Genomic DNA, 144,179 nt, shown 5'->3' with positions numbered 1-144,179 from the left:
GAGTTTGAGTTTGAAAGGTTAGTGCGTCAAACACCAGGGAGATAAAAACCATAGTACTATCCCGAGGTGCCATAAAATACTAAGTTCTTATAAGATTCAGACTTAAGATTTAGCGTATGACTCCCGTATATATCAATACTCCTTGTCTTTTCTTTGAATCGTAAATGAATTTTTAAACTTCTTTTATTTAAACCATTAATAATAGAAAATTTCGTGATTCGTGATTTTCTACTCGAAAGTCAGCCCAGGTAAAATAAAGTACATTTATTTTAATATTATCTGGTAAATTCTTAAAATAATAATATTAGAGTCGGTCGTTCTCAGTGTTGTTCAGACCAGATTTCATGGACATAATTTTTCACGCAGATATCCGATAACGAATATTCACTGTATATTCATTCAGGTAGTAAAGATGACTAGCGCGAGTGCCACGTTGCGTTTAAACCGCGTATAATGTCATGCGCGTATCGTATTCTGTATAATGAGGGAAACATTTTGGGTAAATTTGCAAGTAATACGAGATACCTAATATTTTTCGAATATTTTATCTTATACTTACTGTACTTTTTTATTCACGATTATTATTAATGTATAATAATGCTTATTATAGTACGAATAATTAATTTATATGTTTATAACATTTGAATAATATTTTATTTTATTTATTAATACGTCGTATTGGTAAGTCGATAGGTTGATGTATATCTTGGATAACAGATTCGGATGTTAATTTATTAAAATGTAAAAAAAATCACTTACGATGTTTTCCTCGTCTTCTATATTGTATAATCTTTACCTATATAATTAACGAGCCCTAACGTAAGCAGCGACGCGACGTAACGACTATTATTTTGAATTTCCGTTATCCTCTTTTCTCCCTTGGGCTTCTGCTGATAATGGTGGCTTAAGTTCTTTTGTATACGTTGTCATGGCAACTAATTTGAATTATTTTCTAGATTCTATATTCAAAATAGATGTGATTCATACAAGTTTCGTCAGTTCTTAGATAATTTTATCCTGATAACATATCCATTCAGAAACACAGGGACAATCTTGACATCGATTAATATATACCCGATTACATCAACAGTAATAAAATTTTTACAAAAATATTGTTTCTAACTGTAGTTATTTTAATTTAATGTTCAAATAAAATGTCTTAATGTTTTATTTTATATATTGTTATTATCACAAAATTATGATAAACTTTATTATAATTATTATAATATAGTTTATCATATATATACTATTATTATTAATGTAATAATGACTGCGTTTGCTTCGTGGTTACTGAACATAGGCGGACCAGGATGACCAGGATTAGATTCTTGGACAAATAATATTTTGAAGTAGAAAACTAATAACCCTTAATTTGGGATGAAATAGGAAAGCGTAGTTTAAATAAGTTACACCTGCTAATGACAAAAATCTATTTTATACTATACTTTTCTCAGTAAAATCTCGTTAAATATTGTAATTATTTTGAATTGATAATGAAAACAAAACCTACTACATTTTTGTCTAACATACGATAAATAATAATAAGTTGTAACATTTAAAGCCATTTTAGTCCAGTTAAGTGAAAATTTAAAATGGATACTGATGTTACACGTCAATATTTAAAATTTCACAATATACATAAAATTAACATCTACTCGATTTTAGGGATGTTACACATGGACGACACAAAAACATCGTAATTAATAATAAATATTTTTCGTGTCAGCTAAATAAATATCATCGATCAGTTTTCAACTCAACAGTGGTTTATTTTCATCTTCGGTAATATAGTAATAATTTACAAGCTATTTTATGTGTCCATTTCCGACTTCAATATATTTCTAAAATTATGTTAAAAGGTAATATAAAAATACAAGTTTATAAATGCGTTTATAAATGCGTGCAACTCAATTATTTATATTTCTAAAAAATAACAAAGAGTAGAATTCTAATAATATTGTCCGATTTCCTTCATTCATAATCGCATAATATAATTAACTAATAAAATTCGTTCGTACCTCTTAGTCCTTAACACTTAAATGAGGTTAAAATTTGTAGCTGTTTAAGGGCGTGTTAAAGTAGATTTAAAATATGTTATGGCACATTTAACAGGTGTTAAATTTTAATATTAATATACGAGTTAGTTTAAGTATATATTTGATTTAGAATAGACAAGTATTTTGATATAGCGTCTTGAAAACACAGTTTTACATTATCAAATTATATGTATTTATATATTAAAGAGATATCTCTTTTATTAATTAAAGTTGTCCCAAGTAAAGGGCCCCAAAACTGTGAGGACAAAATGTGTTTTAATCCATATTCTTTTAAGCTTAAAGTATTTTCACATTTGGTTTTACATTTCTCGTAGGAGGCGCGACGGGGCAGGTATTATTTTACTAACATGTATTCATAGTCTTGACACTGGATCTCACGCCTACAGCCTATTAAATTAATATTTATTTATGTATTACGTGTAAATATGTATGGAATAATCCTACGTTTACTTCATTGTTACATAGACTACGAATAAATTGTACTGTTAGATGAACGTATGAATATGCAAATTATAGTAATGATAAAATGTTATGCCAGCGTCTTAGTAACGTTTGATGAGTTTCTAAGCCGATCCGCTTCGAGCTTCCGCAGTATAACTCAAGTGTAAGCTTAGTATAGTTAGTACTGCGTCTGTAGATGATATAGTTGGTCTTTATATTCGGTACCTACAGGCATTTAACAATACTCCATCTACATATTTATATATTTGTGTTTGATCGAACGTATCTAAGGAATCCCAACTGTGCACTATATAATTTAGATAGGCCAACTTCGGTTCTTTTACATTACATTACATTATTAGACCAGTGCAGATAGCCTTTAAAAATAATAAAAAGTGAAAAAAATAATAGTAGGATGAAACCTATTGGAAAAGGAGGAGAATATTATACAAATTAAAGGAAAAATAATTTACGGGCGATCTGAGGTCGGGAAGGGGCAGGGGGGGGGGAGTTTTAAGGGTAAAAAACAGTTTATCTCGATTTCCGGCAAAACTAAAAGTCTTTTCGGACATGACAGTATTTTTTCTTTATTTTTTGTAGATTGTTCGTTTGCCAGGTGGCAAAGGCCTCCTCCAATCTTCTCCATTCTGGCATTTCTATGGCCACTCTACCCTACATCTAACTTCCGTTCTTTTAGTAAAGGAAAATGCGTGTCTATGCCGGCTTTTGGCTTATAATCCTTTCTCGAGGTCTATCAAAATTGTTAGATATTTATTGTTAATATAAAACAGACATAGGTCGTACGTTATTTTAAGTTGTTGACGTAATCTAGTTAAGTTAGGACTGGCATTTAATAGTGCTTGTAAGATGTTTATTTGATATTTTAAACGCAATTTTCCCGATTTATAATTACAATTCGTAAAAGTGATCACAAAGACGTAATCCATTCCGTATCTTCGCGCCTCATTTAACTTAAACAATATTCATAACTTTGAATGAAAAACTTGGGCGTCACGAAGAAAAATACTTTTGTAATATAATTTAGCTCTGTTATATTCAAAGTTTTATAAAGTGACAGCTTGGCAAACTTCGGAAAGTGATAAAAACACACCTAATCTTGAGAGGGACTCGATTTTCGTCAGATTTGAGAAAACGAAACTCTTTATAATTATATTTCTAATATAACATGAAGTAAACGAACATAATATTTCAAAATTAATAGAATATTATACACAAAAAGGGCTACTTTAAAAATAAATAGTGGCGCTACAACCTCTTTAGGTGTTTCATGATATTTTTTTTAAATCTAATAGGCAAGTAGGTGATCAGCCTCCAGTGCCTGACACACGCCGTCGACTTTTTAGGTTTAAGACATGTCGGTTTCCTTACGATGTTTTCCTTCACCGTTCGAGCAAATGTTAAATACGCACATAGAAAGAAATTCCATTGGTGCACAGCCGGGGATCGAACCTACAACCTCAGGTATGACAGTCGCACGCTGAAGCCACTAGGCCAACACTGCTCTGCTCCACTAAAAGGGCTAATATTATCCGTGAAAAAACATGGGAACAGAAATGTTGGGACCGTTATAAATAAATAATAGTATTTAATTCGGGTAAATCGTATTTAATTTTAAATGTAAAAGGATGGACATAATTGACAATAATTTATATTACTAATAGAGTTTGAGAGCAGTATTAAAAAATAAAAAAACAAAAGGAGACCCAGGTAGGTCTGGTCGGTAGATAATAATAAAAAGATTTCTGTTGAATATAAATCAACTGTTTCACGGTTTCAGTGTTCAAAGCGTTGAATTGAAAGTACAAAAATCCGAATACCAGCCTTACCGGAAATGGACCATGGATGAGATTTCTTTTTTCATTTTCTTTTTGCTACGGATATTAAGCTTCAAGTCCAACAAAGCTTTTAAAATATTCTTATAAGCTTTAAAAATAATTTTATTTAATGGAATATGGCAGGTGGTATGGTAAGAGTTGTTTTTAGTTTAAATGGCTATATATAACTTATAATAGCACATCACGCTATCGTTTCGTCTTCCACTTACAATACGTTGTTATTCCCTTATTAATTAGGATTAGCTCTGAGGCCCCATATTTGTATATATGCTTTATGTATGCCTGTGTTATCCCTTGAACGTTTGAATTCCAGTTGTGGAATTGTAATAATTTGAAAAATAAAACAGGGTGTATTTGTAATAATTTGAAAAATATATTAGTCTTCTATGAATATACCTAAAGCAATAAATTATTATTAAATTAAGAATACTGCGGTAAACGATCATTAAATTATTTAAAGATTTTAACGACAAATTCTCTTTTCCAACAATTGAGCATAGCTGGCCTTTAATTATTTTCGGTACATAGTAAGCCTCGCTTCAAGATTTTCACAAATATTCGTACAAATATGTTATTGATGAATCTGTTTAACTTCCATAGTGTTTTTTGTTGCTAATAATATTTTTTAAGAAATTTAATTTTAAGTCAACCTGTAAAACACGCGAGACAGTGTTATCAATTGAATATTTAATTTAAAATTTATCTATTTTGTATGTGAAAAACCTAACCTAACCTAGTTTGTATCTTCTAAATTCTTATAAGAGAGTCCTTTACCGACAACTTCCTTCTACGCGTATATAACTGTTTTTTTTATTAAAATTACTGTACTATACATATCAATTTACCATTTCAGCTTTAGAAACATATTTGTGACACATAAAAGTATATCGTTATACACATTTTTATGTCTGTATAATAATAAAGCAAATAGGTGATCAGCCTTCTGTGCCTGAATCTAATTAACATCATCACCTCGTGCATCTTGCGTCTAACTTCTTTCGAGGTCCTTGACAACTCCATCCCAGCAACGAACCCCATTTTTTTTTCCTTGCCACCACACAGATTGTGAGTTCAGTAAGGGCTTTGGGGCTCTGTCATCTGCCATTCGATGCACCTATCCCAACCACTTGATGGTGCTACATTTTCTGAATCGTCGTCGTCAATTGTATAACATTATAAAGTTTAAGTCAATACGCCAAACACCGTTGTCGCAAACAGTCATCTCAGACTGTAACTAACTCATCACCTAATGATCTAAAGCGCAGTTTGTGCAATAATAATATACATATACAGTGTAACATAGAGCAGTGTCGGTATAGTGGCTATCAGCGAGTGACTCTCATCCATGGTAAGAAAATAGGCATTCCTTAGACCCAAGAAGTTGACGTCATATGACAGCCACAGAAGGCTGATCACCTACTTGCCTGTTAGAAAAACCAAAATGATCACGAAACGGGTACAGAAACTATGAGGTCCTAGCGCCACTGTTTCTTTTTAAAAATACATCTTATAACTGAATCTTTGATACTGACGTAGCATCTGGTATTCATTATTATTCTTTCACGTGTAAAGGTACGCTTGTGACATTAATTTTATATGTACGCACCCACTTAGATCCATTAGAGACCTCTTGGGTGAAATTTAATCAGTCCTCCCGAAACATTCCCTTTGTTTCCGATCTATTAAGGTATACACTAAGAGATAAACATTACTTTTGTGTGATACATTTTCTTTTGATGGATATGGTACAAATTCAGGTAAAGTGGCCGCCGAAAGGAGAAACATCCAGCGCTCCCTGTACTGTGCAATTGCTGGGTTTTAAATGCGGCAGGTCCTCCGCTACTCGGTAGTGTACCGGTAGCCAGAGAAATTCAGCGGTACCAAGGCTGACCCACTAATCTCCGACCACTTCTAAGCAGAAACACAAAAAATCGATTTTAATTAAACTTTAAAATTTATTTTCTTTTCGTTACAAATAAAAACAATTTCAGAAAAGTTCTTGTAGTATAATTAGAACCGTGCATTTACACCATGTTGATGTCATTGGGTACTTAAAACAATTAAATCAAACTTCTTTAACAACATATAAACACGAATTTAATAAAATGAAATTGTAGTTGAACTTAAATAGTTGGAACATTTAGTCAAGAATCTATGTTTTATCGAGTAAAGATATATGATTATAAACTCCTAAATACTCATTAAAAGTACTAGATTAGGTAAAGGCTCAGCTCCTTCAGCTCAGGAAGCCGTGTAGGTTTGTACACTAAAAAGTTATCGCAATAAATCTGTGTTCACTAGGATTCGATATTTTGCTCGAAATATCGTAATAATTCCTGAGATGGCCGATTTAATATAGGCGAAAACTTTCTTAAGTTGTATTCTAAGAATTACACTTACTTATAAAATTCTATATAGGCTTAATATCATATCATATCATTGCATTATCATATGCTTAGTTTCATGGTATTAATGAATAATTAATTATAACAAAAAATAAATTTAGATTTATCAAACTTATCATAATATAAGAATAATTAATTATGTAACAGAATTTGGCTCTTACACTAAATACGCACTCTCTTTGGAAACACAATATGTATTATTTTATTAGGATCTACGCGTCTCAAGGATCAACTGAGAGAACTATTAGTAGTTCGGTATTGTAATCTAGGCTACAAAATAACTTCAGTTCTTAAATAAAGTAATAAGAAATTACGTTAATTACACTCTTAACCCACATAATAATAAATAAATAGAACACAAAGAAATTTAAAAGTTTTTGGCAGTGTACTTTTAATGCTGGTAGAATTTCCTCACAGTATTTCGATACCTATTCGTTGAGAGAGGAATGAACCAACTCTGGCGTTACGAGTGCTGTCTACCAAATGCCAACTTAAATCTTTAATTTGTGCCTGCGCACTTAAACCTCACGACCCAAGAATCTCTAATAAAGAAGTAATACAAGATTCCCATTACTTTGTCTCCAATATATAAACCTTTAATAGAGTTATCAATTAATTAAAATAAATTAGTGGCGCTACCACCTCTTTAGGTCTGGGCCTCAGATTTCTGAATCTGTTTTATGAACCTTTTTCAATCTAATAGGCAAGTAGGTGATCACCCCCCAGTGCCTGACACACGCCGTCGACTTTTTGGGTCTAAGACATGTCGGTTTCCTAACGATGTTTTCCTTCGATGAGCGAATGTTAAATGAGCACATAGAAAGAAAGTCCATTGGTGCACAGCCGGGGATCGAACCTACGACCTCAGGGATGCGAGTCGCACGCTGAAGCCACTAGGCTAGCACTGCTCTTATCTACTAATTATGAAATTATATTTCTGCGTTACCTTATTTGGCAAATAAACGGTACATTTACTTTCACTCGTATTTGACAATCTTTGAGATGTTGGACCCATTAGTTTTCTGGGTTGGAATTTGGACCTATTAAATGATTTATTAAAGGCAAAAATAATGTTAACTTAATTTTGTAGCACATAACATCTGTCATTAGTCAACGTTCTGCAAGTACCACATGTACATACATGGGCTGAATATCAAACGAACACACCCATTAATTTTTTTTGTTACCATGGTTACGATTTTTTTCACAAAAAAATCTTTCTGGTTCTAAAATCACTGGTTACAAGGTCATTAAAGCAAAATGATTTGATATTGCTTTAACTAAAATAAACTTTACCATTTCAAACACGTTTGAAGAACTTAAATTTTTTCATACTCAGCGGATAATTTAAATTCAAAGCTATAAAAACAAAAGCTCTCGATATACAAAACAAAGGAAACTAGACTAAAGGTATTGTCACTATTGTCTAGCGTCGCAGTAGTGTTCACAATAACTTTTGTGTTTGTTTTAATAACGTGTAAAATCAGACAGAGCAATCGAATTCGATTTTTGAATCTCATTGTAATTGTGATACAGTATTCATTTACAACAGTTAATTTTTAATTCGATTTTTCGAGAATATAACAAGCATCTGTGCTTATGTGTTGAAAACTGAATAAAATTCTGAGAATAATGAATACAGTGGACTTTAGGTCTAGAATTTAAACTGGACCCTGGACCTGTGATAAATTTGTTTGTTGATTTTCAAAGATATTCTTTCTTCATATTTCTGTATATGTGAATAAGAATAGAAAAGTGGCGCTACAACCTTTTAGGTCTTGGCCTCTGATTTTTGAATATTTTTCGTGATCATTTGTTTTTTCTTATAGAATGGGTGAAATATCGGCGAAGTAGCTGACACACGCTGACGACTTTACGGTCATAAACATGAGGATTTCCTCACGATGTTTTCCTTAACCGTACGAGCGAGTGTTAAATTGGCACATAGACAGAAAGTCAATTGGTGCACTGCCGCGTTTGAGCCTGAAGCCGCTACGACAAAATTCCTCTATCTATTTATAAATACCATCATCTTATATATAAAAATGAAACCCGTTTTCCGTTGTCACGACATAACATGAAAACGGCTTGACCGATTTGTCTGATTCTTTTTTTATAATATTCCTTGAAGTACGAGGATGATTCTTAAGAGAGAAAAGTTTAAAAAAATTGAGTGGAAAAGTCTAAAAACAACACTTTTCTATATTCCCATACAAAATATTCAGTTATAATACCACAAGAGCTTCAAAATTATCGGGTATTTCCCGATAGGTTCGTTGCAAACAATTAATATAGTCGTCATGACGACTATAGTCGTCTATATTTGTTTGCAGGGAACCTTGAGGGAAATGCCCGATAATTTTGAAGCTCGTGTGGTATTCGGGGGATTATTTTTCCGACCCAAATGTCGGCCAATAGAATTGCACCATGAGACGAAATGTACAGTTAACAAATAAGAATTTCATAATGAATAAAACAACTACTTAATACTTTTCTTGAAGCAACGACCAGAGAAAATTTTCACAAAAAATTATCAGTATAATACCATGTAGGTTGTACCACGTGACGTCGAATGGTGCAATTCTATTGGCCGATATTTGGGTCGGAAAAATAATCGTAATAATATTTAAAGGCAATTTGAACTTTAATACCATATCATAAAGTTCAACTGTTAGTGGAGGGGTTCCGGGAAGGTAAATTTTTATTTTTTGACATAATGTATTTGTTGTATTATCAACTTTCTTTTTTTTATATTACTAGCTAGACCGGTGTCCCGAATAGCAGAATAAGTATTAAAAAAAAAAATAAAGAATCGGCTGTTAGGCGGTACGATGTTCGCTAGGCCAGCTAGTATACAAATAAAATAATACATATATGTATGTAGTTATTATTACGGCTTTAAATATTTTTTTTTTTTTATAAAAACACGTTTAGTGAAACGTCATTTAAGATTGTAAGCGATATTTAAGGGACATAAATGGCATCAGAAAGCTATTAGATCAAACTGTGGCATAATCAAGAAGGGATGTAATGAAATTGAAAACGCTACTTATGATTTGAATTATAAACCGTGCCAGCTAAAATTGCTAATCTCCATAAATACCAATCCTGTCAGCTATAAATAAATACGGTTGCAGTCTTCATTTCAAATCCAATTTCGCACTAGTCCAAGGTAGTTAAACAGCGAATACAAAACAAACAAGTATTGGTAGTTTGCTAAGTTTGCTCCAAATCCGTACTGGTCAAGTAATTACACTTGAGAACAGCCGAGCCCCAACTTCGGAGCGTCTTCAAACTTATGAGAAGTGTCAGTTAAATACATTTCTATGGACCTTGTCTCACTAATCGCGACTAATTTTATTTATATTTGCGCTTACAATGTAAACGGCAGTAGTAGTGAGTAATATAAAATTGTGCTAGGCAATAGTGATTTACAAGTTTTTGAAGAGTTTGAGCGAAGCTAAATATAATTCTTATGCCACGTTTATACTTCGTCGTTTCAGCTTGTTGATGTCCACTGCTGAACATAGGCCTCTCCCATACATCGTAAATGTACGAATAATTCCTCACGCCTTGGATCCAACGAACCCCTCCACCATCACCAGGTCATATGTCCACCTAGTGGACCACCGTCCAACGCTACTCTAGTGTGTTTAAAACGTTTTTAACTATGAAAAGTATTCTGTCTGTGTCTTAGCCCTGATAAGTGCAACAACGTGACATTCAAAGCACATAGTTATGTAAGATATTGATTAAAGAGGGTGGTTGGTGCACTACTGGCGGGTTTGACCAGCAATCGATTTATCTTTCTAAATGCGTTATTAATACTATTATATATATATTATTATTATATTATTATATTTGTATTCCAAAGGATTTTTAAATTCGCGATGCCCGAAAAATCTACAACCCCGAGTAAGAAGGTGCAAAAAAATATTGGTTGTTTGTAAAGTAGGTTTACGATCGAGATGTTTACGTGATAACGTCTTATTGGTGATATAAGTTTTTGGGAAGTAAGGAATTAATGAAGATAACAATTTTTTCAAATTTTAAATTACATCTATCGTTTTATTCACACTTTTGATGATAAATTTCGGGCGTAAAATGACAAGTTTACTTATTCGACTATGATATACATTTTTCTTCATACATTCACGGAATGACTGGCAGCGCTCGAGATGAGACGGGAGATCGGTCCGTCTCTCTCTCGTTATACCTGCGATCGCGCTCGTGAGGTTTTGGTGTGACACAAGTTTCTGAACATGTCACCCGACTAAAACGATTTTAAAGACGTTATCACGTCAAAAGGATTCCGATAGTAAAAGAATCCTCCACGTTCTGTTGGTTAAAATATGTAATCTTAATCAATAATTTCTATATAAAAAACATGAATCTCGGCATGTTTGTACAACAACCTTATATTAAACACATAAAGGTAAGTAATGGTTTAATTAAAACGCTGAAAGCTTAAAAACAGCCACCTCTGTTTAAGGTTCTTGTATGAAAGTTTTACAATTTGCATGGAAATGCGTGCACCTGTCGGCAAATGCGGAAATGTTTAAGTTTTTAATGGACTTGTACTAAATATTCTCGTTGCTGCTATTGTGGGTTTAATTGAATTTCGCCAAAATAGTAGTTTAAATTTTAGCAACGGTTACAGTGAGGAGCGATTAACATGTTTCATTTTTTTTTTGTACCGCAGCTGCAACGAGAGAATATTCACAAGTCCGGTATGTGGTTTCAGCAAGATGGGAACACAATCCAAACAGCTAGGGTCTCCAAGGACACACTTAAAGAGTTGTTTCCATATTGTCGCCACCCAGATCTCCCGACGTAACCCTAGCTGACTTTTTTTATGGGGTTATCTCAAGTTGAAGACTAAAATAACGACAGAGTTGAGAGCCATATCAGTTGAGCTACGCTCGCCAAAACAGCCTGTACTGAGCTGCCGAGGCACTTAAGGCCAACACTGATATTCCACTGAAAAAGAAATGCGGCCCTCAGTTGCAGTGAAAAAGTAGTACTCTAACATCGAAATTAAACGGCTGATGCCAACAAACAAATTTTTGGCAACATTGCTGTCGTCGTATTGCTGACGACATTATATTCAATTCTTAGTAATTGTTTAGGATCTCGTTTGTTGCTATATTCATATTGTTCATTGTCACTTACGTCTCTTCACTTTCTACCTTCCTTTTTCCACAAGTATTTTTTGACCTACCTGCTGCTGTGCTGCCCTCGTCCTTATTAATGTGACTCCGCGTCTCTTATATATTTCCCTATCTCACTCTGTCATATATATATTTTTATTCTCATTTTATCGCGCAATGAAGGAAAATATAATGATACAACCAGCAGCTAAAAGTCACGTCTGCTAGACATATAAAATGACAGAATTGTATCGGGATAAATAAAATTTATTAAGCATTTTAGAAAGTTAAACCGAAGTCTGGTGAGCATAAAACTCCAAAAGATGCACTTACAGGAAAATAAGTATGTAGCGCACATATTTCTCGCGAGAAAATATTTATAGAGAGGAAAATGAAATATTTATATCCAACGAAGAAAATGTTTCGGAAAGCCATACATTCCCAAAACACGGACGAGCTCTGAAAGATAGAAAATAGTAATTTCAAGTTTACGTGCATACGCTCTGAATTGCTTTGTTCAAAATACATAGAGTGAGCGAGTGAAAAATTTGAATTTTTTAAAACACCCATTTTCAATGCAAGCGTTTATGCACTAGCTGAAGCCAGCGATTTCATCTGCATAGTTAGGATTGCGGTCAAGGGTTTTATCGAATTTACATTCGTAACTTTCAGCATACATTAAGGGGAATTATTAAATTATTATTTCATCATAAACATTTTGTAAGGATTTTTTTACTATTAAATAATATAAGTTTTAGCACAATACATTTTATAGACATCAAAAGCTAGAAAGAAAAAACTTCTTATTAAAATATAAAGAAAATATAAATTAAATACATAGTAAAATCCCGTTTATTTAATACAAAACTACAATTATTTATTAAGAAGTAGCTAACAATGTCTACCCTGACGCTTCATTGAATTGCTTCTCAAGAAGAGTACTCTCGTGTTGACTCTGCTTCTAAATGATTTTAGCACTAACTTCCTCTCTATTGGATAGTCGTCTTAATATATACATATTTCTTCATTTGATAAATAATTAGAACATAATATATACAAATGAAGATACAAATGGATCAAGGCCTGCATTGGAAAAAATAAAATATACGTAATTTACTTTGGCTCAAATAGAAGGCAGACCTTAAATATAATTGACCTAATAAATATGAAATAACTAACAAGCTGAGAGCATCAATCAACCGTGATCGGTTGTGGTCAGGCAATAATTATGTTCACAAATCAAATTATTTTGTTGAATAAGCAGTTCTGTTTAATTACGTTACTGTCTCTATTAATTATTTTCGAATCAATTATTATTTTTTAAATATTCTATACAACATTAAAAACATTTTTTTTATGACATTTATTAGAAGTTGTACAGTCGTGGTAATTAAAAGATATAACTTATAATTTATTTTGTCTACTAGAAGTAATTTTAGTATTCGTCGCTTGTAACTATTAAAAAGCGTTGTTGCAAAGTGTTCTCATTGGTCACTGCCTGGTTTGGCAGGAAATGAAGAGAGCGCACGTAACATAATGTTTTTTCCCCTCACGACTACCCAAGCTGAGATCCAAGTCGTAGAAGACGCCATTGTTGGAAAACTCAATATCAGGTAAAGCTATGCTCGCGAAAATAGTCATAGCTGAACTCTCAAGGCCCTATATGCCGAGAGCGAGATTCCATTGTAAAAAAAAAAACATAATTATAAGTATGTTAACCACAAAAAACCTGTTAATTTAATATCAATGTATTTTTTAAGAAATATGTATATATTATATGACAGATATTATATAAATAACTCTCATACGATTTGTTTTAATATTGAATTGGAGATGTTAAAATACTGTATTAATATTTTATTGCTATCAATAGCAGGAGCTTGTGATTTTAAGTTGCATTTGATAAGTTAACTATTAATACTCGTATAGTTTTAGTTATTCCATATATTATAGAAAATTTAATATCTCATTATTATTTAATACTAAAAGCCAATCTATGTTTACACCTTTTATACAGAAAGTACTTAGCGTTCGGGTGTGTTGTGCAGTTAAAATAATACTTGTGAACACTCTCGCTTCAGCACCAATATAAGCGTTGGAAAGGCGCCATTTTCTTTATGATTCCATGAAATAAGAGTCATTAAGAAATAATCAAGTTAAGTAGAAACAATAGTAAATAATGACTTATTCCTTTCATCAATGAATCTGAATATAGAGTTTGAGACAGGCCGAGTGAGATCCAATTAAGAATTGCTTATTTAGACTGTGGGTATACTGGGCGGATTGTCGGTTGTACATATGTTTATGTACTACAAATAATGTTATGGTGGAGAATAAAAGCATACATTTTTTAGTAAAGCTTCATATCCACTTGTAAAATGTAAACTATTATTAATTTAACTTATAGTATTAAAAACTTATAAAATATTACAAAAAGTACTTAACTTGTGATGATGTTTTATTGAAAATATGAACGAGAAATAAAAGGCTCCTGTGATCTATAGAATTTGAGTTATACATTATACGATTAAGTGCAGTAGGTGTTGCTATAAATCGGAACGCATAGGCTTTACGAATAGTAAGTTGGAATATATATTAATTGTTTTATGGGACAGAAGGTAAACAAGGAGATGTTGATATTTACCACCGCCCAAGGACGCCACATTAGGAAGTTTGCAAGTGCGGTGCCGGCCTTGAAGGTGGTACGCTCTCTAGTTGGAATATACGTTTGTACAGCCCTTAAAAACCCAGACGCTGAGATAAAAAGGGTAAGCAACTGAACTTGTGTCTATATTGATAAATTATATATACTAATTAGAAAAAGATAAGTTTTTTGGCTCGGCATTTCAAGAATGCACAAGAATAAACAAACACCCAAAAATCACGATATTTGACAAGTCAAAGTTTCTAATTTGCCTACACTTAGAATCCTTACTTTCTGTAAACAGCATCTGTATGATGCTTTAATGAAAATTTACGAGAAAATTTTTCTATTGCTGTTTTGCGACCCTACAATTTTCTTTTGTATTTGTACTTAACAACTTCAGTGTACATAAAACATTAACCAATTCAAACTAGATTTCATTTCAACGTTGAAACTTGGCAGTAATTTCAAGTTGAAATCATATTGCAATCAGTATTGTATTACAAACTTTATAGTGCAGCCGGGCGGCCCAGCGTGAAAGCTCACAACTCATTAAGTGCAACAAACTGACTCGGCTTGCTCTAAATACTGCAGTAATGAAATATTAACGAACGTCTAGGGTAAACGGACTTTTTACTACTGCTTCTAAACGATTATTAAAAAAGAAGTTGCAGCTACTTATGGATTAATCTATATATATAAAAATGAACACCGTTTTCCGTTGTAACGACATACCATGAAAACTGCTTGACCGATTTGTCTGATTCTTATTTTATAATATTCCTTGAAGTACAAGGATGGTTCTTACGGAGAGAAAAAATAAAAAAATTGAATGAAAAAGTCTAAAAACAACACTTTTCTATATTCCCATACAAAATATTCGTAATAATATTTAAAGGCAATTTGAACTTTAATACCATATCATAAAGTTCAAGTGGTAGTGGAGGGGTTCCGGGAAGGTAAATTTTTATTTTTTGACATAATATTTGTTGTCTTATCAACTTTCTTTTTTTTATCTTACTAGCTGGACCGGTGTCCCGAATAGCAGAATAAGTATTAAAAAAAAATAAAGAAGCGACTGTTAGGCGGTACGATGTGCGCCAGGCCAGCTAGTACTTAATAAATTATAAGCCAGCTATGTATACATATTCAGTTATAATGAGAAAGAAGCAATGGTCAAAGGACGTAGAATTATTATTATTGTCAGCGTTAGGTACTTTCAGAGTTGTTTTGGCTTATTTGATACAACTGAACGCGTATCTTATGTTTGCTCAAAACCATCCAGGGTCAAGACGTCCAAACTGATTCGTTAGGATTTAATATAATATCATAACTCTACTAAAAATTGATATTGGTATTATCTAATATATAAAATTCTCGTATCACAATGTTCGTTCCCATACTCCTCCGAAACGGCTCGACCGATTCCTATGATTTTTTACGCATATTCTGATTTACGCATATGATGATTTTTTAGACTTACTGTCTGAGACAATCGGACAATATCATATACACATACTTTTCATACTAAATGTTACGGATTGTCCCACCCCAAAATTTTATTTTTAGACAAAACTTTTTGTTTGAATTTTTTATGATATAGCATACAAAAATACATACAACCCTTAATTGTCACCCCTCTACGATCATCCCCTATTTTTATTATAGTATTAGATAGTTATTTTTATTGAACTACAGAAATGTTTCCACGAGTATGTGGCAAAACGACGTTTGTCGGTTCAGCTAGTTTTATATAACTTTGATTAATTCTTAAACATAAACGACGCAACAATACCGTTCTAAAAATAAATATTGATGAAATTGAAGTCTATATGAATTAACCCAAATCTCAAAGTTTATAAAGTAGCAAATTATAACTTTATCAACTGTTTTGAAAATAAGCTAAAATTTTGCACGTTTGAATGTATTAATAATTCAATTAGAGAGTAAGTTTCCTATTTCGGCGAGAAACTTGGAAGATCTCGAATTAACAAAACGAGGATGGAAAATACCGCGCTAATTTATTATTCAACTTCTTAGTCGCGTTCTTTCAATTTGTATACGAAGTATTGGACAACAATATGGTACAAAAATATTACAGTGGTACAATCTAAACTTCACATATTCTGCCTAAATTTATCTTACATATTTAAAAGGTAGAATTTTACATAGTAGTTACATATTACATTACGTTATTATATCATCTTAGTCAATTCTTATATTATTTTATCACTGCATCACATTTAAAAGTAACAATAATAAATCAGTGGCGCTACAACTGGGCCTCAGATTAAAAAGATTTATATATTTTTAAAGATTTTGTATCTGTTTCATCATCATTTGTCAATCTAATAGGCAAGTAGATCAGCCTTCTGTGCCTGACATCACGTTGACTTTTTGGGTCTAAGGCAAGCCGGTTTCCTCACGATGATTTCCTTCACCGTTCGAGCGAATGTTAAATGCGAACATAGAAAGAAAGTCCATTGGTGCCAGCCGGGGATCGAATTTACGACCTCAGAGATGAGAGTCGCACGCTGAAGCCACTAGGCCAACACTGCATCACATTATTAAAATATAAAAATTATCAAATTAAAATTATTTATAATGTTTCACTCAAATAATCAAGCCTCACTCACAAAGCTTCGGATACTTCCAACATATCTGCAATCGGTGTGGATTTCGCTTTCCACCAATGTCTTAGCTGTATAGCCACGATCAGTCATATGTATATAGAGATCAATGGTATATAGAGAAATTACGTTACTTTGTAAATGATAAATGATTTATTTCTGTAAGTAGGTTTTTACAAACACTTTTACACGTCAAACATTTTTTTTTTAAACTAGATGAGATCGACGTTTCCTATCTGACTTCTCTGAGAAGAAACGCCGAAACAAACTCAGAGGTCACAGTCTCTTTTAAAGTCCAGACATAACTAACAAGATTATGTGAAGACCATGTAGATTGCAGTCTGAAATGGTTTTTTGAGGAAAGAACCACACAGATTGAGTGGACCTGTCAAGTCCAAAGACAAGACATTTGGGTAGGCCGCATAAATTACTCAAACTGTCAGACTATGACTAAAACTGAGAAAAGGATTCAATAAATAAAAAACAATGATCCACGTAGTCTTCACATTCACAATAATTAAAAATTGTATAAATAATTCTTTACAAAGTAAATATTCATTTCATTGTACATAGAGTATGTAGTGTAGACTTGGTGGCATTGACTGATTAAAACAGCTTCTCTTTCCCTCTTCTAACTCTCATTGATAATCCACACGTCTACGTATTCATAGAAACACATTGCGACAGGTGACCTGCTATCGCCCGAGGTTGCTGTATATGATTAAAGCAAATAATACTATTCATACATACATAATATATATTGTTAGCGAAGGCATTATTATTTACGTTGTAGTCACCTGCAAAACCGGAAGCTTGCGGTTAAATTTCTAACCAATACGTATTCCAGTTTAATCGGAAACAAAACCTCTAAAGTTCGAATTCAATTCATTTATATGTATTTTATATCGAAATCATAAAGGTAGTTCTAATATTATTATATAATATTTACAAGAATACTAAATTAATGAAAACAATATTATCATTAAAATTTTAATGCCCCTCGGTAATAAACGTAATTGCTCGATCATAACTTATTTTGTTTACTCAATAAAAACTAGCAAATTTAAATACATTTAATTTATATTATTATCTTTTATTTGTGTTTGAAGTATAACCACGCCCCAAGCAAGGGAAAACAATTATTGTTTTCACCTATTTATACTCCATACGCGTTGACTGTCGAATTCTTGCCGAAATTCACGCGGGCGAAAGCTACAAAAATAATACTTTGTTACTGCTAATCTAAATATACTGAAAATACTTAAGTATTATAAGCTAATTTAAGTCCCTATTAGTTGCGTCCTTTCAATATCGGATTACCTACATATATATATAAAAACTAAACAATAAGTTATCTCATATAGCTTAATAATGTATGAAATCGTTTCCAAAATAATACGTTGAAACGAGGTGTCGACGGAGAAATTCCAAAAAGAAATTATGTCTCTAATTTTTTTCGTACAAAAGTAAAAACGCAAACTTTGCAAACGAGATTATCTGGACCCATTTATTTTTGCCTATAAAAGAAATTCCACCAACCCTTATTTCAATTTAAAAAGTTATATGATAATCGGATATTGCGATTACGCGTTTCGAATGACAATGATAATTTCTTTCAAGGTTTTTTTGGAATTGTTCTTTTGTCTATTAACGAGCAAGTCAACCCCGGCTTTGTATTTTTTACAATAATACAAATTTAAGCGATGATTTTTTTACATTTTTTATTAACATTTCTTTTATTCAAAAACTGGTAACACAAATGATTAGGCAGGCATCAAGCGGCCTAACAAGCAATCTCTTCCAGGCAACACTAGTAAGGAAAAATGATAGATATGTCTTGATAGGCACTGTATTTTTGTTTTTTTATTAACAATATTATCAATATTTGATCAATCAGTATATACTGGTTTATATTTCAGCATTTAATATTTTCCTAAATTTAACAACTAGTTTGTGTAGTAGTTAATTTGATTATTTATGTAATATTTTTCAAACCAAACTTCTTATCATTCTATTAAAAAAATATAATTAAAGTTAATTCAGACATCTTTAAAAACCAACAATATTTTAGAAACATATATTTAATAAAAACAAGCCAATATATAAATAAAATATAGTATTTAATCATATTCCGTTGGCGCTACAACGTCTGTGATTATTTTTGTTTCATAGACAAAAAGGTGATCAGCCTTCTGCCTGACACATGTCGTCGATTTTAGGATTCGAGACATGGCAGTTTCCTACAAAGTTTTTCTTTACCGTATGAGTGTTAGACATACACATAGAAAGTCTGTTGCACGACCGGGATCGAACTTACGGCCTTAGCGAATCCCGAAGCCACGAGGCCCACACTGCTTTAAGTTTAATATATTACTTTCATGTAAAAAAGTTTAATGGTAAATAACGGCCTTCACCTATATTTTCAGCATCAGATACAGCTTCAAAATATTTTAAAAGTTATTGTTGTTATTCAGCGATTCAACATAATGCAGCTATATACAATGTACAAATTCTATATCGTTTATTAGGTATACTAATCTATGCACATTGCACAACCTAGCGTGTTGCCAATATACCAGCGGAGATGATTTTCAAGGATTAGGGTCACTACTCTAAAACTTATCTTTGTCTGTTATCTAAAAAGCTTAGCATAACGTTTAATATTATAAATAAATATGTTTTATGTCGAGACATCGATTACGTACAAAATTATATGTTTAGATTGTCCTGGGAGCGTGACTCGGCTTAGGCAAAATACAATTAACACTAAGAATTGTATACCACGAAAATTGTTTTGTTATTATAAAACCAGGCCTTTCTCAAATTAATTTAGTAGCTGGTCTTAAACTTTGGAAATTCAATCCTTACAGATACATTGTGTAGTGAAATTACGCAACCAATAACTTATAAAGTAATTCCTGGATCTCCTTGCCCCACAGTGATAAAGATATCTTAAACAAAAATGGATTATTATATCAAATACCTTATTTATAATAATAAAAAAAACAATGGCTCTACATTATTTTTAGGTAGGTAGATGATCGATCAACGTGCTATGCCCGACACACGCAGTTTACGATTTTTTCGTTTATCGTACGAGGGAGTGTTAAATGTGCATATAGACCAAACGTACATTGGTGCACTGCCAGCGTTCGACCTCTGGGAGACTCGCACGCTGATGCGAGATATATAAAAGAAGGATTGATTATTTGACTTGCATCAATAAATAAATAAGACAATTTAATTTAATATTCGTATTCTAGTCCTAGTCTAGACAATTTTCATGACAAGAGTGTGTCACGTAGCCGTCCAAATATTATTATCCTCTCACCAAAGTCCGTACCGTGATACCGTGAAGTATGTACATGCCACACGGCCTACAACTTGCAACCAAAACTAAAATTAATGCAGCTACAGATTAATTATTTTACGATTGATATTTAACGAACAAATTAAGTTATGAAAATATTATGGTTGATTTCAATTTCCATGTTTATGTTACAGTTAAACAAGTTGTTTTACAATTATACAAAGTTTGACCTAACCAAACTAAACAGAGCGTGGAATTGTTAGTGTTAATGCTAGAAAACATTTCCAAGTTGACTGCGTGATTTTATAAGCCAAAGCCCGACCGCACCGAATTGCTTGTAGCGTTTTGTTACAACTTTGTGACTTTGATTTTTGCACTCTAATGTAGGTATTTCTTTTTCGTATGTAAAGCTTATTTACTTTTCCTTATAGAATAAAGATGGCTAGTGTTTGTCACTATGGAGCTGGGTGAGTAAAACCAATTAATACTATGAATTTTATTATTATTGAATAATGATTACTGGGCATATGTATCAACGTTTGAAGTTCCGTAAACCCTTATTAAGCCATATAATTGATAGATTACTGCGAAAAGTATTTGCCACATTGTATGGAAAGTAGACCATATCCTCCAACCTTAAGGCATGCCTGTTGATTGACTATTAAAAGCATATATGTTATTTATTAACACTAGCTGGCCTGGCGAACATCGTACCGCCTAACAGTCGATTCTTTATTTGTTTAAAATACTTATTCTGCTATTCGGGACACCGGTCTAGCTAGTAAGATAAAAAAAAGAAAACGTTTTTAGACTTTTTCACTCAATTTTTTTAATTTTTCTTCGTAAGAACCATCCTCGTACGTCAAGGTATATTATAAAAAAAAATCTTCTTTAAATTATAATTAGATGCCTATTTATTACTATTTTAAGATAACTTATATATACCTGAGTGACCTAAAAAAAATTTTTAGCCTTTAGATGGGCTAAAATTTTCGTATTTCATAGAGAAGTAGGGAAGGGTATGACGGGTCTGGGCGTTACTGCATACGATGTTTTGCATTTTCTGAGAAGATTTACTATGGTAATATATATATATATTTTTACCATAAGAAAGTAGAGATTTCAACGAACTGAAAGCACACCAACTTTTTTAAGAAAGCTGAAATTTTGACGCCAGAATTTTCGATTGAAAATTAGGGTGTTTTTTCGATATTAATTCAAAATAAGGTGAACATATAAATATTTTTAATCAAATAAATTACAGTGTATTTGGGACATAGAAAGGTAAGTTTTCACCAAATTTCGTTAAAAAAAAAATATTTTTGTTAAAGATAAAAATAAAAATTTAAAAACTTGGTTTTTTGAACTTTTTACATAAATTTTGAGGTTATGTGAAAAATGTGTGAATACAAAAATTTTAGATCTTTTTATTACCTCCAACTTTGCCATTTAACTTTCTTCGATAGGACTTTTAGTTTTGCCGGAAATCGAGATAAACCGTTTTTTACCCTTAAAACTCCCCCCCCCCCCACCCCTTCCCGACCTCAGATCGACCGTAATTTATTTTTCCTTTCATTTTGATCATATTCCCCTGCTTTTCTAATGGGTTTCATCCTACTGTAATTTTTTTTGGTTTCAAAAATTATCGGCACTGGTCTATAACTAAATTAATCGCCTTTGTATGCATAAATTTAATATAACAGATTTTAATACGGTTGAATATTAAATTAATAAAGATAAGGAAACCTATGTTACAACCAAGTCTAAGCCATTAGTCAGAGACTTTTTTTATAGTGTTGATTTGTAAAATACATCGGCTACGCCTGTTCACAGTGAATGTAATAGATTCCATTTCTCGGAGTTACTTTCAGTGCAAGTTACAAGAGATTTACAACTAACATTACTTAATTTGTTGAAATATTATCCTTTATGAAGAGCAGTCTAGTCAAAGATTCTTGCGTGTACCTCTGGCTGTGGGTTAATTGATTTCAGTATAATTGGGTTACTCTGGTTTAACTCTTAGGTGTGATTTGACCCAAAAATCGACTGATGTGAACCAACGCTGATTGCTGATTTAGAGAAGAATTAGACCACGTTTGACAAAAAACAAAGATGTAGTGAAGTAAACATTAAAACGATATTAACTTACTATGATCTCTGAAATATAAAAAAGTTACTTTCTAAAAATGTTTTCCTTAATTTCTATTAACGCCCACAAACAATATATACTATAAGAAACTATTTTACAAAGACTTAAAAAATTTAGTTTAAGCTGACATAATAAAAAAATCTTCGTGCATTTATTTGGAGTCTGAATATACTCGTATAAGCTTATACGTAACCAAAATATTGCGTTCATTAAAGTCAAATAAGGTTAATAATATATCACTGTATTCATTGTTGAACGCGCCGTTTGTGGCTCACGCAGGGCGCATTTCATTGGTGTTCGCCTTAGAGCGGTGAATAATTCATGTTGCGCCTTCACTGAATAAACATAGAGCGCAAATAGTGAATTATTTTTACCTTTTAGCTTTCCTAAATGATCACTGACCTTGAAATTGTCTCGTAAGTTGTTTTCGGTAAAGTTATTTGGGGTTTCGGAAATAGAATTGTATTAATTTGTATATATTTTTAACATCTAAAAAAAATTAAGAAAATTTTTATTTAATATTTTGTTGTAGCTTTTGTTAAATTATTATGGTAAGTATTGATTAAGTTAGTTACATAACCTCTTATTTACGCAAGTATCATATAATTAATATATTACACAGATTTCAATATAAGAAATTGTAAATAAATAAAACCAACTAAACAAACAAACTTTTTGTTTCATAACATAAATTAAACATCTGCATGTCTCAGATGTAAAAATTCCTAACATATGTTATATATATATGTATATATACATCGTAACGTATCGTGTAAATCGATTTGTGATTGATATAAAATATATGATTGGATGCTTTGGTAGACGCCATATGTAAAGTAAATTTCTTCTTTAAAAATGATCCCAACTACAAATAGACCTTTTTTAAGTACGACCGTGGGTATGACGGGCAAATAAAGATGTGGGTAGTTTGATTGTTATTTGTTTTTCAAGTGGTTGGTGCTAAGATTTGGTTATTCAAATTTGGAATCGATTACCGACATTTGAATTTAGAACCATCTATTTCATATATCTTTGCGCCACGTTAACCTACGTTACGTATAGTGTCTTTTGTGTTCATTCGTGTTTGTTGAATATATTCTTAAATACCTATGTATCACGTAATGAAAATGATGAGCTTAAATACCGTTTATTTTTAAGAAATTAAGGACATTTAGATTAAATATAAAATTGTAGTCGTAAAACCTAGATGCATAGGTTCGTAGTCGTACTATAAGGAATCGAGACCTCAATAGCACTCCATTCCACAATACAACTAATGACTACCGTCACTTGTACGGTTAGCAGAACCAATATTCAATCTTTCATTACAAAATAAATCGCCCCCTCCCGCCCTCATTAAAACGCTACGTTACCACCAAGTGAAAATTTTTACCCAAGAGTCACAAATATGCGGCGTAAAGTACCCGAAAGTCGCTATAATACCGTTGTTATTGAAGTTATACTAAAGAATTAGGCGCGTTATGAAAAATTGATGAGAGTGACATTTTACGATGCGCGCGCACCGTGACACAAAATTAACAGTATGAAGTTGCCCACGGAAGATGCTACGGCATTGTACATAATTTAAAAACAACATTTGAATAATAATAGAATTTATGTTACACTTAATGTAAGAGAATAATAATAAATATTTATTTATTTAATTTTTCAAATGTAAACTGAACCTTATTGACTATAATGACTCCTTTACCAGTCTTTGGTTATTTAATTGTAATTAATTATTTGCATGCAATCAAAAACTATTTTTAATAATGCCAAAGAAGTATACTTACGCGCGTACTTAAGTACACGCAGCCTTTTTTGTTTTAATCGCATTAATATTATTTAGTTAGCAATTAACAAATAAAATTACTAAAAAATTACACGAAATTAACTACACTACTAAATCAATTAATTTATAAACATCAGCCCTGCGATTCTGTAATTCACTTCACGAACTCACACAGCGGTTTTCGCATCGGCGGTCGCTCTCAAACCAGTCGTGAAGCAGTCATTTTATGATTTGGCATTCTGAAAAGGTGGGAGCTTGTACTTTATTGTTTATCAGAATGCCAAATCATAAAATGACTGCTTCACGACTGATTTGAGAGAGACCGCCGATGCGAAAACCGCTGTGTGAGTTCGTGAAGTGAGTTACAGAATCGCAGGGCAGATAACGTCTATATTTGGTTCTAGCGCCGAAGAAGTGAGCGACCACACCACGCGCCGTGTTCTTATAGACTGAAAACTAGTTCAGTCCAGTATCCCTCACTCCTACGCATCACTTGATATTTTTCAGCTTCTACGGCCTCTCCTGGCAGCGGTGGATACCACTGGATCTTAAAGCTAGGGTAACTATCAGAGTTTACTTTAATACATTCAAATAAAATATGCTATATCTACTCGTTGCGTTTTTCGTATTCCCTTTTCAAATCAGGCCAACCGTGATCATTGCTAATCCGCATTGCTAAGCCTAACTTTTGCGTCCCATTTTAAACAATATCCAATTCGAGCTAAACACGATCGCCTCAGCGCGATTCGAAAACCATGCAGAGTCTACCTCCTTGCACCAAATGTCGAAATTGGTAAACAACGTATCAAAATTAGATTTATATATATATATATATACAAATATTGTTAAACGTTACCAAGATAGCAAGGGTGTCGATCACCTGGTTGAGCACTAAGTCTGCGCTCGTCTGGTATGCACTGCTCGGATGCTGCCCTCGTTCCTGTGATTCTTCCTCTGTAATCTATTCCCTTATCTTACCCCGTCATATATATATATTTTATTTTATTATTATGTATATAAACACACTAGCAGCTTAATAAGCTGATGCGCGTGTATTTTGAGATTTGGAGAAACTATCCAATCTATTTTTAAAGGAGTTCAAAGATGGTGCACTGATTACACTTTCCGGAAGCCTATTCCAGTCGGCCACTACTCGGTTTGGAAGAAAGTTCTTTAGGGAATTTGTGTTATGTTGAGTGGTCTTAAGTTTTAAAGAACTACCCCTCAAATGTGTATTTTCACTTAAAATAAAGAGCTTCTCAATTCCTGGAACATTATAGTGGCCAGTGAGGATTTTATAGGTTTCAATGAGATTTCCTCTTAATCTCCTACTTCCTAAATCAGTAAGGTCAAGTGCTTTCAGACGCTCATTATAAGATTTCTTCCTTAGTGACCTGATTCCTTAGGGATTATGATGCAATATTTTAATTTAATTACTGAGTAGATTAAATTTAAGGAAAATAAACTACTATAATATGTTAATCTTAAATTGTTTATTAGCTTAAAAGACCGGCAACGCACTTACGGTTTGCTGACTTTTAGAGTGTCCATGGACAAGGGTGCCTCTTAGCATACACTTCTATATAAAAAGACAAAATTGTTTTGCAATCAGTACAATAAACACAAGACAGCGGTAGGTGAGATGCAGCTTTTAACTCTATTGCTGGCGTAAAACGGAGAAGGTTGATTGTGAATGACGCACTAAATATTTCCTTATTTTTTATTTTCCTTCTTTTTATTTTCTCTCTAGAAGATATTTGATAAAATCAGACGGAATAAAGTACTAAAATTTAAATTCGTATAAGTGCGCGATGACGTTAATTGTAGTAACACTTATGTTGTAACTCTAATATATACTTAGATGGTAAGCGTTTTTTGTATTCTAACGAAAACAATAAATATTTTTACCGGGGAACAAAACGTAGTTCAATGAGTTTGATGTATTTATCGTAGGAAGAACTAACATAATCATTTCAGTAACATAGCTGACACAGTCAATGCTCACTCTGGAGTTATTTGATTTTTAAGCAAAACATATTTTGTTTAGCAAAACGAGGCTATGGGACCATATCGTCCACTTTTATTCAAAATAAACGGTCATTAATCAAATAAACACGTTGAATAATGGAATATGGCGCATAAATTCGAGGTAAAGCTCGAAATGAAATTGTTGTTACCTTTACTTCACCATTTACACTGTTTACACAAGCATTAACTGAAATTGATGTTGTGTGTGATGTGTTAAGTGTGTGATACGAAATTGCGGTTTTTAGATTGCAAATTTTTAAATCGTTCTTCATTATTTACGCTTTACATACTGCTTTATTTTTCGAGGAACCTGTTGGTTTATACAGCAGCGTGTAGGCAGACACTTAAGATATAAATCTGGATTTTGGCATTGTTAAATTTCACAACATTTTGTTGGCCTTTATTGCGATACTAGGCAAGTTACAACATATTCTACGGTAGGCATTTATAAATTTGCAACATAGTATTAATTATATTCATGTTATAAAGGTAGGTTAAACGTTCAAATGTAATCATATAAGTGTCGACGGTAATTTTCATTGAAAAAATTAATTCTTGTAAAACTAACCCTCTTACATAAAACTTGTATGATGGGATTTTTCTCTTAGCTCCAAGTTCAGCTAGTACTGTATACATACCTTCTTATAGCCGTTTGCAATATTATCGAAGACCTTTAAGGGTTCTTTTAGTACAAAAAAGATACATTAAAGACAACAAATCAAGTTAAATTGCTAGAAACATAAATCTAGGTAGATTCGCTTCCGCTATCCACTATCAGTATAAAGGGACGGTCCTCTAGGGCTTTTGGCTGCGATTAAACGGTTTAATAGCAGAGATAGGAAACAAACACGCCTTGAGGGAGATCGAACGAATTGTATGAAGGTTTAAAACCACAGCGGGATAGCGAAATTTGTAAAGATTTATACGACTCGGCTTCACACAAACCCTGCACAGTGCACAGTTCATAGATAACATATCTAGGATAACACGATGGAATTGTACTTGAAAGTAAATCTTAGATAACGATATAGAGACTTTATTATTAAATTCATTCATTCCATGTCTGTTATAAGTAATCAACGGTATTCGGCTTACTAAGATTATAAACGCAATTTCCATGGCTTAAAAAACTAAAGAGTTTGTTTCTTAAGTTTTATATGGCGATAATATTAAGGACAATTCCCTTATGTCACTCTTATCAATGACTACACGGAACACATATATAACATTACCTGCTTTCGTAAAAAGGTTCACTACAGTGTTTACATAAAGTACGCATTCATCTCTTTCTGACAATATGAAAACGACCTTTGCGTGTGATTTTCAAAAACTTTTTCTTTTGTAAAAATCCAAATAACTCAGCTGAGTTTTTTTCCGCAGATATCGAAGCTTTCTTAATAATATTTAACTAAAATCAATCTTAACGTCATTGGTGAAATTAGGTGTAAATAAAACCCCTTTACATGTGCGTAGGTTCGATGCGAGGTATACTACCACCATGACCTTAACAGTATAATCGGCCATTATTATATTGTATCTTTTTAGTAAAAATTTAAGAGATAGAAAATTTCCCTGGACACAATGGCAGGGGAGTAGAGTTCTATTATAATTAAAAAAAACCTTACCCAAAGTAAAACTTGCCATTGCGCATTCCTTACTTGTTTGTTGATTAACGTCACCCACAGCAAATGTATCGTATAACAGAATGTAATCGTAAATCGATGTTTTATCCAAAGTATACGCAAACGATGTAAGGGTATCTGTAATGCGATGAAGTCACAGAAATAAACAGATTTGTATTCCCGGCACATTCTCAAAATAAAATGATGGATGGATCACGCACAGTGTTTGAACTCTTACGTGAGTATATTATACATTCAGCTTCAAATTTCTTGGAATATATTCTTTCGAATAATCTTCGATGTCTCATCTATAAAATAGTTTGTACACGTTCCTATCATTCAAAAAACTTCGGCTTATATTTAAAAAAAACATATCGTGCTTAACAACAAAGGTATTCTCTAAGGCTTTTTAAATCAAATCATGCTTTAACTAGAGAAAGCAATCAAAACTTTATGGCGTGTCCGCGCTTTACAGTATTGGCTATGGATTCCTTTACAATGTATTCGTTTGAAGCTTAACGTTGAAAACTAACTTTGTTAGGAAACTATTAATTGGTAGTTTACCTACTTACTCTAGGTTTAAGGTAAAAAAATCGCTTGTCTGTAAAGTCGGTTTACTGACGATAGTTGAACGTGACAACGTCATAAGAAAATACTGATAGAATGGAGGCATTTTTCAAAAGAAAATTTGAATTTTATTTGTTTGATAGATATTTTCTATGGATATAGAGAAGGAGGTAAATGGAAATCACAATTGAATTGATCAAGTTACATTTATTTGTACTGTTATTATTGTATTATTATGTCAATTTCTTAACGAACGAACGCTGCCGAACGCGGAGGCAGATTGTGCCTCTTTGTCACTCGTTCCGCGCTTTCGCTTGCACTTCAAGCCTTAAATGGAACATCTCACAGCGAGGTAACGCCGCATGCGTCATGTTTTTTCGTGCGTGCAGTCGGCTCCATCGAATTATAAGACGTTGTCACGTCAAAATCCTGGTTAGTATTTTTTTATAAGATATGGGGGCAAACGGGCACCTTGATGGATGGACGTCTTCCATGGTCTGCTTGAATAGGCATGTTCTTTCGTGAAGTAGCGGACTGTGGAATCGGCTCCCGGTGGAGGTCTTACCTGGGAAGTACCATTATTTATAAAGAGAGATTACTCCTGCCTCAAAGCCTATCCACAAACATGGGCGTCCTTAGTGCGCTGCGGAGACTGCCTTTTATGGCGATCCCGTTTGCCTTAATAAAAACGTGTAGAAATGTGATAAATAAATAAAATAAAAATATTTTTCTTATGGAATATAAGATACAGGTATCACTTATTCCAAGTGATTAAATTGTTACGGTAGACATCCCTACTCATCGGCAAAGAAGACAAAGGGTGTAGGCCGAGAGTAAAAGTCGGCGTAAAAATCTCTCGGTAGGTACTCTTTTAAAATATCAAATCATCATACAAAATGACTATGGCAAACAACACTTATTTTAAAAAGCCTTATTATACAGAAGCCTGTGATCATCAGAGTCTCGTCTTTAATTTTATTTCTTGACCCCATGTAAAAGCAGGAAGGTGAAGTGTAATGGAATTACTAAGAGAGCAATATCAATTTACGAGTATATTATGTAGTATTCCCGACTATCGGCGGAAACCGCATTATATTCCATTGTATGGTTTAAAAGATTTAAAAGAACAGATAACGCGCAGTGTCTTTGCCAACAAAGTACAATAGAACACCAAAGTAAAAGCTGAAAAAGAATCTTAAAGCTAATCCTGTTATTCTAATCAAAAAATAAAAACTACAAACGGAATTACTTAGTAGCTTTGCTAATACAATTTTTACATCTAATAATAATACCCTCAAATTAAAATTTCACAGTAATTATTTCTGGAGCGGTGTAAAATGTATATTAAGAATAGTAACGTTGATGTCTGTTTATTGCTTTGAATAAAATTTACAAAGATTTCATGTCTAAAAAAAGCAAAAATCTACCCGAATTAGACACTAGGTAGATAGTGGAACAAAGAACTATAAGAATGGCATTATAGAATTTCAGTTTCAATAGCTTGCTATTAGTATTATAGTAATAGTATATTCTCTCAATGTACTATTACTATAATACAATTTACAATAAGTATTTTTTTATAGAACGCGGCAAACGGACAGGAGGCTCACCTGATGTTTAGTGATATCGCCGCCGATAGATAGGTGCCAGGGGGCTCGGGCGTTGGCGGCCTTTTAAGAATTGGTACGCTCTTTTCTTCAAGGACCCTAAGTCGAATTAGTTCAGAAATACCTACTGTGGGCAGCCGGCTTGTGTTTATAATTTCAGACATATTCGAAGACTTTGTCCCCAAAACAGTGTCACTTGCGTCTGTTCACACACTAAGTCCATAAATATCTGCATGAAAAGCGACTCTTAATAGAGATTAGTCGACGAAATCGGTCTTGGGAGTTTTATTACAATATTTGTGATTATTTTCTATGGTTTTCATTAAAATTATTATACTTTAAAAGAGCTTTCTGAAATACGAGTTTTTTTTAAAGTCATCGTAGCGGTTGCAAAACCGGGTTTTCGCTCTTGTACAGAAATAATTAAACACTTTTTTCTCCAAGGATCCATTTTAATTTAGCCGAAAACACTTAATGTTAAGTGGAAAATCGTGTTTGGAAGGTTTTTCTTAATTTTTTCGCTCAAACTGACGCGGGCTGTATCGTGTTGCGGATAATTCTAAAACATTCGACAAACCCTCTTTAATGAAAATGTTTAAATTTTAAGCTAATTTCGAATTTATTTTGTGGAGTGCCTCTTATTATTAAATACTATGCATCTATAAATCCTTAAAGATTCAGTTATCCGAAAATTTACATATTTCTTACATAATATATAACGGACAGTTGGCTCACCTGATGTTAAGTGATACATATTATGTGTGGCAGAAGAACTATAAAATGGCATTATAGAAAAGGAGTTTCAATAGCGTGCTATGATTTCCACAATAAACGATTACTATAATACAATTAAAATAAGTATTTTTTTTATTGAACAGGGGGCAAACGGGCAGGAGGCTTACCTGTTGATAAGTGATACCGCCGCCCATGGTCACTCACATTGCCAGAAGGCTCGCAAGTGCGTTGCCAGCCTTTTAAGAATTGGTTATTGAGCGCAGAGGGTGGGGGTGGGGTTCAACCCCAGAATACGAAGGGCAGCCTGTGCGTCCACCACCGGGTGCTGAGCGTCCCGGTAGGCGGATTCTTCATCGCCAGTGGTAGTCTCTGTTTCTTCTGCAGCTTCTTATTTTTCTTTGCATTTCAATTTTATGCTTTAAGGCGAAAAACATGTATAACTGGTACTTGCAATGTAAATGAACTTAAAAAGATTACTTGTTACGTTATTCTTACGATATTTCTCTGATAAAATATAAAGTGAAAAATAAGTGCGGTACACAAAGATATACAATACTACAAACTTAGCACTCATTATTGCGACTTGTCACTTTCACGACAGCCAAAATTGCCCACGCTTGGCACATCCAATTTCTACTTTATTGAAAACGATAACGATTTGTTGAAGCGATACAATAGAATCGATGGCTCAGTGATTTAACACCGACGTTGTCAGGTGACAAATGTTCTTGCTGAATACGGTTTATTCCTACCCAAAAGCCCACTTGTGTACCGAGATATGTATGAGGTCTCCACTTCCACATACAATTATATATTAAATTTAGTATTTGTATGGTATATTATTAAAAAAGCATAGAAATAGTGTCTAATTAATACGAATTCCGAATAATTGTCATTCAATGTTATTTAATGACATTAACCGTAGGAAATTATTAACTTTCAGCGTCACCTAGAAATTGATTATTTTTATTTTGTTTATCGTATAATATGTTAGAGATTAAATGCAGCAACAAAAGTTTTCATAAGGACTTGAAATCTAGCTTTTTTTGTACGAGTATGTGTTGCAGTTTTTTGGTTAGGTTTGATAAGATGCCTTAAGTTAACCAAAGAAAGGTCCATTCCACATCATTCGTGGCCGTAGAGGACCGTGATATTAACGGCTGATCTCGTGGCTAGATGCGGCTAACAAGGCTACGCTGTTACCGTGTCCTGCCCCGGGCGATTGCTGGTGGCGCCGTGGGGTTGTAGTGGGTATGGACAACAGCGAGTCCCACATAACCCTTCCCCACCAAGGTCAACCGTGCTGCGGGAGGGTATGCGTAACGCATTTCCCCACGAAAAAAAAAAACAAAGAATAAATCAGTGGCGCTACAACCTTTATAGGCCTGGGCCTCAGATTGCTGCAACTGTTTCGTGATCATTTTTCAATCTAGTAGGCAATTAGAAGATCAGCCTCCTGTGCCTAAAACACTTCGACTTTTTGTATCAAAGGCAAACCGGTTTCTCACAATGTTTTCCTTCCGTGAATGTTAAATGCGCACATAGAAGGAAAGTCCGTTGATGCACAGCCGGGGATCGAACCTACCACCTCAAGAATGAGAGCCGAATACTGAAGCCATAATATAAACACTGCTCTTAAAGTTAACCATAAAAGTAATAATATATTAGAGTACAGCTCTGCGATCCAAATCATAAAATGACTGCTTCACGACAGATTTGAGAGCGACCGCCGATGCGAAAACCGCTGAGTGAGTTTGAAAAGTGAGTTACAGAATCGCAGGGCTGTATCTGAATTACTATCGATACTGCCAATAAAAATATGAATTAATTATGATAATTTAAAATTATAGCCGTAGCCAAATTAAAACCGGTAGGAGGATCACCTGATGTTGTGATACCGGTGCCCATGGACACTCGTATTACCAGAGGGCTCGCGAATGCCGTCATTGTTGGTATTTTTAAAAATTATTATGTAAAAAATAAAAAACACACAGTGGTTCAAACAGGTAATGTTATGATTTATCGAACTTTGCTTTGCAAATTTATGTGAAAATTTAAACAACTTATTTGCAATAAACAAAGACCGAACAAAATAAACAGGGCAACAAACCTCGATGTAATGAAGGTATTTGCGAGCAAATTTCCTAATTTAATTCAGACGGAAAATTCTGGAGCCGGGTTTCGGTAGCAACTCGTTGACGTATTTTGTAAGAAACACTAAAATCATTTCGTGACTTAAGTCCAAGTTATAAACATAATTAAATTGAATAAAGCCATATTTAATAAGAATTATACTTGTAATTGTTTCGTGTTTTGCTCGGTAAAAGAGTTTTGTGTAAAATTCTAAGTGAAAAGTTCTTAAATCGTAATTATACATCAAATGTAAGCTTGTACATTGGCCATTTTATTGTATGAAATACATTTATTTATTTGGGAAACAAAATATATACATTACAATACAATAAATAAAAGTATAAAATAAAATATAAAATAAACCCTTGACTGTATTCACTGAAAGTTTCACTGATAAAAAATAGAACAAAGCAAAACAAAACATGACAGCACAAAATCTATAAAATCGGAGAACGGCAAACATACTGGTAGCTATAATAAAGAAGAAAGCAAGTGTTATTGAGAGTAATCTGTATAAAACTACTTTAAAACCGTTATGGAGTAAATAACTTATTAATAATCTCATCATTAATTTATAAAAAAAAACATTATTCAAGATACTAACTAATTTTTATACGTTAATCACGTCACACAAAACGGTTTTGTCGAATCAACAATGAGTAACAGTACAGTGAATAATATTATGTCTTTGCCTATCTAATGTTTAAATTATCTGTTCTAATGCAACAATACTTTAATTTCGTCGGAGACTATTTTTGATCGATAAAATATATATTTGAATTTTTCTTGTTTAAAAATGACGATTGTTACGTATTTACTAAGTATGGTACGCCATAAAGACTGGTGCGACGCCGTCATGCCTAGAGAAGCGTTTTGGCGAAATCTTGAAATTATAAGCGTTTAATTAAACATTTAAAACCAATGCGTAACACAATTAATCAACATAATTGTAGAGGTGCCATAGTCACTAATGAATAATATGAAATGGTTTTGAAAATCTTGTGAAATAGCCCATTACTGATAATCCTCACGATCGCTATTCAACTTCTTGAAATCATGGGCCGTACAGTACGTCAGTGTTAAGTGATAACAGTGATATTTGAAATGAAATAAATAGTCAGAAGAACAATGTTTTTCGTTTATAACTAAATTTTAAAATTGTTATTGGAACATATTTAAATGTTAACATAAGAAATATTAACGTCTTTCTTATGTTAATATTTAACATAAGAAAGATCTTATGTTAAATATTCTTATTTTACTAATAATAAATAGGCTAGTCTTAAATTACATATTGATATAAGTATAAGGCTAATGTAGTGTCCAAGGATGTCCCAGGCAAGAGGCAGTTTAAAAAAAGTTGTGATGTGTGAGCGTGTATGCAGTAGTTATGTTTAACATCTGTATTTTTATGATTTCTTTTACGCATACAAAGAATAAAACAAAAGAAAATGAGGCAACAGTATGAATCGACTGACGACTAATCCTTAAAGAAAATATCAATGGAGCACATAAAACGTGCCTGCTCCACGCCCAATGCACACAGGACTTTATGTATCTGCGAAAAATCACACCGCAAAATGAATTTTTTTTTTAATATTACTTTCTATTTGTAAAATGGATTTCGCCCAATGAGTAAGGGCATATGAAGACTTTGGACAAATACTGTCGACACTATACATGGAGGTAGTAAAGAACCCAATAAATACCGGTATTTTTATTAAGTAAACCCTTTCGGTGTAATTGAACCTGTAGAAGATGATTTCCCTGGAGGTACCGATCCATCGAAGGGTCTAATATTTTTCTTCCACTTAATAGGCTTAGATGGATAGAAATTTGATGTATATAAATAAAGCAGGAAATGAAAAATATTTCTTGTTCCTTCCTACTAAGCCGAAGTTATTTTAAAGTTCGCTTAAAAGCTTAACCTACGTGCAATTTTTTTTAAATGAAAACAGTTAAAGCTTTTCAATTAATAATGAATGACAATTAACAATTTTTATTTTTCATTTGTTGGGTACACAAAACTTTATCAACAGTGTAAGCTTTTAATAATAGTTAAACTTTTTCCTAATAAAATAAAATATCTACAATAATAAACTGCCCGTACTACGCTTTTATTTGTAAATCGTCGTCACGTTTAGATTCAGGTCAATAAATCAGTGTAGATGTGTTCTAGCCATTATCATTTATTACCTTTTAACACGGATAGAGCCTTCAGAAGATTTGGGGCCTGAATAATTTGCTAATAAAAAAAGTAAACAAAACTCTCCTAATCAGAGACAATACAGCTTTAAATTTTACTTTTTCTAATATTGTCCTTTGGTTTAAATAAAACCTCATTAACATATTAATTTATCATCATTCTATCGCTGGTAAAAAGGCACTCAAAACGTCAAGTTCAGTAAATAATATAATAAACTATCGTTTATGTTCGTAAATAACATAGTATTGTATTTTTTATTATAAAAACATTTTCAATTTGTCCGTATTCTTTTTATTATTGCCCTTTGTGGCGTAGTTCAAACTCTTCTGTCGATCCGAAGTGGTGGAGGCCTGATGACCTGTAACACAGGTACTCTTTAGCAGGCATCAGTCTCACACAAACTAGCTTTTTCCCTAAACAGAAGTAAGACAATTATTTATTTATAATAGTATATAACTGTCACTTGTTTATGTGCTAAGTTTTTGTGAGAAAAAATTAAGATTATTATTATTATTATTATTCTTCCTTTTCATGTCTTCCGAGTAAAGTTTGGGATGCATCTCGTGTGTTATAAATATTTTCAGGTCAACAAGACACAGAAAAAAGATCACCTTAAAAACAATCATCGCCTTCATACTGCATACGTGATAGTATACTTAATTATTAAATAATGCCTCAAACAAATTTAAAGGGCTCCAATATACGAAAGTACGCCTCTGTGTACAGAAGCCAAGGTAACATCGCAAGTAATAGCATACTAACTCTCGTGGGGCCTTTATCTGTTCTGATAGGCACTAAATTGTTTTATTGCCATCCCCAACCATATCTCAGATAAGAGAATAGAGTGTTAGCGGCTCCAATTATTGGTTGGTTAAATTGTTACGTGGATGATTTGTTAGGTGATTGTGAATTGAATTGAAGATTTTGTGTAATTTAACTAAAATTTTGAATATTTTATGCTACTACGACCGTTTCATAAATTTAGGTTAAATGAAAGAAATTAGATAGATTATTTGATTTAAATTCCACATTGAATTAATTGCAGACAGGCCCACAAAAGAGCTTAGCCACTTTGAGAGGAAGCGAGAAATGAATAAGATAGAGCAATATTCAAATCTGATTTATTTTTGTAAAACAGCATCTTAAATACTCCTCATTATATATAAAATTACTCTCGTGTGCTGTTAGCACCTTTAGAAGCTAAAATTTGGAAGAAGCATGTGACATGTCAGCGGTTGGTCAATGTCAAGTTTGTCAAATGAAATCTGAACAACCATAGCCTCTTGAAAAGTTAATCCACAAGGTGTCATTCTCTCTGGTTAACAAAAAAAAAAGGTTAAAGAAAGGTTATGTTATAGAAGTCACCTTTATTTTGTATAAAGGTGATTTACCATTATCACCACGTTGTACTGAAAGTGATGGTAAGTGGTCCTAGAAAGTAGACTAGATAAGTATAGACTAGACAAGCATAGATTCAACAAAACAGTTGTCACTTAACATGACTAAAGTATTTTTACACACAAATCAATTTATTTAAAATACGTGTACTGCACTTGTCCATGTATGATACTTTTTCACATCCGTTGAGTCGATACTACCCAAGATCAATTTTAAGCGGTATTAACATAAACATAGATTGTTTACAATTTACGAAGTTCTTAATTTGAATTTTTGTCTTGCTTCAAAAATCTATCGTATATCAAGAATTTTGAAGGAACTTTTATCCGACACATTAAATTATAGAAATACAAGAAAACACGCTTGGCTCTTAAAATAATAATTAGTACATTTGTACCTACTATTAATAAAATTGTAGTGTCCGATGCTCCTTTCGGCTTAATTGCTAAGTTAGCGAGTTCAAGCAAGCCAATATTTACTGATTAATATAAAATCCAAATTCCTTTAACTATATTATTTTAAGAAACAACTATTAACCGTGTTTATATTAGATGGTTCTACTAAACAATTCACTCTGTGTCGATATAACCACAATCAATATCTTGTCATAGATGTGACATTGTGGCGCGATTGATGAAGAGGCTTTTACTGAACTAAAGAGAGTCTTAATGCGTTAAGTCTTTATCTTATGCTTAATATGTAGTTATTATTAAAAAAAAATGAAAACTTATTGTTAACCTGGAGAATGAGAATGTAAAACAAAAGATTAAGAGAAGCACAAAAATCAAGCGACAGACTCGATGTTCCATTTGACCAATAGTCCATTGAAATGTTACATTTTTTAGGCCTTACCTTGCGTTTTTTAGAGGACGCAATTTTATTTTTTTGATGTGTAGGGGGGTCAGTGTAAAGCTAAAAATATAAATATACAATGACATTTCGTTTTTCAGTTGTTTTTTTTAGTGGCCATGATCATTTTGATTTAAAAAGTTTTTAAATAACACGGACGCTAAGCTTACACATTGACTAATCATTTAATACTGATCGAATACATTTTACTAACAAGGTATTTTTGTACTTGTAACATTGTCGGACCATACATTTCCTTCCTAGCAACGTCTCGTGCAAGTAAATTGGAACACTAAACGTGTCCTAGCCATCTCAATTTCAGCAAGCAATTCCTCTCAATTTGTCATAGCTAACGTGAATAATAGCTTTCTAAAATAAAAACCTTCCCTCGATTTATCATTCTAAGAAGAATTAAGGTTTGATGTACAAATATAGGGGAGCGATATCACCTCAGATAATAGGAGCGGAAAGGTTATCATCGTTACCGAAGAGTCATTATTGCATGTTTATTTTTACTAAATAAAACATATATTAACAAAATTAAATGAAGTAATTTATCATCCCATATTGTTAATGGTTACACTATGCATATAAGTCTAAATTTAAATGTTTAAAATACGCGTATACTTTAGTTATTAGTTTCTACTTTATATACATATGAATAACAATGTCATAGACAAAAATATATTTATATAAAACTTATAACATTCCACTCAAGCAAACATTATCTGTATAAAATCTCTGTATTTGGTGGAAACGTACCTTTTCGTATGGCCTTTCATTATTGAGATGTCAAATATTGAATTTTTGAACGAATTTATTAGCTTGACGTTGATGTTTAGGTAACAAGGGACTTGAGACCGTGGGAACTATAGACGATATTAAATATCCGCTTTAGATTAATGGTTTTTCGCTTTTAATATTGAATAATATTCTATTACATAGGGATCTATACCAGACCAAAATTAGTATCAGCCCTGCGATTCTGTAACTCACTTTTCGAACTCACACAGCGGTTTTCGCATCGGCAGTCGCTCTGAAATCAGTCGTGAAGCAGTCATTTTATGATTTGGCATTCTAATAAACAATAAACTACAAGCTCCCACCTTTTCAAATAAATAATGCAAAGCTATTGAATGTTTTGTCCTTATCAAACAGCAAAGCCCCATCAAGGGTAATTAGTCTAGTCGACAAGTTGAAAATGGAACAAAATAGAGATACTGCTCTTAAAATTTTGTGCGATAGCTCATTGGATCCGGAATGACGTCTAGAAAAATGTGCTAAAAGCGTGTATTAGCACATAAAAAATGGCAAAAGTTATAGACCATTAAAGATGAAAAAAAAATGGCATTTAGTTTTTTTCCAATATTTAATAAACTATTAATATTTAAGAAATTTCAAATAAACATACTGAAAGAGGAGGAAATCTCCAATAAAAAACTCCAGACTCCCAGAACTCTATCTCCATTATTTATAATGTTAATTTAACGCTGAAAATAGGTCTGCGGGTGACATTTTTAGGATTAGCGCGTGGCGTCAAAAGCGACTACGGCACATTAATTAATTTATTTAAGGTATTGAATATTTTTTTTTAAATTTGAAAAAATTATGGTGTGTTTTGAACACTACAATTAATTTATTCCCGTTGAAAATTTTACTTAAAGTTAATTTTTCAAGAAGTTAAATAATTGTTAACTAACGAAATTTTCTCGAACGACCGTCTTAATTGTAAGTGAAAAAAAATGTTTAAATAATGGTCGTAAAAATATTTCGCTTCGTAGAGCCTTTCTTACATACATACTTAACAAGATCGTGCCATAAAAGTTAAAAAAATATTTATACTTTGTTTATAACAATTTTTTTACTTAAACAAAAACTTAAAAATCCATGTAATAATGTTAAAAAATTTTTTTTTTCTAAATCATCATATAATCGTTTTTTTATTAATACAAGATATTTATTGATTTGCAAAAAAAAAAATTCCCGCCATTTGTTGATAAATTGTTTTTAAACAAATTGATTAAATCAATATTTAAAAAAAAAATTTAACACAACTTTATTACATTAAAAATTTTATGATTTTTAAAAAAAAATTTTTTCCTTAATAACAATTTTTAATTGTTTATAATCGTTTTTTTTTAATTTTCTATTGTTTAAATAATTAGTTAAGAAATTATTTTTTTCTAAAAATCATAATTGAAAGTCCTCTATAAAGTTCCTAAAAATCCTGTAGAAAAATTTTTTTTGTAAATTTTTTGATTATCATGAATATTACTTTTATTTAAAATTAATTTTTTTTTCTATACTTTGTTATATATGGTTGTTTTTGTTAATTTTAGAAAGTTTTAGAAAAAAAATAAACAAAAGTTGAATATTTGTTTATAACAAATTGGTAAGTTAAAAAACAATAGAATTGTAGATTAAAAAAAATTTTTTTTCTGTTACTTTATAGAAGACTGTCAATTATGATTTTTAGAAAAAAAAATTTCTTAACTAATTATTTAAACAATAGAAAATTAAAAAAAAAAACGATTATAAACAATCAAAAATTGTTATTAAGGAAAAAATTTTTTTTTAAAAATCATAAAATTTTTAATGTAATAAAGTTGTGTTAAAATTTTTTTTTTAAATATTGTATTAATCAATTTGTTTAAAAAAAATTTATCAACAAATGGCGGGAATTTTTTTTTTGCAAATCAATAAATATCTTGTATTAATAAAAAAACGATTATATGATGATTTAGAAAAAAAAAAATTTTTTAACATCATTACATGGATTTTTAAGTTTTTGTTTAAGTAAAAAAATTGTTATAAACAAAGTATAAATATTTTTTTAACTTTTATGGCACAATCTTGTTAAGTATGTATGTAAGAAAGGCTCTACGAAGCGAAATATTTTTACGACCATTATTTAAACATTTTTTTTCACTTACAATTAAGACGGTCGTTCGAGAAAATTTCGTTAGTTAACAATTATTTAACTTCTTGAAAAATTAACTTTAAGTAAAATTTTCAACGGGAATAAATTAATTGTAGTGTTCAAAACACACCATAATTTTTTCAAATTTAAAAAAAAATATTCAATACCTTAAATAAATTAATTAATGTGCCGTAGTCGCTTTTGACGCCACGCGCGAATCCTAAAAATGTCACCCGCAGACCTATTTTCAGCGTTAAATTAACATTATAAATAATGGAGATAGAGTTCTGGGAGTCAAGAGTTTTTTATTGGAGATTTCCTCCTCTTTCAGTATGTTTATTTGAAATTTCTTAAATATTAATAGTTTATTAAATATTGGCAAAAAACTAAATGCCATTTTTTTTCATCTTTAATGGTCTATAACTTTTGCAATTTTTTATGTGCTAATACACGCTTTTAGCACATTTTTCTAGACGTCATTCCGGATCCAATGAGCTATCGCACATAATTTTAAGAGCAGTATCTCTATTTTGTTCCATTTTCAACTTGTCGACTAGACTAAATATATTTTAACAAATACTTAGTTCTCTTAACAAGCATTTAATTACTACTCTCGGCCGTTATCACTCACTCACTCACTCACTTGCACCCATACAGTTACTCTTTCACTATCTTGCACTCAATCGTACACTCAGGCGTGTTGAAAGCAGTTTAAAAATAACGCAAATAAATATAATAAAATATGTAATTAAATTATAATCTTTATTCAATTTTTCTCACAAAAACTTAGAACATAAACAAGTGACAGTTATAAATAAATAATTGTTTTTCTTCTATTTAGGGAAAATGCTAGTTTGTGTGTGTTACAGTTAATCATAATATATGTATTTTAAGAAATTTAAGTTTGTTATGGAAGAGCTGGGATTTGGGAACCCAGACACAGGTATTTTTTTACTTAAAAGGGTTCCAAAATCTTACACATTGTAATGCATATGTACTTATAATAAATAAACACATTTTTATTTGTATTATTATTAGTTACTATAAAGTAGGGTACATTAATCGCCAGAGTCGTAGAATAGTGACGGATCAGAAATATAGTAAACTTTACAGGGCAGCCATTTCAAAATAATATAATGATGTTAGTTTTTTATCATATATTTTCTTATTCATATTCTATTATTATGAAAATTTGCATACAAGCAAAGAAAATGGGTTTAATAAAAATAATAACTAATATAATAGATGTTTTTTTTTAATGTAGCCGTAATATGTGTTTATCCACCATTTTTGGTGGATTAAGAATTCCCGTGTTATGAACCCAAAACACTTTTAAACCTGAAGATAAAATATAAAGTCCCTGTCATATTGATATTATACTCCAACTTCAACTTAAAGTGCGTACATGAAAATATGGGTATTTTAAATAAAACAACAGTATTGAAATAAACACAGTATATTTTAGAGAACATTACAAAGTCGCCTTACATTAAACAATGCGTAAATAGTTTTAAGATAAGCATTAGAAAAAGTTGTACAGGCAAGTCTTTGGCACGTTGAAAATTGGTATAATTATAAAATGACTAGATTATTTGACTACCTTAAATACAAAATAATGTTAAGTTTGTGTTTGCTATAAAACGTTCACTAGGGCGGGGAAACGTGTGAAAATTAATGTTATGAAAACCAAAATTAAATTCTAAGTGCCTTGAAAAGTGTACAAAAGCATTATAAAAGAATGTCAGTTTTTAAATAAGTAGGTCACCTTGCATCACAGTCGACTGAATAACAAAATCTAGTTTTAAATGAATAATTTTGTTCCACACATTCGCAAATCTTGAAAATATTTTTCTGGTTGTTGCTCACTTCATTCAGGTCACCGCACACAAACTCTTTTTATTAACAAGAAATATATGGAAGCGTGATAAAAAGATCGTTTTGGATATATTCAATAATAGTTTACAAATTGTAAGCTTCTGTTAGCAAAACATTTGTATAAAGATGATTATTAATATTACCTTTTTAAATAGGAAATAACATCGCAATAATCAAAATTAATTATTGAAAATAATATAAATAATTCATTATACTACTGGAGTACTGACACATGATGACTTTTAAGTCGGTTAGCAAAATTTCGTTACTGAAATTTTCTTTCCGGATAAAATTAAAATCTGATCCCTTTTAATTAAATTAAGAGGTTTCAAACGTTCATTTCGCTAAGATTCGATACCGGGTTGCCAATTAGAACAAAATACCTATGGGGCTTTATACACTAATTAATAGATATAAATTGAATATTGAACTGTTAATACCGAACGAAATATATAATAGCTCGTTAGGAGAATTATAAATCAATGATTTTGTTGTAATCGCATACTAAAGCTAACTTTTAAAAGTCGGCAATAAGCAGCTAAGGTCAGATCACCTTTTCACGGTCGTTCAACCCGAACCAAAACATGGAGCAATGCATATTTTAAATAGTTAACAATTATTGTTTCACTATTTACAAGAATTTATGTTACTTTAAATTATTGCTTGCTATTATGTGTAACTTAATAGGCCATATAATATTAGTGCAATTAAAAATGATAAAAGGTTTTACTTGTGAAATAGAAATGAAAGCGATATTACAGATTAATTTCAGGTAGTTATGGATGGCATTCGAAATAAAGGCAGCAGTGAGAAGATAGAGTAGAGCAGATAGATAGAAACATTGTTAACAATTATAATTAGTTATAATTATTTACAAGAAAAGATAGAATTATTGAACACGGTTCTTGAACTGTATCCTTGAAGAATCTGAAAAAAGTAATAAGTTTTTAATTTTATCTCCGTTAATTTATAACTTTTAATATTAATTGGCAGTATAAAGTAATACACTTAGTAACTTCTCTTTACTTTGCACTATTAGTGAAAAATATAACTCAAGAGGTTTGCATGAATTACGATAGTAAAATCATGATTATTGCGATTTTTATAAACCGTCTTTACAATTGGAAGAAATACGAAAGCGTCCAGAAATTACATGGATAATATGTTCACTCATATTTCCTAAAAAAACTTAATTTCTTGGCGATAACAGCCAGTAACACACTAGCGAGACTGTGCAGTGCAGTGTGACTGTGCATAGACGGCGGCAGGTGAGCCTCCAGCCCGTTACCCCCTAGTATTATAAAACTAATATATAACTTAGTTCTCACCTCAAAACACTTGTACTCTATGATTCTCTCGGTCACATACTATAATGTTGCCATTTGACATAACAGCTATGCCTTCTAGACCCTTGAACTCTCCATCACTTGAACCCCAAGAGCCAAAAGCACGTAGGAAGCTTCCGTCGGGGTGGAAGATCTGAATACGGTTGTTACCAGAATCTGCGACCACTATATAGCCTTGATCATCCACGGCCACACCCCTATAACAATATATAATAATTAATAAAATAAAGTGTGAAGTTTTTGGACCAGGCCTTGACTTATTCGTCTCTCGCGTGTGTCAACTAGGACAAGATTTTAGTCTAAAGAGAAGCTATGCCAATTACATGTTCCAATGTTTGGTCTTGTGTGATTCGCTGTGGTTATAATCCTGATTATATTGGGTATAAAATAAATAGAGAATAATGTTTCTTTTAAATTCATTTAAGCAGTAAAGAATAAGGAAGGAAGAGAGATATGAGTTCATAGTCATGTGTTATCGAGGTATATTCCGGTAAATGTTTATTTGAAAGCTCTGATACGAATAGAAAGTAAGATCACGTAGAGAAGTCGGTCAAGGTAAACGATCTTAAGAACTTCACGGTACTTTTATTTTCTTTCAATAAGGATATTTCTCATAATAGTAAACGCGTGTCTACACTATACATATTGCTGCACTGCATATCACCTATGTCCTATTGAATTATTAAGAGAATTGTTCATCTTTTAACACATACAAAATTTAAGTAAACTATATATGAGTCGATTTTTTGTCCTATACTTGTATTTTTTTATAGAATAGAGAGCTAAGATGCAGGCTCATCTGATGTTAAGTGATAACACCCGTGGACACTCTCAATGCCAGAGGCCTCGCGAGTGCATTGCCGACATTTTAAGAATTGGTACACTCTTTCCTTGAAGGACCCTAAGTCCGTTCCACATAGTGAGCGGCAAAAATTGCCTTAAAACGCTTAGTTGTGGAACGACGGACATCGAGGTGATACGGGTAGAATATCGTGCTCTTCCTCGACGTCCGATGATGAAACTCAGCTACAGGTATTAATCCGAACAAGTTCTCTGTAAAATTTCACACTTCACACAATAATATTGAAAGAATAATTTAATCTAAAAACATTTCATATATCCTATCAAAGACCTTTTGTTGAAATATTTATATATTATAGTCGGAGACGCTAAGGCAAACCCGGTAAAAATCGCTAGTCTACAATAATGGCACAAAACTTCCACCTGTCTAGTCACGCAATATCGATTGCTCGTTAACGACTACCTATAACTTCGAAAGGGCCAAAGTGTAAGCCTATTATCATACCGCGTACTTACTAATAACCCCCAAAGTTTCCCATGACATAATGAAAGTCATGCCCAAATGAGGCTTAAAAGGGGTACAGCAAATTCGACGTTTAAATTGTTGATAATTCAAACATACAACTACTACTTCTACTTACTAGAAGTGATCACCTTCAAATAAGTAGTCTTTGTCCACAAATCAAATCCAACCAAATTCATTTATTCATATAGATGTGTGTTCAATGTACACTAATGAACGTCAAAAAAAAATTAAATGCTTCTAATTTTACATTAACTGCCAGTTCTCAAATCAAGGTCGTAGAACGGAAGAGAAGAACTGGCAATAAACTCTCCGCCACTCTCTTCTCTTTCTCTCTGACACCACTACCTGGAATTTCTGATCCTACCCGTAGAGATACCTTACCTAACGTACTACGGCCTCTGGATTGGTATTTTCTGTGTTTATTCACTAGATATTATGATAAGGCTGAGGGAGGGCTGCCAAAGCTACGCGATTAAGGGAATCTCCAGGAAAAAGAAACGTGGGAAGACCACAAAAGCGATAGGCTGACGACATCATCAACATTACTGGGGAGAAATTGAAGGACGAAGCAAAGAACAGACCCAGAAACGGAAAGTTCTGGAGGAAAGGCCTCCCAACCCAAAAGGGGGCCCATACTGCAGAACAGCAAGTAATGGAAGTAACAATAACTAACGTAGACTAGACTAGATAGTATGGGACTAAAGTGGAGTTAAGTGAAGTGAAGTGAATAACTATTGTGATTAAGGGAAGTGAGAGATATTTTATCCGTATTTTTTCAAATTTAAAATTTTAGAGTAGGTTAGTAATGTACATGGTGTTATGAAACTATTTAAAAATAAGCTGTATAAAATAAAAATATTAGTTCCTAACAATATGTAAAATATTTTTAGAAATGTGCAGGTAGGTCGCATCGATGTTACAACACACATTGTGTCACTAATGAATCGTAATAATTTCTTTGACTAGATTATTATCTATTATTAATACACAGGTATACAGAAACAAAGAACTGATTTCAATAGGTATATCAAAGTTAAAACAAATTTAACATTTAATGTGGAAATGAGTTTGGAGATGTTATGAGCCTGAGAAAAATTTAATATTTCGAATAGGAACTTTTCAGAAAGTCGCAGACATTTTAATCATAAACTAGTTTTGTAGTTTAATGTCGGTCATCTTCTATGAAATGTTATATAATTTGTTTATTATTTACTAGCCGTTTCGCGCCCGCTTTGCTGGACGAATTAAAATAAATTTTATGTTTCGTATGTTTTCATTATTTTATTTTTTTTTATATTTTTATTATTCTTCTTTTTAACTTCCCGCTAAGAAAATTGAAATATTTCGAAAATCGAGTTTTTAACAGATGTTGACGTTTTGCGGTTCTAGGAAGCCTCTTTTGTTTTTATTAGCGGGAAAAATTTTCATAAAAGTAAAACAGAAATAAAAAAATGAAGGAACGTTGGAATTAAAAAAATAAATAGCCATAAACCATCTAGGAAAAATTTCGCATCGAATGGTGGTAGTTTCATGTCGATACGATCAGTGGTTTAAGCGTGAAAGAGCCTCAAACGAACACCATTTTCTTTTTATATATATAGATTTATTATGGTTTTTTTAGTATCAGTGACAGGAAAACAAAGTCGCAAACTAATTTAATCATATTATTATACGGAATGAAGAAGATGTCGTAGACGTAGTCGCCAAGATAATGTATGAACACTACGTTGGGTGACCACTACGCTAATAGTTTACTTGCTATTTGACCTTATTAGTAATGTTTGTAAACTGCCTAACAATAATTTGACTCCAGCGAGTTTGACAAGTACAAAACTTTGCTTACATGTATTTTTAAAAATTGTTCACGTATGATTTTTCAGTTTCTAACAGTTTTCAAAAAGTTTTTCTGAAGCAAAAATTCATAATGAAACTGAGATTTTTATGAACATTTTCAAATTATACGGAATTCCAATCTGCTTAATGCATGGAAAATCTATAGCCTTTTGTAAATTTTACGAACACGATGCATGTTTGCTACGTAAATGCGGCAAGGAAAATTGGTTTTAAGATTTATAGTTGTTACTTGACCAATACAATACCTGCGCTCAAAAGAGTTGAACGGTTGGAATGTAAGCCTAACAAATGTATGAAAATTTAAATCACTTACCATGCATCGGTATATTATGTTTTGGATAATATTATAACTTATAATATATTATAGTTATAATTTATAAGTATAACAAAATCTCCTAAATGTTTGGACGTCAATTTAATTAGTATTATGGCGAACCGATTTTAACTAAGTTTACTCAGTACCTTAATACAGGTAATATTTTTGTACATACCCACATGCATTTGATCAAAACAAAATGAATAAGGACTACACATAACAATGACTAGAAACGTGTATATAAATAATAAATAATATGAGATATATAAATAAGATATCAAAATAATAATGCTAGTTAGTTATTAAGTAAATTTGCCTACCTTGGGAACTTGAACTGGCCATCTTCCGAGCCTTCCTCTCCAAATGAAGATAACACCCTTCCATTCACATCAAACACCTGGATTCTGTGATTATTAGAATCGGATACTAAGACACGGTTGGTGTTCGATACTGCTATGTAGTGAGGGTGCTCCAATTGCCCCAGTTTGGAGCCAAAGGACCCGAATTTGCCCACGAATGTGCCATCGGATTGGAATACCTATAACATACATTTATATGTATTACAATATGTCATAGATATTGTAATAACACACCCATTCTAATAGACATCTTACAGGTTGTAAATTGTCAATGTGTCAAGGTCAATTTGTCAGTAGTGCGTTGGATCGATCGTTGAGTTCAGTCGCTCTCTGATCGGCGCCTACACGTTTGCACTAACTTTGTATTAAAAAAATTAAATAAATGTCGGTCGATAGTGATAACAAATTTAGTTTAGTTTCAAAAGCGCTGCGACGAAGCTTATGTTTACGTAAATGTAATATTAAAACGTTAGAACCGGGGAAAAAAAAGAGACTTATTTTAAATAAATGATATTAAAACTGCTGTAACTGCGCTGCTTTTTAAATATAAAACGTAAATCGACACCGAGGTACAGAACCGTTAGTTTTCTAATCAGTTTTAACCAGATTTTGATATATATAAAAACCAGTGGCGCTACAACCTTTTTAGGTCTGAGCCTCAGATTTCTGTATCTGTATCATGATCATATGTCAATCTAATAAGAAAGTAGGTGATGAGCCTCCAGTTAAACACGCCGTCGACTTTTTGGGTCTGAGGCAATCCGGTTTCCTCACGATGTTTTCCTTCACTGTTTGAGCGAATCTTAAATGCGCACATAGAAAGAAAGTCTATTGGTGCTCTATATATAATTTACAGTATTAGAAATACTTAAAAGGTGCTGTAATGCTTTAAGCAAATATATAAATAACGCACACGTCCGTGTTCTTCAACTCAAGATAGGACTTCTGAAATCGATTTAATCTTCAATATTTCCATATAAAAAGTTGGGCTGATTTTCTACCTAAGAATAAATAAACAGCGCCAGAGTCTGCCCCTACTTTTTAAGTAAGGAACTTCACATTTACCAACTTTATTTTAGATTTAGAACACAATGGACTGAAGATAATAATATCGTACTTTGAAATTACTAGTAGTAGAATAATTTAGAATTTAGCTTAACAAATGAAAATTACTGAGGACGTTGGATTAATATAACAAAGCACATTCGTTAAATCCGTTTGGCAATATACAATTCTAAATTAGTGAATTGTTTGTATTTTTAGGTGAATTTAATTATTTAATTTGCAATTGGATTTGATAGATAGATTTTTTAATATTATTAAAATATATTAAAGTTTCGCAAGTTTTAGGCGACCTGTGGTCACTAGATCGTAAACAATAATATTAACGTAATTAATTTAAACGCAGACTTGCGTGAAATAAGAATTTAAGATGTCTTATAAATATTTTAAAAATCAGATGAATGCGACTCTTATACGGATATTATATGATATTTGTTTCATTATTATCTTAACCGTTTAATAAATTTAACTTTTTGGACATTGTACTATAGTCATTAATTTACATTTAATATGTTTTAAAAACTTTCTGTGTGTATATTTTTTATTAAGTACAAACAGAAACAATATTACTTCAGGAAACTTATCTAAAACAAAACTTGTGTGTGTAGGTTTCGTTGCAATATTTAATTAATCACGTCAGAATATAAGAATTACCTGGACTCTATGGTTTTCCTTGTCACAAACATAAATGAATCCGAGAGCATCCGTGGTGATACCCCATGGGTAGTTAAACTTTCCATCCCCGGTACCCTGACTTCCGAATGACCTGAGGAAGCGACCGGCTGGATCAAATACCTAGTGACAAACAGAATATATCAAATTAGAATATGGTGCAACATATATATTATATACATTATATTTGTGACAGAGATAAAAAAAATTAACTTAACTATGAACCAATAATAATATCTGAAACACAATATACGAAAAAAAATATATCAAAAAATATATACTCGTAATTTTTTTATGTTATATGCACTCAAAAACTTAAAATTTTCAAGAAAGTGCAACTGCGTTAAGGTAAATAACACCTTTATAATTTATATAATCTATAGTCTTTAAATTATTCGTCTTATATATATAAATAAAATAAAATAAAAATAGCCTTTATTCGAGTACACTATAACTACAGTAAGTCCATGCCTTTTAAGTTTTACACTTGTACTCGACCTCCGATGGAGTGAAGGCCTCCTCCAGATTCTTCCACTTATCCCTATCTGATGCGACAGTTTTCCAGTTTTTTCCCGCTATCCCTTTTATATCATCTTCCCAAGTTTTCGGTGGGCATCCTCTCTTTCTTCTTCCCACTGGGCCTTTCCAAGTAAGGGTCTTTTTGACCCATCTGCCATCACAAAGGCGGCCAATGTGACCGGCCCATTTCCATTTTAGCCTTTTTGTATAAGTTACAACATCCTTTATTTTTGTACGACTTCGTATCATCTTGTTCTTTATTTTGTCTCTAAGCTTCAAGTTTAGAATGGAGCGCTCCATAGCCCTTTGGCATACTCCAATCTTCCTTATTAACGCCTTGTTAAAAATCCAGGTTTGGCATCCGTATGACAAACATGGAAGTATGCATGTATCCATGACTGTTCTTTTTATAGTTAAGTTATGGTTGGATTTCAGTACTTCTTTTAAAGCCCAATATTTGTTCCATGCTAGGTTTACACGTCTGTTTGTTTCATCCACATGTCGGTTTTGACTAAACGATATTTGTTTTCCTAGGTAAATGTAGTTTTGTACATATTCAAGAGACGTGGCGTTGACAAAAATTGGTCGTTCTTTGCTGTTAGTCATAACTTTAGTTTTGGAGGTATTCATTTCTAGGCCAATGTTTTTACTTGCGCAGACTAATTCGTTAAGCATGTCTTGTAGCTGCGTCGCACTGTTTGAGAAGATAACTATATCGTCGGCGAATCTCAAGTTGCTTAGATACTGACCATTTATTTCTAACCCTTTTTTCTCCCATTGAAGGGTTTTCATTACGCTCTGTAGAACCGTTACAAATATTCTAGGTGACAAAGGATCGCCTTGTCTTACGCCTCTGCATATTTTTATTTCTGGGCCAATTCTGTCTAACTTCACGCGGCTTACGCTTTGCTGGTATATATTTTGTATGAGTTCTATTATTTCATAAGGAACATTACATTCGCCAAGAGCTTGCCACATGCTTTTGTGAGATATGGTGTCAAAAGCTTTGGCGTAATCAACGAAACCTAGGTATAGGGGACAGTTTTGGTCGATATATTTTTCTATAATCATGTCTAAGGTATGAATATGATCTATGGTAGAGAAGCCTCTTCTAAAACCAGCTTGTTCTACTGGTTGATATTCTTCGGTATAATTTGACAAGCGTCGTTCTAGACAGGAAGCGAACAATTTGTACATACTTGGTTGCAAGCTTATCGGGCGGTAGTTGCCCACATCAGTCGGGTCCCCTTTTTTATATAGTAAAATTATGTCAGACCGTGCCCATTCTCTGGGTATTTTTCGTGAATCCATAACCATATTAAAAAGCCTTGTTATGGGGGTTGCTAACAAAAATCTTCCAACTTTTATAGCTTCATTTGTTATGCCATCTGGTCCACAGCTTTTGTCTTTCTTTAATTGTTCCATAGCTTTGATAACTTCATAAGTTGAAAATCTTTCAGTCGATAAGTTGTTGTGATGGATTTTGAAATTTTCTGTATTATTATTTATATTATTATTAGGGCCATATAACTCCTTGTAGAATTTAGAAGCTACCTCAATTATTTTGGATCTAGAGTATGTTGTCGATGATGAACTGGTTTTTATTCGAGGTATCCATTGTTTGGTTCTGTTAAGTGCTCTAAAACCTTTTTTTATACTCCTTGATTCTGTTAGAAATTTCTCTAGTACTTGTAATCTATGTTTTTTATTGTCTTGTTTAATCATTTTATGTATATTTTTATACAGATATGTTCGTTCCTTCTTTTCTACGCTGCTTAAATGTGTTTTATGTGTCAACTCGTTTCTTCTGGATATCAGATCCTTTATGTGATTTGAGATAATATAGCCTTTTCGATTATATCTATTTTTAGTTTTTAATGTAACGGCTCTTATGCTTCCCGTTAGTGACGTCTTAATTTGGTCATAATATTTGTTTACGTTGCCTTCATCAATATCTTTTATGTCTTTTATTTTGGTTTCTAAGGCTTTTAAATATGACTCTTCGTCTTCTGGGGATTTAAGATAAGAGTATGCACTATTTTTATATTTTACTCGACTCTTTTTTAGGTCTTTTACTATATATGTGCATCTTACAAGACTGTGATCGCTGGCAAAAGATAGATTGTGCACCACTTCAATGTTTTGTATATGTCGCATGTCATTTGTTAATATATAGTCGATTTGACTTCTTCGCTTTTTGGGGGAAAGCCAGGTCCATAGGTTTTTTATCTTCTTTGTAAATTGGGTGTTTATTATCTTTAAGTCGTTTTCACGGCAAAATTGCAGGAGCAAATCTCCTCTTTGATCCCGTTTACCAAAGCAATTTGCACCCATTACTCTTTCTTCACCAGGCAACCTTTTTCCTATTCTAGCATTAAAGTCACCTGCTAATATAAACTGCTTGTTGCAGTGCTTCATAGCATTACGTACTTGTTCATAGAATTTTTCTAACTCATTGTCGCTTGCTTCGGAAGTGGGTGCATGGACTTGGATAATGGACATATCTAAATTTATTATTCTTAAATTTAAAATGCAGATTCGTTCTGATACACCAATAAAACTCTCAATGTATTGCTTGAGTCTTTTCTTTAAGAGGAACCCTACGCCTAAGTGTCCCTTTCTTTCACCGAAGTAACAAAATACATGTTCACTATCCTCTTCAATGTTATATCCTTCTCTTCTTATTTCTGATAAGCCAATAATGTCATACCTTATTGAAGCAACACTTTCTTTAAATTCTAGGAGTTTTTCGTCTGATGATAGGGATCTCGCGTTAAATGTACAAATAAATATATGGGAATTTTCTGTTGCGGGAGAGATGTGATGTGGTGGGTGAGATCTGTTGAAATTGATTGTATTTGTTAAGAATCGTGAATTTGGAGGGTAGTAGTCGCTGAGCCCCACGGTGACCAGCCGGCTTGGGGTGGTTGGTGCATGTTTTCTTTCGTTGTCCTTTGTTGGTGTTGATCTACAGTTAGCATTGTTTTTGTTCCGGTTGTCGGGGGCAGTTAGTTGTTTTTTGATACCTCTGAAAGTGAGCTAGACCTTCCCCTTGCTATATAATTTAATAAATTAGGTTTTATTACATCCTTTGTATTCGTTGCAGTTGGCATCGTTGCTTTGTTAGGGTTTGACCTCTTTTGTGTAGGTGATATCGGCGAGCCACTCTGTTCCCGCTTCCTTTTTTCACGGCCTGGATCATTTGGTTTCTTAACGATTAGCTTATCATATTTGATATATGCAAAGTTACCCTTGTTTCTTTCTTCCTCTACTTTTGGTTGCAGTTGCTTTCGGGTTTCTAATATGTGTTTCGGGTAGTCTTCTTTTACATAGATCCCAGATGGAAGGCTGGATTTATTTTTAAGTATCAAATGTTTTTTCCAATTTGTCGACAAGGAAACGACAACTGGCCGATTCTTGTTAGTTTGTGCTCCAATTCTGTAAACATTGCTTATTTCTTGGCTGTCTAGATGTAAACCTGTATCTGTTATGATTTCTTTGATATAGTCTACCAGTTCAGATTCCCTTTTTCCCTTTTCTTCAACTCCAAAAAATACCAAATTCTTTTTTCTTTTATCTATTTCCATTTGATCTAGTTTTTGTTCAAGTTTTGCAATCTGAGTTTTTAATTTTTTGTTTTCTTGAATAATTGAATCCATCTTATCATTTATCGCTTCCATAACGTTTGTGGTTACAGCTGATGTTATAGTTAGAGTTTGTTGGTTTAATTTTTCCTCTAATTTTTCCCAAAGCATTTCGATATTTTTATCCATTTTAGGGAAAAGTGGAATTAATAAATTGTAACACCTTTTAGTAATTTTTTTAAATCTTGCAACACTGCCCGGCACTGCTGCGTAGGTTGGTACTAGATGAGATGTCAGTTGTCAGACGCGAATTACGATTGAATTGTGTAATGGCGGACTATGAACTTTCACTTTACTGGGATATCAGAAGTTGTTTCGGGATTGTTTTACGATATAGTTTTTAATCGCACTGTTTTTATAACTGTATTTCTTATCTTTGCACTTTTCTTATAACTTTATTGGTGAATTGTAGTTGTATGTTCAGTATTTTGTCACTTTTCACTATTTAATTACGGAGCTCAATTTTGTACGTGTTTACGTTTACGACCTTATATATATATACATTTGTAAATTATTATTCTTTGATTGAGCTATTACAATATTTAGTAAATAGTACATCGTTTAATAAAAAAGTGAGTCTGTGGCTGTAGCAAAATATACACGATTTCACGTGAGAATAATACATAAAGAAACTCATAACCATAGACTTTAATTACCCAATGATGAGCATTAAACGGTTACGGACCGTAATAAGGCTGTATTAACGCTCTCATTGTTAAATATATTATAATAATACGATGTTATCAGACAACGTTACTTGAATAATAATATCTTGCTGAAGTTTTCCGAGGCATTATCGTTAAGTGGATTAAAAGTGTAGCTAAAAGAGATTTTTTAAAGACAATATATGAAAAGGTATACTTAAATTTAGTATCATGCATATAAAATCGTATGAGATTAACAAATACACAACAAACGATAAGACACAACGAAACGCGTATCTGGGTTGACCAATGAGAATCAAACGAACAGTTATTCTAAATATAAACTCGCGCAACAGAATAGTTTGTGAGACAAAATTATATATCAATAGAACACGCAGGTGCCCCAAATCTCACAGGATTAGACGGGACTTATTAAAGTGAATTCATACATTATTACATCTCTAATCAGTGTTTAACCTCAATCAAGTTTACAAGCAATCGTGATGAATAGCAAGTCGTTTCAATTATGCCGAACTGAATACAAAATGTCTGTTGGGAAATGAATAGAGTGTAACGCGATCGCTCTGCTTCAGATGAGATTCTACAGGGATTTACGAGCGTCTAGAGCACTACAGACTAACCGACAATGACGTTGAGTTTTTCATACTAAGATATAAATTTATTGGTTATTTTGTCTGTTAGTACCATAATCTAAGAAAGGGTAACGGCTGGCACATTTCCTGCGTCGTTTTATTAGATACACAGGAGATTGGCCTTTTGCCTACTAAATCTTATTTCAAACTAGTGGACCCGGCGAAATTCGTTCCGCCTAACAGTTTAATAATATCGTGTTAACTTTAGTTAAACTTAATTTAGGATTTCATTAAGGTAATACATTAATACAATTTGCAAACACAGAAATGTTTTATTGCTTGCCATTGAGAAAAAATAATGGCAGTTTTACACATTAGGCCTCTTCTCTAGCGCCAATATTGCGATACTGCATGTTTTATATATTTAGATTATGGTTTCGCTGGGAATCGCCCAGTAGTAATGCTCTTGGTCGTGGTCGTGTTAACAAATGCTAACACGCGTTTTATCGAATAAACCACAGGTATTAACGGTTTTGACTTATGAGCTCTGTGACATAACGACAATGACAGCTGACAGTAACGCCATTGCTTCGACATATACGTAATATAAAAACACGTTTTACTTTGTTAATTCATAGGTAGATAGTTAATTAGTAAATTCAAGTATGTAACATTTTGTACTAAAGTCCGCTGTGATAGTAAATAAATATGTTCGCTTTTTCACTTAGAATAATTAAATACTATTAAAATAGGAGACTTAATTTCAATAGTTTAGTACCATACATGAATACCTATTCGTTTTGTAATAAATCATTGGAAAATATTTAAAATGGGGAAAATCCGCGGTGTCTTAGTATCCTCTAAGAAAGGTAATTTATCAAAAATGGCAGTGAAAGTAATTGAGAACGTGGGGTGAAGTAGCATTTTAAAGCAACTTCTAGATCCAAATAAACAAAAATCAATCAACATTAAGAGCTTAGAAATACCATTGTGTCACAAAGTTTTGTAGATTGATGGCATTATCTAAACAAAACCACTGACATGGCCTTAACATGAGCAAAACATACACAAATTGAATATCTATCGTAAAAAAAAAACATTTTGCATAAATAACAGAATAAAAGTTTCGGGGGTATTAATATAAAATAAACGAACATGCATCGTTCGAATAGAACATGCGCAGTAAAATTAACAAATTGTCAAAACGTTGGAGCTGTTAAAATTATATGTTTGTATATGCAATTACTTAACGAAACTATCGTAATGTACGTCGGGCCTTTGATACATTAAATTATAATATATTGCGCATTCCAGATAATCACGCTTTAGGATAGTATCATTTAGCCTCTGATAACTCGATACGCCTCAGTCAAACGTGTGTGACGTTTACACAGATTTATGTGCAAATAATTTATAAAGGATGACATAATACGAGATTCCATCCGCCCCGCAGTTCATATCGAAATTCTGCTAAAATAATTTTACGCTGGGACGGAAATTAAATATTTCTTGCGTTTAGAATCTCGGAGGTTTTTGCTTTAAGTGTTTTAAATATGTAAGGAATATTTTGTTTCCATACAGGGAGAAAGTGTTTCATTTCTTCAGAGATATTAAGAATTACTTTGATCGAATTCATGGCATCGAGTCTTCGCTTATAATATTATTTGGATAAGGCGGTTAATATTAGAAGAAATATATATGTGATCGCGTGAAATTTAATAGTTGTTCATATAATATTAAATTGAATTATGCAAATTATTATTAATATTTATACTAATAATTAGTACGTTTGACTACATGTAGTAAAAAAAATATTGACATTATTTGTCAAAGTGCTATAAAAGGGTTTCATTGATGCTTCATCAAACGCTTGGCCGAGTCTTCTAGTTACATATATAGAATCATATAAAGTTATTTACTGCAGAATCAGTCCGCCAAGTTTGCTTACATGTCAAGCTGTCATTCACATACTCAAAACTTTTCGCTTCAGCTTAAAATAGCAAACTTTTGACGTGAACTCTTCCGTGTATGAACACGATGTATAAAGCTTACGTATGAAGAGTTTAAAAAATATGTGAATTAAGTCTTCAAAAGGATGGCATTTTGTGACCCTGGGTTTATAAAAGATGTTAATATTGTCGTTATAAGTATAAACACGATATTCTAATAACAATTATTGTTAAAAAAAACTGTTTAGTGTTACCATATGAGCTAATTTTCAAAGTTATAACTTTACACTATCAGAAAAGTCATTGCCAGCTTGTCTAAAATATCGTTTTAAGCTAACTATTATAAAAATACTAACTATTAAAATAAATATTTTTGTTTGATTTTTATTTATAGTAGAATATTTACTGATTTAGTAACTAGTATCAAACATATACAGTTGGCCTGCACGTAAAATAAATACTATAGACATCATCATTCCTTACTATCAAATATTTACCTGTATCCGATGATTATATCTGTCAGCAATGATGTATTGCCCTATTCTGTTGACTGCCACGCCAGCCAGACAGTCAAATTCACCTTCAGAACTGCCATATTGACCAAACTCTTTCACGAATATTCCATTTGAATCAAATACCTAGTGAATAAAAAAAGAAAAATCATATTTTGTGAAGTAAATCTGTCGTAACTATGTAACCATTGCTATAGTACTTTTTTCAACAAAAAACATTTTAAATGCTTTCAAGACGATAAAAATATACCTGACAAAATCACTAAATAAATCAGTTACCTGGACTCGATGGTTAGATGAATCAGCCACAACCATAGTATTGTCGGGACCTACAGCGATACCACGAGGCCAAGTAAAGTAGCCGGGTTCGCTCCCCCGACTCCCCACGCTGAATTGTAAACGGCGTTTCTGCAGATACTGGCTCCTAGGGGAGGAACCTGCTGCTGCGAAACCTGGGACATAATTAATGATTAGAATCCACTCTTACACTAGTCAGTCTAAAACCCATCAAGCCTCAAACCTATGTACACGCCACTCTTATCTCTAACCTGCTACCGCTGCTGTAGCCGCCGTAGGGGAGATGGGGGAGCCTGCCGCGTTTTTTGAATCGTCATCAGAACTGGCAAGCTCATTTGCTGATCTTAATGGTAGCCCGAGAGACAGGCGACGGGATGCACTCGATGATGTACCACTCGTATCGCGGTCTTTTCCTCGCGAACCATACTTGCTCTTCAAGTAGCGTGCCCATGAACTCAAAGCTGCTCCATCCTTTTCGCCTGCTACAGGACGTTCAGGAGAGCTTTCCCTAGACTTAAGGGCATGTGATGATCGACTTCGAGACAACTCTGAACCACCTGTGCCGGAGCCGTATCGAGCCGCTAGGTATGCAGAAGGTGAAGCTGTGGTAGGTGATACTGGTTCGTCTTGATCATCATCGTCACCAGCACCGAAACCACTATGACTACTTTTACTTCGTGCTAAACGATTACGTCGCTCTTTCAATGCTAAATATCTAGATCGTGCAGTCGGATATTTAGTTTCATCATCAAAGGAAGATGTTGGTTCTTCTTCTTTAGGTTTGCTACCATAACGGTTGCTGTATGAGGAAGCAGAATTACCATAACGAGGTGTTTCTTCCTCAGCTGGTTGTGGTCGAGTACGATAGCGTGGCTGCGCAGGACTGTCTTTGTTTTTATTGTCTTGGGCATCAGTTCTAGCGTTGTTGCTGCGAGCAAGTAATGGACCAATATCAGTGCGGGCCATCGCTTGGCTCTCGGGCTTCCGTGGGGGTGCAGGCTCCTCTTCACTCTCCTCTGACGAGTCAGTTTCCTCCTCAGAGCTAGAATCAGAGTCTTCTTGAGCCGGCTCGGCGGGTGCTGGAGCGGGCGTTGGTCGCTGTGAGCCTATAAATCTACTCTGGATACGTTGAGCACCACTGACAGTGCCATTTGTAGTTGCTGGTGTCGTTCTATCACCGCCTGCGGACAAAAAACGAGATCTTGGTTTTGGTGGAAGTCCGTCATTGCTATATTTAGCTTTTAATTCTTCAATCGATAATATAGCACCTGTGTGTTTAACCGCCGAGCCGGAACTTTCAGTAGAAGCACTCGATTCAGTGCTAGCAGCTCTTGCAGGAACGCGATGAGAGGTGGGAGTCTCAGTGGCAGAAGGACGACGTGGCGTTGGAACTGGTGTTTTTGTGGCTGTAGTTGTATTCTTTCGTTGATTTCTTTGCAGTGTACCAAGAGATTCATCTGATTCTCCATCACTGGATGCCTGAGAAATATATGTAAATTCGATTTTGACACCAAAAATTCACGGTTATATTTTGTTGTGTTGTGTTTATGTATTATAATTGTGAGTTAACATGGAGTGTGTGATTGGAATGCCCTAGTTTGCTCTGACGATTTCCTTGTTAGTAGCGGTGATAATTATCTAAATAATTGTATAGTGGTTTCATCAATCTGTCTCATCCTCCCAACTCACCTCCCGGGCTGGCGTAGGTGGTTTTCGAGTAATCGAATTTCTTTCTTCTTCAACAGCCCTTTGTGCAGCCCGTTCAGGTTCTTGAGAAGATGTAGCTTTATTTTGTCTTTTAAGACGGGATATTTCATCATCTTCACTTTGTTGTCGAGCAGGTGGTGGTCGACGCTGGGTTGGAGGTGTCGGCTGAACGGGTTTTGGTGGCGGTGGAGGTTCTTTCTTTTCTTTTTTCTTTCCACTGTCCACGTCCAACATTCTCTGCATAACTCTTGGGCAATCGCTTAAGCGGAATATACCACTCAGAGGACCACGGGTAGCATCTTCGGTGTCGGTCACTTTTTCTTTTTCTTTCTCTTTATGTTCAGATTTTATATTGCGCGTAGCCTGTTCTGTATCAGAGTCATTATCTTGTTGATGACTTCTTACAAACCGGGATCTGAATCGACGAGAAGGACGATGTTCCGACTCATAGCCACTATAGTCATCAGTTGCACCGTATTCCCTTGTGGGTTTTTCGGGCGGTGGGGGCCGACGCTCACCAAATTTACGTCCTCCAAGAATAGGTTCATCATTATCATAATAGCTTTTAGTTTCTTCTTGTTGCCGGAATTGTGTAGCAAGACGATGGTCACTTTTAGACCTAGTAAGACCTTGAGACGGTTGCAAGCTACTTCCACCATATCCACTTGTGTGAGCAGGGTTGGTAATATTTAATTCACCGTAACTAGCAACATGCATAACAAGTTGATTAGGATCGTGAGTCATAATAAACCGTATCCTACGATTATAATCACCAGCTTCATAATCAAAGTTCCTTAGAAATTCAACGGTCTTCAAAAATATTTCTTTAGTATCGACTAGTTCTGTGTCTTCCCATTCCACATCATCATTCATGTATTTATCGGCGACATCACAGTTGCTTTGTATGTTACTTAATTCTAATTCTAAATTATCTTTGAGGTGCGTTAGGTTTCTGAGTTCAGTCGCTAAATAACGGTCGATTTCATTTCGCAAGAAATCTGTTCGATCTTTTAGCGCTTTAGCTAATCTCTTGTGTATTTCATCAACTTCTCCTGATACTGCAGCGCAGTTTGTTTGGAGGTTTGATGTGTTTCGTTCGACTATACCAAGTATATCTTGTAGCCTATGTACACCGCGTCGTATTTGGTTATTTATTCTAGTTATTTCTCTACGCAGGACTTCCATGTGCGCTGATTTACAATCTTCGCACACTTTCTTGTCGCAATGAGCACAAGGTGCACAATATGCTTTTTCTGAGCAAACATTGCATCTTTCCATAACCTGTCCTGCTGTGGGATCTGGTAGTTCTCCAGATATTTGAACATGTAGTTCTAAGAACCGCTGCAGTGTAACATTTGTTGGAAATCCCTGGACTCCCTGGTAGGGAATACGGTGTTCGGCGCGGCATTCTGGACATTTGACCTATAAATGAAAAAAATACTCAATAATATTGATTATACAAAATTTTTAAAAACATATTTGTCTGTTACTCTTTCGCGAAAAAAGCCTACCTGAAAAGTTATACCTACTTTAGTTTAACTAACGGAAATTACCTATTTTTAATTGTTTTAAGTTGTTCTGTTAGGTACACAATTATACTTATACTAATAAATAATGTACATAAAACATATATTGCCGATTGATTATAAGAAGAAAAAAAATATTGGTTGTTTGTAAAGTAGGTTTACGATCGAGATGTTTACGTGATAACGTCTTATTGGTGATATAAGTTTTTGGGAAGTAAGGAATTAATGAAGATAACAATTTTTTCAAATTTTAAATTACATCTATCGTTTTATTCACACTTTTGATGATAAATTTCGGGTGTAAAATGACAAGTTTACTTATTCGATATGATATACATTTTACTTCATACATTCACGAAATGACTGGCAGCGCTCGAGATGAGACGGGAGATCGGTCCGTCTCTCTCTCGTTATACCTGCGATCGCGCTCGTGAGGTTTTGGTGTGACACAAGTTTCTGAACATGTCACCCGACTAAAACGATTTTAAAGACGTTATCACGTCAAAAATCTAAATTATTAAAATCTCTAATATGCATTAAGGCGAATTTATTACATTTACATATCTCGACTTCACTGCAGTGGTGTTTACCGATAGCCTTTAAATGACAGTCGTGGTCAGAGAGTTGAAGATGTTGTCTCTTGAGGTGTATTACTTGCGTAAGTTCAATTGTTTTTAGCAGTCATTGAAATTATATCCCCTTTATCATTTTATTACGATATACAACATTATATAAGCCGCCAATATGCCATGATATAATATCTCGCTTACCTGTCTTCTAACGTAATCCACTAAGCCGTCCATACACGGCTCCATACAGAAGCTGTGCTGACATGGCAGGAGCTTTGGATTCCTGTATCGATCCAAGCACACACAACATGTCAGCAGTGATTCGAACTGCTCCATTTTTCAGCGTTTATGTTACTGAAACAGAAAACGTAAAATAGTTAGTTTGTTTTATTGTTTGCCTAAAGGTAAATTACAATTCAGTGTCACGGGTTTACGGCATAAGATATGTATATGTTATTTAGAATATATATAATATATCCTCGAAAATCAATTTCTTAGATACAGAAAAAAAATTGTTGTATACATCAGCTATGTACAGATAATAAAAAAACAATTAGATAAGTAAACAAATAATAAGTTAACATAAACTTTCTTTCTTTATATGTACTTTAGATAATGTTCGATAAATCTAAACCTAACCTAAGTTTATAAAAAACAGGTCATTTAAAATTTCAAACATTATAACGAGAAATGTTTTGTAAGTTCGATACACTCTGATTGGAAAAACTTGGAAAGCCGGTCGATTCGTTGTCAGAGACAAATGATATTTTATGATAGTTGAGGAGTTTTCAATAAAAAGACGTTGGAAACAATTCGATATCATGCTTGTAATATTCCTGTGAATTGGAATATTTGGCAATGCTAATTGTGTTTAGTGGCAAGAAAATAACTTATAACCCAACATAGTTTATGAGTCCTAGGTTCGTTTTTCGGCGAAGCTGTAGTACGGTTATTTGAAAAAATCAACGAAACTGACGCTGAAATGAGTTTTTCTGTTTAGTAGTCTCAATGATGGTACTCTTTATAATTTAAATTTACTCTTTCTTCTCTTTATAATAACATATTTTTACGAATATTCTGATTTAAACCAGATCAATAATTTAATTAAAACACAATTCCTGATAAGTTTAATTTCTTCAATACGTTTAACCTAAAAATCATTGGTTCGATTGCCGGTCCAACAATAATGATTTCAGGATACTTAGATAATAACGAAGAAATGTTTATTTAATCGTATCTGCCCCATGCCCCATTGGGGTGATACGGGTCTTCAATAAATGTCTAATTTCTATTAATTCAATTTTCACAACCTTGATTCCTCTTTCCTGAATTCAGCGGCTAAATTTAGTTAAAGTATTTATAGATTATTCTGGTATTTCACACGGCACAGATTATACAAGCCAATTTAGGATTCCTAATAACCAGCGTTGACCTATCTAATATTGTATGGTGAATAACAAAAATTTTGATAAAATTTACAATGAAATTAGTCAATATAGGGGATTATATTAATTGTATAAGTGTAGTTGTATAGGTACTAAAATAAATTGATACATGACAGATAACATAATGTGATTAAAAGGGATTAGAACTGTAGTAAGCCGGATTTTTCGTATGTGAAGTTATAACGGCCGGCAACGCACTCGCGAGCCGTCTGGCATTGAGAGTGTCCATTTTTGCCCTCTGTTCAATAAATCAATAAAAAGTAGTCGCCAATAAAAGATAAATTCCTGCGTCGTTTTCATTGTGTTAATTATATATTTTTTTCTATAATATTTATAATAGAAATAACATGAATAGAAGATAAAAAAGCTTTTATGAGACGTCACGTATTTAGAACGATGAAGCTATGAACAATACGTATATATTTTCATACTAATTGGTTTTCTTCGTATTCTCATTGTCTCGTTAGCTTTTGGCTCGAAAGAACAGTGATTCATTGTTACACGTGAGAAAATGTTCTTTGTAATAACAGAAATTACCTCAATAAAATCAACGCAAAGGAATACGAGAAAATTTTCCGGTTCGCGAAAATTTTGCATTTTAAAAAAAGAAATATTTGAAGAAACCTTTTTATGGTAGTACACGACGGATTGGCTTAGTAGGGTTATGAAGGATGATCTGGTCATTTTGGAATGAAATGAAATAATTATTTAATTAGAAAACAAATTGTTTTTCAATTTCGAACCAAAGTTTTTCAGCGTATTAGAAATAAACGGTTAGATAACATTATTATGATGAATAATAAAATCTTGATTCAACTTAAAGAGATTATTTCGGGACTATATTAATATATATAAAAAATTTAGTTATTTATACATAAGTATTGCCATTCACGTGCGTATAAATGATTTCCTTCGCCTACACACGATCTGCGCGGGGAGTCTGTCTTGGAACTTTGCCTATATTTTTACGGATGTTTGCATTTTCGTATAAGAAAATGACGAGTATTTCGTATTAACTACCTAACGTCAGAACTATTTTCAACAATGTTGCGAAATATTTGGATATTATGTAGAATAAGAAAATCTATACCTCAGAGAACTAAGACAGTTTCAGATATTTAAATGGAGTGATTATATCATTTAATGGGTTAAATTAATATGGGTCTGTAACCTTAAAATATTTCAATGAAACTATGCTAAAATATGTTTGAACCATGTCACATAATGTCATGTTGCGGTACATCCAGCAGCCCCTTAGAGGATAGACATATTTGTGTCTGTTTCACTCATCATATCTTGCAAACAGAGATGAGTTTTCGAAGTAAGCATAAGTATTATGTACTTAATAAACTAGACAAGGAAGCAAAACAATCTTTTGATTTCCATTTTAGTTATTCAATTTGATTTCCATTATATTTATAAGTCCTTTACCAATTTAGTAGGTAAAGATAGCTTATTTAAACAGAGGAATGTACACCGATAACAATATAGGTTTCCATATTTTGCACGCTTAAAGAAATTCTTAAAAAAGATAATAAAAGTAATAATTCACTTGATATTCTCTTGGCGTCGACAGCAAATTGTATGCAAATTGTTTGTAACGACTCCCTGTTTGTTTTTAATTATATTTTTAATGATTTTGGACGTTTACGTAAATAGACTAAGGCTACAACGCCTTTGAACAAATTGTTTTAACTTATTATTGTATGTCGTAGTCTACAAATGTTTTATTAAGAGCTACAAAAATAGCTTAGTAAATTTGATTATGGAAAAATATGATAAACTGACTTTATTTCCAGATTTTATGTAGAAAACATAAATGAGATTGATTGAGTGTTAAAATTCATATTTTTATTACTGGGCTGGTACATTTTTCATCTTCGGTTTATATTATGACAATCAATTATATAAGAACACTAAAATTCTGGAGTGGTTAGGTTAGCTTTACAAATTTTTGTTTTATAAATATAAAAAAACATTTTTAGAGCACGTTTTACTAAAGCGAAATAAATCAATCACTGATATTCACTTTGCACAAAAAATTCACATCACGCATGCACTGAAAACTTCCATTCGGCGGAAAATATTTTAAAACCCTTTCAAACATTCCATTAGTTCCTAACATTGCGAGTTATGGCTGCATTCATTTTGAGCAAGGTAATGTACTGCGCCTGGTTTAATTGGTTTAAAAGTATTTCTATATACTTTTAAGATAAATTTATTTTAATTAAATAAATTTATCAAATAAAAAACCCTGAGAATTCCTCAGTTTGAGGCCTTAGGACGAATATTATTATCCAATAATTATCGTAATAGAATAGTAAGGATAGAGTTTTGTATGGTAAAATTAAGGAGCGCTTCGTAAACGAATTTTGAACTAAACGGAATGAACATTGAACATGCATTTTTCTTGCCTTGTCAAAAATTTGACATTTGACATTTTACGTATACTCGTATCTGAAATACATGACTATACTATCGTAACACGAATATTACCGCTTTTCTTCTTCAGCTATGATTGATTTACGGTAGAGATTACAGTGAGTAGGTAATATTATTCTACACCCTCAGCAATTATTTGTAAAAATATAGCTTTTCATGCATAGCGATTATTATACAAAAAGTAACGGTAACATAATGGTGTCGTTAGTTAATGTAAGTTTTTTTATATAATAGGGGGGCAAACGAGCTTGCGGGACGTCCAAAAAGGCATCGCAGCCCATAGACACCCATTTTTAGTGGGTGCGTTGACGGTCGGAGTATACTCGTTTTTTGAACATTTGGAGGTCGTATCTCTGAGGGAAGACCCCCCATCGGGAGTCGATTCCACAGTTCGCTAGTTCGCAAAAGAAAATGACTTGTGAAACGGACTATGGAAGACCTCCAGCCATCAAGATGATGTTGGTGAAATTTAGAACGTTTTATGTTTATTTATTTTATTATTTACAACTAATGTATGGCCAAATTTGTACTAAAACTATTATACAATTAAGTTATTTTTATAAAATACTGGCGTCAAACCATGAACAAAGACTATATAACACAAAGGATGTATGGACCTACGGTAGAGGCCGGAGTAGCGTCAATGTAACGTCACGTGTGCGTCACGCTATCATAGAGGTTCCCAAAAGCCAAAGGTTCTATATATATCCGCCATTAACACTGTCTCGCACAGACAAGTAAATATCGTAAGAAACTGCCATCATTTTATAAAATTTAACTGTAAATTGTACGATACATTTATCATTAAAAAATTGCAATGAGTTTTAATTTTATTGTATTTTTAAATCTAAACATTTCTGTAATCTCAATAAGCCCTAGTAAGTGAATGAACGGAACTATTAATTATTTCATTATAGTTAATATATTATTCAAAGAAGTACAAGAAAGTTAAGGCTACAAATTAAAGTTTTAGTTTCAATATAATATAAAGTATGAGCAATGGGCATTGATATTCAGCGTTTACAAAATTCGTCAATAATCTTGATAATTTTACTGCCAATAGGTACTTGTCAAAACATTTTATTTTTAATATCGCATTCATATTATTAAATAATTAGTCTGTTTTTTCCTATAGATTGCATCCTATATATTTTCTAAGTAGCATTGGATAGATATAACTTTACATAGAACTTTACTTTACTGCCAATACGTTATTTTAATTTATTTTGCCTTTTGCAAAACAGTCTATTTGAATTAACATTTCTGTTATTTTATGAACTGCGCTTGCACCAAACATTCGTATTTTCGTTCGATATTTGAATCATTCGAACCGTCAGAAAACAAACAAAGCCGTCATATCGAACGTATATGAAATGTATAAATATAGTTTCTATAAATTAATATCACAGTGTAGTATTTTGAAAAAAGTTTCCTAAATCAATTACACTTTTCTGGACTTATCTGTCTCAATTCAACACAAAGTTCATGCTATTTAAAAAGAAACAGACCACTGATTATATAAGACTGATTATATTATAGATACTCTAAGACAGATGGATGTTATTTTATATTTAGTAGTCAAGTTTTTAAGTTCTGTGGATGTTTTAAGGTTGTCTTCTATTTATTTATGTTTAATTTTCATGTGTGGGTTGTTTGGAAGAAATGACCACCCCTGCTTCTTCGTCGTTTAAGTTATTTATTTCTTTTATCTTCTATCTTTCTTATCTTTTATGTTATTTTTTATGAAAATAAAGTGTTATAACTATTAAAGGACTAATTTTGTTAATATGAATAGTATTGGTATACCAACAATTTATATAGAAAGGAAACAACACCACCAAATTAGTTGTTAGAATGTTTTTTTGCGCAGATCATATTAAATACGTTCGTACACAATACAAGCATTTATGTTCACTTGTATCTTGAGTTTGTATAATTATTAAATATATATAAGTCAAGGTGTGTTTTCAATTTATTCATAAACTAATTACGTCTAAAATATAGGTATGGATTATATATACACTTTTAATACAGGAGAAAATAAGAAAATCACCTTCTTGAGGTTAATAAGTTTGTAAGTAACACTATATCAAAACGTTCAGTCGAATAGGTTAGAAAGTAATGTGTGATCAGATTTTAATTGTTAGTTGGATGTTTACTTACAGCGCATTAGCAAAATCCACTCAAAAATCAACACAAATTACTTGTCATTTTGTGGCACAGGTTAGTCAGTACGTCCAGAAGATTTGCTACTGAAGGAACACGATATGGGAGAGTGTTGTGTTATTTTGGGAAGCGCGTGCGATCAGCGTTACTTTTGGTACGGGAAAGGTCATTGGACAGTTTGAAACGCATTTTGTTTTGTGTAGGTTATAAAGGACCGTCGCAGGTTAGTAGGTATATGGGTAGATCTGTAAAAATATAATAAATTATAAACGCAGATGCATAGACTATGTTCTTTTATTTATCCAATTTTGGTATGACGGCGTAAATAATATCTCGCACAATTTTTTTTGCATATGTTAAGATTAGGGTAATGCATATATTGGTATATAACATGGCGACTTTTGGATTAATTATTGTATTAATTCTGGATCTGATAAACATATCGTCAATTAGGTCCAAGAGCGTTTTCTTCGCGGGAATTTCCACGCAATAAAAAAGAAAATTCCATTGGTGCACATTCTGGCTTCGGACCCGTTATTTAGGATTTGTATAAATATAAATAACATCTTTTTTTATTGCTTCATAAATAACAGTTGTTTTAAAGGCATCAATGACAATTCAGAATGTGTTTTCAGGAGTTATTTTAGTAATCCATAGTTTAAAGAGGTTCTGTCGTGGCTTCGCTGAGTTCTTGAAATTATTACATTTATTTCGCAAAGAAAGCTGGAGAGAGCACTTATATTCCAGAAAAACGGCACTTTTATTTGGTATCTAGAAGCTGCTTTATACACAGATTCCGACATAATGCCAAACGTATTGATTGAAGTACACTTTCTACCAACTAGGAGATTGATACAGAAACACAAAAAAATATGATTCAAACTTATTGATCAACATTACTTTTAATCAATTGTAATTGTTTATTATATGATTAGATTAACGCACAAAGTGTTCCGCATTCTCTTTAAATAATCAACCCACTGTCCTTTTCAATAAATGCCACTGACTTCTATATAAATAGCGTGTCTAATTATAAACCTTATTGTAATGCGTACATTGCTTTGTTTTTGGACACGCTAACTCCAGTTTTGCGTCATAGATTTCGTTCGCAATCTCCAGGTATATTTGGATAACATCAGGATGAAATAATTTTATCTACGCTTATACTTACAATGTCAATTTTACTAGAGCAGCTGCGTTCTACTAAAGACTTAATAGTTTTGGCATAAAATACTTAATAATTGTGGAATGGTGTACCCACGCGCGCGTAGGTCTCATTGATAGTTTTAAGGTATAATATTGTCCTTTTAAATCTCTTTCCATATGTGTTAACATCAAAGATATGGGGTGATATGATGACACATTAACAAAGCTAAAAAAAGTGTTTGACATAGAAAGCATTCCGTTGAAAACTAGCGATTTCAGTACACAAAATAAAGGGATAAAGGAAATATGTAATATCCACATAGTCTCCAAGGATTGAGTCCGACAAATAGCTGTCAAAACTCCCCTTTCTAGATTCAGTTTAACAATTAGAACCTAAGATTAAATCAATGCTCAGTTTATAACTTAATTAGGAAGTTAGATAATAACGTGTGGAGTCAGAGTAGAGTAAATCAATTTTCATGTTTCTCGCTTCACTTTACCAAAGCGAACTCACTAACTTCATTTAAAACAAAGACTGATATGTATGCTAATTTTGGATGTAATGAAAAATTGCAAAGTGGCTCTTTTGTGGCAAGCCAAGGCAAAGAACTTTCTCTTTCTTTTTTCACAGCACCAAAAATGTACTATGTGCACTATATTTTAAGAAGTTTTTTTATATATTGCAACGGGTAAGAGGCTCACCTAATGTTAAGTGATACCACCGAACATGGACACTTTTGCCATAAGGCTCGTAAAAGTGGATTGTTAAATTTGTCTTTTAGGAATTGGTACGCTCTTCTTGAAGGATTAAATACTTTAGTGCGCAGTTGTAATATGGCAGTGCGCAGTTAGTCTAATAGGTAACTTTACAATGTACAACCCGGATATGGTGATTAACACTTGCCGGCATTTATTGGTCCCAAATCAGTTTCAGGCACAGAAGGCTGACCCACAAATGAAATATTATCAGGAACACGCGCATTAAGTCATCTAATGTTCCAACGGAAACGACTATTAGAGGCGTCCTTTATCAAGCAAATATCGTGATTAATACACATAATAATTTAAGTGATACGACGATAAATACATATCTTAGTTTATCGTAATAATATAGACATTTCAAACTATAGGGTATATTAATACTAAATATATTCGGTTCGTTGCCTTCTTAGATTGACAGACCCTTTTCTTGAAGGATCCTAACTCGCAGAGAAGCTCTTGTACTTAGCACTTGTATAAAGTGAAAATAAAATATACTTTTTACGTCGCCATCTGGGTAAACATTCACAAGGTTTTTTATGACAATGGTGACATTCAAAAATATCTTGCACTCGGCACTAAGCCAGACATGAATCAGAACATTAAAAATGTTAACAATGCCCTTGTTTGAAGAAGTTTAAACTATACTCATTATTTCGTAGGTTTTTTAAGTTTATTCGAATTATATTTTTGACAGTTTAATATAGCATACATATACATTCTAAGGTACAGAATGACGGAATGTGTTTATTTTATTTTCGAACTTGACTCAATATAAGGTCTTGTCTTATTTGTAGTAACCTAAGCAAAACTTTTATTGAAGTTATACTTCTTTAGGCGCGTTATGAAAAATTGATGAGAGTGAAATTTTACGATGCCCGCGCACTGTGACACAAAATTAACAGAATGAAGTTGTCCACGGAAGATGCTACGGCATTGGACATAATTTAAAAACAACATTGGAATAATAATAGAATTTATGTTACACTTAATGTAAAAGAATAATAATAAATATTTATTTATTTAATTTTTCAAATGTAAACTGAACTTTATTGATTATAATGACTCCTTTTCCAGTCTTTGATTATTTTATTTTAATTCATTGTTTGCATGCAATCAAAAACTATTTTTAATAATGCCAAAGAAGTATAATTTCTTACGCGCGTACATAAGTTAACGCATCCTTTTTTATGAGCGTCACTATTTTCAATAGACAACATGAATAGTTCACAATTCAAATGTCCAGTTACGTCAATAAAAATTCTATTTGAAAAATATGGAAAATCAAGACTGCACTATTTCAATGCCTTTGAGCAGACAGACGTACATATTTATGTCAATTATTTACATCTTCCCTTGACCTATATGTCACCGTTTATTTTTACAGACATTCATGAACGTGCTGTTTAATATTTGTGTGTATAAAGCGGTAGCCTTTTCCATATACAAGTTTACTTACGTGCGGGTACTGCATACTAAAAGTTATTGTGACGAATCGTATTTTGTATCGTGTTTATTGTTAATCCACGCGTAACCACGGCACCAGTTTCTTCAAATAAACTATATAGGCGTTTCTTCCTATATCAGACCTACTTTTGTAGTATATATGGTATGGTATGGTTTGTGGACTCAGCTTCCGCACTTAGACGCTCAATAGGTCCGTTGTGCGTAAAGTCCTGGCTAAGTAAGCCAGCCTAACTTCTTCCAAAAGCACAGAAGCTTTCTGGGCACTTCGCAGGCTTCACGGAGCGACCTCACTGTTCTGAGGATTTCTGTACGTTGTTTAGCCACACTACTACGCGGCTGACCGATTCCTCTGCGCTGAAACAGCCTCTGCACATGGGGCTGTCTGTCGCGCCTATGACATAAAGTTGTTTATTAAGGAGACAATGGCCCGTAATTGTCCCTATCATTGTTTTGAGGTTAGTTCTGTTTCGATTTACAAGTTGCTTTGTCATTCTTGGGTTAGCCACTGGCAGAACCATTTTGAAATCGCAACCATCAGCAAATTTCTGTTGTTTATAAAAGATTAAAAGAGTTTATATCAGCAGTGCATTATGAAATAACCAACAAAGCTTTAGAAGCTTTCAGTCGTGAAGCTCGTGTTGTAAAAGTTAATTGCCCTTATCTTAGCGTACGAGTGATAGTAATATAATACTCAATTCAGAGCCATATAATGTTTTTGTAATTGAAATACATTTTACAATGGCTCAATTTCGAGCCATTTTTGTGCAAATTTATAAAGTTTTTATTACAGAATATAAACATATATGTACGAACAGAATCCGTTTACTTGTTGTCATTAAAGGTAAGTCTTACATTAATAAAATATATGTTGCATTACTTTGTTTACTTTTCCACCAAATAATTTCTACTTCTATTCTATACTAAACTTAATACTTTTTAGTCATGTGTTTGCCCGTGATTTGCGAAAAATGTTTTCGGTGTAAGGGTATTTCTGACCTAATCAGATTAATAATGTAGTTTTTTAAAATAAACATTTTATATTATAATAAACTCCTTTACGATATGCATTGGCGTATCGCATACTGCACCCACAGTTTACGATAACATAAAAGTTAAAACTGCCACAAACAGTTACTGCGGGTGTGATTTAAAATTTATAGCCGAGAATATTATGAACCTTGAACTTAGTGATAAATAAAATAATTTATATTGCTATGCCTGAATTTTTATGACTACAATATGTATGTGTTCAAAAGAAATCAAAATATCATTAGTCAACTTAATACACAGTACTAAACTAAGTAAAAAAAAAAACTTCTGAATTTACAATTACTGCCAGTTCTTAAATCAATGGCGTAGAGCGGACGGGAAGAACTGGCAATAAACTCTCTGTCACTCTTTTAAATCGCTTTCTTTTAATATTTGTGAACACCTGCATCCATTAAATCAAACTTATTACATGTTTATTAAAATAAATGTTTTTTTTTTAATTAATGCAAATAAAAGTTCAAAGACTTACCCCTTATTCATAACAAAACCACGGTCTAAATGCACCTATTTAACTAAAGTTTCTTAGAAACATTTGTCACTTTCCAACACAGCTTAAACACAATTTGACAGAAGGAGACGAAAGAGTGCACTTACACTGTTAGTTTTTATGAATAAGGAGTAAACCAAATAAACTGGATGTCTCTGAAAATACACGTAGTTTGAATTTGCCAAAGCATTCATTAAATTATTAAATACAGAAAATTAAATCATATATATTCTTAATATATAACGATTGGTGTATTCACGTATTACCTAATACTCAAAGTCAGGCGAGACTGTAATTCATAGACAAAAATTACTTGATTTTAGCTGACATTTAATTAATATAAACACACTAAAGATACTCCAACATATCACCACTACAACATATACATCAGTATGTATATCAACATATACATACACTAATGGTACATATTATTAGTAAGGTTGAGTAGGTCACCAAACTCTTATATACAAAGTATGTAAAATTCAAAGTATTTATAAGTTACTTAACTAATGGTAGAAGTCTGATACAAGAGAGCTTAACGTATGTTACATTTCTTGAGTTCACGAGAGAAATGACGCGTGAAACTTAGTTGGAAATCTCGGAAAACTTTGCAGAATACAGGCGCCTCGTTTAAATAAATATAAACTTTTTGGGCGTTTATAAGCTATATTTGTAATAAGTAAAGAATTAATTATCAAGAGTTAATTTAAACCGTTTCGTTTGAATGAACTGAATGAAAGAATGAATGAAAAAAAAGAATAAAACTGAAGAATTATGATCTTGAAACATTTGTGGAAGTTCAAGGAAGGTTTAAACGGTGGGAAATAATAAGTAAAGAAAAATACTAAAAACAATAATTGAACTTTCCAATAAAAACTGTTCCTATTTGGGAAAGATTTGAGGTATTTTTTTAGAAATAATTTGTTTTCACATGGATGTCATAGGTATATATTTTATTTTATAGATGCGTTCAGAAATTTGTGTTTCATAGCTGTAGTATGAGTACCGATATCTTTGGTCTGTTTTAAATGATTTGTATGAAGTTTTGACACAAATATATGTAGGTGATACGAAGTTCATCAAGACATATTACATACTATAAAATAAAGCTATTATATAAATTAGTATAGTATAGTAGTTTATTCTAAGAGTACATTGTCTTCACATATAATCATTTAACAAATGTAACAAAATATTATAAACCTATTTTAAAAGAGTAAGTGTGGAGTTTCTTGCCCATTCTTCTCCACACGAAACCTTTTGGAAGGGGCAACTAGAATCTTCTTTGTATTTTTTTTTGACGTTCGACGCAGTTACGACATTTGAATAAACTACAAATACCAAAAAAAAATTAGATATCGATTGTATCTCGTACCGCACCCAAAGATAGTTCAATATGTGTAGTAAGTAGTGATGGGAATAAAATAATATCTCAGTTATCGATTCTAAAAGTTTTGTTAAATATGCAAAGTGTTTTTCATTAAAACATGGTAAGCACATTGATTGCTTGCACATTACGCGCAAATGGTAACAATTCGTTTAGTTTTTTTAGAAGCGTCAGTGCTGTTTAACTGCGTGTGCTCCAACGAAAAAGGTTTATCGTTAAATATTTCATAATCATTGTCATTATTAGTCAATGGGGGGCAAATTTGAACATTTTCCAAAACAAATAATTTACTGGACGATGCAGCAGTATAATCCGGCGTTGATTTTTTGTTACAAACCTCACCAATAAAATAGATTTTTTACACTTTTTTATCATACAAAAATAATCAACACGCTGGTATATACGCGAGTGTTATTTCCAAAACGTGCCCGCGACTTCCCGAATGTCGATTCTAGGACAACACTAAAAATCCCATCTCCCCTCCATCTCTTGCGTCTACGAGGCGTACGATTTCACGAGTACCGACATATCTCCTAACGCAAGGAATTAAAACAATTACAGTACTGTGCGTTAGGGTCCTAATCCATCTCTAATTTATTTTTTAAAGTCCTTGAATTCAGCTTTAAGTAGGAAGCAAATATGTATATTTGTCCTGCTCATCCTTAAAGAACTTTACAAGTTACATCCTCCCGCAAGGAGTGAAAAAACACGATTATGTTCAACGCACAATACAAAAGTCCTGCAAGAGATCTGATAGATCTCGTAATGCAACGAACGTGTTAAAACACTTTACGGTACTTAAGGTTTTTATTATAGCTGACTCGAGAATAACACATTGAATTAGTATTTCCTTAAATCTCTAATTTCATTATACACAAAAGGATACTTTAATCTCAAGAGTTATGTAGGTCCTAAGTGCCCTTTATGTAAATACAGTAAGAACTAATGCTGCCCGCATTAAGTATTCGAATGAGGCTTTCACGGTACGTTAGTGTCCCCATGAGACGTGAACATATACGCCACGCTACATTGCTTACTAAATGATACGACCACAGTCTTTATTAGTTTTGTTGCTTTTTCTGATTTCTATACTCATTTTAGTTGCTGATAAATCACGTGCTTTATTTCTGCATTCTAAACATTGACGGCTTTGATGGTTGTATGGAGCAAGTTATGTGCATATATCTACCATTTAACAAAAGTTTTTAAACATTTTACGTTTCGCTAACGATAAATCATAAAAGATTGTGAAATTGCTTTAATATCTTATAACTTTCAACAATTTAATACAGCCTTAAAGGTAGATTTTATAAACCACAAACACGTGCTTAATTAGTATATTTACCAAAAATACTCTTTTCATTACGTCACAAGTAAATTACGTTTTAATTAAACGACAACATATCTTTCAATTTATTATTGAATAATCAAAGTGACACAAATACAATTAGGTATAATACCAAAATCTTTGATAGAAAATTCATATGACACTAACTCCATTGGATTTGTAATAAGAAATTGGAAAACGTACAGGGAATATAATCCTCTATTAGAATATGAAATTCCAAGAAATCTGAATTTTTTTGATGTCTGGTCTTGTCTCGAGATTTTTCTAGATGTGATGCTATATAAAAGGTTTAAATAACTTTCTTAGTTATTAAATTACTTTCAAATATTTGTTCGACTGCTTCTGTAACTAATTTATTTTTAAATTATTATTATCAAATGAAAAATGAAAATTAAAAAAAAAAATGAAAATGTTTATTTGTATCTCAAATTTTACATTAAATAAATGAGTTGAGACAGCCTCCGTAAGTAGTCAGAGACACTTGTGTTGGGGTTGGCTCGCTACTTCCCTTATTTATACAATATTGAGACAGTTGTTAGAAAAGAATACAAAACCAAACAAAACCCAGCTAAGAAGCAAAGCCAGTAAAAAATGAAATAAAATGAAATGTAATTCTCATAATTAAATTTTAATAATTGAGTAACATATTTTTTTTTTTTTTTGCATTATTTATAGTCCTTCACATCTGTATACAAAAAATCAACCGGTACGAATCGAATCGTTACCGTTATCGTTTGGTTATTTGAGATATACATATATGTATATATAATAATTTTATATATATATATATATATATATATATATATATATAGTTATATCAATCCGTCAATTGTTGATCATGCGTGCTATATCGCGAGCATTTTGTTGATCCGAAAACCTATGTTGATCCGGGTGGTTTTTGTTGATCCAATATAATATTTTTCATACAAATGTGGTTCCGACCGGATCAACAATTTACTCCGTTGAAGTTTAGGAAACGCAACCGAAATGTTGATCCAATATACAAATCCACTCCGATAGTTGTTGATCCGATTCAAATGGGCCAATCAGAAGTCAGCAAGTCCTCCTACTGGACTTACCTAAGGTATTTGGATGGTTTAATTCCTATAATTTATTGCAAGACCACCTAATCAGTAACTTTTCTTTATTTATTCAGTTTTTATGTTTATAGGTATGATATATATTTATGGTAAGGAAATTTATGACGACACGCGCTTGTCGCTTACCCGATGTTAAGCTTCGTGGCTAGCTTCATGCATGCCAGCAGCTTTATGTCATACAGAGTATGTGATATTGTATTGCACTCAGTAACCCTGAGATATAAGATCTAGAGTCTCGAAGCCCTGTTATTACTCCGCAAATAATGCCCTTCATCCCGGGATACCGTAGCGTTGTTTAGCTACCGCTTGGCCGTTGATTAACTGACAAAGGTCTGGCCTTTCCTCAGACTGGCCTTCGCAACAGTCCTACCAATACTCGATATAGTCTTATATAACTTGACGTATCACACAGAATCTTCATTAAAATATATTTACTTTTTTTTTATAAATATTGTTAACATACGTGTTAAGTTGCATCCAAGTCCTATTTTGAAGAATAGGTTCTTTATTTAAAACTTCCATACATTTGTTTTTGCCTGGATTTATCTTTTTATTTATGTATGATTGGAAATATTTTTTGACTAATTGTATCTCTTCATCCGACCACTTTCTATGACTGTTTTTTTTCGTTTCTGAATTGGATTATCACTATCACTATCGCTTAAATTTGGGCATTTTATTTTTGTCTTTCTGTTATTTGGTTTAATATTGATATTTTTATTTTTAGAATCTTTATGATATATATTATTTTCTTTGGCTCGTCTAGTTTTACTTCGTTTCTGAATCTGTTTATCATCATCATCATCGCTTTCACTTGTACTACTTGACCATTTTCTTTTGTTCTTTTGCTTCTGTTTGGCTTAATTTTGGGGTCTTTATTTTTAGGATCTTGGTTGTAATGATTGTCTTGTTTTTTATCGTTTACTTCATTATAGTCTCCAATTTCTATATCGTCCATGTTCTTATTGACTGTAGTTTCTGGTGTTTCGATAGATATTTTGGGGTTTGTAAGTAAGATGTTAGATTGGTCGCTTTCTATTGCCGAATTTTTTGAAGATGGCGTCTCTTCCTCAAAGTTTTTAGTTTCTTGGTATGATTGAGACCTAATCGTTTCTATTATGTTACTCTTCTTCTCCATTAATGTATTTTCATATTCTAAGAGTTGAGATCCTACAACAGCTTTTTGGAGTACCTGCATAGGCAATCTATAATTTTGTGCATGAACTGATATATTATGCCCTAGAAATCCTGCCAATTGCTCAGTATAATGATCATTTTGTTTAGAATGAATTTGGGACATTGTAGCAATATGATGTCTCATTCCGGTTGATGTAATCATCTCGGGGCGTTTCAAATTACACTGTTTTTTTTATTATATCTAAACACTTACCGCCCTCAAAAGGTTCTTGTGTACGAGGTCTTGGAAATAAATATTGGTTGGAGCTTGGCATTTTTAAATCTTCACGGCAAGCTATTTTTAAATCTATGTTTTCTCGCATTATTTTTGTTAGTTTAGTTAGTTTGACCATGCCTGTTTGTTCATTAAAGCCACACATTTCTTTTATGGCACTTACAAATGTTTCATTGTTTTCAGGATCAATTGCGTCAGTGAGATTTTTAATAGTTGTGTCTTTTTTCCGCAATAAAATTAAAAGAGTAGCTAAATCTCTCATTTTGGAGAAAATCGCTTTACGACTTCGTCGTTCTTTTTTCTTCTTCAAGAGACGAGCACCGTATGCTATGATTAATAGATCATTTTTAACTACTAATGAAATTTCATCAGAACGAAGATGCGACAGTATTTTTTTCTTTTAGCTCAATCGAAGCGTTCGCCGTATTGGGAACGATTGTTAAGCTGTGATTAAACAATGCTTTTCTTTTAAGTGACGGAAGAACATGTTCAGAAGCTTTACAATTTCTTAAATGTCTGAAAAATGAAGATCTTTTAAATGTACCCAAGCATGTTTTACAAGTAGCGTAAGTTGACGGACTAGAGGTACCCTGGTTGCTTCGTTTTGATGGTAATAAGGTTAAATGAGCGTCCCGATCAAAGCTATTAGAATTGTGTAAAAAAATTCCCTTGTTTCTCAATTTATCTGTAATTTTTTGTCGTTTTAGCTTTTGTATTTTAGGGTCTGTATCATTAATAGCTTTATACTGAAGAACTTCGATTTCATCTGCGTGGTTACGTAAAAGATGTCTAGAATAATTACGTATAGTTACAATTGCTTGACAGTAGAAACATGCATTTTTTCGGTACCACTTACGTTTTCTCGCCGTATTTTTAACGTTTTTTTCAACTTTACCTCCTCCAAAATCCGAAATTCCTTCTATGAGTACACTTACGCCCTCATTAGTCGATAAGTTCTGGCTACTTTCCCCACTATTGACTTGTGTGTTTCTTTCTTGTAACTGTTTTACTTTTCTATTGCAATTTTTTTCAACAGAACGACTGGGTCGTCATTATATTCATCGTTAAAAGACTAAAAGGTCAAGGTCAAAAGCCCTCGGATCAACGTTAGTTAGTAAGATTTCGCATATAAAACGGATGCACATTTGACTCATCGGTATAATATTTGCGACCGTTACGGATCTACAAAAACATTATGTTAATGTATTTTTTGATGGCAAGTATGTTGCAAAGCGACCGATGCAGATCCCCAAACAAGCCTTCCATTTCTAATTCGGATCAAAGTATATCAGTTATATTTGTAAAGAGCCAATTATACACTGCAAGAAGGTGGATCAACATTTCTTTTAATATCTTACTAGATCAACATTTACATAGAACGGATATATATATATATATATATTATTATTTCTATACACAACATTTTCATACTTTAATTTATACATAATCACAGTAACTTTAACCTTTTAATAAAGTTAAAAGTAATCGTTAGCTATAATAATTTGTATACACAAAGTACGCAATTTTAGTAAATTCTTTAGTCACACGGAGATAATTAAAATATTTTCTGAAGTTCTAACAAAAGCCGAGAACTCTGAAGAGCTGCGATGTAATTAATAACGTTATGTCGTGGCCTTGACTTCTCATAGGGTGGAAGTATAGAGAGGAAAAATACATATAATAAAAATACCATTTCTGTATAAATTTGGTTTCAAGAAAAATTACACTATGCAGCAACATCTGTGCATAGTCAAAGCTGATGAAGGGTCTCAAAGGGATCACTTCTTGCTCTCTGGGGAGTACTTCCTGTCCAAACAGCTTTACCTTAGTTTCCTAGGGCCTAGGAAATCTCAAGCACTTAAATGGTTCTGTCATCGCGATCAGATCTGGGCTTTGCATCACGCTTAGCTGCTAACTTTTTTGTTGGCATTATCTATCTCTAGAACTCAATCATATATTTCTTAATCGTTGTTACGGCTTTCGGGTTAATAGTCTGTGACACTATCAAATAATTGATAGAATATTTTTTTAAATTCGGTTTAGGAGAGCCAAAAACCTCTTTATACTATTAGTACAGATTAGCCCTTTCAGTCTTCAAAAAGCTATCATCGAAAAATATAACCAAATTGTATTCATTCAGTGTATCTCCACCTTTAATTATAACACAAATAAGACTCAGTACACAAGACCGCATACGAATGTTACTTGTAAGTTATACTTTAACTGGGAAACTTCACTTTGTTATTGTGATGAGGAAATAACTTCCTATAAAGTTTGCGGTCAGAACAATTCTCTATTTATGAGTGCATAATTTATGTAGTAGCAGTTGCTGTGTCGAATATAAAGTTATTAGTAGGTATACTAACGGAAAGTTTGAAATTGGAACTGGGTTTTACATTTAAGATACCATTCGTATTTTGTACAGAAAGAGTTTATCTTTCTATCCAATCGAGTCAACGCCACGTTAGCTATTTGAATTTTTATTATATACTAGATGACCCCGTGAACTTTGTTTCACCAACATATATTTGTGTCAAAACTTTTAAAACAGACCAAAGAGGTCGGCCCTCATACAGCAGACTACATACTAATACTATAAAACACAATATTTTTGAAAGAATCTACAAATATGTAAATGACAACCAAGTGACAATTTTTATATTTCTAAAAAGACGTCCAATTCCCCATCTAAGAACAGTTTGTATTGCGAAATTCAATTGTCGTTTTTAGTATTTTTCTTTAATAATTATTTACGTTTCCCATCGTTTAAACCTTCCCTGATCTTCCCCAAATATTTTAAGATCATAATTAGCCAAGTCGGTCCAGCCGTTCTCGAGTTTTAGCGAGACTAACGAACAGCAATTCATTTTTATATACAATAGATATAGTGCTCTTGAATATATGGATATAATCCATAAAGTAAATTTGTCAATCAATTCCAAATTTCTTCGAAAATAAATAGTTTATATATTTATTTTCTAATATTAGGTTTATGTCAAAAATTTGTAGTTCCGTTTACTGCATGGGGCAAATACTTTGATATTGATTGTGTATAGTTTTTTTAAAAGCATGTAAGTAATATTTAATAAGTTTTACGCGATGACTGGATTAAAAAGTTTTATTTCTTCTTTATTTTATTCATCTATTTATTATAGGAACCTGCGAAGATGAACACAATTCTTGGATACCATAAATTTGTACAATAAAATAATAATAAAAGAAAATATAACTGTTTCATATTTTGTTTACATCACTACATAAACGTCCAAGACAACATTCAAAATTAAATCTAAAATAATTTAAATAACTTTTAAAAATCTCATCAACGTAATTTACTCACGTATTTCGACTTCATCAATGTAATGAAAAATAAAAATTTTCACGCATTATCATAAAGTTACAAATGAGAAAAGTTTGGTCGCGCTGTTAATTTTTGTCAACATAAATTATTTACGTACGCTCAGGTCAATGGACGGTTTGCGAATGTAAAATTTCTCTTATATTACCTAAATTTATGCATATTCATCAAAGGATTCATTACTTATTATATATCCCTTATTTTAATGGGGATTGATATATTCTAATATAATAAATTGTTATTATACTAGGTTCGTGTTAGCCTTGAGCATTTTTAACACAGATACATCAATGTATGGTCACATTTAGTTCTTTAATTCAAGTAGTACCCGTGGAAATGTAGAGTATTAATAATGGATAAGAAATATTCTTTAATAAACTTATGTTTATAATACCAGATTCGAGAATATATTCAAAAGAATTATATTAGTAATGTGAAACTGTATAGTCGGAAGAATATCGTCAGCAAAATTTCGGCTAACATTTCTAAAGAGCAGAAAGTAGACGTAATTGAAATATTTTAGTATACTTCGCGAGGTTCAATTCAAAAATAAGTAAGATAAGGAGAACCTTAGTTACAATCCTGGTTTTATGGATCTTTAACCGTTTATAGCGGGCCTACAGTTTGCAACCAACGATTCAGAATTCGAATCTACTTACATAATACGATACGATTTTTAAATCATAGCCTATTATCCAAAGGTAAAAAAATCTATGAAATAATAATAATAAAAACTTTATTTATGACAAAAGGGTTTGTGACAGAATTCATATATCGATAGTCCCCACACTAGGGAGGCCCTGTGTTGTGGGTAACTAGAAAACAATTATTACGTATTAAAAAATAATAATAATAGTTATAAATTTAGTGTTACAAATGAAGTGAATGAGTGAGTGTGTGAATAGGTGTGTATGCGCATGTACTTGAGAGAAATACAAATCGAAACACTGTGATATGGTGTTCGTTTGATTATTATAAACTTTATCCTCGTGTATTTAATGTTAACTATCTCAGATATTAAGGAATTTGTTTTACGCTCCGAAAATCGTAGTTAAACGGATTTCGGCTCGAACAAATATCACCCAGCTATCGCCACGCTAGGAAAAGTGAATTCACAATTACATTCGAAAATTCACGTTAGAATTGTGTATATTGAGATGGCATATTCTCGTAAACATTATCATTTATTTTCAAAGATACTGAATTGTTATAATTATAATCGACGGTAGCCAATCATGTCGGAACCGTGTCGTATCCTTTAAACGGCAAAGTTATGCAATCAAGACGCAGGTTTAGAGGGAAGGAGGACTTTATAGGTGATAAAACTTTGAAAACCCTCGCTCCATCAAAGTAAAATATACTTCTCCTAATAGATTTTTGTTGATGTTAGAGATTTATAACTGATTTACATAAAGACGATTTCATCAATTTCACATTCTATAAAAAATACGTACAAAACTGGCGCTACAAAATTTAAGGTTTCATGCCTCAGACTTCTGTGTCGTGATCATTAGCAAATAGAAAATCGCTGCAAAGAACGCATTTGAGTTTATGTCCCGTCCTAGAAGCAACGCACTAAAAGAAAAGTCTAATAAATAGCAACTACAACCTGCCAGCAACCGGAAAAACGACAACACAAACAACGTACAAAAACTAAACCGAATAAAAACTCCTCCAAGCCGGCTGGCTGGGGTAAGAGACCATAACCATCCAGATAAAATAAAAACAAAAAATGAACCTCTAAAAATTGGTACATTGAAAAGAAAAGCATGGAGTGACATGGTGGCCTTTACCCTACATGGGGTTCCAATAACATAGTTTTAGATGAATATTTATCAAATAAAAATGTTATTTAACGTTGTTGGAAATAAATGGGCTTTATTAATATTATACGCAAATAGGTGATCAGCCTTCTGCCCTGCGATTCTGTAACTCACTTCACGAACTCACACAGCGGTTTTCGCATCGGCGGTCGCTCTCAAATCAGTCGTGAAGCAGTCATTTTATGATTTGGCATTCTGAAAAGGTGGGAGCTTGTACTTTGATTGTTTATCAGAATGCCAAATCATAAAATGACTGCTTCACGACTGATTTGAGAGAGACCGCCGATGCGAAAACCGCTGTGTGAGTTCGTGAAGTGAGTTACAGAATCGCAGGGCTGTACCTAAATATGCCGTTGACTCATGCGTGCCGGTGTCCTCACGATGTATTCCTTCACCGTATGAGCGTGTTATAAATGGGCATATAGACAGAAAGTGCATTAGGGCACAGCCGGGGTTCGAAAGTACCTTAGGCGAAGAGTCTCACGCTGAAGCCACTAGGCCAACACTGCTTTTCAATTACATTCTATAGATGACGTATAATTGATGTTTCGGCTTAACGCACTGAACATAGAATAGGTAAATGAGGTGGCAAGGCACTTTGGTTGAGTTAAGTTTTATTGTTGAGTTCCACAATTCAGTTATAGGTAAATCAATATTTAATGATTTTATTATCATTTATTATCATGTGTATTACAAATTAATTACAACCCTGGTATAACATTAAAAAATATTTATTTATTTACACTTCGTTGCAATAAAAATAAAAGAAACACAAATAACACAATACATAAAAATTATAAGGGATGCAACGGGCGGCCTTATCGCTAATAAGCGATCTGTTCCAGGCAACCCTAGTTAAAGAGAAAAACTAAAAAAAGAAACATGATGAGTGCGAGAAGTAAAAAAAATATAGAACCTTAATCTAAAGTAATACAAAAAAAAATATTAATAACAAACTAAAAACTTAAAAGCTAATCTTACAGATTCATGAACAGCGAATAGTTATCTATATTTTCATTAAAAACACATTTCTTCAAACCCTTATTTTTCATTCTTATTTAAGTAGATCAGAGCAATCGTCTCACAATTACACTTAAAAGCGTCGGGTCGAATTAAAGACAAAATTCAAGATAGATATTAATAAACGTAATAGAAAAGCAGACCCTCAATACCTTATTTTTAAACTACCCTCATGTCTAAATAAAAATAGGGTAGTTTAAATTTGTAATCTCTATTTAATCCCCTACTTTGTTAAGATTACATTAAGAATGTATTAATCATACCTTTTTACTTGGTTAATGGTTATACAGAAACTGATTTTCTGTAATGGTGTCGTCCAATTGTCAAACAAAACCGTTGGGGTAATTTGCTATAACGATCCAATTTGCGTAAAATATCCTAGCATCGCCTGTTTTTTCAAATTGTGTTTAAGTTTTTAAGTATTGCTTTGGAGACGCAAAAAAGAAGCAATTATGTCTGTTAAGGCTTTAATGGTTTAAAAGCATATCTTGTATTGTTGAGTCACTGTATACAAATATGTACTATGGAGACAGTCGCATTAATTGTACATAGAAATATTTTTTTTTTATAGGACGGGGGCAAACGGGCAGGAGGCTCACCTGATGTTAAGTGATACCGCCGCCCATGGACACTCTCAATGCCAGAGGGCTCGCGAGTGCGTTGCCGGCCTTTTAAGAATTTGTACGCTCTTTTCTTGAAGGACCCTAAGTCGAATTGGTTCGGAAATACTTCAGTGGGCAGCTGGTTATGAATACGTTATTTATAACATTTGTATGAAACTTCGGACTCGAATTCATTACATTATTTACGTGTTTCGTTTCTCGTTGAAGAATTGCTAAAAGCTTAAATTATTAAATTAGTTCCACTATAGACTTTTTATCTAAATGTGTAGTACTCCCATAAACAAAGTTGATCGATATGACAGGATTCCAATGGGTTTTGTAACGGAGAGTATTTAGTATAATCTTCTGATAATCTAATATATAAAATTCTCGTGTCGCGGTGTTTGTAGTTAAACTCCTCCGAAACGGCTACACCGATTCTCATGAAGTTTTGTGTGCATATTGGGTATGTCTGAGAATCGGACAACATCTATTTTTCAACTCCCTTAATGTTAAGGGTAGTCCAACGCTAATTTTTTTTTTAAATTTTTAGATAAATATTTATTTTTTATTTTTTTTATGATACAACATTCAAAAATACATAAAACCCCTAATTTTCACCCCTCTACGATCGACCCCTATTTTTTATTATAAATTATATATGTTAACGTAAAATTGTAAACACCGTTAGATTGTAATCTATCTCGCGAGATTATAAACTGTCGAAAGATTGTGAACCTCAGCTTACTGCTTACAATTTAACGTATTATTATTCGGTAGATTGTACTACACTAACATAGTTATAATTCAAACTTCTTTGGTCAATTACAGATTAATTTTACTTTCCAACAATTTCATATAACTACCGAATAATAATACGTTAAATTGTAAGCAGTTCGTTGAGGTTCACAATCTTTCGACAGTTTATAATCTCGCGAGATAGATTACAATCTAACGGTGTTTACAATTTTACGGTGACATATACATGGCAAAACGACGTTTGCCAGATCAGCTAGTATATGTATATTATGTATTGAATGCGCACTGTTTTCTGAACTAATACGGTAAAGTGCACTTCCAGATAGCAAATACTTAGAAGGCAATGACAGCTGAACACTACAGATAAGTAGCTTAGCTTCGTCTCCGCTATTTTTAAACCGGGCAAATCCTTAATACGAAATTTGTATGTAGAGAGTTACGCTCAAATCCTTCTGTTTCGTTTATTTATTGTGAAATGTTGTTTATTTTGCTGACATGGAGTTTCTTTATGAAACTGGAATATTTTTCTCAGTTTACACGAAGGAAAAAATACATAAGTAAACTGGTTAAAGATAACATTAAAAATACAATTGTAGGGATGCTCGGGAAGTAAAAATAATCATTAATTCTAGTTAACGTGTCGATGATTTGTTATGGGTTTGTTTCCTGGGAAAGCAATACGTGTTCCGTTTTTATTATTAGTCTAATTAGGATAGCCATCTTGCTTTAATGAGGTTCTATGCCTGAGTCAGTTTTTTTATGGAAATTGCATAATGCGTTTGTCTTTGTCTAAACGTATTATTCGTTACCAGCCAAGACTTGTAGCTTTTCAAAATATTCTTATAGAATGACATCATATCTATATATATAAAAGAAAGTCGTGTTTGTTACAACACTTATAACTCGAGAACGGCTGTACCGATTGCCATGGTTTTTGATTTGTTGGATTTGTTCCCGTCCCGAATAGCAGAATAAGCAATAAAATATCGGATAAGTTATCGAATAACAATAAATTAATTAATTAATTTTACGAATGCAAAAACCATATGGTGCCATCTGTTGACAAAACTACGCATCATTTTACGTCGAATTCGTGTCAGTTCAAGAAATTCCGATCTTGAGGTGAATGAGGAGATGCATAACCATGCTTTGATCCTGATGAAAAGATGTTGGATATCAGAAAGTGCTTAACATGCAGTATCGCCATATTGACGCTAGAGAGAAGATGCCTAATGTGTAAAACTGCCATTCTTCTTTCGCAATGGCAAGCAATAAAACATTTCTGTATTTGCAAAAAAGTTGTATTAATGTAATACTTAACATTAATGAAATCCTAAAATAACTTAAATTAAAGTAACAACGATACTATAAGGTTGTAGGGCGAAACGAGGAACGAAGTTAGCCAGGTCAGCTAGTAAATAAATAAATCAGACACGCTACAACGCTTTTTTTACGTCTGGGCCTCAGATTTCTGTATCTGTTTCATGACCATTTGTCAATCTAATATGCAAGTAGGTGATCAGTCTGTCACACGTCGACTTTTTGGGTCTAGGGTAAGCCGGTTTCCTCACGAAGTTTTCCTTTACCGTTCGAGCGAATGTAAAATGCGCACATACAAAGAAAGTCCATTGGTGTAAAGACGGGGATTAAAAGTAATTTTTACATCAACAACAACACGTGCTCAATAAACGAAAATATTACACGCGTCATAGAAAATGATTACCAAATTCACCGAGTGCTTTTCTAAATGAGAATCCTGATCTTCGCGCAAAGCTAAAACACAGCACTGTCATAAACGTATATAACAGTAAAAGAGAATTGTTACGGCTGATGTTAATGTACCACGAAATTGAGTACGTGCTGTGCGTAAGTTTGAAATATCAATTTTGTATGCGAAATTGTATGTATAATAAATTTCCTGAATTTGTTGGTCGAAGGGGATTGAGCCGCCACTGATTGGCTGTTTGTATTCAACGCTTTTAGTTAGCGAAGATACGTGGATTGTTTTCCGACGTGTATGTGTAATCAAGTATTCGTTAAGGGTTATAAACATTGTGATTTTCTAGGATTCTGAATAAATTCCTCTTGTTAAATACTAATTATACTTCATTAAACCAATTTATACACATTATTGTTTTTTTCGTATTGTAGCTGATACTTGAAAAAAATAATAAAGTTATTAATGTTGTTACGTTTGTTCTATTGGAATTGAAAAACATTGAAAAAGGCAGAAACTAACTACATAATAACAATGTTTATAGTATATATAACGGCTTTTAGTATCTGAGATTAAAATATTTTTAAATAGTTTTTTCTTAAATTTGCAACATAACAATTGTACATTTATGCAACTAGTCTTAAAAACCTTAATAATAGAGTATCCAACACAAAACGAACTTTATAATAAAACTAATAGTTGCTGATTAGCGCGTTCAACTAAACAAACCTTTATAATATAGAGTGTAGAATAAAGTAATTAGTAAAATATATAAAATTTGGATATTACTGATAAGTGATATGAAAACTTTTGCTGTTAGAAGTTATACTAAAATTTAATCAGATATTTGGCAACGAAAACTCATGCATAAATGTATACATCATACATAAACTTTAGCTGAATAAAAAGTAAGGTTGCTAATTTGCATTTAGACAATCTACATGAAAATTTCTTTGATAATGTATCCCATCCATTCTATGTAATGACTCTCACTAATGAGACGACTAACAAAATTCGCGCACGAAATTTTTACGTTGCGTAATCGACAGTCGAGTTTTTGGAATTTAATGAAAGACTAATTAATCGTTTCGACCTTGAGATAATATTTAACATAAAACTTGATTACAAAGTTCTTTAGATATTCGGAAAGCTTTTATCAGTTCTCTAGCTTTGATGCGAACGATAACAAATTTTTAAATAAGTGAAGATTTACTCGATTTACGAATTATTTAAAAAGTTTAACGTAAGGTACTAAATTGATACATTATACGTCCACAAAAATGTTCCCTATAGCTTAAAACTGCCGCCTTACTCTGCAAAACTTATACCAAATATATAATAATTTATAAATGATGTCAGAAAAAAACCAATATTTAATGATATTGAAAGTTACGTTGTAGCATCACAGGTTCATAAATTATGTGTTTATTTATCCAGAAGTAAAGCCAATTCTTTATAATAATCTTCATAGTAAACGAAGTTTAGATTCTTAGCGCAAACTCGAGCCGTAATTAATAAGAACGATTTCAATAATCACGGTGTCATTATAAAACATGGCGTATCATAAAGTAGTATATTTTACGAGAGCTCGTTTGAGCGAAACGGTTTTATGGAGAAACATTTACAACAATGAAATGATGTTAACGATATGTTACAAAGTTGATAATGGGTGATAAAAATGATAAAGGTTAGCTAACATTATTCTTATCGTGTTTGATATATATATCAGGATTTTTTCAAACTGCTTCCAGTGCCATTAAGAAGTCGAGTTGCTGGCGGTAAGGCGTACAGTGCGATATTTAGGCTTTGTGAGTAGGAAAGAAGACAGTAATTAATACTCCCGACCTATAGACCGATTTTGATGAAATTTCTTGTGTATATTCAAGTTCAAGATGTTTTTTTTTGTATTTAAGACGTGCGAGCAGGACAACGTCTGTCGGGTCCGCTAGTCATATATGATTTTCTAGTTTCTCGTAGCAACTCAATTCTGGCTGAACTACGACGTGTAAATAATTAGAGCGACAAGGGAAGAAATATAGAGGCTGCCTCATCAAACCCGAGTAGACTGTATAGCGATGAAAAACGTATATAAGTGTATTAATTAGAAAACGTATATTAGTGTTTAACCTTCCGACTCCCAGAACCAACATTGGGTTCCGTGAGCCTCTTCACAGGATGTGTTCTACCTTGGATTCTACCACTACTATTGAGCCTTTTTCGCACTCCTCTACTGCTTCATTTAAGAATAAGTTAAAACTCATAATGTCTTAAGCCTTGTATATTCCTTTTTTTATAGCTACTAGTTTGTTTGTCGTTCTCCTAATTTATAAATTTTGTGCTGTCATGTTTTGTCTTGTTTTACGTCTTTGTATTATATTTTTTATCAGTGAAACATTTTGTGGATATGTCCAATGTGTTTATTTTATGTTTTACTTTTTTTTTATTTTTACTGTATAGAGACGTATCTATTTAGGTTCCTTAATAAATCAATAAAGTAAATAAAATAAAAATCTTCAAAACATACATTTCATAGTACCTACATTCTTCGAGTTTTCTAAAGTCAGTTATAAATAGGTATATGTCTCATGGTGTAGACCAATTAGCCATGAATTAGTTTAATTCATGAGTTAACTCGGATAAATTTAGAAACTCTTTACTGATTGTAATGCACGATGTCACGTTATTGGACTATTCAACAATGTGAGCGAAAACGTGCACTCGAATCTAAAGAATCCTTCGTGACATTGTTAAATGCAAGATACGAGGGGTGTTCTTAGAAAGAAAAAAGATACTGCCAGGCATAGCCCAGACATTAGATAAAATAAAAAGTAATCGATTCTTTTTTTGTTTTTTAAAATATAGTAGTTTGTTTGCGTCGTAGGTAATAAAATATTTTTGTTTGAAAAATTAATTACGTTAATTACGTTATACGCCTTATCACTTTTTATTGAACAACCATAGTGGTAGGGGAGCCCACGATGCTAAATGGGGATTTACTCGAGCGTCGTAGAGACCTATTGGGATGCAAAGCTTAGATAAAAAGAAGAAAAAAATGTTATATGATAAATTCCTTTTCATCGGTGGGGGAAGCGGCTATAGATAGTTAAATATGTAAAAAAAAACTGTTGCATGGACATCCTCCAGCGCGTCAGATATTGATAGCATCTATGCCCTACGTATTTTTAATAATGTACGTATGTTAATCTGATCGTTTGCATGATGCGGGTGGTTGTATTTAAGGGTTGAAACATAAAAAAAGAAAAAAATTATCGAGCGCGTCAGATTTTCTAAGGGAGTGTTAAGTGAACCAAAAAAAAGCTCTCATTCACTAATCTGACGATTTCGATGGGACGCAAACCCACAGCCATTTTCTTAATTTGCAAAAAAAAATCGCAATTTTGAAATACTCAAGCGCGTCAGATTAAGATATATGTGGTTCATCTTTATGTTCTAAACGTACTGTCTCATAATCTGACGATTATCTAGAGGGATTCGCCTGATCTGACAAAAAAAAAATAGAAAAACGGTTCACCTAAAGGGCCATCCCTGCAACTTCCCGCTAATTCCATTCCTGGGCGCTTAAAATTGATATTTTGAGCTCGCTGAGTTCAAAGAAATAACATTTCTATGCATTTGAGCTCTCCCAGCTCGAAAGTCTGATAGAAGTTTCATAGAACACTATTTTTGGAATTTTCAAACCGCAATAACTTTTGAATGGATCAAGCAATTTTCACGCGGTTGGCGGCATTCGACGCAGTTTTATCATCCTCATAAATAATTTTTAATTGATCGAACCACAAATTTCGGAGTAATCCCGAAAAAACACTTTTTCGGGTTTCTTTCGTGTACGATATCTCTCGAACGAATCAACCGCTTTTGACCAGCTTGGTGGCGATCGACGTGGTTTTTCAAGTTCAAAGGCGGATTAGTTTTTGAAATTGATCGATAAAGAAACCACTTTAAAAAAAAATATTTCTTATTTTTTTAAGATTTTTCAAAATTTCTCAAAATCTATCAGTCCGAATCAGTTCAAATTCACAGGAAATGTAATTTTGAGGGAAATATTTAGAACGCCGTTTAGTAGATTCCGATCGGTTTAAGGAAATGTAGGCATCACGCAGCTGCACGCATTTAACTTTATCGACGAATTTTTGTTATTTCGGCTTGCGGAAATCGTCAGATTATATATTTTTCATTATTCTTGAATTATTTCCTTCAAAATAAAAAAAAAATTAGCTACGCTCGAGAATGTCGAGATGACGTTTTTTTTTTACAACTTTGTTGCCCTCCCCTTTTTTTCCGTCACTCTCAAATTGTCAGATTAGTGGAATATACACTTTTTAGGATGTAATTAACTCACCCTACCTTAATCTGACGCGCTCGGGAATTTCTGATGGTCAATTTTTTTTTACTAAACTGATCCTGTCTCCTTCACGTGCGGCCTTATATATGGGCCTCATATTTTGTGGAGGTACTTAACCGGGTACAAGGTATCCCCCTATATATTAATCTGCCGCGCTTTAGTAAATCCCGAAATCCCCTCTTGGGCTCCCCTACCATAGTATATACCTAATGTATATAATATAAATAGAGTTTTATAACGTTTAAATGTATTTGTTTAATATTTATAAATGTGTGTAAATATTGCAATAAATGCATATTAACGTTTATGTATATTAAAAAATTCATGTTTAAACTTAAAAACTTACCTTTAGTGATTGTAGGTCAATCCTTTTATGCATTTATTTTACGCATAAAAGGATTGACCTTCAATCATTAGTCTAAATCGGGCCATACACGGACCGCATTATGCAGTCAAGACCGACTGCAATATGCGGTCGCCGCACGGCAATCTGCAGTTTCCATGATAAATTCATATTCGCAATACACGGACCGCCCGAGCAGTTCCTGAGCAAACCGCATATTGCAGTCGGTCTTGACTGCAACATGCAGTACGTCTATGGCCCGCTTGAGAATCTCACTTTTGTATCAATTTTTTAAGTAAATGCACGAATCTATTAATTCTATAACATTTCGGTTTTCTCAAGATGTTTTTCTTCATGGTATATGCGTTTATTAATTGTGCACACGTAAAAGCCTTGATGTATACCAGGGGTTCGAACTAGAACCATTACCAATGTAGTCTACTTAAACAGCTGAGTTTTTTTCATTCCTAGTTGTAATTTTTTGTTGTTGTTTAAGCGCCGCTTAAATGAACCCGTATTTAATTATCTACAGAAGATGGAGGGGGCAAGGAGTCCACGTCTTTGCTGTTTTTACAGGAAACGATGATCCAAGTCCTGCAGTGCGGCACCTGGGTAATTGGGTATATCAACAACTAAGGAGTGAAACTCCAGCGCGCTAATGTCTATGTTCTAATATAATCAATGTGGATAATTTGTGACGTCATATTTTTTTTGTATTTTAAGCATGCATGTTGTTTCAACTCATAAATAAATATATTATAAACTAGCTAGCATTTACTTCTTACTTCATAAGGAATTTTAGATTCGAGCAGAAAATCTAATTTGCCGCGAATGAAATAACACATTCAGAATGCACCCGAGCGAATGAAGTTATATTGCAAAAGTCTGAATTTCGATAAAATCACAAGAGCATTTTCACTTAAGAACTAGCCGTCACCGAGAGACCTTGTAAAGTTACGATATTGAAACCACAAGTTTCAATACACGCCGCGGGACGTGATTTTAAAATTCAGTCTAGTGAGTTTTATTAAAAGACCTTAGGGACTTAGTTGACATTGTTAATCTATTTTATGTTTTAACATGTCCGAGGTTGAGTTCGCATGTCGAGGTTTGAATATTTTATTAATTATATTGTAAAATATATAAGATAAATGTCTTGGATATAAATAGAGGTTTCGATTTATATTTTTTTTTTATAGAACAGGGGGCAAACGGGAAGAAGGCTCACCTGATGTTAAGTGATACCGCCGCCCATGGCTCGCGAGTGCGTTGCCGGCCTTTCAAGAATTGGTACGCTCTTTTCTTAAAAGACCCTAAGTCGAATTTGTTCGGAAATACTTCAGTGGGCAGCAATATAATTTTAACGTAGCATATGGTTCATTTACAATCAATTATTTGATGTGCTAATAATTTATCCAGATTCTGCGCTAAGAATATTGTATAAGGTAGACTAGACTGTAGCAACGACAGTACGTTGACGTTACACCTGAATAACGGTAAAGAACCTATAACTACTACCTATACCAATCTATATCTGGACCTAAGCCACTGGAACCTTCGAGAAAGTCAGTGGTTCCAGGTCGAGGATCCTCCGCTTAGGCCGCAGAGCACAACATCTTTCCTCCACCATTGTGAGCCTAGTGGTTAAACATTCCTAATCTGCACGAACTCAGTGTTAGGAGTTGAACAAAAATAAACAAATTAAGAAATGCGCCTACCCGGATAGCTGCGGTAACTTGTTACATAAGTGCAAGTTTTAGCTTACGGCTATGTTCAGATGGCAAAAACTTGACGCGCGTCAACGCGGCGCTCAGAGAAAAAGTCTCTAGACGCAGGTGATCGCGCGTTGACGCGCGCTTTGATATTAATGTAATGTCCGTTTGCTGTTCAGATGAGCGCGCGCTTTCATCGCGATCGCATGTAATTTGGTTAATTTTCGTAATTATATTTTGTTCTCGCATTTAAAATGAGTGAAATTGAAGATATTGACATCAACTTACTAATCGATGAAGTAGAAAAAAGGCCAGCAAGTTGGAATATAGCAAATTTGTATAAAAAATATAATATAATTTGTATTTTTTTTTCAAAATTGGATGAACCCAATGTGTACGTTTTCTTTTTCTTCATAATATAACCACAAAATATTAACCTCTTCCACGTCCATTTTCTACGTTCTACCGAACTAGACTGACGAGTACTGTCGCAACGCGCGTTAGCGCTCATCATCTGAACGTTCTTCAAATTTGATTGCGCGTTGACGCGCGTTAACGCGCGTTACATGTGAACATAGCCTACTTCTTCATAAAAAAAGTTGTAAAATTTTACTTGTCATTATTACCTTTTAAACACAGCGGCGGGCCCGTCACGTAGGCGGGCCCGCACTAACACTTGCTCTCCTACTCTCTCCTTGAAAATTATTTCACTACCTGCAAAAGAAAACATAATTTGGTATAATTTTTTATATAAATAAATATTCATATAAATTTTCTACCTCTAATTCATTTTTAAACCAAATAAGATAGATTTGTAAAGTAAAAGATAAACATTCTTAGAATAATTTATTTATAAAATGCTTGTCAAAAGCTTTTTCTTAACTCACAAAGAAATTTGAGTCTACAAATTATGTGAAGTCAGAAGCATACTTTTCTCTTGACAGATTCGTATAAAAGCTTTGATGAAAATTCAAGGCATTATAAGCTGATGATATGGATAATAAAATATTAGGTAAAAAGGAATTCAAACACGAAAACAATCTCACTGGTAACCTACAATTTCGATGAACTATGGTCTAACTAATATTTACTGTATCGTCGCGGTCGGTACGATTTCAGTAGAAACACATTTTTATTAAATAATTATTTATATACAATTTTTGCTCCTATATATACATTATTGATAATAAATGCAATCCACAACCCATCACAGAGACAGACATGAGACCTACCTACTATACTTTTGAGTAATAAATTAAGATTAAACATCAGATTGACTAACCACTAAATCACGGAGGCTATTCTTATTTATAGAAGTTTTAATAACTAAATGTGGAGAAACCATTACTAGATATTTATAGGTTTTAAATTCATTCTTCTAAAATCAGGTAAGTGGATTTCCATGTAATAATTTCGTTTACATTCATCACAATGTCTGTGTCGAAATAAAAGACAAAACGCTTCAATATAAGATGTCACCATGCTCTTAAAAAGTGTGGTTTTTCAGACACGACACGACGTTTTTGTAAGTAAACATATTGAAATAGGAGCCTAAGCATTTGTAAAGAAAACACTTGGAAGTAATAGGAAAATACAAAACATTAAATTTAACTAATGAACTTTTTATTAATATTGAAAAGTACAATAACAAAAAAAAAACAAAACTTGTTTCCAATTTTAAAAATCCGCCTTCAGGTTAAAGAGCTCATAATGATTATTATTCAACTAATTTTGGCTAATTAACAGCCATTACAATAACCAATATTCTTACTATTTGGAAGTCAACTTACAGACCTTCGTGCCGGGGCAACTTCTTAAGGTGTGGATGTCGGTCAGAGAAATGCAATGAACAACAGCGACATCTGCTCGGTTTAATGGGACGCAGGGCAATAGTTTACTTTAATCCTTGCCCCTGTTAACAGCGTCTGCTACGCTATTTCGAGCCACACTTACCATTATACCTAACCTAACCGTCAATCTATTTAAAAAAAAATCAGTGACGCTACAACCTTGGACAAAGTCTTAGACTCGAATTTCTATTTCTGTTCCGTGATAAAAAAATCTAATAGGCAAGCCTTCTTAGCCGTTCTGTTTTGGTATGCAATTAGAGAATTGCATACCAAAACAGAACGGCACAACAACCGTTGTGAGAGCACAACGGTTTCCTCTCTCACCGTGCTAGCGAGTGTTAGAATGCGCACTTATAAAGTAAAGTCATAGCACAGCCCAACACAGATCGAACTTACGACTTGTGACCTACGGGAAGAGAGGTCACACAAGCCACTAGGCCAACAGTGCTGTAGATGAGCAGTGAAAATGAAAGAAGACAATGTTGGCACTAGCGACAACTTTCCATTTTATTGGGACTATATTTTCAGACGAATCACAGACATGCGCTATGGCTTTCGCTTAACATCAAACCCACCGACTAAATGATATAAAATTGTAGATATCAGTTTTCTAACACAATAAAGCCTATGCACAACGCACAATTGTCTCATACGAAGACATCTGGCGTGCATCTCAAAACCTATTACTGGAAATCTTCACCGAGTATGTAACAAGTATGTTATGTGCTGAATGGGTGCTTTTATTCCTTTTGTGTTCTATCTCGACTTCCGCAGGCAGCGGCGGTTGGCGTGTCGCCAGTTAGAATGCGGTGTAAGGTGCGGGCTGGGCGATTAGCCGATTGGACATAAAGGTATTATCAATTTATTGGTTTAGTGGTTAGTACAGACAATTTTAATAGAAGCTGCTAGTGTGTGCAATTGCCGATCCTGCGTTCAATCTCATGATATTCGTATAGTGTCCCACAAACCTATATCTGCAGAATGTATCAGATATTACTAATTGGAAAAGATTAATTACACATGTACCCATCTGATGACAAATCTGAATTAGATTGAGATTGAGATTAGCCGCCGCGGATAAATCGTTATTGAGATATTGTAATTCTACTCCAGATGCATGTTATGTATATATTATATATAATAATGTTTTGTCTTTGTATATATACTTATTTCTGTGTATATATAATATATATGACCTGCTGGGTATTGCCCAGCGAAACAATAGTTGCTTAAAGCAGATGGCTGATGAAACGCTTTGATTATCAGTACATATAACAAACAGAAATATGTAAATAATATGGGGGGGGGGGCATACCTCATTTACCTTACGTCAATGCAACAGAAAATGGTAAAACTTTGGATGTCCTGCTTTTGATAAGTTTACAAATGTGTTAAACTAACGTTCCGCTACCCCTCATAAAGTAAACCATACAATAAGAAATTTGTGTACATAATAATATGTAACTTGTCAGCGAGTTATAGAGTTCAAATTTAATAAATTTAACTTTAAACTTATGAGGGTACCTTACATTTTGCCTGCATTTTGGATGCATTTGCATTTTTAAAGAGCTCATCCGCTCAAGCGAATGAATTTGCTTGAATGTTAAATATTTAGTACGTTTTATGAACAATATTAAGTAGATTTAACAAGGTTTTTGTATGAAAATTTTAGTTTAATTAAAACTTTCCTCTTAGCTTTTGAATCTATTTGAGTAAATGGATTATAACTAAATTTCAAGTGTTGTGGTATGTGGAATTTAGATTCATTTCGCAATTAAAACAATTTAACTGAATGAACTGTATGCAAATGTCTATTCATTTAGTCTTGTTTTTTTTATATTATTTATAGTGAAACAATCTGGCTAAAAATGTTATTTAAGTTCTTTTCTGTCCTATGGAATTTCTTCTTAATATTTCTTGTATTTAATGCAAGTGTTAGAAACTTTAACACAAATACCTTATGCACTCAAGCGCTTCTCCAGACATAATTTTTAAATTAAAACAATCTTGTTTGAAGTATAAAATAATATTAACAGGTAAGAGCGTCGTCGACATATTAAATCTATAAATTCATTAAAAAAAATTCTGTAGAATCTTTAAAATAGTTTAAAAATGCTTGAAAAAGATAAAATTCACGAAATAGGTTAATGTACAAAATCTTCCTGAATTATTTGAATCGAATGTATCAATAAAAGCTTGATTTAATGGAATGCTAATGGTTTCAATCGGGGATTTTATTGGATATGGTGTATTTATGGCCATTTTAATTTGTGGCAATTCGCTGTTTGCAATTTTAATATCCTAAAAATTTTAATAACATACGGCTCTCGATCGATTATTCTGACGATCATCTGTTATTTGCTAATATTAATCTTTCTTATAACACTTTTAAGTAAGGCCTATTAACGTTTAAAATTTTTTTTTTATTCTTAATCCATCTGCAATCAGCCTCTTGGCTTTTATCAGATTTTATGGGAAATGATGGCAATTAGGGAACGCAAATCCAACAATTTTTATTCCCATTTACAATGTTTAAATATATTTGAAATACATTTGAAAGTTGAAACGGATTCAATTCGGATACAATGCTAGAAAAATTACTTATTTTCTAGCATTGTAACACTAAAGAATACACGTAAAATTTAAAAAGGCCTTACGAATCTTAACAAGCTAAAGAATATATTTTTTTATTTTAAATATAATATAGGATACCGATGAAACATTCAATAATAAATAAATAGTAAATTACTATAAACGTAGCTGAGGAGCTTACAAAAAGAAATATATACAAATACAAGAACGAAAGTCCTTTGGAGCATTTGAAAAAAAATATTAAAGTGATTGTGTTACGTGTTTTAACCAAATAAATGTGGATTTTTATCTTTCATAATTTCAAAATAATCTATAAAAGACGTAGTTTGGCTCTAAATATTGCAGAAATTTATAAACGAATTTTAGAACTTATAACATGCATGTTTATTTATTTGGTTTTACCGTTTAGTAGTCAAGCCAACAAGAATAAGGAACGTCGATTGCTTGCGACTGTAAAGCTAATAATAGTAGTAATCACGTTTGGTATACGCTACAAAAAAGCATTTTACAATACATCTGAATCATGAGAACGATTTATGTACATAACTTATTTAGTTCAATTACCAAAGATTTACTTAATTACAAGACAATTTAAATACTAGTGAGGGTAAATCGTTTCTAACAAACCAATCAGCAATAAAGCTTGGTACCTCAACTCCCTTCTAACGACTTCCTAATTACCTTTTTATGTACACCTCCAGAACAGCTTTCATCAACCGAATCCACTATGTGATATGCGATAATTTATAATTACCCTTTGTAATTAATTATTTGTCATCAAATTTTATTTCTTGAACTCTGAGTAGCTGTTTGGCGTTCAAAATAGTGCAAGAAGATAATATCGATAGGTTTGTAAATAAATCAGAAAGAAGAAATTTTAAAAACGATTCTTGCGAGTTCTTTTTCTATGCCCTCGACTACGCCGTTTGACTGGTAAAAATGTGACGTTCAATTCCAATAAATTGGATTTTACTTTTGGTAATCTAAAATTCAATAGGATACCAAAATAGTAATTAATACAATAAGGCTAGTAGTATAGGCTGCATCTGACCATTTTAAGCTACCTGCTATGGAAATAAATAATCAATAAAGCAGACGCTGAAAGATGTCTCAATTTAGGTTTACGGTTTTATATAAATAGTTTGATTTTGTAGGTTTTGTTCACGTTTATAAAAACGCCCTTTGCGTATCGGTATAACTGGAGGACGATCCTAATTTTTCTCGTGAAATAGCAAGCGAGATAAGGCTATCGACAGGAAATAGCCATGTCGTTGAAGGCTCTACAAACGAAATCGGATCCCTTTTCTTCCAGGGGTTTAATTCCCGCCCGCTTCTTTACGATAATTGTGATTGAAAAGTCTGTTTAGACATTAAACGTAGTAATGTATAGATGAATACAAATTAAACAGAAATGAGTTATTAATATTAAATAATATAGGTACGTGAAACACATTTAATTGACGATTTTTCATGTTTAATTGAGTTTTCAGTATGAGATTCCGTAGATCCACCATGAGTGTTCAATGCTCACGGAAGATATATAAAAAATCATTATTAGGTTTAGGTTAGCGCTGCCGATATAAATTAACGTTTATTAGAACATCTGTAGAAAAAGGTCAAGTTCATGACTAAGTCATGCGGGTTTCCTAAGGTACTTTTTTTGCCGCATACCACCATTATTTAGATACAGCTGCCCGTCAAGGTATTTCCGAACCAATACGACGTAGGGTTTTTCAAGAAAAGTGCGTACTAATTTCTATAAGGCTGATATAACTTCTGGCAGTAGGCGAAAAACAAACATTCAAAATATATCGTAAGTAAGCTTCGAATTGGATTTTTATGGGGTATATTTTTGGCTCTTACATTGTAAGTTTCCTATTTCAGTGATGTAATGTAAGTAGGTGATCAGCCTTTTATGAATTTCGGTTCCCAGCCTAGTGCGGTACTTTTAAAATATTAAATTGAATAAATGTACAGATAAATCTATATACAAGCTGAAATTTCTGCAAAGTTTAATCTTATAAAGGATTACGACATAGTATAGCACAAATACAATCTTCGTGAATATGAAGCTGAAACAATATCCTTAGATCAACGCGTTATTATCTTGAAGACGAGCTTTCGTTTAATTTGTTTGTAGTGTTATTATTCCAAGAACGAATATTTAATTTCAGTAGATATTGTTATGTTGTAGTTAAGTAATGGAATGCAATTAAACTTGAGCTGTTGTAACCAATTTTGACTCAATAAACGGCTCTTTTCTGTGCCGAAATTGTATAATGTTATATATTGTATTCTATCACAAAGACCGTTGATAAATTTAAAAAAATACCCTCAATTTTTTTTTTGTTAAAAATATATCTTTTGAAAAACTTTTATTGATATTCAAAACAATGTGATTTACAATCCCTACATAACATATGTAAGGATTTAGTTAGCCAGTTAGCAAATTATGTTGTTATTTTTAGATAGTCTTCTAGGTTAGTTTGACTATGTTTTAACAACATTAGATAGAAGATAAATTAAGTTGACTAAACCACATCGCAATGTATGTATGATTGTATGTATACAGTTTTGGAAAAATTTGTCAATATTAATTTGACGGATGACCCAGTTTTAACCTAGCATAGGCATGGTAGGCACAAAAGTGTATTTTTCTTATCCGTTACAAATAAATGTTCCACAATTTGAATTTGGAAACCAATCTTTTTTCATTCCCACCGGAAACAAAAAATACAGCACATGTTTTTGAAGCTAACCAACCGACGGATAGCAATATGTTTTAGATTTCCTTGGGGATAGGCTTTACCGCTCAAATTAACAGGGCCTATTAAACACTCGCTCTAAACAATTCTTTTATCTAACAACGTTTAAATTTAAAAAATTGTAAACGTATCCAACATTAAGACCATATACGTACGTATCCATAATAACAATATTTGATCTGTCAACTCAGTCTTTATTTTTCATTCATTGTGTTTGACTGTGATACGTCAAAAAGTATTCAATGTAATCAATACTGAATAACGAATTTATTTTTATAGTTATAATTCTTTAATATTCTCTTTCGACTTGTTTAAAACAGCAATTTGGAGGCATTAATTAATATATAATTACCAGAAATTGACGCAGGAGCCTTAGGCCCGTATTCAAGAACGTCTATCCAACTTAAGTCTAGTTTCAAGAGCTATCAAACCATTTTTATTGAATAAAGTTTGACATATTTAACAGCGATCTAAACGACATTGTGACTTTAGATACGAATACGAAAGACACCTTAAAAATCTATGTTAATACATAAAATTAAAGACTTATTATCATAAATAATATAATCCCAAATTTGCAAACACATAGCAGTCGACGATGAAACAAGAAAGAAATGTAACAATAATATGTTAACAAAGAAGATACTGCATATTCATAAAATCAATTAAACAAAAATAGATCTCTAAGGCTAAGGAAGAAATGCTATTGTATTGAATAATGTAACCACGAAAAGAAAAACAAAATATTATTCAATTACAAAAGGTAGGTGTATAAAAAAATCATTTATAATAAACTAAAATAGATTTTTAGTTGTAAAATAGTCTTTGTTAACTTAAGATTTGGGTTCACCAAAGGTTAGTTTTTGAGTAAATCTTCATATTTTATTAAATGTTTATTACTGATATTAGATAAAATAATACAAATGGCATTTATATAAACGTTGATTTTCCGTTACCAAATTACTTTCGCTAAGTAAATCCACTTTTGCAGATCCACGCAAAAAACTTTCATTCTCACGAAATATTAGGAACATGAGAAAATTCGGCCAAACGTAGAAATAAAAGTAAATGTGCTAACGCTCGACTGGTTATGTCCAGGTTGAATTAGGACTTTGTATAACTTATTTATTGCTATTAATCTAGGTCACATGTAAACATAGCTTATTATTTAAGAATATGGCTACGGATTTAGTATATATAGTGAATGTAATTTATAAAAAATAAAAAGAAACTAAGCGTCCATTTGAAGCAAGTAAAACACAGGCGTGAAAGGTTAAGTATTTTACGATCTCAGTGACACGACAGCATGCTGTATAAACAGCCGGCTGCACGCATGAAAAAACATGACGCATGCGGCGTTACCTCGCTCTGAGGTGTTCCATTTACGGCTTTAAGTGCAAGCGAGAGCGCGGAACGAGCGACAAAGAGGCACAATCGGCTTCCGCGTTGGGCAGCGTTCGACTTCTTTATTGTATATAAAGTATTTATCATATTACATCGATTATATTGTAATCGATCAATTCAATTGTGATTTCCATTTACCTCCTTCTCTATATCCATACAAAATATCTATCAAACAAATAAAATTAAAATTTTCTTTTGAAAAATGCAAACATTGCATCAGTATTTTCTTATGACGTTGTCACGTTCAACTATCGTCAGTAAACCGACTTTACAGACAACCGATTTTTTTAGAGAGAGCTATGATAAAGCTAATTATTCATTTTATAAGATTTTATTATCGTGGTATTAGGTAGAGACATGTGAACTATAGAAATGTTTGGCTAGCTAAAAATCTATATTATAAATTCTACGTTCGGACGACACGACATACAGTTGAAAAAGATCTATAGTAAATTATAAGAAGAATTACACACCCATACAACAGTAGGAGTAAACGCAACGGACCATAAATTTTTTTCAGGCCTATGTTCTTACTAAGTATGGGACAAAAGATAATAAACAGGTGGTCAACGCTTCAGAGAATTATTCTAGAAAGATACCAGCGATAATAAACCCTACGATAAGAAGACGCAGCAGACCATACAATTCAAATCCGGGCCAGAAAATTTCATAAGCATAATAAAATAATCCTTTCCTGCGCCTTTCAGAGGTCTTATCTCATTTAGACGATGTACCCGAAATATCAAAGGGTGACCCTGCACACGTTTATAGCATATTTCTATGAATCAGCGTTTTTGGATTTCTTTGAAGATTTTATTGTCTGTTCAATATATTGTATGAAAATAAGATTTCATTTCTGTGGCTTTGACGATTCTTTGGATGACTATTTATTTTAGATAACAATGCGGTAGGAACGGTGAAGATATGGTAAAGAGATAACAATCTTCATTTAAATCGATTCGTAGTCTATTTATTATTTATATATTAAATAAATAAATCAGTGGCGCTACAATCTTTCTCGGTGTAGGCCTCATATTTCTGTATCTGTTTCATGATCATTTGTCAATCTAATGGGCAAGTAGTTGATCATGATGATCATGATGGGTCTAAGGCAAGCCGATGACGATTTTCTCACGATTTGATTTGATTGGGCATTACAATCTAGCCTAACTTAAGACTAATAAGCAATTTAGGTCTTACCTAATCTTAATATATACAAATTACGAGTCACGTTGTTTGTCCGCTATGGACTTCTAAAATACTTAACCGATTTCAATAAAATTTGCACACCGTGAGCAGTTTGATCTAACTTAAACGATAGGACAGCTTACATATATCTGAACTGCTCTTAAACGGCTGGACCGATTTGAATGATTTTTTGATATGTGTTTGGGTGGATCATCAGCCCTGCAGATGGCACTGAAGTCGGTACTTTCATACTTTGTTTAATATCCTAATCGCTTGAAATACCGTGCAGGACAACGTCTGTCGGGTCCGCTAGTTTACTAATAAAGATATGTAACATAATAATGTCACCATTAACACTACTTACAGTGTCTATCAAGGGTTTTTGTTTCTTTCCCCTTACCATTGTTTAGCACTTAATACTAACGTGCACTAACACTCACTATTGAATGTTATTCAAAAGCGTTAAAATAATAAAATGTAATTAACCTATTTCAAGTTCAATTAATTTCATTAATCACTCATCTGTTACCACAACCTTTATAAATACTTTAAAAGCTTATATTGTGCATACATGTTTTGTTTATTTATTGTTAAATATTATCAGCCTTGGCAACTTTGAAACATCCCATAAAGCTCTCGAATAATTCCATCCTACCCTCTGGCAAAAAAATAAGCCTTCTTAAAGTAACAGTAAGTTCACATAAAAAGTGAAACCTTATATATTGTAGTCATCATGTTCTCGACAAAATCTCCAGAGGTTTACGACTCAGATTATGAAGGACAAAAAACGTTATGCTGACACAGTGTTTTGCTCTTAAAATATTATACAGGTAGCGAAAAACGGTGTTTAATAGTGTTTTGTTGAGGTTTTTGGAGACTAAATTACTTTATTTTGTTTAATATATATAATAAGACTTGTTTAATAAATACCATTCCAGTTATAGTGACTTTAATGGTGGTGGAGGTGCAAGTGCGTTCATAGAACACATTTATGAATAATACTTGATAAACGTCTGTACACAAATACATATTTAAATATTAAACGATAAAGAGCTCTTTATACGTGAGTACGAGTTGTACGGATGAAAGCCGTGGTCAAAGTGCAGCGAAAATAGAGGCATCCGTGATGTTGCGGAGGAGATTGTTGCGAATATCATGGCCTCCAAAAATAACCAACAAGTCCATTCTCAACACACTAAAGATCAAGACTATCATTTATAAAAGGGTGCTTAGCTAATTTGGCCATATTGGTAGAAGATAACGGCGTAGTTTTGTCAAACTGCAGAAGTCGGGGTTGATCGCTGACCATATTAAGAAATTATGGGTCTCAACATCTCTAATGCCATGAGACAAGCAGAGGGTAGAGCAATGTGGAGATGGCGGGTCGAGGTAGCGGTTAGGTTTCAAGAAGAAGAAGAGTAAATAAGAAGGTACGTATGACCTTAAATATTTAAGAATGCGAAGAAGAAGAGATTTATAGATGACAGATGGATCAGTTATATAAAATAATACATTTCATAATATTAGAAATTACGTTTCTTAAGCTCGGTTTTCCTAACTTTCAACATAAACCACTGTATCCATCTTTTGTGATAATTTATATTACTACTATTAAATATTACTACTTCTATAATAAAATTTACATTAGTAAGTGTAGAGTAAAGGGCAAAATATATAAATATACGATGAAGCTTAATAGTTATACATAAATACCGTATAAACTGAGTACATAAAGCAAGTTTAGCTATAAAAGTTTGTTAAAGGCTTTCCGCTCTGTTGGTTGTTCTAGTTTCGCTTTGAACCTATAGAAAATTAATCTACAGTTAATAACTAAGAGGTTGATTATTGAGCAATATATATTGTTGGAAATATTGGGACTGTATTATAAATATTTATAAACAACATCTACACTGATATGTCGTATGTTAGCCCACAAATGCATTTAAGTTTTAACTAAAACTTAGATTAAGAGAATTATAATAATTTTTGAAGTTATACTTCTTTTGGCGCGTTAGGGAAAAATGATGAAAGTAAATTTTTACGATGCGCGCGCACACCGTCACAAAAAAAACTAAAATAGTCCACATTTTAGTTTTTTCTATTGTTAGTGTCGTTTTTGACGTGACAACGTCTTATAATTCGATGGAGCCGGCTGCACACACGAAAAAACATGACGCATGCGGCGACCTCGCTCTTGACGCATGTGGCGTTACCTCGCTCTGAGGCGTTCCATTTAAGGCTTGAAGTGCAAGCAAGAGCGCGGAACGAGCGACAAAGAGGCACAATCGGCCTCCGCGTTCGGCAGCGTTCGTTTGTTAAAAATTGACATAATTGTATTTATGCGTACAAATAAATGTAACTTGATCAATTCAATTGTGATTTCCATTTACCTCCTTCTCTATATCCGTACAAAATATCTATCAAACAAATAAAATTAAAAATGTTGTTTTGAAAAATGCAACCATTCCATCAATATTTTCTTATGACGTTGTCACGTTCAACTATCGTTAGTAAACCGACTTTACAGACAACCGATTTTTTGTCTACAAACGTAGAATAATTTAAATAAGTTTGTTTTTTTTTATCTTGTTACACCAAAGAAGTATAACTTCTAACGCGTGTACATAGGTACACACACGTTTTGTTTTTCCAAATTAAGATGTATTTATTACTTTTAAATAACAGAGACAATGTAGTTATCTGATTATTAAGGAAATATTTTATCTCAATTTTGGTTATACCTCTGAAGTAAGTGGGTCTTGATATCATTTTATAGCGGGTTTGGGTCAAGACAATAAAATTTGAAAGCGAGTGGAAGTAGCGGGAAGTAGTAAGTGCCGCAGTTGACTTATTTCTAGTAACTCAAACAGGTGGAACACATTCTCTATGCGGTGTCCTTGCCAGTTAGTTTAGACTTTAGATTATATTATGTCCATTTAATGGGTAATGTTTTAGTGGAATGTCGCGTCTAGCTCTTATTTTAAAACTAAATGACTGCCCGTGTGAGCCACGGATGCGGTTCAGTCTATATATTGAATAATAGTGTAGTAAAATTATATTGATATAAAAGCGTTTTAATAATAATAATACTAAAATATGCTTGCCTGGGATTCTTTTAAGTGTGAGCTAGCTAAAAGCGGTTGTGTATTCATTCGAGTATTATACAATAATTTAAGTTAGTGTTTTAAGTAAAAAGCTAAAAATAAGTTATATATTGCTTCACTGTATGTGTTAAAAACTATTTTGCCATTTATACCTAGTACGATCGTCCTAACTGTTTTACGATATACGTGCCATTCGAAACTATTCCATGAAGAATAAAAGTTTCATACTAAAATGATCAATGATAATATCAATTTCAGAAAATTATCTATCTATATATATTTTTATGTATTTTTTAATACATTCTTGTGCGGCGGGTCACTTAAAGTTAAGTGTTTACCGCTGCCCATGGACACCTGCAACACCAGGTTTGAAAATGCGTTGCAGGCCTAATTAGCATTTGTACAACTACTTTATGCTAAGGTATTTTTGTAGCACCAATATACAAATCCGCCAGTGTTTTAACTAAGCTTAGATAAGCCTACAAACGAAAGCAAATTTTTTTTACTAAGTCATCACAGACAAATCCGCACGTTAATTTCTTTTCTCGGATAAAAGTTATCTATCTTAACAAGATTTAATCACCGCCATTGTAATATCATAAAACATTACGATACAAACTCAGACTAAACTTCCTCAACACTTCAATAAATCTTCACAAAATGTTTCGAGTTCTTTGGAATATTGCGAATGAATTCTTGGGGCATTTGATTGTCAAATTGTGAAGCAAGGGTTGGTGTAAAGATTCTAAATATTTCCTTATTTTGCTTTTGGGGCCTTTAACCAACTGAAAAAAGCTGGGTGTATATTTTTTTGCAACGTTCTTTGCATAATAATATATCCAGGTTTCAGCCCATTAAAATATATGAATATATCGCATGCCTTTTTAATGTCTCCTATCTATATTATTACGAAAAAAATATGTATAAGGAACTATAAATAACATAAAATTATATAAGTTTAAAAGAGGACTTAAATTTATAGCGATACCGCTCAACCTCTCAATTAAGCCATAAATCTTAATAATTTTTATAATGTTATTTTATGACATAAAATTATTAATATCTTTATGACATGCGCCATCTATATTTAGCATTTGCTAACTTGACACACGGCGTCATCTGTTTCCAATTATTGTAAAAATCCCAGCTTTTTTTTTCTCCGAACCTGTACGTGGCGGGAAGGCTCTAATACTTGGAGTACAAGCCAGCACTTAGGGGGAACCCGATTGAATCGATGGTGCATTTCTAAGCCATTTTTTAAATAGAAGCACCTTGACGAACAATGGGTGCATAAAGTACGTAGAAGTAGTGATCTTTGAGGCAAGGTGTGCGAATTTTTGCACGTGGGAAGACCGGATTGCAAAACCAGCGTATTTGCTCTTCATTTAGTGCAAGCTAGCACCTTTGGGAAATGTATAGACCGAACATTGTAGTAGCGTTTATTTGTAGTTGAAAGTTAAACAGGTGCGTTTCACTGCGCACGTGGGATGGCCAGCTAATATCCCAGCACAATACAAGGTTCATTGATGATTTCATTATTGAGTGTTACAGAGGAACGAAACTAGTCGTAAATTATAATTCATACGGTTCGCTAAAAAGGGTGTGCTTGAAGATAAAATCGATTTCCATCGCCTGTATTCCGATATTTTAATGACGCCATACGAACTGCCTTGCGATTCTGTAACTCACTTTTCGAACTCTCACTGCGGTTTTCACAGCGGCGGTCGCGCTCAAATCAGTCGTAAAGCAGACACTTTACGATTTGGCATTCTGATAAACAATAAACTACAAGCTCCCTCCTTATCAGTCAGAGTTACAGAATCGCAAGGCTGCCCTGGAAATGCCTATTTATATAACTATATTTAGCAATATAAACAGATACAACATTGTAATCACAACTTACGTAATAATGAAGTACCCAGAAGAACAAATTCAGTATTTAAGCCAATTTCAACTACATTATAGGTAAATTGAAATGCCGAAAAATAACATCATTTTATAAATTTATTCGTAATTTTTTATTAAACAAGCGCTGTTTTTGATTTATCGCAGAAACATTAGCGCCTTGATCTTACCGGCTCACCCAAATCCAATGCAAATGTAGTGGAAAGTTTCACCCCTCGGAAATATTCCTAATTATTCGGAAGTTAGTTATTGTTTATTTACAAAGAAGAATAAATTAAATAAGATTAGTAACGCTTAAATATAAAAGACATTTAAGTGTTTAAAAATATTGATCATATTGTCTTTAGTTTACGCTTACAAAAAAAACTTCTTCAACTGATTGAAAGGTAATTCATTATTATTATACCTATATAATTTGCAAATCTACGTTTGTCTGTGAATTCTTTAGAGCAGTCGTCAGCAACAGTCGTTGTACGAGCCAAGGCTGTACATTTTGCTATGTTATGCCTCGACATTATAGCCAGACGTAGGCTCTCTTCAGCTGTAACATTGCATTCATTCGTTAAATAGCAATTAACATTTCATTATTTCGCTTATATTCTTTTGTTGTACCCGATGACCCAGGAACCGTACAGTCGCGTAATACGTACGTTTTGTTATCCGTTATTTTTGTTGTAATTAGTTCTTATATTATTTTTTAAGTTAAGTTTAACAAACGAAATATAGTTAAGAATTTACACCACTTTTTAACTATTCGAAATTAAAATATGATTTAAATTAAAATCAATTTGATAATAATAGTGCAATCTTTTCCTGTTTGTTAAAGTTTGTAACGAAGTGTTAAGTACATAAAATAAATAATTTTTCTTTCATTATGTTAAATTATTTTGGATGACGTTTAGTTGTATTTTTGAAGACTTATAATTGTAAGCTATGATGCAGTTTGTGATCCAGTTTTCACATCATCATAAACTGTATAAAAGTTGAAATGTGATAAACTGCTTTTGCACTCAAACTTTCAGAGTAGTTAAAAATAAGTTTATGAAAACCGTAGATAATATAAAAATCCCATTTTCATGTAAACAAATAATTTCGGCTTGCTTACAGTGAGTGATATATCCCGTAAGTCCGATGGGGCTATGCTGTTAGTTAACCTAACGGGTTTTAACTCGAACTTACAATGCCCAGCTGCACTATCTAGATGAATAATCGAAGTTTACAGAATACGACTACTGTTTATAGGGAAAAAGTTGCATTGCAAAGAAAATGGTGTGTCCAATGAGAGAGAATGAGAGAGAAGAAAACACTTTTTAACCGGATTAAAGTTATGTATTATTATAAATTTACAATACTTTACATAATTTTAAATTTAACCGACGTTTCGCGTGCTTTACAGCGTGCGTGGTCACGGTGACTGAAGACAAAAGATGTTGAATGTCAAGAGTATCACAGCTATAGAAAAAGTTGCATTATCTGTATTTATTTCCCCGGAGTTGGTATCGACTAAAAGATGGAGGGTTTTGGTAGAAAAAAAAATATTTTTTATAAATTTATAATAATACATAACTTTAAGCCGGTTAAAAAGTGTTTAAATGTGTTAAGGTTATGTTAATAAAAGACAATACTACTATGAGAGAGAGAAAAACACTATACCTTTTCACTTCAAAAGCAGATATACTGAAATGAAATGAAAATCTTATCAGTGACAATTCTGGTAGAATCGAATACGATAGAGGAAAATCAAACAGTTCATCGCAAATCCGGTGTAAATGGAAAAAACCTCTCTACCAAAGCTATCTAGACGGGAATAAAGTACGAAGCTACGGTAGTGATGGGCTTATTAGCTTGCTTTTATCGATATATTCATATATTTAAGGACTATATGTTAATCATGTACTACATTTTAGTAATAATATATAATTTTTTACACACTAGTCTTCGTGCCTTATATTACAATGGACAATATTGTATATATTTTCCAGATATGTATAATTCAAATTGTTTAAGGAGATTTATCATCTCTTATTACTATATAATTAGCTTCTTCAAATCTATTTAAATTGATTACCCAACGTATTTATTATTTAAATCCGAAAAAACCATTGAATCAATCCCATCTCTAAACACCATTTTCCGAGTCGATAAGCATCTACGGCGGTGATAAACTCCGATCCACAATATACATCACCGGGTGTCTTTTAAACAAAACACATTTAATTATACCACTAATGGCCCATAAACTTTTGAAACAAATGAACCATTTTAACGTTTCGTTTCGCCGCATAAACTTCCTAGTTGAGGATTCCCAAGTGTATAGGTACTTAGTTTAAACATATATTTATTAACTATGTGAAACAAAAGCGAAATTACATTTACATTTACAGCCTTAAAGAAAATAACCAATCGAATGGTTCAAGCTGTTCTTGTTTTACCGATGTGTAGACCAACAATATCTTAATAGTGAATTATATGCAATATAAGCATTAATATTATAATCACAATCAAATCAAAATCACAATATTATAATAATTGTATGATTCCTGGGGCCTACCATGAGCTTTCTTAAAATAATACAGTTGAGATGCTGATGAGTTTAGGTTACATGACGTATTATAAACTGAAAGGTATTGGAATCGAACGAAAGAACGATAAATTTGTTTGAAGTTTTCATGTAAGTTTTGAAATTTAACAGCGGATCTTGCCACGATATACGATTCTATAATAATAAATAAAATCTAAAAATTATTTTAAATAATTCATCAATCCCAATAAGCAATAACACCCTTTACAAGAGACCGTCATCCTAACTAAAATAATGAGATTAGAATATTTTCAAATGGCTTATTATTTATATAATATTATAAATTTGAAAAATATCTATATTTATTTAAAGAAGGTTTAGGTGTGAATTTTTTAATGGTATATATCACGGAATTATAGTGTTAAAAGTCGCAAGGACTTTGGTAAAATACACAAAATCAATGCAAGCGGAATACGGTTTAAAATAATATAGGTATCTATATGTATTATGTTTTTGGGAATAAAGTTTTACGGTCATACTATCTAAATACCCTTAATAAAAATTAAAAATTGAATATTATTAAACATAGTTTATGCAATTCTTCAACGAATCAAAGTCGTTGATCTATAACCAAATATAAACTTGACATCTTTGAAGTCGGTAGAAGGGGATTGTCGACTTGTTTCTTATCTCCGTTGATTTTTAAATAATTTCTTCATAGGCTGAATTTAGTCTCACGCTCACCGTTAGTGCTCATAGATCAGCGCGTAGTTCGTCAGCGCTGACGCTCAGCGTGGTTCGTTTTAGTATCGTACTGACCCCCTTACTCGACCTGTATCCACTTCGCGATTTGCCATGTCTGTACACGCTGACGACGTCCGTTCGACACTACAACGCTCACTGAAAGCACAGGCGCTCTAGCGATCGTCAGCGCCGATGGCTGCGCGGCCGTACGCGTCGCGCGTCGGCGCCACCGTGCGCGCTGATAGCTACGCGTCATTCAAAAACGCTTCCTAGAAGTTCATATATCTCGACCATCAGCGCGTGCGGTCGGCGTGACACTAAATTCAGCCTATAATACGCTTCCTAAACTCAAAATTAACCCAAAATAAAACTCTTCAATATCCGAAATATAATCCAATGTTTTAACTATATTAGACATAATCTTTTTACATATTTTAACTTTATGAACTAGTTTTAATTAAAATATGGAATTTTATATGTAACTTATACGTATAATAAAATTTGGATATTTCGATACAAAAAAGTTGAACAGAAAGTAACTTTTTTAGAATCGCTTATACCTATAAGTTTTGTATTTTCCGAAAATATTAAGTCAAGAGAAAAGACGAAGACCCGCTTCTAGATAATGTATCATAGATTTTTGCTAATGCAAGCGTCATTAAATATGGATTATCAGAAGAAAACCTATTCGAGCGATATTCAAGTTCAACCACACGTTTAACCATAATTAAAATTTCTGTTGGAAAAGATGAGATGAAACATATTATGTAGTATGTAAGATGAGATGATATATATAATGAACCTTACCGAAATATAAGATAATTCCGTCTACTAATCTTAAAAAGGAAAGACATTATTTGCAAAAATCCTCTATATTCTCTAGGGAAATATAAGAATAAGACAAATTGCTGCCGCAATTGGGGTCAGATTTTTTACCTCACTGTTATATTTATCTAGTTTTTTTTTTAAATAGAAAAACAATAGAACGCAATTAGCTATTTAGCCATGGATTTATTAAAAATTATATAGTTGTTAGTAAATAGTAAGTAAATAAAACAGTTGTTAAAAAATATGTTAATCGAAACTAAATCGCTAATACTGAAATTTTATACCTTGTTGTTATTGCTTTTTAACTGTTTTACAAATTAACTATATTCTACTGTCTAGTTCTACTGGGAGAAGTAGTAATAGTGGTTTTAAAATATTCTTTGGTTTACTGAATTTTTGATGTATAATATATATATGCTATGTTTAATTTCTATTTCAATAACTTTCCATTAGCTTTAACCTGAATAAACACGTGTAAAATAACAATCCAGCTTTGTGGGTAGGCCTTTGTGTTAAAGGTTCCAATTGAAATCGAATGTAGGCCTAGATTACATATTATTGTAATTCAATGTATGTTCATTACAATAATCCTTTGAAAGACATGATTAGAATTTGACGGAATCATAAATTGAAGGAATTTGAAAGCTTTTGATTGATATTCATAGTCAACCATCTTATTATTTTATATATTTCGCTGTCAAGTTATATTTATTTATTTGAATGTCAAGGCCAGCTATCCATAATATAGCCGTACGTAGATTAGTCTTTTAATAAATATATGAATTGGAGTTGACACATTGGAGATGGCTTGTAAGTCTGTACGGGAATCTGTTCGTTCAGGCGAGCCGACTCCATGATTGTCTCATACAGCTCTCTCGTGAGAACCATGGTTGAGTACTGTTTAGCAGTATGGGCCCCGATATACAAAATTCTTTTTTATATCGTTTGTTAGAATAGTAATTTAGTTTAATATATATACTGTATGTAATTGTCAATATTTGGTAAACCAGCACTGACGATTCCACTAAAATAATTATAATGCATTTTAAATTCGGATTTAATTTCTTATCCTTTTCTTGCTTGCCATCCCTCGAAGTTTTATAAGTACAAAGGTACACAATAAAATCAACTAATTAATATTTCACAGATGATCATAAATATCCGCCATTTCTTTGTTCAAGAGGCTAAAACAGCGACCCGAGGCTATTTATTTTGAGATTTGTCACAGCGTTGAACTCGTAGAAAATTTGGGAGGCGTTTATCGGTAAACAGAATTAGTAAACGATTGCAGTGTTTTTTACTGAATGGCTTAAGTATGCGTAAACCTTTACCCTAATATTTAAGCTCAGATTCGAAGAAACTAAATTTATTTTATTTTTTACATTTAAGGTACAGAAACAGCAAAACAGATTTGTTAAATACATACAGTTATTACACACTAAACAACAATTGTAAACCTAAAGTCCAATTAGATCTGCCTTGCTATTCTGTAACTCACTTTTCGAACTCACACAGCGGTTTTCGCATCGGCGGTCGCTCTCAAATCAGTCGTGAAGCAGTCATTTTATGATTTGGCATTCTGATAAGGTTTTGATTGTTTATCAGAATGCCAAATATCGAAATATTAATTAATTAATTAAATAGACTACAGAGTAGGGTAAAATAATATTAAAATTGAACTGTCTTTAATTTCTTTGACGCTTATGACAGGTTTTACATGAAAAATATTCATATACAGATTTTAAGTTTAGAAAATAAATTTGATGATGACTAAAACGTACGTCAAAAGGCTACATAATCCAAAAGCATGAGCTTTACATCGTTTGGCACTAAAATAAGCCAAATTGGCTCACGTAAGATACAGCGTGAAAATCTTAAAGAAATGTAAACTAAAGGAAGCTTTGAAATTTTCCAGTCGCGTATAAAGCATAAGGCGCTCGTTATTTATACGAGAGGGCAATATTGCAGATTGCTTTGCATAAAATAAACTTTCACTTGGAAATTTGATAGGCCTAAAATCCACTGTGATTTAATATATATGTGATTTCCACATATTATGTGTGATTTAAGAACCTTAATTTTATACAAATATATAACTATGATAGTATTTTGTTCTATTATATATAGTTATTTTGTTTACTGAAGTGTAAAAGCGTATCTATTAGAGATTGTACAAAGATTATAAAGCAGTGGCCTAGTGACTTAAGCGTGCAATTCTCATCCCTGAGTTTTAATTACAGCTCCAATAGAATTTTTGAAATTATACTTCTTTAGGCGCGTTATGAAAAATTTATGACAGTGAAATTTTACGATGCGCGCGCACCGTGACACAAAATTAACAGAATGAAGTTCTGAAGTTCTAGGTGGCATGAAAATCGATAATAACTATGTTCAAGTTATATATTCTAGTATTTTTATATTTAGAACACGTGTTTCGTAACAGTACAATTAAACAGTATGAATAAATAAATATTATTTTGGTGTTTTTATTAAATCAATTTCATATACGACGGTGATAGTATTAACTAATTATATTTTTAATGATTAATTTTAATATTTATCGTTAATCACTACTGCATTTTAGTTTTTTTTTCCATACGCAAAAGAAGTATAACTTCTAACGTGTGTACATAAGTACACACACTCTTTTTTTCATGTGCGCATTTAGCACCTTCTTCTACGGTAAAGGGAAATATCGAGAGGAAACCGGAAACCGGCATTTCTTCAACGCAAAAATCGATGACATATATCAGACAGAAGGCCCCCTATTTGTCTATAAATAAAAATGATCGAAGACACGGATGCAATCTAACGCCAAGTCACATAAGTGATAGGGTTGAAGCGCTACTGGATAATTATTTACAAAATACAATAACAGGTAAGATAAAAAAAATATAACTAATCTGTGGTATTGTATGAATGCCGCCAATGCAACTACAGATAAGAATTATTGTTGAAATTTCCTTTGAGCAAAATCGTAATGAAGCTTATTCTTATTTAATTTAAATAAATTGTAATAATTCTTTTATATTTTTGTATTACGATGATCTGTGTATGAGGTTCTAGATTATACATTTTGTGGTTCTTAAATGAAATATACGTGATTAGATAAATTATATTTACTAAACTTGTACACGATTTATAGAAGTAATTAATTTACTTGTAGCCACAAACAAAAGCAATTCCTAAAACAATCAAGCAACTATGTCACTGCAGATAAAGAAATGTTGGACTCCGCTTGATTGTATTAAAGAAAAACTAAAATACAGACTGCAATACTGCAAAATACATGCCAAGACGCCAGACGTGGCTCGAATGAAGAAATCTATTATCTTCGTAGAATACTTTGACAGTAGATACGTACAGTATATTTCTATTGAAGTTTTTGCAATAGTCATAACGTTAATATTCTTCGAGATGTCTCAAAGTATCGTATCAAATATATTTTGTTATTACATATAGATGTTGTCGTGACATTTATGTATGTTTTAAATCGAAATAATTGTAATATAAACAATTATGGTGTTGAATCTGTTAAAGCGCCTCAAATAAAGCCAAATTGGTTTTGTAAAATCCAATGCAAAATTAAAAACGTTTAAACGTCCGATAGTAAACCAACCTCCTTTTTAAAATGGGCGTTTTAATAAACATTCTATTGTATGTTTTTTTTATTATTAAACAATTCACTCTCAAAGTTATATAAATATTTAAACATAAACAGTACAGAGTCATAGTGAAATCATTTCAATGAGTTTCCGATGGGAAGTGGCAGTTGGTCGGAGTAGAACTCGCTCACACAATACCTACTAGGAACAGTATGTTTTTGGGAAAATTGGGCAGGGTCGCGTGCCTGCTATGGCAGAATTTTTTTTAATGGAAAGGCACTGTTGGCCTTAAGGGCCTTTACAACTCCTTTACAACCGGAACGGAGGTTTCCGGTGACTCGCGCAAGGACGTTTCCTTCGAGACTCGGACCTCGGCTCGCGTCTATGGAGATTGAGAATATGGCAGAACAGTTCTGTAGGTAGGCCATGCAATGCAATCCTGCTTGTTGTAGTCATAGATAGGGCCAAAAATCCTACATTTTGAATAATTAAATTGAATTGAATTTAGTTGGGCACTAAATGCTAACGTTTCCAATGTTAACAATAAAAATTGTACAGTTGAAAATTATACGCTGTTGTTGATTATATACGTATAATTTATACCAAACATTAAACGCAATGGGACTCGGTGTGAAGAATGGCCACCTTACGCCTGTAATAAACTTAACGGGGTTTACTTGCAAGTTAAACACGTCTCAAACTTAGTTTGATAGCCTACATTTATATCTGTGCGCTTTTATGTAAGCGGTGATTAATCGATCCTTTAAGTAATCGATTATAAAAACTATTCACTTAGTTTTTCCCACTTACTGTGTGATTTCTTACTTAGTTTTTTCTACTAGTTAGTTGTAAATAACAATATGTTTATTAGAAAATTGTTTTTAAATATTATAAATATTCAAAGTTTAGATAACACGATTGTACCGGTTTCTATTAGATATTATTTGTTTATTATTCTTTACGAGTTCATTATGAGTGAGCAGTGTTGACCTAGTAGCTTCAGAATGCGACTCTCATTCCTGAGGTCGTAGGTTTGAATCCCGGCAGTACACCAATCGACTTTCTGTCTATGTGCGCATTCACTCGCTCAGGAAGGAAGTCATCGTAAAGAAACCGGCAAGCCTAAGACTCGAAAATGGATGGCGTATGTAAGAATGCTGAATCTCTACTTGCCTTTAAAAAAACAAATAATTAAAGTTTGAAGATATATGGGACTTAAATTAAGAATGTCGGAAGTCATGAAAATAAGTCCCGAGATTCAGATGTTATCAGCACGTCTTAAATAACAAGCAGGTGATGCGGAAGGTCCGAGTGCCAACTCTATATGAGTCAATAGAGCAGCTAAATATAGCAAATGTGTTGGTGTGTTATGCTTTTCTCGTATTATCTCTCTATATTGACGAAGCACGTGAACTTGTGAAGCAGATTTTCAATAAACTAAATGGCTATTAAATGTTTTGTCCATATAAGTGTCATTTTAAATAAATATAATAATATTATTTTTAAACTGACTTCAAAGAAAACCGAAGCAGAAAGTTATTAATTGGACGTGTATTTTTGTTTGTGAGCGCGGTGGAGTCATTACCGACCTTGGATCGCTCTGGACGATCAAGGTGTCATATGACTTCCAAAACATAGCCTAATATGGTCTTCATACCTCGTACATTTAGTTCTCGTGAATAAGAACAATAAATTTTCCACATCTGAGCGTTTTTGCCGCTTAACATGTGGAACCAGCTGCCCACAGAAGTATTTCCGAACCAATTCAACTTAGGGTTTAAGAACCTTTAAGAAAAGAGCGTACCAATCATCGGGTTAATTCAGAAGTTATTTTTTTCTATAACAGATCTTCCCGATACCTAATATTGTCATAACCTATAAGTACTAAAAAGATTACCTACTTAGATTTAGAATCACTATATTAGGCGAAAACAAACAAAACAAGCACGTCTTGATGCATCTTATGGAGTGTTGATAGTTATGTATGAGTCTTTATTTATATTGAAATAATTTTAAACCAATTATTAATTATTATTTTAAACTAGTTAATAATAATTGGCAAAGTGCTCGGTGTATCGTCGATGATGTTTTGAAATATAAGAACGTCAAGTTCCAAGCATTCTATTCCACTCACTGCTTTCAACGAGTGATGAAGTAATACTTGTTTATCATAATGACTGTTTGGGAACCCGGAACAAAATATAATGTTTACACTGTGTAAAAGATGTCATAGTTTTAGTCCAAATTTAAAATGAAAAAAATAGCTTTTGTTTATTTAATTATTTTTATTATGTAAGCTGTACAAATGTAAATAATTGAAAATAAAACACTAACACAAATCTGAAAAGTTTGGTTCCCTGTGTAGCTTTAATTCTTGCAATATTTCTGGACCTTTATGCCTTCCACTAGCGTTATCGACAGCGATTGTGATCTCAACAATGAGATTTTAGTCAGTTCAATCCCGACATTGAATTCCATCGTTATAGTACGGGTGCTGTTCTAGGGTCATCGAAACTGTCGACCAGGCACCAACTTAAATCTTTAAGTAAAGTATTAGGTATTATTATAACTCTATCATTCATACAATCATAATATGAAATAAACAATGGTTCAGGCTTTGTTCTACCTGCAGTACATCATATACTATTTGTTAAACAGATTATATTCCTTAATATTAGTACACATTCATTATTTGAATTTAATAAAACGACGTCCGAATTCGTTTGAAGTTCGTAAAAAAATCTTTTATACACTTTGCTAAAATGCATATAGCCACTTAAACCACATAATAAATTTTTCGAGCGCTCAAAGAAAAATTAGTGTCTTTTAATCCTCATTTCAATAAATAAGGTATGTACGAGGCATTAATTAAAAGTGCAATTTCAGAGGAAATTACCTGGTACAATTTACCATTCGTTAAACGGCAAATTTATGCATTAAAAATAAGCGCTCAACTCTCATTACGTAGTGATATAATTACAGTATTTGTGTAGTCTTCTGATTAAACTCCTGGTAATTGTTTATTTTTTTTAAATTCGCGTAAATTGAATACAGGTCTATAAGTCTACAAAACACTGTACAAACACTTTACTAGGAAATGAATTCTATGAACACCTCGTTGGTATGTTTGGCTTGTAAAAGAAAAGCCTGACCAGATTTATCCATACGATCTCTGTCTTGATTTTTTTTTTTAAGACAATTCACACCAATTGACCTAGTCCCATGCTAAGCTCGTGAAGCTTGTGTTATGGGTACTGGGCAATGGATATACATACATATTATAGATAGATATAAATACATAGTTAAACACCCAAGACTTAATAAGCACAACACCAAATGCTCATCACATCGATGGTCGTCTCAGCCGGGGATCGAACCCGGGACCCATGGATTCGCAGTCAGAGGTACTAGCCACTAGACCAATGAGTCGTCATTATAATATTTTATATATTGTTTGATTTAACGGCTTTGTTTAGAATATTATATGAGTGTATAATTATATTTTATTAGAAATGAATTTATTGCAACGTACCGGAGGCACCAAGTTTAAGTGGCCTTTTCATTTATTCGCTGATTATTAATGTTTCAACTAGTTATAAGAAAACACACTTACTGTTATTCCAACCATGGCATTTTGAAGAATTTCTGACATTTGCGCTTTTATTCCTTGGCCGCGAACCTGTAAAAGATTTTATTTAAATAAAGTGGCCAATCTTTATTTCAACATTATTGTAGCAAATATTTTAAGGGCTTTTCTTATGGAAATTGCCACTTTATAAATCTCTAGGTCTAGCGTAGACATTACGTCTCATGAGTTTTGATAAAAAATAACTAATACAACTGGCGGCGGCAGTTGGACAGAGGAAATACTTTTTATCTATACAAGAGGTAATAGTGTGGTATATCGTAATTCTGTCAGAGCTCGTGAATTTTCCTAAACTACATTTAACCTATTTGAATGCTGTCAAAAATAAACTGCGAGAAATTTGTTGAATTCAAATTATTAGAATTGATTGGACTCTATATTATTTATCTTTAATTTCTGATTATATAGAAGAGATTGAAAAAGGATAATTTCCCGGTTTCTGCTATTCAAATTTGTAGTATATTTTAACAGATATTCCACAACTCTGTAACTCTTTTAACCGATTCCGATATCGGACCCAGCTTCAATACTGAGTTTTTATACCATACGGTTCCAAGTTTACGACTACGTTACACACGTACATTGAGAAAACTACATCGAAATTGCGTACTAATTAATTTTACAGTATTGGAAATCACAGAGCACTGGAGCAGAACCCATGCCACTAACATAAAGAATAAGATATTTATGCTAATATAAGACAAATACTGACTAACTTTTTTTGTATTATATTTATATAATTATTTAGCAATATAGGTATAGTATTTTATGTATATATACGAACATAAGATCGAAATAACGCATCTGAAACCGCAGGGTAAATAAAAGTAATTCCATTGACCTAAAGAACATTCAGACTAGTGTAATTATTATCTAATACATATTTTAGTCACATTTTCCAGTAGCGCTTATGTAAATCATGGATTTGCATATACACTGTGCAACTGACAGTGTAATATTGCATATCATAGGAATATGCGCATCTGTTTCTAAAACAATATTATAGGATTACTGTGGCGTATATCGAAATGAATGCAACAATAATACGAAAACAAGCTGTTGGCTACGTTCGTTAAATATATCTAAAAAAAATAACAATAGCGGGATAAAACCACAATAAATAAATCGGAGGCGCTAGAACCTCTTTCAGGTCTGGGCCTCAGACTGCTGTATCTGTTTCATGATCATTTGTCAATCAAATAGACAAGTAGCTGATCAGCCTGTCTAAGGCAACCCAGTTTTCTCAAGATGTATTCCTCCACCGTTCGAGCGAATGTTAAATGTGTACATAGAAAGAAGATCCATTGGTGAACAGCCGGGGATCGTACTTACGACCTCAGGGATGAGAGTCACACGCCAAAGCATAATAAAATCTATCTCAAAATATTGTAGTGGCGAAAATTGTTATCCGTAACGCATTCTCCCTGTTAAATTAAATTCCTACTAACAATTTCGCAGAGCTATCTTTCCCAAATTTTAAACTTATAATTTATATCTCTCGCTTTTTAGATCACCGTTATAGTTTGTAAGAATTATGATAGTTAGCGATAGTTATTAAGTATTAAGCATGCTGTGTTTGCCTGTTGTACAATTTTTTTAATAAATAAATAAATTGAACGCATTTTATTTTTGACAGAGACCACTAAAGCCTGTGATCTGCCTATGTGTATCTACGTAGAACAAACATTTTAATGTAGCTTCATAAACAAATGTACCTATGAAATAAGGTGAGGGCTACTGAACGTTTACTCGATAACCAGACGATATGAACCTTCAAAATAAATGGTTTAGCACATAAAATAAGATTATATTCAAGGAGGATCATACTAATAAATTACACTATAACTTCATTAGTGGGGTTTGCGCGAGGAGAAATTAGTTGACCATAACTTTTACTAATAACTGAAGGGTATTTGTTCTCAGGGGAAGAAGAGGGAAATATTTTACCCTGAATGGAGACAATTTATATTATGTGATCAAGTGATTAAAGGGTGACTTTAATATGTTTTTTATATTAAATAATTTTCTCTTCAGAGTATTTTTGTATGACAATATACATTGATTATTATTTAAATAATTTATTAAATACATAAGCTTCAACTCTGCGGCCAAGATATTATTGAGAATTTCTAAACGGCAATTTTGTATTAGAAAGGATTAATGTTTTTTATGGCTCCAATGTTATATAAAAATCATATTTTAACGTTTTTTTTTATTCAACAAACTGGCAGGAGGCTCATTTCAAGGGATACGGACGCCCATGGACAATCATACTACCAGTGCGTTGACAGCCTTGTAAATATCGGTACGATCTTCTCTTGATTCGAATTGGTTCGGTAATACTTTAGTGTTATTTTATGTTATAACATAAAGTAATGAAATCGCAATAATATAAATACATTTTTTTACAAAACAACTTCTTTTATACGAAGACAAATATTAATTATTGGAATCGTATTTTATAAGTGTAGCCGCGGGCTCTCGCAAAGCCTAAATAACACTCGCTTCAAATCCGTCCTTTCACAAAAATCTCCTCAATTCCCAAGTCCATAAAATAATATCATTTTAACTTTTCTCAAACATATTATTCAATTCATGGACATATTAATCTATTCCGTCTCTCGAGGTGTCCCTTCTGAGGGCGACTTTGAATATCAATTCGAGGTTATACCCTGTGGAAATAAAGAAATATTTCACGCAAAACTCCGCGTTTTATGACAAAAGAAATGATACAGATAAAATATCCCATGAATAATTTTGAATTGAAATTCCACAGATTAAAATCCTTTTCAATCTTTAAATGCTTAATTTTGCTATTGTTTCATCAGTCAGATGCTATTTGAATGATTGCTAATCTTGGATTTATTAGTTATAAAGTTAGCAATTATGCACTAAATTTATTTTTAGTTTTGTACGAGTTACTGTAGATTTTTATTATCTGGGATAGAATCTATTTTAAAAACTTTAATCTAATTAATATCTTTAATCACTATTTTTGTTATTAATGCTGTTCCTAAGTAATGATGTATATTAATGCACAGTCTCACAGATTAATTTTAATGCGATATGATCTTTAGATAAACCTCAAAAGCACAGGCCACTAATACACGGCGTTTAAAAATAAAACACTCCAAATTTTCTGCTAAATATAAAAACTTCTTAAGACGGCTCACCTTCACCCAAATTTATGTTCCCAATTTGAAAATTGCAAAACACATTCTTACAAAACTCTTTACACGACACTATGGCAAAGGAGGTTCGTTTCAAGAAGGTTTTATTAAATTAACATAATTTGACACTTACAGTAGTTCGCGCGCCTAACAAAACTATACTGTGTTAGATCGTCTTGTTCATTCGCTGAAATCTAAAAAAAGATAGCACAGCTCAGACGTGAGAAATTTGGGTGTAGGTATTCCAACGTCACAGAATTGTATTCTAAAACATTGGTATAACATAAATATATGTGTATGAAATGTATAACCACCCATGGGGCAGTTTTTCGTTTCTTTTTTCATAAATAAACGTCTCCAGACCGCATTAGCCACGACTTCTCTATTGAGACTGGCCGTCTACCTAACAGATTATCGTGTACAAGTGTATACGCTCTATTCTACAACACTTATAATACGGACGCACCGCCAATAAGACCTGGGTATAACGAGATCAGACGCTTGTAGTGTTACACTAAAATTACTTATTCTCAAAAAACTGATTTAAACGTGTACAACAGAATAATTGTTATCTAATTACAACACAGGGACTCCCTAGTGTGAGGACTAACGATAGTTGAATTTTGTCACAATCTATTGGTCACGAATAAAGTTTTTATTATTATTATTGTATATATATACCACACATTTCCGAAGTACAATAACAACATAAACAATTAGACCATAATAATATCAAAATATTCAAAAATAACAGAGTAATGATCTGTCAGATAGTTATCTAAAATTTATTTGGCGGTAATAAGAGACTTGGCACGATTTTCATGTGGGCGACTTTTTAATGAAACTTAAACGTGGCACAGTAAAATCTGTTGTAGACATAGTAGCGTAGCAACGGAAATAAGACGCTTCTCCTGGTGTTAAAACCGTTGTTTCATTAATAGTAAGACAGATAGATATTAATACACTTAAAGGAATACTGGCACTCAAACTGTGAAGTTTTAGGACAAGAATTATGCTTCGTATAAGAAAATGTATTTCTTTTGACAGCGTTTTGTTAATAGATAATAGATAATTGTTCTTAGGATCAAAATAAATAACTATCAGTGGAACTTTAAAAAGGAAGGATTTGTTTTATAGAAAGAGATATCATTTAATATCATAATTTTGCATGTATTTAAAATTAAAGTATTATTTCGCGTAACTATAAATTATATAATTTACTAGCTGATCCGGCAAACGTCGTTTTGCCAGGTATATCATTTATAATAAAAAAAATAGGGGTTGATCGTAGAGGCGTGAAAATTAGGGGTTGTATGTATTTTTTAATGTTGTATCATAAAAAATAGAAATTAAAAATTTTATCTAAAAAATAAAAAATTAAATTTAGGGGTGGACTACCCCTAACATTTAGTGGGATGAAAAATAGATGTTGGCCGATTCTCATAGATACCGGATAAGCACAAATAATTTCATTATAATCGGTCAAGCCGTTTCGGAGGAGTATGGCAACGAAAACTGTGACACGAGAATTTTATATATTAAGATATAATATTAATTGCCAGTATGAAAATAAAAATCATTTAATTTATTTACCTACTGCATTCATCTGTGCCATTACAGATATATCACACTTCTATTTGAAATTTACTCGGAGATATTTGTTTATATTTTTACGTTTCTTTTAAATACTCTTTAAATAAGTCATTCTTGAAGGTTAAAGCTTAATAATTTTAAGAACATTTGATATGAATTTCTTCAGAGATATGATTTTCCAAGATCCATTAAATTCTTATAAGTACATTTAAATTTAATTTATTTCTGTTCGCTACGCTAATTCAAAATTATGTCAATTAGTGTAGCGATTTTCTGAGACTTGAACAAAATTGGGTAAGAAATTCTGTTTTAAATTGTTGTATACACTTATGAATTGTGTACATAGTGTACTCCTAAATAAAAGTAGTTTTTAAATATGAATTAGAATGTTAAAGGTACAGTGACAAATTTTGTAGAATAATCTAATCAAGAAGTAATACCAAACAGTTATTAATTAACAATTATAAATTAAAGCCCCAATCGAAGAAATAAATCAATTTTAGCTAATGATATAAGGGAATTTATGAGTCCTCTGAGTTTAACTTTGGCACGTTTCGGCTTGGTCCGTACAATGCAATATTAAATTATAATAAACTTTTGTCACGGATTTGCATCGGTATATAATAAGCTATTCATTTAACAACCAAAGACGAAGATTATCTTCTTCTTCTTCTTGAAGTGCCTCTCCACTACTGGAGGTTGGCGGTCAGCTCGTCAAACTCCTTCTTATTTTTCGCCAAGCGCATCAGCTGTTCTACGCTGGCCACTCCCGTCCATTCTCTAATATTGCGGAGCCACGACTTCCTCCTTCTGCCAGCGCGTCTTTTCCCCTCGACCTTGCCCATCATGATTACTTGAAGAAGTCGGTAGCGTTCGTGTCGAAACACATGTCCCAAGTAACTTATCTTCTTCTTTTTAATGCTCAACGTGAGTTCTCGGGATCGTTTGACGCGCCTTAGAACTTCTTCGTTCGTGACTCTATGGACCCAGCTTATCCTCAGCATTCTTCGGTAACACCACATTTCAAAGGCGTCAAGTTTCTTAATGGTTGCCTCCTTCAAGGTCCAAGCCTCGCAACCATACATTACAACTGGCCAGATGTAACATTGAAGCATCCTACTTCGGAGGTGCAGACTGATGTCCTTGTTGCAAAGTACCTTTCTCATTTTGTTGAAGGAAGCACGGGCAACTTCTATTCGGGTCTTCACTTCATTTTCAGACTCCCATGCTTCAGTCAGCCATGTGCCTAGGTACTTGTATTTATTAACTCTCTCTAAAGTAGTACCTGCCACCGAGATTGTTGGGTTTAAGTCTTCTCTTCTGCTAATCACCATATACTTGGTTTTGGCGAGGTTCATTGATAGCCCCGCTCTTTTGCTGCATTCATAGACGTGGTCAACTATACTCTGTAGATCTTCAGGTGTTGTTGCTATAAGAGTGGTATCATCGGCGTATCTCAAGTTGTTAATTATTTGCCCATTGATCTTGATACCCCACTCTTTGCCTTCCAGTGCTTCAGAGATAATTGCTTCTGAATACAGATTAAATAGAAGCGGGGACAGAATGCACCCTTGCCTGACTCCACGACAGATTGAAATTAGTTCGGTTTCATCACCGTCCACTCTCACCGTGCTGGTTTGATTCCAGTAGAGGTTTTGTATTATCCTCATATCCCTGCCATCAATTCCGACTTCTTGCAGACGACGCATAAGTACCTCGTGTTTGACACGGTCAAAGGCCTTTTCGTAATCAACAAAACATATAATGACGTCTGTCTGTAAGTCTCGACATTTTTGAACAAGCACATTCAATGAGAACAAGGCTTCTCTGGTTCCTACTCCAGATCTGAACCCGAACTGGCTCTCCGAAATTTGTGCATCGCATTTGCCTCTAATCCTCTCATGTATAATCGAGAGAAAAAGTTTTAAGACCTGACTCATCAGACTTATTGTGCGATATTCTGTGCATTTCTTAGCCGTAGGTTTCTTCGGGAGGGTGATGAACGTTGAATTTAACCAATCCTTCGGCATAATCCCCGTTGCATAAATACAGTTGAAGAAGTTGGTTAACGCATCCACAAGGTGTTCCTCTAATAGTTGGAGAATCTCCACATGAATTTGATCTGGACCTGGAGATTTTCCAGTTTTGGCTCTCTTTAGAGCTTTTACTACCTCTGCTCTCAATATAGGAGGTCCAGTTTCATTTCCTGGTGTTACTGTGATTCTTCTAGTTGCATCTGCGAATATGTCTTCAACATAGAGTTTCCAAGTAGATTTCTTGCTCTCTACGTCTAATAATACATTACCACTATCATCCACTAACGTATTCCGGTTTGTCCTTTTCCGCAATCCAGCCATCTCTTTGATCTCTTTGTGTAAGTTAAAGCTGTCATGTTTGGCGTTGAGCTCTTCCAACCTAACACATTTGTCCTCGTAAAATTTTGACCTAGCTGCTCGAATTTTCCTCCTGATTAACTTATTTAGGACATTGTATGCGTGTGGATCGAATTGTTTAATCAGTCGTCTTTCTTCCATGAGGTCTAAGATTTCATCTTCCATCCACTGTTGTCTTTTGTTATATTGCGTCTGACCCAAAATAGTTTCATTAATAACGGTAATGGTTCTAACTAGAGCATGATTCACTTCTTCTACAGATGCAGTTGTATTAAAATTTTCTTCAGCCCAGCGGTTTATAGCCTTGGAGACTTTTACTCTTTTATCCGGATGTTTGATACTGCGTATATCCGGACGACAGATTATTTTAGTCTTTTTTAGTTTTTTCAGGTTACAGCACATTTTAACTATAACGGGGTTGTGGTCAGAGTTGATATCAGCACCAGGATAGGTTTGAGCACTTTTAATCGAATTTTTGAAACGACTATTTATCGCTATGTAATCTATCTGGTTGCGAACTATGTGATCTGGTGTATGCGCTGGTGAGGTCCATGTGTAGAGCCTCCTTGGGTGATGTTTGAACAGGGTGTTCGTGACTACGAGTTCATGTTCTTGACAGAACTCAATGAGCGCTTCGCCCCGTTCATTTCTTACCCCTAATCCATAAGGTCCGATCACTCCTGGTACCTCCCCTGCACCCACCTTTGCGTTTAGATCTCCCATTATAATATTTATGTCATGTTTCTTCGTGTATTGTAAAAGATTCCTAACTTCCGCGTAAAATTCATCCAACTCGTTCTGGGGTTTGTCGGCTGTCGGGGCATACACTTGTATGATATTTATGTTCTGCGGTTTAGCTTCCAGACGTAACAGCATACTTCGGTTGGAATGTGGTATGAAACCGCGAACGGCTTGAGCAGTTTCTTTGGTGAGCAGGACTGCCACTCCATAAGGTTCGGTTGAGCCATTTTTACCCGAGTAGTACAGTACTTCGCCCTCTGTGGTCTTGTATCGATCGTTTCCTGGCCATTTAGTATCACTAATACCCAACACCCCAATTTCTAGGCGCCTCATTTCTTTGATGACATTATGTAGTTTCCCATGCTGTTTAAGACTCCTTACGTTCCATGTTCCAATTTTTAGCCTGTGTCGTTGTTTTTGTTCGTGATCCCCTCCGGAGATTCTTCGCACCCCTGACCCATTTAAGGGACGCCGGAGACTCAGGGCCGTGGCTATATTTGTGCTATCCATGCTTAATGATCAGAGCTGATCAACTAGGGAGTATTATGACGGTGGTTTCCCGTTGCCTTCCGTCATCGCAGATTACCGCCGTACCGCCCGAAGATTATCTAAACAATTCAAAATTCAAACAAGTGTAACGATAGTCGTGAATGGAAAATATAGTATAATTTTTCTCGACACCGTTTTTTTTTAAGTGGATGAATAGAGAGAGATATGTAAGCACGATAGCAAGTGAAGATCCGTGGCCTTTGCCTACCCCTTCGGGAAAAGGCGTGAAAATATAAATTAATAAAATAAACCCCTTCACAAAAATTATACGATTGATTCACGGTTCAATTCATTTGTTTTATGGCGCTTCTAAACGGGCCAGTCGGTCTGTTTCTTTTTTAAAACAATATAAGCTGCTGCGACAAGTGTGATTTCGTCAGCCATTGTTGCCGGTTTGTGTAGCCCGTTTAGGAGTCTCCATCATGGGCCATACTATTGCAGACATATTGCAACACATTGCCCAGCCATAGATTGTTCGGCCATCAGCTGCGTTAAAATATTTTTGTAATGGCCGGTCAATTAGTTGCCAACAGTGCAGCCATCAATTGCAGCAAAACATGGCCCGTTTAGAAGCGCCATTATAAAGAAAGGTAATTTAAATAAGTTTATTATCATATTTTAAAGACCACCACGTCACTTCTATCATTTAAACCTTAATTTATAGAATAAAAACGGGTCGTTCGTCGTCATATAGTGAGCCAGGGGCAATTATAAAGCAAGCAGCAGCACACACTTACACACTTGAAAGGAACCGAAAGGGAATTTTTTTTTTCATATCTCTCATTATATTTTTTTTCTTTGATTATTGTTATTATGTGTATATGTTTTTGTTAGTAATAAATGTTATGTTTATGTCTATGTCTATATGTCGTTTAATTTCGGTGTTGCTTGAAAAAAGACGTTTTCCTATTCCCTTCACCATAGTAGCTAGCATATGTTTAGTTGCGCCCATACCAAGAAAACCCATTGGTTAACTGGTCACAGAGCTAATGTTTTGTTGTTTTGTTCAAGCCACTAGGCTCACACTAATTTTTAGTTTATATTGAAACATTTTCCTTTAAAGTTATTAGATCTCTGACTCTTGATACCCAAGGGTATGAAACGAGATACAAGTCTAGCCTATTTTAAATAACATATAATATTAGGAGAATCGATTTATTTCCAACACACATACATTACATAGTAATAATAATTATAAAAATAGATAAATACAAAATTAAAACAAATTTAAAAAGTTTGTCCCTGTGGCAGTGTTCCTTTAATCCAGCCATTCCTCGCTGTATTGCGATACTTATACTATTAATTTTTATAATATATTAGATTAAAAATATCAATATGATGATTATAATGAAGTTAGGCTCAGCACATTAGTGTTGGTACATTACGTTGCGGATCGCGATAGGGAGTGTCTCCGGTGATGGATGCGAAATGTTATAACATCAGACGGAAATTAATATAAAGCTTGATATTTTTGTTTTAATTTTTGTTCAACTGTTCTAAAATTTGATATAGAATGAATCTGTACTTCTACAATCTAGTATGACCTAGCATGAACTGCGAAGAAGGTATATGTAATAAATTAGTTTACATATATGCGAAATAAGTGTCTATCAACGTCAGGTATTTATATCAATTTCTTGGTTAATGATCTTAAAAAAAAGCTTGACAAAGCTTGTTGTCCAAAAAGATTATATACAAACATTAGTAACAATATTAAGTAATACACTATCAGATCCGACAGATGTTGATATTTTTAAAAGTTTTAAATAAAAAAATATTTAATTTTAAATCTAAACCATTCCCGAATCCACTTGAACACACACAAAAAATTTGAACAAAATCGGTCTAGTAGTTGAGGAGGAGAAGAAAGAAGTTTTGTATAAATTTTTATTTCTACAAAAATACAAGACATCAAATGTTTAAAGAAAAAACTTTTTAACCGGATTAAAGTTATGTATTATTATAAATTTACAATTATTTAAGATAATTTTAAGGATAATTTACAGGACACCGTGAGCCATTTCTGCCAAAACTTCCATCTTTTGGTCGATACCAACTCCGGCGACATAAATACAGATAATGCAACTTTTTCTACAGCTGTGATACTTTTTGACATACGCACGCTGTAAAGCACGCGAAAGTCGGTTAAATTTAAAATTATGTTAACTAATTGTAAATTTTTAATAATACATAACTTTAATCCGGTTAAAAAGTTTTTTCTTTAAATGTGTAAAGGTTATGTCAATAAAAGACAATACTACATCAAATATTTTAAAGCTAGAAACAAATTGTATTGGAACAATAAAATATTATTGTTTTTTTTTTAAATTCGTGAACTTCCACAACCATAACAAATATTTCAAGATAAAAACTAGCACTGAACGAGCAACTATCTATTTAGTATTTCATACAACTTTTTGAACCGTGTTATAGGTAAAAATATTTGTGAATACGACTGTATACACATGCATTTCCCAAAAGAAACATGACCTTACAGTGGCATTTCTAGTGGAAGGTAAACCGACAACGTCGAAAGTAATGTGTTTACATTCTACTCGTATAAATTGACTGGAAAACGTGCACTATTTATTCTATCCTGCGTTTTATATTGCACCACGTGACTAAAAATCCAAATACGTCTTTTTACCGAGTGGAAATTTTATTAGAAATGTGTTAAATTGATGGTGTTAGATTCTTGGAGGGTAGGTACCCAAAGTATTTATGATCGCAAAACAAGGCGTGATAATATATAATACTTCTAGTTCTTACTAGAAGCATTCTTTTGCAAAAATAATCTCGTATTGGCAATGAGATTATTTCTAACGCTCCGGAGATAAAAAATATATTTTTAAAGCCATATATATTAAAGTGCGCAAGTGCGTTGCCAGCCTTTAAAATTAGCATGATAATGCTATTTTTTTAAAAGTTCGCAACGTGAGTGTCTATGGGCGGCTGTATCACTTAATATCAGGTGTACCTCTTGGCCGTTTGTCCCAAATTTATCTATAAATATATTAATTATTATAAGACGTTTAAATGTGAGAGTCAAAGAAGTAGTTTATTTTATAATATTTAAAAAATATATATAAATGTATTTATAACGTACTATATGTTTTTTTATCCAATCAAATAAATAATAAATTGTAAGGTCACATTCATGTTTTAAGGCGGTACAATACATGTATTTATTTATTTAAAAAGGCGGCGTAAAGCAATAAACATCCAAAACCAAATTAAAAAATATTTGCATAGCCTGTTATTTTATGTAAAAAACGTTTTTTTAATATCAAAAATTGTGTTTAATAGCTCCCTACGAATCTTGTTGGTACATTGTAGGTGAAACCATTTTCCGTTCTGCTAAAATCGGACTATAATTTCATTTGAGGCTAACAAATGCCCGTAGATTTTCATTTTCCGCGTGCACTGTTCACAATTCAAAATTCTTTTCACCTAGTATCGTTTGAATCGTGTTTATGTTGATTGCCATTTCTATTTATAATGATGTAATAAAATCGTTCCGCGATTACATTTAATTATTATGAAGTGAACATGTTTTTAATATATATACATTAGGTCAGGTGGGGTAAATGCGAGTACCATAACACATTCAGCTATATATTATTTTGTGGTCTTTTACAATTTACAAATAATTTTTACTGTGAATATTAAATATGTTTTAGGCTTTTGTTTGATGTAATTACTTATATTAAATTATGGATGATTACAGATTAACTCTCTATTGCATTTTCCGGTGTAAAAAGGGGTAAATGCAAAAATGAAATTTAAAATTCTAATAGTGTAGATAGTTACTAATCTGGGGTAAAAGCAATAAAATACGCAAATTGAAATAAACTTTGGTTTTTATTGCAACGAGATCGGTGAAAATCTGTCAATCCATCAGATTCAATAAGTTGTCAGAGTGTAGTGCAAAAAGTACTTTACGTGTATAAGAGATGGTAGCACTAGTTTCTTTTGTGTGTAAACAGTTAAAGTTATGGTATTACATTTGCCCCGTTCATGCATTTACCCCACCTGACTATATATCAATTTAAAAAATGCAATAAAATCTACACTAAAAAATATTTATTTTGGTATTTCTAAACCAATATTTTAATTATGTATATTAAATAAACAAGATTATTCAATGCAGATCACTATGTACGATCAGTCAGAAATCTCGGGTGGAGCTGAAAACTTTAAACCTACATGCCTTTTTCGTAATTTTTATTTTGTATCAATAAAATTTCAGTTTCTTGACGTGTTTGGATCAAATCTAATAATTTAAATTGGACCTCCAGATTTGACAAATTTAAAATCTAAGTAACTTTAGAAGCTATTTTGCATATTTCTTGCCTGGTGTATGCCACAAATTCGTCCAAAGTCCAGCTTATCATAGGAGACCAACGTAAATACATATAGTCTACATAAAAATTAGGTAAATCGGTATTGGTGGTATACACCAAGTTACCAAAATACAGAATAACTAACTCAGTACAGCTAAGTACACCTCTTCCAGAAGAGCCACCATAGATACTTTTATTCTACATCAAAAGACCTTTCGAATAGTGTAGTTGGTTTTTCGGTATTGGTGGTAGATTGTAACAAATATTCATTAATATTATTTAAAAACCTTGTATTAATAAGGTATGGAATATGGTATCTAAGTAAGGAATTAATTAAATATAATGAGAAGTATGTAAAAAAATTAAAACATGAAGGAATGAATTGTAAAGTGACTGTTTAAAATAAAATCTGTATCCATTAACTTTACTTATCAACTGTAAATAATACGACATTTTCATAATATACAACGAATTATATAAATAATATTAGTGTATGGCAACCATTTCTAATTAGTGCGTTAATAGCTACTAATTACCGAGCGTAATGAAATATTTTATTCCTAAATAATTAATTAAGAAATCTCTATATTTGTTTTAGTAATAATTAGTGTAATTTTCTTAATTATCACAAAGGCTCGAACAATTTTTTCGTGATATTTACAAATTTAGGAATGACAGACTTTTGTAGGCAACTTAATGAGCCTTGCGTGATGGATTATAGGTACAGGTCCTAACAAAAACAACGTGAGTAATGATGAAGGAAATAGTTATAAATAAGAACTATGCAGGTGAAGGTTATCTATACTAATGTTAGGGAATGTGTGTACGGAAAACCTCGCATTCAAGAATTACGTAGGTTTCAAGTTTATATGAAATGATCGAGAAATAGAAAGTACGCCATATTCCATTTCAGAATCCTCATTAACATTACGTATATAATGAGAATTCTTCTTGATATTTATTAGTAATTATATTACCTGTAAGGGTATTGTAAAAAAAATCATTAAAATACTAGCAATGGTCTTTGGATACCGCAAGTAACATTTAAAATAATAAAGCTTGATATATTCGGCTGATTAAAAACTTTAATTTTTTTTTTCAACTCTGTCCACGGATTTTAGAATAGACAGATGCATTTTAACTTAAACAGTTAAAAATGTATTACGTATGATGTGGTGTAAATAAATAAATAAAACTATTTTTACCTATAAATATTTTAATAATTAGTTTGAATTATTTTAGTTAATCTTGGTCAGCGAGTGATTACCTTCAATTGTGACACATTTTTTATCTCAAGTAATATAATATTTACGCTAATACGCCACCAAAAACATTGTTAAAGACACTCAATTAAAGAATTTCTGTTCAATCGACTCCTTAATAATGATCTCACTCCATACTTCGTACTAATAAGATTTTCTTCTTCAAATTAAACTTACACCCAAAGCGCGTGTTCCGCATAGGAATGTCTTTTTAATGCCTACATACTGAAGCAAGGGCTTTCTAAGGGTACATATTTACTGAACAACTTAGGAATACAAATTACTAACACTTTTTAATATACTTTCATATATACTATACGCCGTTATAAAGTAATATTTTCACAACTTGTATTCTACATATATCTTCAAATTTTTAGGAAGTAATAAACTTATTGTTTAGATGGCATAGAAAATTATAAATGTTGAAAACTATAATACATTTTGGGCTTAAACTTAAAAAGAGTGGCGGAGAGTTCATTCCCAGTTCTTTTCTTCCGTTATACGCGCTTGATTTGAGAACTGGCACTAAATGTAAAGTTAGAAGCATTTCATATATATTTCTTTTTTTTGACGATCATAAGTGTACAATGTGTTACCTATATGATTTTTGAATTTATGTCGCAGATTCCAAGAGATTGTTACTAACCACGTGGTTATCACTTACGTCCTTCATGTTGATTTTAAAATAACTCAGTGCGCACTTCTGGTGCAAGCGCTGATCAGAAACCAATTCAAACTCAACGACCGATTCAAGGCATTACTTACACATTGGCATTGACAATTGATAAACTATATAAATATAATATGATATTGCGTGCTATTGTCATTCTAATAAAATAAAGGACATCGTGTTCCCTTATTACATTATATCCGACAAATAATTGACAAAAAATGGATCAGATTATTTACGTGTAAGCGTACACGTAAATGTTGAACGTAATGTTTAGTACTTTTATAGAAAGTAAATGTTTTTTTTCTACAATAGAAAAAGTCTATGTTGATCAGAGCATAAACACCCATCTGACTTACATCCGAAGTGTGAACTGGCTGTTTTAAGCGCTGCTTTTATTCTCATAGAGCGAAATGTAGGAGCATTTTATAAAGTGTAAAATAAAACTATTTTCTGGGACGGTTCCGCTTTCAACGTTGCAACATATAATTTCAGTGCACTTTTTGAAATCTCAACTGTTATTTTCATATGAGTAACTACGAATTTTCATGGCTGTTTTCGATAAATACATTTCTATTATAAAACGTTTCTCATATTTACCTAAGTTTGTTTATAAGATACTAGCTGCCCCCGCCAACTTCGTTTCTCCTTAATGTGATTTTACTTAGCCTACCTTTTTAGTACATACATTTTGCTATGCTACCCCAGAGACTGTTCGGTTTTCTGGAATGAAAACTTTTTTGGTTTTTCTGTGATTTTTCTCTATAATATATACCTCAGAGTTCATAGATTTTAATTTTTTTTATTAAGGAAGGAGAAGTCATAAGATTTGTAATTAACAAATAAAAAATAGGGGTTGGTTGTAGAGAGGTGAAAATTGTATGTATGTTGAGGGGTTGTATGTATTTTTTTGTATGGTCTATCATCTATATATATAAAAGAAAGTCGTGTTTGTTACAACACTTATAACTCGAGAACGGCTGGACCGATTGCCATGGTTTTTGATTTGTTGGATTTGTTTCCGTCCCGAATAGCAGAATAAGCAATAAAATATCGGATAAGTTATCGAATAACAATAAATAAATTAATTAATTTTACAAATGCAAAAACCATATGGTGCCATCTGTTGACAAAACTACGCATCATTTTACGTCGAATTCGTGTCAGTTCAAGAAATTCCGATTTTGAGGTGAATGAGGAGATGCATAACCATGCTTTGATCCTGATCAAAAGGTGTTGAATATAAGAAAGTGCTTAACATGCAGTATCGCCATATTGACGCTAGAGAGAAGATGCCTAATGTGTAAAACTGCCATTCTTCTTTCGCAATGGCAAGCAATAAAATATTTCTGTATTTGCAAAAAAGGTGTATTAATGTAATATTTAACATTAATGAAATCCTAAAATAAGTTAAATTAAAGTAACAACGATATGATAAGGTTGTAGGGCGGAACGAAGTTAGCCAGGTCAGCTAGTAAAAAAATAAAAACAAACAAAAAATCTAAAAAATAAAAAGTTTTATATACGTATATAGAGATTTAACAAACTGAAGAGTACTTTGCCTTACTTGGAACTTGGAAAGAAGTAAAAGTACCTCATAACGCTAGCCGACATGAATGATATTGATTTTCCTAAGTTAATGCTTTTAAGTTTAAAAATAACTATTTCTATTTCAACATTTTAGAGGTGAGATTCCCAAAAATATTCACGTATTAACTTCTAAAATGCCACCTTTGCGTTGAAGAGTTAAAAAATTAATATTATTTCTTTTCTCTATCCACTGACTACTTGTACACTGAATAAATGAAACTAAAAAACCACACTTACAAAAAGGAAAAAATCAGAAATAATAAACAATAATTCCAAAGAATGTGAAGAATGTGATGTTAACTAAAACCCGTTCAGTATATTGATATTGGCTTTTTAATGAGCCTCACAATTTCGGCGGGAATACAGTGCCAAAATTACTATTTATTACAGAAACTGATAGATATTAGATAATCAAATAGACGAAATATTTTGCTACAAGTACATCCTAATCATATAATATTATTACACAATATTTTAAAATAGTAAATTCACAAAATAAATAAATGTTTTTCCAGGAACTAACGGCGACAACGAAATACATTCAGTGTACTTTTCAGTTGGTTTTAGCCAGTTTAAACCAGATCTAACTGGTAAATACGGGTCCAACTAGCGTCGCTTTATGGAGGATTAGACTACGGTTTGGATTGCCGCTTTCGCTACACTAAAAATAAAAGATAATATGCAGTAAAGAACTGAATTTATTTGTTTAAAAGTAATGCTAGTTTATACTATTTATCTAGAATATATTTTTTTGCAGGTACTCCATGTCAAATAGGAGCTTGGACTGGTCCTTGCCTAATAAAAATAGCCTTTATTCGAGTACTACATAATCAGGATTACATTAGGTCCATGCCAAGTTTATGTTTAATATTAGTACACGTCACACGACCTTCTTTGACGGAGAGATGACCTCCTCCGAATTCTTCCTAGTCTGTCATCCTCGCTACTATTTTCCAATCTGAGAGAGATTATACTGAGTCATAACTAATTTTGTGCTTTATAGGATATCAAGCTGGAAATGTCAATGAAAAGAAGGGTTAGAAACAGAATAGGTCTATGCATGAGTGATTTCTCATTGAAAATCATTAATCAAATCTCATTTAAAAAATCAGTCTAATCAGCTAAATGTTCAAACATGATACAGCGAACAAACCATCAAATAGTGTATAGTGTATCAAAATATCGTTTTATTGATAATTGAACTTGGACCTGTATAGTTTACTCTAAGCTCCAAATCTAATACGTTCCAAAAGGTTGTAAGTAACCTAACCGGAGTGACATCTGATTGAGGAACGGGCATATTTTCTTGACACCAAAGACACTTTGCCCGCAATTTATGACCCATTTCAGGGCAAACGCAATTTTGGCTTAATAACTGTCAACACTGAGGCCTAAGAATGTGCAATTCAACATCACTGTTGATAGTTTGTGTTTGCTGTCAATCTTTGTAAACCTTATTTTAGATTTTAGGTTCATGTTACCTTGATTTACTAGTATATTTGAATAATAATATATTCATAATATGGAAGGTGTTTTTTATTATATTTCATATCGTTTAAATATTGTATGTCCTTTTTTTATAATTAGGAACGACAACAAAATTGTTGACGTGACCTGTTATAACTACGTCGGTTTAGAATAGAGAGAGAAAAGTTGATATATAGAGGAGGCCTTTGTCATAACAAACTGACAACTAAAAGTTGTCAGTGTATTAGTAGACAACTGTATATTATATAAAAGAACTACAATAAATTAAAAGCTATATTGTTTTATGTTTTAAATACTATAAGACTGGTAGTCTAACAATAGTTGCAGATAAGTCTGTGACTAGTAAACCGAAGATATAGACAATAGTTTTAAAACAAACGAAAACCTTTAACCTATTTCCACAAAGCCCCGGTCTTGGTCACGCAAAGTTTTAAACTCCCTTATTTCCGAAAACATTACTTAGATTTCAGTAGTCTTTGGAATTGTTAAGAAGTTTCATACTCTTAAATAAATAAAAAAAATGGTGCGTGTTCTTATGTACGCGCGTAAGAAGTTATACATCTTTGGCTTTCTTTATTTTTTTTAAATATTTAATAATTAACAATAAATATTTAGCGTTAATAATTTAACAATATTTAATATTTAGTATATTATTCAATTATTAATTAATATTAATAAAAATTATTATTTATTATTTTATTATATTATTAATTCAAATTAATAACTAGGTATGTTTCATAACCTTTTAACTAAGTAACAATAGGTCTTTGTGAAAAAGCATTGCTAAATTTCTTTGAAAAAATAATTAAAACTCCTTTATTTGTTTAAAAGGTATACTACAAATGTCATTATGGTCATTCAAAATTCTTAGCATAGCTGCTAACGTCACGCATATTCTATTTCTTTTTACTTGTAGATTGTCTTATTCCCATCTCGCTCGCGCACGCTCGGCGCCCATACTGATAATTTTGTGTCACAGTGCGCGCGCATCGTAAAATTTCACTCTCATAAATTTTTCATAACGCGCCTAAAGAAGTATAACTTCAAAAATGTTTATTGAAAAATAAAAAGCAATTTACACTGCTTAGTAGTGTTAACGGAGACGTCTCATTCAGATGTACACAAAAAAGTAGTTTAATCAATAATCAATACAAGATCCGAAGCTTAACTTCTCAATAGGAGCCAGCGGCATTTCATTTAAATCCAGTAAATTACTTTCGCTGATACGGGCCAGATAAGACAGTTTAATTGTAGCTGAATGAATAAAGCACTAATCCGCTTAGCAGAATTAAAGCGATTTGTATGCGGTGACGAGCCGAGCGCCACTAATTAGACAAGGGAAATTGAGCCTTGCGGACGGCTGTTTCTTTGTGGTTTTCGCAGTAATGTTTCTTGTTTATTCTATCTGTAATAAGAATTTAATAGATTATAAGTTATATATTTTTACAATATACAATCCAATAAAAATTTATTATTAAATTGTACGGCTATTAATGGCAATAGTAGATATTATATTTGTTAGTGATGTTCCTTTATTATATCTTTTTATTTTTGGCGGCGCACATGATTTAAATATTGTAAATTAAAATACACTGCATAATAGTATAATAATATATTATAAGATATTGTATATACCCCGTAATTTTTATGCCAAATAGAAAATATAGTATGTAATTTCGCGGAAGATATGACTAACTTGTCCTTAATATATTGTTAGCGCATTGCACTAATGCCTCGAAGGACACTAATATATTTTTGCAGATATTTCCATACCTTTGCGTCACCATTCACTTGAAAACTTACGCTTGAAATCACTCGTCCTATTTTGCCCAAAGGGTATTTTTATTTCAAAAGAAACCTTTGAAGTATCAATCACGTTGATTTCTTTGTATTTTGATAGTTACAACCAGTGAATAAGGTTTCATTTTATCATTTAAAAGGTTTATTCGTATTTATGTCGCCCAAAATTTATTTGTGATTAAACGGTATGCCTCACAATACAGCCTGTAAACCGGTGTGTAACTATTAATTTATTGTTATATTTATATTTTATGTTATTAGTGTAGCTATAGCAAAAACAGTAAATAAAAATAAGAATAAAATAACTACTTCTAATACTCTTGAAATCATGTTAAAATTCATAGAACAACAAATTAACAAAATTGTATTCTTTATCACAAATTTACACTTTTAGTTCTCAACCTAGGCTAATGAGTAGAAATCGAATGACGAAGCGATGCGTTTATGATTGACCTGTAGACGTGATTCTAGGATCTGAGTACATGTACAACGTCTCGACACTAGCCGCTGAGATCTTCGGCCTGGCTGTGAATAGGTAAATGGTCGAGGATCCTCCCTTTAGGTTGGATAAAGGGCACACCTTTCGTACTCCAAAGGCTAGCCCTTGTCTACACGTGTTGGACAAAAGACATTGAAGACAATACACAAATATTCGAAACGCACCATAGTAGTAGTATTTCGTTTTATTAATTGCTAATTCGTGGTAAAAAATGGTAAATAATAAATATTTATTACTATTTTCCTTCGGCTTTTTCTTTATTTACATATTATATACGCAAACAAAACAAATCTTTTTCCGGATGCCTTTGCCATTAACATAAGTCCATTTACTAATAAATACTGTGAGAAATTGTAATGTGGATTGTATATAATTCAAACTATTATAGAACCTTCTTCTCATGTAGCGCGCCTCACAGATCACAGGTGGACGAAAACAGTAACTACATAGCCCACCAGGCAAACGATACAGAGGCAGACCTACGCTCGATGGTATGATGACATCAAAAAAAATCGCAGGTCCTCAATGCATCCAAATAGCTCGGGATAGAGAAAGATGGCGAGCCTTGGAGGAGGTCTTTACCGGAGAGGGTTCCTGATACTTACTATCTGTAAATATTCACTAACATATGAGATTATTAGGTATTTTTGTATTAGGAAATAAGATAAGGCAAAAATAAACGACTCATTGGTGTGGTGGTTAGTACCCCTGACTGCGAATCCATGGGTCCCGGGTTCGATCCCCGGCTGAGACGAACATCGATGTGATGAGCATTTGGTGTTGTGCTTAGGTCTTGGGTGTTTAAATATGTATTTATATGTCTATCTATGTATAATATGTATGTATATCCGTTGTCTAGTACCCATAACACAAGCTTCACCAGCTTAGCATGGGACTAGGTCAATTGGTGTATTTAAAAAAAAAAATTGAACCTTCTTTAGCCTTCAATTATACTGAAGTGCATAAAATACGAAGAAATTCAATCAACAATGAACTTAAAACATGGTTTCCGCGAAGTTTAGCTCGTGACTTTTTGACTTCTCGCTCAACTACGTGATTCTTCTTCTGAGTGTTTCTTTACATTATTAATGTTGCTTTTAACTCAAGTTGTCTTAAGTATAGTTTCTTTAAAGTTACGCCAATCTATTATATTTTTTTCCTGTTTTAGTCGCAATTGCAATTTTAAACTTACATTGGAATAGTTTTATAATTTTAAATTCAACTGTTAGAATAAAACGTGTTTTCAAAGTGGTTTATATTTTCTAAACAATTGCTTCTCGAACTAAAAGCCACGCAGTTTCACATTTTCCACTCAACATATTGCAACATTCCCAGTATCCGCCTATGTATTATTCATTGCGATACGGGGCCATTTAAATCCATTAATTGATTGGACACCGCATTGAATTTTAAGAGCCTTCGTAAAAAGCTAAAGTGCCTTGAAGTTGTTTTAAAGCCTATATCAATATTACTTAGAACCAATTTAACGTAAGTACCTTAAAGATTTCGTACCTATAACTTCCATTTTTACCTTTTAAAGCCAATTGGTAACCATTTTAATAGAATCAAATATTATAATTGTCGTTCTGCAATATTGCGGCTTCTAAAAATATTGCACTTACTTGCTTATATCACGGATCATTTGGATATTCCTTGAGTTCAAGTCCCTGGATTCGAGTCTCGGTAATAAAATAAATTATAGTTAAAAAAAACTAAAAAACACGATTTTAAAGCTCATCAAACTAAAAAGTGAAAAATAGATGGCACAGAGCGCCCCACGCTTTTTCACAATAATACCAGTATTTTTTGTTCATTACCATTTTCAGCCTAAATTAGGAATTATTTTTCACTTTTTAGTTTGATGTGAAATACAATATCTACTCATGCTTTTGGTAAAATATAATAAACTGATTTTTTAATAAGGTTCTCCATTTTCCAAAAGTGTCACTTGACAAAATTCGTGACAACCCAATATTACTTGTTACAGGCTGACGCCAGCTATGAGTTCTATGATCAAGTTATAACTCCCTACATAGTATTTAGTATGCATCATGCGAACCAGAGGCGAACTTGTTACAGACAAATCAATTAGCCAAGTCGACCACAGAGGCGCAATTACAATTCAACTTTGTACTGGCATTGCCACTTAACTACTTCGAGAACAAACCCTCATATAAGTTATAGAACAAGAAAATAGCGGTTGTTTTAATGTGAATTGTTAATGCTTTGAAACAACACAGTTGTTTTATTTTACATTTTCTCAGTTTGCTTATTTAAAAAAAAGCTAAAGTTGCAATGCATGCAAAATAACTTGATACATAGAATAAGTATTGACGCTCAAGATATCAAAAGAAAACCCGTATCGTCACAACCTTTATTATTTCGATATGATATCAGTTCCCTAAGTACCCATTCACTTAATGACAGCCCATTTGAGGGGCCTCATGAAAAAAATTACTCGAACCTTTTTGTAACCAGCTGAGCCACCTTCAGGCTGACGCAAAGTGTACATTACCATATATAGTATTAAATACCTAGGCTTGCTTTGCACCAGTAGAGAATATTCAAAAAATTTATTTAAACCAACTAAAGTATTTCTTAAGCGCTACAAACATAGGTATCGACCGAAAAGAACTTTGCAAAGCTCTAAATTTGTACGTCATAATGTTTTCAGTTGTTTAATTTAGAGATATCGCTTAATTACTACATGCACTATGTCTGATTCGGAAAATGATCTCCATATAATATAATATTACTATATTGTAATAACAGTAGCTCAGTTGATAATTTTGATTGACTTAATCATCTGGAATGTTCGGATGTTAAAAGGTTAAAATAAAAACATCAGTAGGTACTTCCTATCACTAAAAATCTGAGCACACCAAAAGAAAATATGAAAAAGAAAAGTCGCAAGAAGAGGTGAAGAGAAGTGTTATCCAACGTGGGCCCTGCATGCAAGACGACAACAACAACAACAACAAAAATATAATTATAGAAATAGCCGCAAAATATTGTAGAATTCAATTTTTTTAAATTGCCTAGAAAAGGTTGCTTGGAAGAGATCGCTGGAAAGCGATAAGGCCGCCAGTTGCCCTCCTTTTCATTTTATAATGTCAATTGTATCTGTATTGATAAATACAAATATTTATCATATTAAATACTAGTCATTAGATGCACTGTATCTTTCTAAAAGAGCCATAAAACTCTTATAGCATAAAAAGTTAACTACTATCTATAGAAATCAATTGACCCTTTTAAACAATTTATTGTATCGAGAAAATGGATATTTTACAGTATAACATTATCGTTCTATCAGCATTAAGAACCAGTTAGCCGTAATCGCTCCTTTAATATAGTTAAACCTTTTTAGATAAAGCCCAACTATTGGATGTAATATCGCTTAGCTTCAGCTATTATTCTTGACTTGGAAAGCCTTAGAAACAACAAATTCAATGGATATCATGATAAAGGAATATAGTTTTTTTTAATTATTTTGCAACATTCGAACTCAGTTCACAAATTTAATTAAAAACGGTTGTCTGTAAAGTCGGTTTACTGACGATAGTTGAACGTGACAACGTCATAAAAAAATATTGATGGGATGGTTGCATTTTTAAAAAAAAAAATTAAATTTTATTTGTTTGATAGGTATTTTGTATGGATATAGAGAAGGAGGTAAATGGAAATCACAATTGAATTGATCAAGTTACATTTATTTGTACGCATAAATACAATTATGTCAATTTTAAATGGAACGCCTCAGAGCGAGGTAACGCCGCATGAGTCATGTTTTTTCGTGCGTGCAGCCGGCTCCATCGAATTATAAGACGTTGTAACATCAAAAAATTACTGTCTAAGAGTTGACTTGACCCTAATAATAACATAGGTACTGCAAATCTCTTGCTTAAGCCCATAAAGGTTTACGTAAATTCAAATACTTTCTTTTTAACTGCATTTAAATACACAATTGTTACTTTATCAACACGAATAAAAACATCAAATAAAGTTCATGCGCATCAAATACAATTTATTATTTTGTATATACAATGAATAATGTATAACTGCCGCCTTCCATATTAACAATAGATCTGATGGAGCAATACAGATAAAAAAATCTAAAAAGCGACGATCAAAATGAGGTTCATTGAGATTCAAGTGTATTGGGGAATGGCTCCCTCGATGTTAATAAATACAGATTGCCTAACTTGCCCTTTCTTCCAATCTCTAATACAATATTGAAATAGAAAAAGTCCGAATACGATGTGTTTAAGTATAGACACTACTGGGTAACAAGGAAATGAGGAGTTACAGTAGTATTAACAATAAATATATGAAAGTGACATATCGCTAACAAAGCGTACACTGCCATGTTACTAAAAAGCGAAATCAATATTATTACAGTATTATCAAAAAAAATCTCTCTTTTAAGAATAGCGTAAACGCAATCTCATAGAGAAAGACGAACGAGCATTTAAAAGAGTACCTTATTATTGTACTTATTTATACTTAGTATAGTCTGATTTTTCATTCCGTAACTCTGACATTTCATAAGTGTGTCTAAGAAAGTTCTCCACCGAAAAAGGGACGAATTTGACCCATTTGGAGCAATAAAAAGTCAAATGCTACGTATTTTTTATGTTTTACCTACAAAAACGTAAATCTAAATATTTACTTACTCAAGTGATCTAATAAAAAAATAACAAATATTTCAATATCACGACCAATATATAGAATTAACTTTAGTTACTTTATTT

The 144,179-nt window shown here is 32.7% G+C and overlaps 1 protein-coding gene across 5 annotated transcripts; it reads right to left on the bottom strand.

Moving 5' to 3' along the window:
* Positions 1 to 41,939: 41,939 nt before the first annotated feature.
* Positions 41,940 to 122,678, bottom strand: LOC125049205 (RING finger protein nhl-1). 5 transcript variants are annotated; one of them, XM_047648355.1, is made up of 13 exons: positions 122,631 to 122,677; positions 119,295 to 119,360; positions 93,802 to 93,889; positions 61,472 to 61,624; positions 59,158 to 60,597; positions 58,737 to 58,947; positions 57,720 to 58,649; positions 57,451 to 57,623; positions 57,157 to 57,297; positions 49,293 to 49,433; positions 47,538 to 47,755; positions 43,703 to 43,917; positions 41,940 to 43,301 (listed from the first exon to the last, which is right to left on the bottom strand). In XM_047648355.1, exons 4-12 carry the CDS (start codon positions 61,604 to 61,606, stop codon positions 43,704 to 43,706), a joined length of 3,603 nt encoding a protein of 1,200 aa, XP_047504311.1. In that variant the 5' UTR covers positions 61,607 to 61,624; positions 93,802 to 93,889; positions 119,295 to 119,360; positions 122,631 to 122,677; the 3' UTR covers positions 41,940 to 43,301; position 43,703. The 5 variants fall into 5 exon arrangements, with proteins under 5 accessions (XP_047504311.1, XP_047504307.1, XP_047504309.1 ...); XM_047648351.1 differs by having other exon boundaries at positions 57,720 to 58,947; positions 122,631 to 122,678; XM_047648353.1 differs by lacking the exon at positions 122,631 to 122,677 and adding an exon at positions 122,501 to 122,622 and having other exon boundaries at positions 57,720 to 58,947.
* Positions 122,679 to 144,179: the final 21,501 nt, after the last annotated feature.

Source organism: Pieris napi, chromosome 4 (assembly GCF_905475465.1).
Source record: "Pieris napi chromosome 4, ilPieNapi1.2, whole genome shotgun sequence".
Lineage (NCBI taxonomy): Eukaryota > Metazoa > Arthropoda > Insecta > Lepidoptera > Pieridae > Pieris > Pieris napi.
This window is presented reverse-complemented; position numbering and strand designations above follow the sequence as displayed.

Bases quoted from the DNA above. Each gene is read 5' to 3' on its own strand.
- LOC125049205 (XM_047648351.1), bottom strand. From the start codon at position 61,606: ATGGAGCAGTTCGAATCACTGCTGACATGTTGTGTGTGCTTGGATCGA. The intron at 47,756-49,292 runs GTAATTCTTATA...TGTATGTTATAG, and splicing joins AGGAAAACCATAGAGTCCAG to GTATTCCAATCCGATGGCAC. The intron at 43,918-47,537 runs GTAGGCAAATTT...ATATTGTTATAG, and splicing joins GGCCAGTTCAAGTTCCCAAG to GGGTGTGGCCGTGGATGATC.